The sequence below is a fragment of the Carettochelys insculpta genome, chromosome 1, assembly GCF_033958435.1.
Source record: "Carettochelys insculpta isolate YL-2023 chromosome 1, ASM3395843v1, whole genome shotgun sequence".
NCBI classification, from domain to species: Eukaryota; Metazoa; Chordata; order Testudines; family Carettochelyidae; genus Carettochelys; species Carettochelys insculpta.
Genome location: NC_134137.1, coordinates 92,938,950 through 93,083,128, shown reverse-complemented (window position 1 = coordinate 93,083,128; position 144,179 = coordinate 92,938,950).

The following is a 144,179-nucleotide window of genomic DNA, read 5'->3' as shown; positions in this document are numbered from 1 at the left end:
GCAATAAAAGCCAAAGGCGTCTATTGTGCACCTACTCATATTAACAGGAGATATACCAGTAAATAGCTTCTCAGGTTCAAAAGCTTAAGGAGAAGGAGATCCTGCTCTGAGAAATGAGCAGTCTGGAGGAGAACAAGGCGACCCATAAGTATACATTCTAGCCTTTATACTCTAATATGGCCAGTCATTTTGAGTAGAAGCCGTATGAAAGGCTCAGGCCCCTTTGCCTCTGCATGTCACCTGCTGTACCTTCACAGACTGCATTGCAGGATTAGGTGAAGCACGAGTAAATTTAAAACTGTGACTGAAAGAAATATGCGAAAGCTAACCTTCAAGCCTGGAAAACTAACTGCCTGATAGGATGCATTATCAACATGCAAATAGCCCGTAATCTATCAAAGAGTTCTTCTGCTAAGTGTTAAATGAAGCTGGTAGTATAGAAGAATCTGCCAAACTCTCCTCTAGGTTCATTGGATTCCTTTGAAGTAGTGCATGTCAGCTGAAAGAAATATTCAAAGCTGTCTATCAAGCGCTAGTCAGCTTCATTAAATATTGAATACCATGGATGACTGTGCTGCAAAGAGATGCAATAATAGGCATATTCCAAAGGGTTCTCTCAGAGAAATATTATTAGCTTTACGCAAGGCCAGCATCCTCCCCTTCCACTTTGGTAAAAACACAGAGCTGAAGAGATTCCTCAAATTCTCAGAAAGGATCAATAATGCATTGCTAAGTGTTTGACATTTGAACTTCAAGGATCAAGTAGAATATAAGAATAGTACAACCCACAGATCGGAGGCATATGGGAGGCCATCAGCAAAGCCATTTCAGCATGACAAAGACAGAATCAGACTTTGGAGGCATCTTTCTGCTTTGAATTCAATATTTTTCACTAAGACGCGATTAATGATACCTAAAGCATCCCTGAAAAAATATTGTCTAACCTGTTCTTAAAAGCTTCCAGTGACAAGGACAAGGATTCTACAACATAACCCTGAATTTAAAAAAAAAAATAAAATAAAAAAATGAAAAAAAAATCTTTTAAGAAACTTGAACAAATTCTCATGTTATACCTACAGTGCATTGTAAATCTAAGTATGAGGGACCTTGGCTTGTGTACATGTTCTTTCAAAGCCTACCTTCAAACGTAAATCCAGGCCTAGAGTTTCAGGGTCTGTTCATATTTCTGACAGCTGTCTAACTTCTTTGAAGGGCCATACACCATTGCCACTACTGCACACAAACAATGTTCCTGAAGATGATCCTCCAGAAGAAAGCTTTCAGTGCCTCATCTTCTGGAAAATCACATCTACACACTAAACGTGGCCCAAAAGAGTTGCCCCTTCTTCCAGAACAGTGAGTCTGCACATCTCCTAGTGCTTTTCCGGAAGAACAGGGCCGGGAATGGCACAGACAGGGTCGCATGGCCAGAGAACCATTTCGAGGCTGCTGGCCACTAGGCCCTTTAGAAGGCCCCACACAAACAGCCCCTCCCTGCACAAGCTGCCAAGGCTTGTTGTGCTGCTTGCAGCAAGGCAGACTCAGATCCCTGTCAGGTGTAGCTCATCCCTTAGGCATGGACCCCCAACAGCCACAGGCCAGCAGGCTTGCCATAACCTGCATGCTGGCTATCCTCCTGGCCACCCTCCTCTGCCTCCTGTAGCAATGGAGACCCAGGCCTGTAGGTCCCAACCCCACACTTCTGGTCTCCCCCCAGGCTGTCCAGAGCATCTGGACCCAAGCCACCAGCAGTGACTGGTGGGACAGGGTCATCATGAGGGAGTGTGACAATGACCACTGGCTGCAGAATCTCCGGATGAAGAAGGAGATCTCACTGGAGATCTGCATCTGGTTCTCCCCCATTGACCAACACTGGGACACTTGGATGAGGCCAACCCTCTCAGTGGAGAAGCACATGTCCATCATTATATGGAAACTGTCCTCCCCAGACAACTACTGGTCCATACGGCAGCAGTTCGGGGTGGGAACAGCCACCATCAAGGCTGTCATACTAGACGTAAGCCCGGCCCTGGGCCCCACTGCAGCCGGGCGGGGGGAGGGTCCTGGCAAGCACAGGGGACTGGACTGTTAGTTGGGTAGGCATAGACTGGGGGGCTAACACATGTTCTTTGCCAGAGGCAAGCCCCAGCAGGGAGAGAAGAGGACGGGAAGGGGGGAAGGGACATCCCTGTGCACGCCCATGAGTGTGCTTGCTCTCATTCCTGTGCAGGTCACGAGAACCAATAACCACGTGCTGGTGGGACAACAGGTGAACATAGGGGCTGGGCATGCTCATCAAGGAGCTTGGATTCCTCCAGGGCATCAGGGTGATCAACAGGACACATATCCACATCAGGGCCTCAGGCCACAGCAGCAGCGGCTATGTGAACCACAAGGGGTACAATTCCATCATGCTCCAGGCTGTGGTGGATGTGCAGGTGAGGTTCACGGAACTTTAAGTGGGCTGGCTGGGCAGGAAGTATGACATGCACATCCTGCAGAATGCCATCGTGTTTCACTGGTGTCAGGATTTTTTAACACCTAAAGACATTATCTTCCCCATGGGCCAGGGATTACATGCCTTTGGCTGTGTACAATCAGTGTAGACACATGTAATTCTAAAGTGTCACAGGCTGCCATTTGGCAGCATTACCAACGGTCACTTTTTGTCAGTTAGCTCCCCCGGCAACCTGAACTCATGAATTATTAATGATCATGGATTTAATAAAGGCCTCTGATTGGGCGAGGGTTTGGGTTTCCAGAACCTTCCAAGTCCAAGAGGACCTGATTGAAAACTGTGAAAATATGATAATGGAATCATGAATATGTAAACAGAATCATAAATAATACATGAGACCCCTGCATAAAAGCAGGAGTCTCCGGCCAGTGTGCGGCCCTTGGGGGACAGACAAGGTTCTGTGACCCTGTACAGGGAGGTGTTGGCTGCTTCGTGCGGCATCCACCTGCCCTCAGGCTAGCTCCTAGGAGCAAAGAGCTAAAATCACTGACTGGAAACTCAGAGCTGAATCACAAATCATTAACTGAAATCACTGAGCTGAAAATTACCAATTGAAATCACTTACCTGAAATCACTAAAAACGCAGCCTTGTCACCGCGGCGCCAGCGCTCCCAAGCATCGCTCTCTTAGCGCCATCTCCCACAGCGGTACTTCGAGGAAGCAGCAAGCTGCCTCAAAGGGGAAGTGACCGGGTGGCGAACTGGCCCACCTCACGGTGGGTACTGCATACCCGGGTCACTGAACCTGAGGCCGCCATCTTGGAACCTGCCTTACTGCCATTGTGACAACTTGCCTGACTTGACAACCTCCCGGACTAGACTTGCAACTGGACTTGACATCTGGACACGTAAAATTCCATTCATTAGCCTGCGTTTTTATGTGGTGCTCATACATTTTCTATCATCCAGCTTGGGACTCCGGGACCCTCAGTGAGGGAGCAGGGGTAGCTTCCCTGCTGTGTACCCTCCCTGATGGGGGAGGGACAGCACCTGGGGGCCTGATCCCTGAGGCTGGGCCTATAAGCCCAGACTGGGTTATATTTATAAAGCACATTTAATTAATAGTTAATCTCTTTAATATTTATATATTTAACATATAGTATTGTTAGCATTTATTAATTAAGTACAGTAGCATCAGTAATTTTTAGTTGTTATTGTTGTCTATTGGTGTTCCTAATAATAAGGTGAAGGCAAGGCCTCCCTTATCCTTTTTACCTAATCCCTCTCTCTATAAATATATATATTGCAGGTGTAGGCAAAGCCTCCCTGCCTCCCATTGTTGTTCCCCTTAAAGAACCCTGAGGAAGAGCAAATTGCCTCCCAGGTGTCCTCTCAGTTAGGCCTGTTGGAAGTAGCGGGGAGCGTCCCAAAGAGACGAACAGCTCCGACCGGCTCCTAGGCCCTAACCTGTTCAGGGCAGGCCAGCACCCTGCCCCCGGTAGGAGGAGAGGCCAGCAACCTCACCCCTCCTTACAAAAGGGAACAACGGGGATTTAAAACCCCAATCCTTAATATATACTCACCTATATTCATTATCCTAACCTGACTTACTTTGCCTTCCGGAAAAATAAAATCTTAAGTCATCTGTCAAGAATCAATAAGGGAACAATGTTTATTGTAAGTTTATAGATAATCGTTTAGTGTTGATACTTGTTTAAATCTGATTTGTGTTAGCAAAATAAAATTATTAGTTACTTTGTTTCAATGTAACCCTTGTCCTGGTCTCATTGTCTCTGCTAGCCACTTCTCTCCAGGAGGCTTTAGCGGGGTCCAGGGCATTCCGGGGTGGCACTCTCCCGTCTCGGGGTTGTAGCAGGGTTTGAGTCTGGGTCCTGAGATCTGTGAATTAGGAGGTTTGTGTCCTCCTTGTGAGGGTTTCATTTAAATTACATCTATAATCTGTCCACTAAGAGAAACCCTGACAACAGGCTGCAACATTCATCATCAGGGAGGTCACCATGTCCCTATGCCTCATGGGTGACCTGGTTTACCCCCTCCAGACCTGGTTGATGAGCCTGTACAGTGGCCACCTCACACCCTACCAGGAGCTGTTCAATGCTGAGCTCACATGGGCCTGATAATCAGTCAAGTGCAAATTTAGCCATCTGAAGGCATGGCTCAGATGTCTCCTCATGCACCTCGATGTGGGGTGGAGAACATCCTGCAGGTCATGGCCACCTGCTGCACCCTCCACACCCTCATAGAGGCTCATGAGAGGACCCTCCCCCCGGGCTGGATAGCAGAGCTGGCCTCCCGATACCAGCATCCCACCACTACCCCTGAGAGGTGTCTCAACCATGATGGGGGTCTACATCCAGGAAGCATTTGCCCAGGGGGGCTACAACCCCCCTGCACTCGCTTCCCCGCCCTCTACCTCCCCCCACAATAATCAGGGACTCGAGGGGTGCAAACTGTAAATATGTATGTAACACAAAGCTTATAACAGTAGGGAACATTTTTTGTTAACAGCTATTAGGAACCAATAAAACAAACTTCTATACACCAAAACCTTCAGAACTATATACGTGGGCGTCAGGGAATGGGGGCATGTGAACGGGGATATGATCTGGGACAGGAATGGTGGGGGACCTAACTGAGGGACAGGGTGAAGGGTCACAAGCCATGGAACCCACTGGTGCCCCTTCTGCCCCAGGTACACAGTCCCCTGTCGGGTGCTGATGGGTCAGGAACACTGGGAGGTAAGGATGGTTCATCACAGGCCTGGGCTTAGCAGGGGAGGTGGGGTGGACAGGTTGCAGCTCAGGGAACCCTCCACAGGATCTGTTGTGGACACAAGCCAGGCTGCAAGGTCCCTGAGGGCAGCTATGATCAGTAGGGAGGCCGGGGTCTGTGGGTCATGACACCCTTGGGAATGGGCTGGTGAGCTGTGGGGGACTTGGCCAAGGTGGGGGGCATCCCTGCATGGGGAGCAGATAGACTGGGCGCAGCAGTGCTCCCTGAGGGGCCCTTGGCATGATTGGGGGGGGTCTCCATGGGAGAGGGAGCCAGAAATCATGTGCAGGCATGGCTGTGGCCCCAGGCCCCAACCTGGAGCAAGCCATCTGGGGTTGGGGCATTGGATTGGGACCCAGGTGTGCCCCACTTCCCTGGGGATTTGCTGTGGCACACATGTAGCTGAGGTGGCCTCAGGTTGTGCGATGCTCGACTGAAGATGGCCTAGCTGCTGATGACCAGGGAGACACGAGACCACTCCCCGCTGGATGGGATGTCCATGGTGGCAGGTCTCTACTCCCCCTGCAGTGTGTGAAGGGGCTCAGGTGCAGCCATCTTCATGGTGACCCTGGCTGGCAACATGTTGTCCACAGCCAGGAGGTCCCACAGTTCCTGGTAGGAGGGACAGCTGGCTGGGTCATGGACAGATCTACAGGGGCTGTCTTGGGCCCACATGTATCCCTGGCACAGCTTCTTCACCTTATACCAGACCCATTCGGGTGTCTGAGAGGGGTGGCCTTGGACAACTGTGTCCGGGGTGAGGCATGCAAATGTGGAGGCATTCTTCTGGTTCCTGGTGGTTTCCCAGAGGGCCTCTTCATCACATCAGAGTCCCAGGAGGTCCTAGAGCTCTGGCTTTGTCCAGGAGGTGGCCCTCCATTTGGGAACCCAACCAGGGTCCTGACTGCTCTTGTCTGGGTCCTGGGGCTCCTCTGGGTGGCACAGGGTTCTGTTCTGCTGGCCATCTAGACAGATTGGGGAAAGATGACTCCCTCTGTGCCTTGGTGGAGTGTGGCTGGCAGCCTTGCACATGCTGCCACCTTCAACACTCTCAGCTTCCTGCCATGTGATCTCTGGGTCCTTTCCGCTTTAAAAGCTGCAGGACCTGGAGACAATAAATCCATGCTGGGGTTGCCTGGAGCGTCCCTGCTGTCCGGTGGGCTGCCACCATGGTGAACCACTTCTTCCGAAAGAAGACGTCTGTGAGTGTCTACGCTTGCTTTCTTCCAGAAGAAGACACTCTGCCTGGTTGTGTGGTGGAGTACGGAATCCAGAAGTTGTGATGCCTTCTTCCGGATTTCTTCCAGAAGAGTGTCTTACATGTGTAGACACTTCATGTGTCTTCCAGAAGGCAGCACTGATCTTCCGGAAGATCGTGCATGTGTAGAAGCAGTCCATCTGTCTAGTTCACATTATAAATCTGGGCTTAGAGCTGCTACACCTGGCTTTCCCAGCCATGTTAATGCATCTCTACTGAGCTACATAGACTTTCAACTGGGACCCTGGCTTGAACTGTCACCATACTGAAAAATAACAAGGCTTGGACAAGTCATGGCTGGACTCAGGCTCTGACCCTAAGCAGGATTCTAGGTCCTGAGTGCTACGTGGTCTGGGGTCAGATTGAGTTGTGTATGGCCTGAATGGAAATTTGGTGTTATAGTCAGAATTTAAGTGTAGTGTTCCTAAACATACCCTTAGATGCTCATCTGTTCTTTACAGTGAGATTGTTCACTAGATAGCACTATCCTTTCCTGGAGTTTTCTGTGTACATCCAATTGGCTTGTTTCAATACTGAAAATGTAAAGTAACTTCAAATTATTGACAGATTCTAGAGTGGTAGAAACAAAAACAAGGATTCAGAGGAGCCAGGTAAGGGGTAGGGAGTAAAAGGACCTCTGAGTATAATCTAGTCTAGAGTCAGTGCTGTAAAGATGCTGGTTGTGATCCCACTTAAGATACAGGGAAAGCTTCAATACAAAGAGAATATCCCTTATTATAATAGATTTGCTCATACGAATATTTCTTCACTGAAGTCTAGTCAACTATGTGCAAGAGATACACAAAGAATCTGAATTTGAATATTCAGCAGAGAAGAGAGCGAGGGACTAGATTTTTCCTCCTGCACTGATGCTCAGTGTAGTCCCATCCAGTAGACACTTACAGCCCCTAACCCCAATTCTTGAGCTGCAACTGTCTAAATCCAGGCCTGGAAACCCAGGAGCTGCTCAAATTTCTCACAGCCATCTGTGTTTATTAAAATGACAGAAACCATCTGCATTTCACTATGCCCCTATCACCTTCCAACAATCAATTGCCCCACGAGCCAGTTATGATGTGTTTATGACAGCTGAGTTTTATTTCCCATCACTTTACCTAGTGAGGTTTTGAACATTTATTTATTTTATGTTCCTTAAGGTCATAGTCTTCTCATAATTGTGATTAACATAGCAACTTTTTGTCCTAAAAGTGTGAGTTAATTCTCACAGATACACTATTATTTTCATTCACCATCATTGCTGTAGACCTGAAGGACTCAAACAATATTACTTGAATGCAAGTTCACTTGCACCGTCTATTTGTTTGCACAACAGAAGTTCTGTCTGAGGTCTGACATATTGCATTAAATAACATTTTAATCACCCTGGAAGGAAGTAGTTGTCAGAGGCAATGAAAGATAGCACTGGTGTCAAAAGTGAGAAAGTGAAATCTAACTTTTCAGAAGGTAGCTCAAGTGCATATGAAAAATGCACCAGGAGGGGCAATACAATTAATGGTTTTGAGTAAGCAAGTAATCTCCACCTATGTATCTTGACATTAACTGCATACACACTGGGGGATGGACTTTCTCACACGCTTTTGCATGCACATATTGGGCCCCTCTTTTTTTTTAAGCTCTTAAAATGACCTTATGTCCTGTATCCCATACAATTTTGACCACATATAATTATGCATCCATGTATATATTAACTACACTTTTCCTTTGAATTGTTATCCTAACATATATGTGACTGAAATATTTTCAGTTAGTCACTGTTTTTCCATTTCAAGATCATGCTACATCAAGATGAAACTCAGTCAGCAGGAAAAACAAGAGGATGTTTCACTATGTTTTGTCCGAGACACTTACTTTTCCTGGGACAGCCCTCACTCCTTCTTTCATCACCTCTTCTTTGACATTGTCAAGGCACAACAAAATAAACTATTTAACATGTTATTTTTTGAAATACCCAGACAGTGTGCTAGGCACATCAAACACACACAAAAACATTACTGTCAATCAACTGCATCTATCCATTGTTCAGTTTTCTCATCTGAAAGTCTCCTGTTGCATTGGCACTAGCAACTTGAAGTCAAAGTCCTTTATTAACAAGAAACAAAACTGAAATCCTTTATCTAGAAATCATATTCAAGCTGTGGCAATCTGTTTACGCTGTAGGAAAGGAGCAATGAGTCCCTGCCCTGTGAGCAGAATGTCAGTAAGGGTACCAAATTTCATGGTGCCGTGAATTACCATCTATTACAAGAGATCAACTCATTTTAAAAAGAGCACCAAACAATCTCAGTGTGAACAGCACAGGGACACAATTTATTACAGTAAAATAAAAAAAAGAAAACTCCAGTTGGTTTAAGATCTGCTATGGGAATTTAAGGAATAGACAAACGGATTATGAAGTGATCCGTCCTCAAACAAGGAAACAAGATAATGAACAAAGAAGGTTTTGTTTCCCACTCTTGTATTCATTGCCATTGTTGCTTCAACAGAAAGAAAGCCAGTGGGATGAAAAGCAGCAGGAACCTACACTTTCAGCCTTTTGCCTATTCAGGGAGCATGAATTCAAAGTTATTTGCTGGTGCCTGAACTGAATCCATCAGTCAGAGGAGTACTATCCATTTTATTCATTCCTATTTTGTCTGAGCTTAGCTTCTAACACTGCTTAGCACACACATGGCACTTGCTTGCTGCTAGCAGCACACTACAGACAGTATATCAAAAGTTGTGCTGCTATGTTCTGACTCCCCACAGAGTTCTTTATTGTGTTTGCAATGATCTGACGAACAAGAAGACAAAGGTCTTATAATAAACTGGGCCATATTAATTTGATATAAATGGGTGTAAATGCATTGCAGTCTACAGTGTTGTCCCAGCTTACATTAGAACTGAGTTCGACTTATAAACTAGTAACTACAAGAAGAATTAACTATAATATTTCTTTTTTACTTTTACAACACTAATGTCTTCATTTTTGCTCTGGAGCAGTGCCTTGCTTCCCTTTCTGGTAGAATACTGTAACTTGGCTCTCTGAATTGGATGGCAATGCAAAAGTCTAAACAGAAAAAGTAATGTCTTCCCGTTTGATGAATAGTCTCACTCTGTTGAATCAGAGAACTTCCTCAAACCCTCTCTGGAAGTCCAAGCCTACCCTCCATAGGCAAACACTCTGTCTACAATTCCATACCACCACAATATTAACAAAATCATAGCCTTCTCTTTCCCACTTACAAGGGTTTTTAAAATACCCTGCCCCCCACAGAGGCAGGTTATTTTACTCTTTACGGACAACACTTGCTATCTGCTTAATAAGCATTTATGGTGGAAAACATGCAAGCTCTATAATCTCCTTGTCTTTCCTCTGCCTCTGCAACCATTTTTATGGCCTTACTGACACATACTCAATGGATAATATAATAATAATGGTAGTCCATCGATCCGATGATGACAAATCTGTGCAGATCATCTGTTACTGGCCTCATGGTGTGCCCTCTGGTGACTGTATAAGCCAATTCTAGAGGTGCACATTTTGCTGCAGATGGTGCATGGGAAGTTCGCAATCAGCGGGTTGTGCATTGCTGATGCCCTGTGATGTCATTCGCGTACGTCTTGTAGACGCCGGCAGCGATCTTCCTCAAAGGTAATGTAGATATTTCTGACTGTTGCACGCCACTGTGTTCTGTCACTGGCGGCGTCCTCAAGGTCCTTAGGTTTCATACTGCTGTACCGCAGATTGGCTTTGATGGTATCCTTGTAGTGTTTCCGTGGCTGACCTATACGCTGGATGCCCTGGGACAGTTCACCATACAGAAGCTGGCGAGGGATTCTGTTGGCCTCCATGCGGCTGACATGACCGGTCCAACATAGTTGTGACTTCATAATCATCATTTTAATGCTTGTCATCTGGGCTCTCTCGAGGATCTCAAGATTGGGCACTTCGTCTTGCCAGCGGATATTCATGGTGCTACAGATGCAGTGCATGTGGAATGCTTCGAGCTGCTTGATGTGATGCCTATATAGTGTCCATGCTTCGCACCCGTACAAAAGAGATGAGAGAACAACAGCTCTATACACAAGCAATTTTGTTGACATCCGGCTATTGTGGTGGTTTAGAACTTTGACATGCAGACAGCCAAGTGCCTGTCTCGCTTTGGATATTTGCGCGTTGATCTCATTATCCAGTGATCCATCACTGGATATGACACTACCCAGGTATTTTAAGTTCTCCACTACTTTAAGCTGAGTACCGTTAATGGAGATACTGAGGACAGGAGCATTTGATCCAGGTGCAGGTTGATGGAGGACTTCCGTCTTTCCAAGGCTGATAGTTAGTCCGAAAAGTTGCGAGGCCTCAGCAAACTTGTTGACAATGTGCTGAAGATCATTTTCAGTGTGAGCCATAAGGTCATAGTTGTTGGCAAAGAGTACCTCAGAAGGGAGTTTCTGCACTGTCTTAGTCTTTGCATCAAGGCAACAGAGGTCAAAAAGTGAACCATCATGCCAGTATTTCAAGTATATATCTCGGTCCAGATCTTTCATTGCATGGTTAAGGACGCATGCAAAGAACGGGTTAAATAGGACAGGAGCGAGAACACATCCTTGTTTCATGCCATTGGTAATATTGAAGGGGGCTCATTTGGCTCCATCAGACAATACTTCGCCTGTCATGCCGTCATGGAAAAGGCGTATAATCTGGACAAATTTTCTTGGGCAGCCAAGTCATATTAGAATGGTCCAAAGGGCTTCCCTGTTGATGGTATCAAACGCCTTTGTCAGACCTATGAAGACAGCATACAGGTGTACGTTCTGTTCAATGCACTTCTCTTGTATTTGTCTGACAGCAAACACCATGTTGACTGTGCTTGGGCCAGGCTGCAAACCACATTGACTTTCAGGTAGATTTGCCTCGGAAATACTGGCTGTTAGGCAGTTCAAGATGATGCAGGCAATGATCTTCCCTCCAACAGAGAGGAGGGATATGCCTCTGTAGTTTCCACATTCTGCTTTGCTGCCTTTATTCTTGAAAACGGAGACAATAATAGCATTGCAGAGGTCCTGTGGTATGTTTTCATCCTCCCAGATGCTGATGATCACGCTATGGAACCACTGCTAGTACTGCTGGACCTGCCGCTTTATATATCTGTGCTGGTATCCCATCTTTTCCAGGAGCTTTTCCTGAACTCATCTGGCTAACGGCTTTCTTAATCTCATCTATAGTGGGTGGAAGGTCAAGATCTGTCAGGATGGGTTGTTGTGGAATTAAACTGAGACATCTTTACTGAGCTATAGGTTTGACACCAATCTGATTTATAATTAGATTGGACCCTCCACCCCCAATCTGTTATTGGTCATTATGTCCAGGTGTACATCAATCAATTAAAAGGCTTATATGAGCATAAGCCTTTTAATTGATTAATGTACACCTGGACATAATAACCAATAACAGACTGGGGGTGGACGGTCCAATCTAATTATAAATCAGATTGGTGTCAAACCTATAGCTCAGTAAAGATGTCTCAGTTTAATTGCCCAAGATCAGCTTGCATTTACCTGACAACCTTTGTTTTGTAGTCACTCAAGTGTGCTATTAAAAATCAGTATTGATCAGCTATTAATTATGATCTGAACAAGCCAGTGATGTGGTTCTTCCCAACTGATGGCAGTGGTGTCAGGGCACTGTTACAAAGCTGAGGTGCAGTTAGAAATCTCTTATAAATGATTTCATGTAATTAATTGGTTTTCCAATAGCATTTGCCATTCATAGACCTCAGAATAGATTTATAATATTAGAACCTGATTGTACATGACAGACTGTCAGAGTCATTAAAAATGATTAGTATTCCAACCTCTCTCTCCCTGCCCAGAGTCCAGGCTTTGCTGTATGAGCTTTGAATTTGGCAGAGCATAGGTCAGAAACGCACCTTTTACTCTTTAAGAAGAATCAATTATATCTGTCCAAATAATAACCTGCCAAAAATTAAAATATGCCCTGTAATCAGTGGATGTTCCTAAAGGTTACTACATTTGAACTTTCAAAAAAGAGGACCCCCTTAGAGGGAGAGTATCTGTATCAGTATCTACTAATTCATGTATTAATGTACTATATACACTATAACACATTGATATGTGAGCTGGTAGATACTGATACAGATACTTTCCCCCTAAAGGGGTCCCCATTTTTGAAAGTTCAGATGGGGTAACCTTGACTTGCAAGAGATGAGGTTCTCAAATTGCTCCATTTTTTTCTACACCAAGCATGTTTCTCTGCTGCATTGAATCCGCATTCAGTATTTTGAAGCCGCTACCAAAAGATACCTCTGGAGGGGAACAAACAGCACATATATGAGGAAGGATAAAACACTAGTGGCTCTCCCCTTAGGCAGTGTCTTTATATGCTCTCCTTCTCCAATTACACCAGCTGCTCTGGCTCTGCAATAATCTGCCTTTTCCCAAGTCTCAATATTGTGGCTAGAACACACATAACTATCACCTCTTCCAGATGGAGGGTGTTCAAAGGGCCAGGCTCTACAAAGTTCTTTCCTACTGTTCTACAGATGTTGCCCCACATTTGAGAGGAGCGTGTACCCGAGAATTTCATCAAGCTAACTAACTGCAGCCATATTGCATGAATTCAGCCACCATGAATTAATAAAGCAGAACTATACCATCAACAATTAATTTGACCGGGGCGGGGCGGGGGGGGGATGGATGGGGGAGGAGGGTGTTGGGAGAAAGGTCACATTTTTCTCTAGGATTGCAATTGTTCTTAATCACAATAGGAGGAAGAGAGAAAATTAACAAATTCAGACTGAAAGAAAATAAGTAGATGAAAGCCTTGATTTTGGACACCTTTGATAATACAAGCTTATTATGACTAGCATTATTAGGAATAGTTAGCAATAGGTAGGTTTTCTGAAGTTGTAAGTGGTGATGACCCAGGGATCACTGCAAGCTCTGTCTTTTGTAAAAGTTAGTTATAAAAAAGACTAGATAATAGTGTACTTTGGAGAAGTTCTCTGAAGGCCCCTTGGGTGAGAGACTTTGTGCTGAAAAGTATCAGAGGGGTAGCCTGTTAGTCTAGCTGCAAAAACAGCTAGACTTCCTGTGGCACCTTATAGATTAACAGGTCTCTAAGTTGCCACAAGACTTCTTGCTGTTTTTATGCTGAAATCCCCTCTCCTCAGCTAGGAGGCACAGAGCCATTGCTGACCTGCTGCTAACTACTCAAGACTATATCAGATTGTGGGAATTGTTTTGGGATGTTCTAAACCTATTAGTTCTATCTCTGTGTGCTTAAATCTAAGTAATGGTAGTTTTTTTTAAAAAGCATGTCATCAATCAACATCATTAGCCGTAAGTGCTATGTTCCATTGATTTACTTCTGATACCACTTGTCATGAGACAGTTAAGTCAGCACTGCACTGGATTCTGAAAACCTGGGTAATGAAGAGGGCTGCCTCCCAGGGCTTCATCCCCAGAAGATCAATTTCTCCCCATCTGTTAACTATCGAGTTTATTTCCCTGGTATCCTTTCCTCAGTCTGGATCCAGGTTATCCAAAATCTTCTGAGTCATGTTTTATAAATCTGCTTTATTCTTTCTTCCTTCTCACATCAGGGCAATAATTCACTTCTGAACATTTGTCCTTCCTACTGAGCTCCCTCAGCATTTTTTACAAACCTTGTTGTGAGTTGTGTCCACTAATTACCAAACTCCCACTAATCCCCAATTAATTAGTATCTAGTGGGGAAAAAAGCTGATCACAGACTTAATTGAATCTGACTTCCCATAAAGGGCCAGCAGGCTTCTGACATTTTTTTATAAAAAAAGCACATAAAATGCAAAATATTAAAATATTAAGGTTGCAAATTCAGCTCTCCAAAGTTGTGACATGACGATATAGGTTGCTTTGTAAGATTGTACTGCATTCCCTCATCTAACTCTACAACTTTCTATTTTCTATACCTAACAAGACAAGTGTCAGACAACAGCTTCATTACCTATATACATTTGATTTGTTCTCTACACATCCAGGCACTGAATAAGGCATGAGTATTCTGTGCTGAGAGAGATGGCTATGGTAATAGGGATGAAGAAGCTGCAGAACTGAGGCTGTATAGGCATTTGTAATTCTGGCATTCTTTTAATGTAAGGGTTTTTTCTGGGGGTGGGGGGAGGGGGATTCCTGTTCCTGTGCCCAGTACCACTCTGATCACTTGCAGATGGGAGGGGCACTTTCAGGGGAAGTCCCACTCAGCCCTTCATCCCCAGGATACAACTTGCTAATTGCAAACAGACCCATCACATAATTTGTCTACTAAATTCTAATGAGCCTCTATGGTATATTCCAGCAGAGATAGTTCCAAAGGCTTATAATTTGACTGTATTCAAGATGATTGTCACAAGGACAGAAAGAAAGGCTAGGGCTGATACTAGGACAACTTCCTGCCGAGTTCTTGATCCAAATCAAGGAGGTACTAGAGATTCTCAGTGATTGTTGTGATTGAAATGATTGTTAAAATAGCACAGGGAATACAAACTATATTTCCTCTAACTCCATTCTCAGGAATGGCTGAATCAATTTAACTGGAATTAAATTAAAAAAAGAAAAAAGAAACAGCATTCTGCTCCCCACAAACATTCACACCACTTAGCCCGAAGATGACACCCATATGGTAAATATCAGCTGAATACGGTTTGCTGAAACATATGATATGCACCATAATATGCTATAGGGCTGGTAAAGGATGCAACATAAAAAAATTAAATATACATTAATACTTATTATTTTTACCACTCACTGTTGTAAAAGTGCTCTATAAATATAAGACAAACAGTGCTACATGACATCAATCTAAGATCTAATTAAATTAGTCACAATTATAATAGCTTTGCCATTTTATGAAAAAGTTATATTACATTTCACCTGAGTCACTTTTGCAGAAAGTTTTATACAGGGAAACTTCATGAAGTCCACCCATTTTATTCATGAATGGGATATTCACAGTGGTTGCTCTCTTACCAGGTAACATTTATTTACACTGAGATTGATAATAAACAAGTGTTTTTTGATTTGTTTTTTTAAAAAGGACAAAAATAGGATGTAAGTGATTGCAAATGAAAGCCGTTAGGTCAAACAGTAACAGAGAGAAAGCCATGCTAGTCTATATACTATCAAAACACAAAAGCAATCAAGTAGCACTTTAAAGACTAACAAAATAATGTATTAGGTGAGCTTTCATGGGACGGACCCACTTCTTCAGACCATAGCCATTCCAGAACATATTCAATATTTATGGCACAGAGAACCAAAAATAGTAATCAAGGTTGACAAATCAGAAAAAAAATGATCAAGGTGAGCAAATCAGACAGTAGAGGGACAGAAGGGGGGTGGGGGTGGAATCAAGAATTAGATTAAGCTAAATATGCAAAAGAGCCCCTATAATGATCCAGAAAATACACATCCCAGTTCAAACCACATATTAATGTGTCAAATTTGAATATAAAAGAGCGTTCAGCAACCTCTCTTTTCAATCTGTTGTGAAATTCCCCTTCAGTAAGAAGCAGACTTTTAAGTCATTAACAGAATGGCCTAAAAGTTTGTGTCTTACTGAAGAGGAATTTTCACAACAGTCTTGAAAGAGAGGCTGCTGAATGCTCTTTTATATTCAAATTCAACATATTAATACGTGGTTTTACCTGGGATGGGAATTTTCTGGGACATTATAGGGGCACTTTTGCATACTTGGCTTAATCTAATTCTTGACTCCACTCACCCCTTCTGCCTGTCTACTCTCTGATTTACTCACTTTGATAATTTTTTTCTGATTTGTCAACCTCAATTACAAAAGCTCACCTAATAAATTATTTTGTTAGTTTTTAAAGTCCTACTTGACTGCTTTTTCGTTAGGTTAAAGTTAGTTACTAAGTTAAAAGTGAACAAAAATGTTCTACTCCACTAAGAAACTTGTTATATGCAAATACTGTTCTTATCTCGGATGAAAACTGCAAGTCACAGTTGATCTGCACTCTGGCCTGGGTCTGCAGCTTCATAAAAGTTCTTTGGATCCTCTTAGAATGGGCCAGAAAGTTTTTTCCTTCAGGGCTAGAACCCTTTATTTGGAAAAATATCAGGTTGAAGATGGAGTTCAGTACTGGGTGGCATGGTCACATGCCTTTCTAGGATCAAAAAGTTTGGTCTTACGGGACAAACAAGCATATTCACAGGTCATAGACTTGATCACAGGGTCATTCACATCCTGGGGCATCAGTAACAGCCCTTATTAGAATAAACAATTAAAATCAGAGTCACAGTTCATATTTCTAACTTCACATACAAGAATGTTACATGCACAAAAATAGGATATACCCATGCACCAGACTGTAACATTAAAATTGATATGAGGTATTTTGTTTAAAGCATATGCATGTATATTTATATACATAAGGCAATTTTCATAAAGCATAGGGGATGGTGACAGACAAATACCTCACATAACATATCAATTTTACTATTACAATTATGATGGGGTATTTGCCCCACACCAGAAAGGAAGAAATTAAAAGCAGTATAGGGCAGGCAATCAGCGAGAAGCTAATCATGGAGAAGTGGCACACAACAGCCAATCAAGGCCAAGCAGGCTCACATAAATAGGAGCTATAGCATAGAGTAGGGTTAGTTGCTGCTAAGGACATCTGTCTGGTTGCAGGAATATAGCACCTTGGATAGAGCACTGTTTGTCAGTGACTGGGGAAGCAAGAGACAGCTCTTGGTTGAGAGTTGAGACCTGTCAGCTGGAGGCCTAGAAAAGAGGGTGAAGAAGATGCTGAGGTTATGGAAAAGTGGCCAAGAGAACTACCATTTACAGGGTCCCTGGGCCAGCAGTTGGAGTAGTGGGCATGCCTAGGACCATCACCTTTGGGAAATGGCTGAGATATAGAACTGTGAGATAAACCTTCCTCTCCTAGAAGGCAAAAAAAAAAATGGTGGAATAGCCAGAGAGCAAATCATGGTGAGGCTGCTGTGGGACTTGGACTGAAGCAGGCTTGCGGTTGGAATGAGAAGGAGGAGACAGCAACAGAAAAGTGTGCACTGGCCGAGAGACTTCATTGCTACAATGGCCAGGAGGAGATGATACTCTGGTAAGTGAACTCAATCATAGCCACATCCAACGACGAGTGGAAATATATATAGGGATCAATTCACCCATCATCGTAACACAAACCAATAGAGTAGAATGCAGGAGAAATGTAGCAATAGTTTCCCATTTATATAATACAACCTGAATTATTTATGTATTTAGGAATTGGCTAACTAAATCCTGACACTTTAACATGCATAACATGTAAGTGAAGCTGGAGCAGCAGAAATAATTAGGTTCACCACACTAAACTGAGATCCATCAAAATTGTTTAAAAATGAAATTCTGTCAAGTTTATCACTTTCATCCCACTCACCTGGTATGTGGAAGGCCTAGTTCCATTCCCCCTTCTCTGTAATAGGGGCAAAAAGGATTGGAACAGGGATACACAACATCCCAGGCAAATGATTTAATTGCTGTGCTAAAAAAGATATGTGGGCATCACCAGCACCACTTATTTTGTGTGGAGGGAGGCAGGTGCCTAACTCTTTTCTGCAAGAAACACTTTAAGCACTTAATTCCTGTTCATGGATTGCTAATCTGGGTAGAAGAGTCACCCATCCCTAACAGAAGAATGGGGATTATGACAGCCCTCCATTGGCTAGTTTAGACAACTCTTCACTTAGTTTTTATGTTTCACATTCTTGGGTACCTCTCCCTCTCCATTCTTTGTTCAAGGAGACTACATGCCCACCTAAGCTTTGTGGATCACAATATTATTTCCAGATACTGTGACTTACTGTCTTTGTTCCTAAATCTCTTTATGGATCCCTCTGATGCTTCCCATGCAAGCAATCTTCTATGATAGTAACAGAGAGTAAGCCATGCTAGTCTATACACTATCAAAACAAAAAGCAGTCAAGTAGCACTTTAAAGACTAGCAAAACAGTTTATTAGGTGAGCTTTCGTGGGACAGACCCACTTCTTCAGACCATAGCCAGACCAGAACAGACTCAATATTTAAGACACAGAGAACCAAAAACAGTAAGCGAGGAGGACAAATCAAAAAAGATAATCAAGGTGAGTAAATCAGAGAGTGGAGGGGTGGGGGGGGGAAGGTCAAGAATTAGATTGAGCCAAGTATGCAGACAAGCCCCTATAGTGACTCAGAAAGTTCCCATCACGATTTAAACCATGTGTAAATGTGCCGAATTTGAATATAAAAGTCAGCTTGTCCACTTCTCTTTCCAAAACAATGTGATAATTCCTCTTAAGTAACACAAACACCTTTGGGTCATTGACAGAATGCCCCATTCCATTAAAATGTTGACTAACTGGTTTGTGGATCTGGAGTGTTTTGATGTCTGTTTTGTGCCCGTTGACCCTTTGTCTAAGGGATTTAGAAGTCTGTCCAATATACAAAGCATCTGGGCATTGTTGGCACATGATGGCATATATGATGTTAGTAGAAGAGCATGAGAAAGTGCCCATGATTCTGTGAGTAACCTGCTTAGGCCCAGTGATGGTATTTCCAGAGAAGATATGTGGACAAAGCTGGCAGCGGGATTTGTTGCAGGGAAAGGTTCCAGGACTAGTGTTCCTGGGGTAGAGACTGTGGCTGTTAGTGAGGATCCTCATGAGGTTGGGAGGTTGTCTGTAGGAGAGAACAGGCATGTCACCCAGGGCCTTCTGGAGTGTAGCATCCTGATTAAGAATAGGTTGTAGGTCTTTAATAATTCGTTGCAGTGGTCTGAGTTGGGGGCTGTAGGTGATGACAAGTGGTGTTCTGTTCTTGGCTTTTTTGGGCCAATCTTGGAGCAGCTGGTCTCTGGGTATTCATCTGGCCCTGTTGATTTGTTTTTTTACTTCTCCTGGTGGGTAATTCAGGTTTATGAATATTTGGTAAAGTTCTTGTAGGTTTTGGTCTCTGTCAGTTGGAGCAGAGCAAATGCGATTGTACCTAAGAGCTTGACTATAAACAATGGATCTAGTCATGTGTGCAGGATGGAAACTAGAAGGGTGTACATAAGTATAGCGATCAGTAAGTTTTTGGTACAGTGTGGTACTGATCAGGCCATCTTTGATTAGTACTGTAGTGTCCAGGAAATGTATCTCTTGCATGTTGTAATCGAGGAATAAGTTGATGGTGGGGTGTAGATTGTTAAAGTCTCTGTGGAATTCTTCTAGAGCGTCTGTACCATGGGTCCCAATCATAAAGATGTCATCAATGTATCTTAAGTAGAGGAGTGGTAATAGGGGACGAGAGCTGAGGAATCATTGTTCCAGGTCAGCCATAAATATATTAGCATATTGTGGGGCCATGCGGTTGCCCATAGCAGTTCCACTAATCTGGAGGTATAAATTGTCCCCAAAATGGAAATGATTGTGTGTGAGAACAAAGTTACAGAGGTCAGACACCAGATTGGCTGTGGTGGCATCAGGGATGGTGTTCCTGATTGCTTGTAATCCATCTTTATGTGGAATATTAGTGTACAGAGCCTCTACATCCATTGTGGCAAGGATGGCGTTATCAGAAACTTTTCCAATGTTTTGTAATTTCCTCAGGAAGTCGGTGGTATCTCGGATATAGCTGGGAGTGTTGGTGGCATAGGGTTTGAGGAGGGAGTCCACGTAACTGGATAGTCCGGTGGTAAGGGTGCCAATACCTGAAATGATAGGGCGTCCAGGGTTTCCAGGTTTGTGGATTTTGGGAAGTAAATAAAATAATCCAGGCTGTGGCTCAGATGGTGTGTCTGAGTTAATGAGGTCCCGAGTAGCAGCAGGGACTATGGTCTGAAGAAGTGGGTCTGTCTCACGAAAGCTCACCTAATAAACTATTTTGCTAGTGTTTAAAGTGCTACTTGACTGCTTTTTGTTTTGATAATCTTCTATGTTATTCTTGTTTAGCTTGTGAGCTCTTATGATAGGTGTAAGAAAGATGGTTTGTAGAAATAGAAGGTAGAAAATGAACTGGGGTGTGAGGAAATGGTTACATTCAAAAAAGGGAATGATGTGATCTGATGGCAAGGAAGATAATTTTAAACATTTTCATTTTCAATATATCTAAAGAGAATGATAGGAGAAATTAGACATGCCAGTGAGGAAGTTGTTGTAATAGTAAGGCAGAAGAACTAAAGTTTACTTTCAACATCAGGTTTGTATTTCCTTGGTAATTTTGACACTATATTAACACAAGCTTTTTTGTATGGGATTTCATCTTGCTATTTGCTTAATTTTGTTTTTTTGTTTTATTATTTTTGGTATTCATAAGAATGTTGAAAATTGCCATGGGTTGTTCAACTAATTTGATTCAAAGCTGTTGAAAGTTTGATACCTTGAGACCAACACTGCTCTACACGAAGGCCTCAGGAAACAAGATCATTCAAATGAATTTGCAGTTCAGAGTCTGGTCTAAACTTTTTGGCAATCTGACAAAAACAAAATCATTTTGAAGCCCCTTCAGCACTCTAAGACCCTTGAATGAAAAGGAAATTGGGAAAGCTAACATTTTCCCTGCATGCCTAAAATTTCTCACTTTGAGTACTTGCAACTGTAGAACAAATTTTCTTCAAATTCTTAATTTTTAGGAGACAGTGAGAGGTTATAAACCAAGCAAAAAAATAACTTTGATATTTTCACTTTTAGTTGTATATAAATTCCCCTAAAAAAACAAATACGATTAGCATATAGGAAAGAATAATTTGATAATTTTCACATTGTGCATGTGTTTGAAATATCTGAGCTGATTTTGCTTAATTTTTTCTGCAGGCCAGCCTCTTCACTGAGATGAATCACAAAATGGAAGGCTGAAGTTGAAATGGAATTTGTTTGAGAGATTCATAATCAGTTGGTAAATCATGACCAGAACGGAAGCTAGAACACAACCTCAACTATAACCTATGCTACCTTATACCACTTTTATGTAAGTCGGCTTTCAAAATTAAGTTATTGGGTTGGTCTCATAAAGATTAATTACACATGAATAGTAGATATCTGACAATTGAGCTGATACTTATAGAGGCTACATGTGATTTAAACTGGACAGAGTTTTAAAATGCTGATAGTACTTTCAGCCACACTATTTACAATACTTATAGCCTTTCAAGGGGTTTCTCATTTAACAGATGTCAAGGTACTGCAGGAATAATAAGAAATTAGGTGAAAAAGTGCACCAAGTGCTGTTTCCTACTATGATTTTATCACCACCATAATAAAAATCCCATTTAAGAACCATGCAATAAGTAATGAAAGCGAAGAAAATTTTAAAAGCTGAAGTAATGAGTTTCAATCTGATAAAGCAAAATGAAAAGTAATGTCAAAAATCAATTTCTGCCCTGTAAGATGACTGCAAAAGACAGGCTAATGCAAAAGCAATAGTCCAGACATCTGCTTTAGTTCCTACTGTAGAACCAAAGGCTTTTTCCTTTATCAAGATGCAGTCTCCATCTAAAGAGCTTTGATGTGTGTTCAAAGGCATGATTTACCATTTCTTCTTTTAGTTCCAAGTATTCAAGCACCGAAAAAGGGGATAGTCAATCTTTGAACCTCACCAGTATTGTCAGAAAGCAGCAATACAAATTATAGAAAGATGTCTGGAAGAATAAAATTTATATAAAATAGCAGCTTGTTACTTGATTTTAAAACGTAGAGAGAGAATGGTTCCAGCCAAGCAGAGCACAATGATGCTGTGCAGTTCTTGATTAGATAGGTATTTATCAGATATTCAACTTCTTGTAGTTTATGGAGTCTTAACTTTACATACTGTCTTGTGGTTGTATCCAAATATGTTATGCAAATACTTGAATTTTGATTGGCAGATGGCTCTCATTAGGTCATCAGGAGAGATTTCTTGATACAGTAGGGTCACAACATTTGGGAGGGTTCAGTGTTGATGAGCTTTGTGAATGTCGAATTTCACGCATGTCATTTTATACTGTCTGAGCTCCTGGGGAGCAGCACAGAGGAGACAGAGACTGGGGGTGTGGTGAGGGGAGCTGGTCAGTGTCCATGCCATGCCCCTGCTGGCTCTCTGAGCACAGGGGAAGCGACGGCTGCCTGATCTCCTGACCCTGGTGCCCCGTGGGAAGTGGCAGCTGCTTATGAATAAATGAATTTGTGAAAATTAAAATTACAAATGTCATGACCTTACATTACTTCAGACTCACCATTGGGGGCAGTGACCTCAGGGAACAGCAATACTGCAGAGTGACCATGTGGGTGGGGAGCTCAGAAGGAACACTGGGGCCAGCTGTGGATGGAGCTCCACATGGCAAATGTCCCCCTGTGCCAAACTCCCTCTGGTTCTGGGCAGCATCCCCTGGTAGTGGAGGTCCCACCAGCCTCAGGTGCCGTCTGCCATGCTTCCCCTTTCCATACCGCTTTCCCCACAGCCTCTGGGTCTGGGGAACAACAGCCCAACCTCCACCCCTTCTCCCCCAATTCAAGCTGGGGCCAGAAAAAGTGGTCCATCCCCAGGTCCCCTCCCCCATTCCTTTTCCACAGAGTTCAGGCTTGGTGCAGAGACCAGGCTGGCAGCCCTGACCTGTCTCCCCTGAGAGCCTGGGGACATACAGGACCAGCAGCCACAACCCAAACTCTCTGTGGGGGGGGGGGCAGGGATGGGAGCTGTGCCTTGCAAGGCCACCATGGGAGTCTCTAAGCCCCTCCATACCTTCCAGCCCCATGCCCTGAGCCTACTTACTGCCTCACCAACACTTTCCCCAAGCCCCATCAAATATCCAATTCTGCATCCTTCAGCCCTACTATCTGCCTCAACCTGCTGCCCTCATTCTTGCACCCTCCACTCTGTGACTTCAGTTCCCCCATTCTCCCAGCCCCTGCCCTAATGCCAGCATTCCCAATGTCTGGCCACAGTCCCCCATATATCTAACCCCCTGCCCTGCCCCACTACCAACTTCTTGCCCTGCCTCCTGAACCCTGACTCCCTTCCCTGAAGCCAATCTTTTAAATAAAGTATGCACCTTTTCCTTTCCATTAAAAATACTTCAGTTAAGGACCTGAGCAACACTGGGTACGTCTGCTAGTGGTTATATAAATGTATGACTCCCAGCTTCTTTGTGTCTAAAGACCATGTAGGTCAATAGATCTAGTTTAGCACTTAGTTTACTATAAAACTGCTTACTTTTAAAAATATTTGTCGGAAGGGATGCTGCAGGTTTTTTGTGCCTGACATCAAAATAAGGCAAGAGATAGGATAATCCACTACTGATCTAGGAAAAGTTTAGAGTGTCACCTCATTAAAGATTTTATGCTGTTCACACCTCTGAGAATGTGAACTATTTACTCTTCAGTATTTTCTTTTTTGGTGATGAGGCCTTGTTGCATCAGCATTGAGATTGCTATTATGGTTTCGGGGTGTATGGGGTGTCTAGGAAGGGGTAGCAGCTCTGGTGTGGGGACTTGTCTTGTCTCTTCAGAGCAATTCATGCACCTTTTGTCCCTACCTGGCACACAATTCTCACTTGTCGCTCCAAGAAGCTGTAGAGTGCAGCAGCCACACCCCGACAAACCACTTTGACAGGCGGGCTAAACCAGGTGAGGGTAGCCAGCAGGTCTGAAACCTGCACTGAGATAGGGAATTGCCTATCCCAGCATGCAAAGTCAACCCCAGTGTATTGGAGGGATGAGATCAACAGCAAGATCCAACGACCGTGAAGGCGGTCTTGCAATGCTCCATGGAGAGTGAAGGGCATGACAAGGCACCAAAGATGGCATGGCCATCCACTGCAGCCCAGGAAGTCCCAGCTGTGATGACTTTTCATACCACTGGAACTAGGCTTGAAAGAGTGGAACTGCCCCATGCAACAGCTTTTCCACTTTAAACATTGTCCTGCACAGGTTCTTGGCACATTCTCATCGCTTCTGTCTCCCTCAAAGTCCTGCGGCGACGGCGGAGGGGCAAAGAAACAGGTGGAAGTGACCACTGGAAGTCGTAGCTCCAAACCTGCATGTAGGTGACCTGTGGAATTTGGTCACTCGACTCTGACCCCAGGATGACAGAGTTCAGCAGCATCCCAGGCGATTGATCAGGCCTTTTTAGGAACACCACTGCTCACCTTCAAAATGAGGGAGGGGACTCGAAAAGGTGTCCCAAAAATTGCTTGTCCCAACCAAAAGGGCCAGCATGCTGCAGCTGGCAGTTTTACCCTCACAGTGGTTGAAAGACAGTGAAAAGAAAGATGATATTTGCAGCATGGAACATTCGCACCCTCTTGGACAGGGAGAATATTATGAGGTCTGAGAGAAGAATGGCTCTCATAGCAAGAGAACTGGCACATTATAACAGTGACATAGCCATCCTGAGCAAGACCAGACTGGCAGAGGAAGGATCCATCTGTGAACCAAAAGGAGGTTACACCTTCTTCAGGAAAGGCAAGCCAGAAAATGAAGATAGAATGCAAGGAGTAGGACTTGCCATCAAGACATCACTTCTGCACCAGCTTTCTGACCTACCAACTTGCATCAGTGAGTGTCTGATCAAGCTCCACTTCCCCTGCAACACCTCATCACGTTACAGTCATCAGCGCTTACGCCCCCACTCTGACTATCAGCAACGAAGCAAAAGAAAGTTTCTATGAGGACCTTGACCATCTTGTGAAAGCAACTCTTCCTACTGACAAGCTTCTCCTGTTGGGAGACTTGCAAGGACAAGGGTTGGCAAAGACAGTAGGACTTGGAAGGGGTGCTGGGGCATCATGATGTTGGTAACATGAATGCCAATGGCTGCCTTCTGCTCAGGTTGTGTGCAAAAAATGACCTGAGTATTACAACACTCTCTTCAGGCAAGCCGATAAATACAAGATCACATGGATGCACCCGAGATCTAAACAGTGGCACCTGATTGACCATGTCTTCAGTCGCAGGCAGGACATTCGAGATGTTAAGATCACCAGGGTCATACAGGGAGCTGAGTGCTGGACTGATCATAGGCTCATCAGATCAGTCCTTATGCTGCACATCACACCACTGCACCGCAAGAAGCTCAAGGCAGTCAGACCCTCCTTCAACATTGGGAAGCTGAAACATACTGGTCATCATGAGAAATTCGCAGCCTGCCTTGAAGAAAGACTGACATCCCATGGACCTCTGACAGGAAACCCAACACAAAAGTGGGACCAGTTCAAAACCTTGATGACAGAGTCAGCCAAGTCAACACTAGGACTGAAATAGAAAGTTCACCTAGACTGGTTTAATGAAAATGACAAGGCCATCATGAAGATCTTGGACGAAAAACAGAATTCATTTCTGCTATGGCAAAATGATCAGTCCTCAATCTCCAAACGTGATCATTTCAAACACCTTCAGACCCAGGCACAAACAGCACTTCACAAAATGCAAGATGAGTGGTGGGAGAGTAAAGCTGGTGAAGTCCAATACTACGCTGACACCAAGAACTCCAAGGTGTTCTTCAGTGCTATCAAAGCTGTATATGAACCTTCAAAGACAAATATTACACCTTTCTTGTTTGCAGATGTCATGACCCTTCTGAGGGAGAAGAATAGCATCAATAATAGGTGGAAAGAGCACTTCAGCAACCTTCTCAACAGACTCTCCATTATTGACACTGTGGCTCTAGACCAGATCCCTCAGAAACCCACAATAGACAGTCTTGACATGCCCCCTACAATGGATGAGGTCAAAAAGGCAATCAGCCAGACCAGCTCTGGCAAAGCCCCTGGGATGGACGGTATCCCTGCTGAAATTTTCAAAGCAGCAGAACAAGTGTCACTTGAAGCCTTTTACAACAGCTTGATCAGCATCTGGGAAGAAGAAGACATGCCCAAAGACTTTAAGGATGCCATAGTCATCTCGCTCTTCAAGAACAAGGGCAACAAAGCTGACTATGGAAATTACTGGGGCATCTCACTTCTCTGTACTGCTGGGAAGATCTTGGCTCGAGTCATCCTCAACTGTCTGATCACCAGAATCTCAGAGGAGAAAATACCAGAGGCACAGTGTGGTTTTCGCCCAGGCCACAGCACCATTGACATGATCTTTGCTGTTCGTCAGGTCCAGGAAAAGCACATAGAGCAGAACTTGGATCTGTATGCTGTCTTTATAGACCTGACCGAGGCATTTGACACCGTCAACAAAGAAGTCCTGTGGATTACACTGTCAAAACTTGGCTGCCCGAGAGGATTCGTTAACTTCATATGCCTGTTCCACAATGACATGACTGGCTCTGTTCTTTCAAATGGCGAGTCCTCAGATCCATTTGAGATATCCAGTGGTGTGAAGCAAGGGTGAGTGCTGGCCCCAGTGTTATTCAACCTCTTTTTCATGTGCGTCCTCAGCCACGCAGTTAGGGACCTGGACCATGGAGTCTACATAAAATACAGACTTGATGGTTCACTTTTTGACCTTTGATGTCTGAATGCTAAAACCAAGATGCTTGAGAGGCTCATCCTTGAAGCCCTTTTCGCTGACGACTGTGCACTTATGTCACACAAGGAATCTGATCTCCAGCTCATTGTCAACAAGTTTGATGATGCCACTCACCTCTTTGGTTTGACCATCATCTTAGGAAAGACCAAGGTACTGTTTCAACCTGCTCCAGGATCTGCTGTTCTCCCCACTTCAATCTTCTTGAACTCCTCTACTGTTTGTAACTCTGTTCCTTCAAGTACCTTGGCAGTGTGATAGCCAATGATGGCTCCCTTGACAAAAAAATTAATGCCAGAATCTGCCAGGCCAGCCGGGCACTAGGATGTCTGAGAGTGCGAATGTTGAATCAGCACAGTATCTGACAGTCCACTAAACTGAAAGCATACAAGGCTGTAGTCCTCACCATTCTCCTGTACGGCTGTGAAACCTGGACCTTGTAAAGAAAACATATAAAACTGCTAGAACGCTTCCACACGTGCAGCCTGAGGTCAATACTGCACATTTGATGGCAGGACAGAGTTACGAACCTGGAAGTCCTGGACACAGCAGGAACCATGAGCATCGAAGCCATGATTCTGAAAGCCCAGCTTCACTGGACAGGGCACGTCATACGAATGGAGGAGTCAAGAATCCCTAAGCAACTCCTCTATGGTTAACTCTCCCAATCCAAAAGGAATCAAGGTAGGCCTCGCAAGAGGCATAAAGACTGCATGAAGGCCAACATTGCTCATGCTGGTTTAAAACCAGATCAGCTAGATCAGCATGCAAAAGACTGAACACGTGTATGACAACTTTGAAGAGCAGTGACACGTACGCCTCATTGATGCTCATGAGAGGAAGAAAGCAACAGCAGCTTCCGCACCAACAAAGCCAGGATAATTCCCTTGCCCCCACTCAGAACACCCATGCCGTTCAAAGCTTGGACTCCTCAGCCACATGTGAGTCGACAACCAATGAGCCTGTGTAAGCTCAAGATGTCATCGTCGGACTCAATGGACCACCTACAATAGCTATGGTTTCACCTAGTAAAAAGTCACCACTGAAAGTGATTCTCTTTCCTTTGATGTTTGATAGTTATGTTCTTCAGTTTATACTGTGAATGAATTCCCTCTTTATAGACTTGGCACCACATGAAATTTTACTTCTATGTTACTTTTTTGAAAAATACCAATATGGGCAACCAATAGAACTGAGTCAAAAGGACACTAAGGATGAGAACCTAGAGAAGAGACCATTTTGAGGTAAAGTGTTCTCACTAGTGGGAAATAACAAGTATAACATGCTCTTTGAAATACTTCTCTTTCAAATAACTTCCTTTCAGATATACCTACCTTCAGCTTTAGCCAGCAGCGTCTCATCCAAGTGTGGATTTCAGTGAGGACATGGTGCTTTGAAAGAGATGTAGAGCTCAGTGTCATCTGTACTTCCAGCATCTCAGAGAATGCCAACATATAGGAAGCTGTTGAGGCTGATAACAAATATGGGAGGAAATATGTATGACAACTTTGAAGAGCAGAGACATGTACACCTCATTGATGCTCATGAGAGGAAGAAAGCAACAGCAGCAGCCACACCAACAGAGCCAGGATAATTCCCTTGCCCCCCTTGCTACCACTGTGAATGGCCATGGAAGGAGGAGGAAGGGCTTAGCAGTAGAAAATGCAGCTGGCCAAGATATCCTTTTGTGTTCAGTCTGAGAAAAATGACTTCTGCAGCATACTTCCCTAGCAGTTCCTTGGGGGTGAGGTAAGAATACCAAATGAAACAGAAAAAGTCAGACATCTGCACTTGTCTGTGGAAAGTAGGAGGTAATGCCAAAAAGATACAAATGCCTTCTCTGTACTGGGTCCTGCTTTTGATTCCTCCTGCACAGGAGTCCTGGACGCTAGCAGTTAAAATTTGGAACTTGAGATAGTTTCTTGTTCACAGAATATCCATACAGTAAGAAGGAATCATAGGCTTGGGGGTGTGAGGTATGAATTTTGTACATGGTGTGAATATGACATTGAGTGTTTGTGTTCACAGAGGGCTGTAGACCAATGAAGGTATTGGAGGATGGAGGGAATCAAGGCACAAGATAAATAATAAATCATTTGAGTAATAAATAAGAAGTCCTATGGCACCTTAGAGACTAATGGATTGATTAGATCATGAGCTTTTGTGGGTCGCTACCTCTGACAGACTTCATCCTTTCTAGGAGAATAAAAATAACCCAACAAGTTTGGTTGAAATTGTCAATGGGTAAAACTGAGAAATTACTGGCTTGGGATATGGGAACAGACAGAATCGGATGAGAAACAACTGTATTTTTTTTAGAGTAGTAACGGGGACACCACAAAGATATATGTTAAGTGAATTTTTGTATCGATAAGGAGTGTCCCAAACAATGGTGAACTTGGCTTTAGCTAGCAAGTGTGTCAAGAAGTAACTAAAACTTAGGGATGGAACTCAGGATCTATATAGTCTAAATATCTTCGTATAGGACTAATTGCATTTATTCCAAATAGTAGCGTGCCCAATGGAAGTCTAGTCTCTAAAGCCATAGTGTTTAATACACCGTCCATTCACCACATGTGGTGAACTGGACACCACAGTGTGGTGAAATTCAGCTCCTTACAGTGGCACACATGGCATGCCATTCACCCTGTCCATGCATGTACCCCACCACTGGCCAGGATAAGCACATGACGGTAGAGGCAGTAGTGTCTCCTCTTGAGTTCCCAGTGGCTGTGGCCTGGCACCACTTGCAGTATGGCTCCAGCCATGGTCCCACCTGCCGCCTGGTGTGGGTCATGGGGCTGCATCTGAAGGGCAACTTGCATGGTGGAAGCCCCAGGTGCCGGGGGGTGGGAGGAGAGTGGATGCCTGGCTATAGGCAAGGTTGCTTGACATGGGGGTATGGTCTGTGGCAATCCTTACATTTCTCTTGGACACAAGTGATCTAAAGACGCAAAACATATACAAAAATGTTTTGCATAATCTCCATCTTATAACTAAATTGCACTTACAGTTTATATTACATTTTATAGCAGAAATTAAAAACTGTGGCACATACTTCAGCTTTCAAAATCCTCTTCCATAGACAGAAAAATTGTAACTTCCATGAATTTAATTTAATTTATGAATAGAAGATTTTAAGAATCCTATATTATGATTCAATTATTATATAAATTCATTTTCTATGAACTACAAAAATATTTGTTGTAAAACTCTTATAGTTTATCATTTCACTATGAACTTTAAAATTAAATAAATTCATTTTCTATTACCTATTAAAATATGTATGATAGTCATTCATTTCATATGCACTTTGAAAACTGAAAAGATTACTTTTCAGTCTAGTATCAAAAGGTATTGCAAGCTGTAGAAGATTCTTAATGCTAAATAACTTCCTTTTTACTGCAGGTGCTTTTACTGAATAGATGCCATTTGAGAGCACAACAGTCCAGCCATTATTCCAGAGATGAAATTCCAGAGCTGGAAAATGTTGATGCTTCCCTTTGCTTAGCAAAAGCAGTGAAAAGGATTGTTGGGAAGTTGTCTCCACTATTAATATCCAAAGTAACAGCAGCAAGAGAGCCAGCATGGAAAACAGAAGTAGTAGCCTTTCTATAATAATGTTTCAGCCTCATGCTTATACTACAATCCAAAGAATGCAGAGCATTTCAAAGCATGGTGTTTCCTTGCATATTCTGCATAAGATGCAGGAACTGCCTTCTCTATTTTCTGTCAGATTTTAATTCAGTCTAACAATGATTTGGAAAATGAAATGAAAATTGTGGAACAAAGTAGGATAGACTGCATTTGAAAACCTTAAATAGTCACTGTATTAACTGTTATGATTAAGATGTTCTAGACAAGCACTACTTTCTCACAGCAGGCAGTACATGATTATAGGCCTATACCAGCAGTAAATTGCTGCCCTTTTCTTTCTACATGGTAGTTTGGCTAGTCTGGCCAGCAGGTAGGAGGGCCATTGGATCACATGCTCCACCAATTTTAGGCCACACCCTGCCTACCTGATCAGGGGAGAGAGTGTGTATATTCATCTGTATTATGCCTTCACTCCCAAACCCAAAATCCTCATAGCTAGTGGTGATGGTAGGGTGGGGTGTTATTTCCTTTTATCTCTATTGGTCATTTGAATCACAATCTAGCACAAACACAAAATTGTATCCTTACTCAGCCTTGCTAAGCAGACATTTACATATGCAAATTGATGTTTGTCCCAGCTTAATAAAGACTAAGCACTTCCTCATTACATTATGGCCATGTCTACACTAGAAGCACCTGTTGACAGAAGTTACCATCGCCCGGGTAATCTCAGCAGAACCTCTGTCAACAGCTTGCATCCACACACACCTTGCTCTGTCAACAGAGAACTGCCAGACTGCACTGCCCTCTGGTGCCAGAAAGCAGAATGGCAGTTCTGCAAAGTGGGCTGCCTAGAAACCAGAAATCCTCTCTGACAGAAGTGTCCACACTTCACTTTTATCTAGAGTATTTCTGTCCAGAGATTGTTATGCCTCAAATTTTTGAGGGATAATACTGTTGAGGAAAATACTGAGTTCTGTCAAGACTGTCGACAGATCACTTTAAGCATGTGGATGCTCCCTGAGTGATGTTGACAGAAGGCCCCTTCTGTCAACAAAACTCTGTAATGTAGACCCAGCCTATGGTTCTAGTTATATACAGTGGGGCTGTCAGCCATCACAGGACTCAGAGCAAGTGGGGTGGGGGAGGTGGCAGTTCTATGCCCCTGGAAGGGGTGGGGTGCTGGGTGGAAGGGGTGGGACCAAGAGTAGTCAGCCCTTAGTGCCATCCAGACCACAGCTCTGACCCCTCCCCCAGCTCCCAGAGCCCCATGGAGTAACAGTGTGGCACTCGGGCAGCAACTCAAAGGGACCTGGGGCTCCAGCTGCCACCGCTACTGCAGTAGCAGTATCAAGAAGCTCTTGGCCCCTTTGAAGTACGAGGCCCCTGTGCAATTGCCCCCATTTTTACCCCACGTTGGCAGGTCTGTTTATATGACACATTCTGAAGTGCTGGTTTCTGACACCATATATGAAGCACTCAGAGCTGACTGAAATTTGTAATTTTTTGCTAAAATACGCTGACTTGGGTCAACTGAAACTTTTCGTAAGTTTGCATAAAATTCAGCGAAATGAAAATGAAAAACAAAGCTGACACGTTCACATCATTTAGAAAATTCTTAGGAAAACAATTTTCAAATCTTATCTCCATTTTATTTTTAAAAAACCCTGAAAATAAAAAGAAACTCCTAACTGAACACAAGATTTAATTCAACATCAAGCAAGTTAATTTACTTTTTTGATGGCTGAGAATTTAAAATTTTTTACATGAATCTAAACCGACTGGCCCCTCTCAAATTTTGCCAAAATGAAAAGAGAAATGAAATGAGTTTCGTGGTATTTATTAAGTTCACTCTTTAGATACTTCTAAATCACATTTAAATCTAAGATTTTGTTCTTCTTATCTTTATTAAACATCATGGACAAGTCACAGGCAATAATCAAAAATTCATGGAAGCCCATGACCTCACCATGTCTTTTACTAAAAGGCAACATGACAAAATAGATAATGGGGTGTCCAGTACCCACCACTGCTGCTGCTCACATAAGCTGGGACTTGGAGTGTCTCCATCACCTGTGGCAGCTGTGCGGAGGCCCTAGAGGTCCAGGGCTGGTTGCTCAGAGGGCAGGAGGCCATGCAAATTGGCTGGGAGCTTAAGGGATCGCTTGCTTCCCCATATGGGTCAAATTTCAGGGGCCACACGCTGCTTATGGCAAATAAGAGCTCTGGGTGCACACAACAAGGCTGGAAGGTCCAGGCCAAGAGGCTATGGGTCACAACATTGACTTACCCCCCAATACAGGTGAGAATTCCAGGGCTGGGAGCTCCAAGAGGCCCTGCTGTGTTCAGCAGCTGATAGCTCTGGGACCCTCGCTGTCTGAAAGCTTCAGCCACATCCCTGAGACTGGAACAGAAAATGTCATGGATGTCTTTGGAAGTCATAGATTTCCCTGAATGCCATAACATAATCAATCATACTTTTCAAAAGTGATTTAATTGCTGGGCCTCACAAAGCATATTTCAGAGGAGGACATTTTCCCTTTGCGATACACTAACCTGCACAAGCACCAAATATTTTGATATGCTTTCCCAGTAAGAGGATAATGCTGCCTCCCTCATTCAAATATTTTTGTATTCTGGTTCATGATTCAATGACCTCTTCAGGTCCCTTCCAGTTCTAATATTATATGATTCTACGTAGCAGAAGAAGATGAGCCCTGTACTATATGGTCAGTATTCTTAAAAACAAAAAAACAAATAAGCCACAATTTTTTGTTTCAAAACTGACGTAAGGTTGTTCTGTGATGACTACTTATGTGTATAACACCATTTAAAGAGTCAAAATTCTTAAATCAAGAAAGAGGAACCAACTACTGGATAAAATATGGTTCTATCAGATAAGAGACATGAATTCTTTGTCAAGCTGGCACACAACTTTTTGTCCCTCCCAAGTGACATAAATAGCTAATAAATTCTTATCAACAAGGGATGTTAAAACCTTTAGGAAGTTAAATGAGAAGACTAATCATTTTGACTCCACTCCTGCAGCCCATCCCACTACTTGGTCCTGCCATGGCAGTGACTTTAGGATATATTTGTGGCCATTAAGTCCTGCTGGCTGGCCTGCTGGCCCATCTGTGGCTGAGCTGCTCCAGCCAAGTGTGGTTGACCGCTGCCAAAAGCCAGTTAACTGGTAAACATACTGATAAGCCATAAGCATGAGGTTTATCGGTTAACTATTTAACATCCCTAATATTAGTAATGGAGGATTGGGTCCAGAACTGCCATCAACGGGAACAGGACTGGGCCAAAAACCATAGTCAAAGTTACAAATATTTTTGTTTAACTAAAACTTAATTTTCTTTTAGTACATGAAATGCAGAGGAGTGTGGAGTGGGGGGCAAAGAGATTTAACTATATGGACAGAATTGCAATAACAGCTGTTTTTGAAGTAGGGAGAAACAATGTAACATTGTGAAAGAGTCAAAAGTTTAATATGGCAAATCAACCTGCAAAAGAATAAAAGCTTCAAATTAAAAAATACACTATCTTTGCTTCTACTGAATACTCCTGTTGATTTCAGATGTACTTTCCGAATTAAGTCTCGATCATTATGACTATATCTACACTAGAAAGTTTTGTCGACAAAACTGGGGTAGTGTCAACAAAACTTGGAACATATACATACTTCCACCAACAGCACTCTGCTTCTCCGAGATGAGGCATACGCCTTTGTTGACTGTTTCTGTCAACAAAAATAATCCATGTAGACACTTGATGGGGGAGGTGCCCTCCCACAGAAAGGGCTTCTAGTTCATCCCGCAGCCCTCTTTACTGGGCTTCAGTTTGGCCATTCTGTTGAGAGAGGGTCAGGGAGTTTGGCTGCTCGGTCAGAGCAGATGCCTCTTTCTGCTTTTGTGTGTGGTCATGATCAACAGAAGTTTTTCTGGACAATCTTTCTGACAGTAACTTCTGTTTACAGAGCACTGTAATGTAGATGTAGTCTGTGAGTTTAGGACGTAAGAATTTGGCTTTCGATAAAGGCTGTTTTAGATTAGGTTCCATACATAAGAACTCCATTGTTAAATGACATACACCGATATTTTTAATGATTAATCAAAATTATATATAATGTTAAAACTGTTTTAACAATAGCTATGGTATTCACTTTAATATGATTTATCACATTTCATTAGAGTACCTGAGAGAAGCTTCTGCAAAACGAATGTTTCTCACACATGCTAGTGTAACCCTTCTGTTAACGCCAGATGCCTGCCAGAAGGGCTGGGTTCAACTCTTGTGGGGTTTTCCTATCAAGGATACAATCAACCGGCTCGAGCCCCCACCCAGTGGCCTGGGACAATTTCACCCCCATGCTGGGTGCCTGTAAGGAGGTTCCCCCCCCCTCGCAAGCACAGAGTCTGAGATAGAAATGGCTTGTTTAATGACCGTAACCTACCCCAAGGTTACAACGACAGACGCAGTATATCTCAGCACAGAAGAGACAAAACCCCTTTTACCCAGATACCATCCCCATATGCAGTAGAACCCAGTCTCTTGCTGGGGCTCTTGGCCCTTTTCCACACACACACAGTTACAGGGTGTACCCTCTGCGGTGCAGTCCCAAACTCAAAGCCCACAGATACTTCACCAGGGCAATACTAGCTGTCCACTCGTCTGTAGCCTCCCCTTGCTGTCACCAGCCGTCTGCCAGTCGCTGTCGTCCGCCGCCGCTCCTACCGGCCGCCCGCCAGTCGCCGTCGTCTACCGCCGCCGCCGCCGCTCCTACCAGCCGCCCGCTGGTCCTGCTGTTGTCCGCCGGTCCTAACCCCACTGCTTGGGATTGCCCTAAGGCAGAACCCAGTGATTTCAGCTCTGTGTGGCCTCAGCTGCCACTCTGTGATTTCAGCTCTTGGTGTCTCTAGTGTGAGGTTTCACAAACACCCTAGTATCCAGCTCTATCTTTTAACAGGTGGGGAGGGTTAGTCAAGCCAGGCTTATAGCTATATGGCCAAGGCATAGGCAGGGCCAAGGCACTCAGCAAGCTGGCTCAACCCATACCCTCCCCTTGCTCTCTCACAATGCTTTAAACCAGGGAGCCCTGTGTAATCAATGTCTTACACAGCTAAGACGACTGCCCTGTCCCCCACAACAACCCAGAGCATTGGTGAGATCTCACAACTCCCACCTTAAGTGTCAGCTTAAATTGTGATTTTACAACTACATGTTTACAATAGACCAAATCTCATGGCTTACTTGCTACCCATTAGGCTTTGCCTGAAAAGGTATCACACATGCACACCTTTTGCATTGTCATGCAGATGACCTCTGGGAGACTCATTCCTCCCAGCCTTCAGCAGCACTGCATTCCTTCTGCCACATTCCCTACACTAGTATATTCAAGATTGCAGCTATAAATAGATTCATTTGAATATTCCTAATCCATTTGTAAATTGCACACCATACTCAACTTTTATACCTTTATCTTAGCTGATTAGTGCCAATAGTGAGAGCACATTAAGAAAAAAAAGTTGTTCTGGTCTGGCTATGGTCTGAAGAAGCGGGTCTGTCCCACGAAAGCTCACCTAATAAACTATTTTGCTAGTCTTTAAAGTGCTACTTGACTGCTTTTTGTTTTGATAGCATATAGACTAACACGGCTTCCTCTCTGTTACTAAGAAAAAAAGTGTAGGTATAATGAAGAATAGAGGGACCTTCAACCCATTTGTCAAAGTTTGAAAGTGAAGAAGGATAGGGTGAGGAAAAATGCTTCCTTCAGGATTGCTCAGTGGGAGCATCTGTCATTCTTGTGAAAATCAAATATAAAAGCTGAGCTGTGGTTTACAGCTATAATAAGTTTGTTGATGAATCCTGGTCACATGCCACCTGAGGCTCATTACACATATCTTAAATACATACATCTTCTGTACCTGATGACTGAAAATATCTCATGTGACACCACATTATTGAAAAAGAAAAAGTTCCAGAGGTGATCTCGCCAACAACAGGATAGCGTCTCCATTAGACACTGACATTAGACACTGACAACACTCACATCCCCCTGTCTGATCTGACTTGCTTTTTCCTCTTTTGATAAGTACTGTTGATACTGAGCCATTTCCACCTTGCTGAATAGACCTTGTCAGCTCTGGCCCTCCCTTTTACTGGGACCCCACTCTTTAAATGCCCCTCTGAACACCCCCCACACTCATGCATATGATGGAGTGAGTCTTTGCCCACAAAAGCTTATGCTCCAAAATATCTGATAGTCTATAAGGTGCCACAAGACTTTTCGTTGCTCTCGAAGCTACAGACTAACCCAGCTACCTCTGATACTTGTCAGGATAGCAAGCACAACTTCAGTATCAGAAAAATTGTGTTGAAAACAAAGGCTCAGAAACTAGGGGTGCAGCAGATGCTGCAGCACTAGAGATTGCATTGTGAAAAGTTTGCTCGTGCTGCTGGAAGGAAACTAGCACTACTTCATTATTCTGAAGAATCCCATTGCTGAGCAGCACCTATGTGTTATGAACGGGTCTTGTGCTTTTTCACCTGGCTTTTCGATACACATGGTTTACAGTTTTGATTGTCGATTCTCAGTACTCCACCATAAAAAAGTGTTCCAGTGACAATTGTTGAAACTACAATAAATAATTGAACTCCCTGACACATCAATAAACATGGTTTATTGGGGAGAAGTCAGTCCATATCATCAGTGCCTCACTAATATATTTGAATTCTTTGAGGGTGGGGGTGAGGGGTCAACAAACACTTGGACAAGGATAATCCAGTAGCTACCATGTACTTGGACTTTCAGAAAGTCTGTGTGGTCCCTCAAAGGAGCTTAAGTAAAAGTAGGCAGTCATGAGATTAGAGAAAAGGTCTTCTCATGATGACAAGACAAGAAACAAACAAAGGAAGGAATTAATGGTAAGTTTTCAGAATTGAAAGAGATAAACAGTGGTGTCCCCTGAGAGATATGTGCAGGAATCACGACCATTCAACATATTCATAAATGATGTAGAAACAGAGCTAAACAGTGCAAAATTTGCAGTTGATATACTCAAAATATTTAACCCAAAGATGACTGAGAATAGTTACAATTTGGGATATCATAAAACTTGGTGACTGGTTAACAAAATGGGAAATGAAATTCAATTTCAAAAAATGCAAAGTAATAGATACTAGAAAACATAAACCCAGGCAAAATGATGGAATCTAAATTAGCTGTCACCACTCAAGAAAGAGCTCTTAGAGCATTTGTGGATAGTTCTCTGAAATGGCAGTCAAAATGGCTAACCAAATCCTAGAATCTTAATACCTATTAGGATGGGAATAGATAATAAGACAGACAATACCAAAATGTGATGATATAAATCCCAGGCACAAATAGGGATTGTGTGTGCAGTTCAGATCTCCCCATCTCAGAATAAATATCTTAGATTTGTAAAAGGTACAGAGAATGACAACGCATTGATCAGGGTATGTGACATGGAACATAACGATAGATTTCTTTTTAGCTCGGAAAAGAGATGATTAAATGTGGATAACATGAGGTCTACAAAGTCATGACTGGTGTAGACAACATCAATAAGGAAGTGATTTTATTTTATTTCACATAACACAAGAACCAGTGGTTACCAAATGCAATTAATGGGTCTTACCTTTAAAACAAAATGAAGTGTTTCTTCATAAAATGCATCTGTGGAATTTCTCAGATGTTATGAAGGCCAAAAGCCTAACATTTTGGAATTTGGAAATAATTAGATAAGTTCTTAGAAGACCTTTGATACTATTTCTACATGACAGCCTAAGCTCAAAATTTGTGCTATGCAAATTGCATAGCTTATTTCAAGTTATTTCAAAATACACTATTTTGGCACGTGATGCTGTCTAAACATTTCCACATGTCCCAATAAAGCACTGTTTTAAGTCATCTCTTACTCGTCTGGCAATGAGGTGTGCAAGGATGTTTAAATATCATGCCCATTATTTTGAAAAATATTTCAAAATGATGAGTGTGTGGCAAAAACTGGGGCTACTATTTTGGGATACCTCAGTATAGCTCTTATAGTCTAGACATAGCCTGAAAGACTTATAAGACAATATAATCAGGGATGCAACCCAATGCTCTGAGTAACCTAAGTTTCTGACTGCTAAAATATCGGAGTAGAAAACAGTGAATAAATCTCTGTTCAGTTAATTCCCTCTGAAGCATCTAAAGCCAGATGCTTCAGAGGGAGTCTGCAGGCAGGATACTGACTAGAAGTACCATTCTTCTGACCCAGTCTGGTCATCCTTGAAAATAAAGTTGGGAATGTTTTTTTCAAAGGGTACTTTATCTCCAGACTGCTTCTGTGTTTGTCCTCTCCAAATAAAATTTAAAACATTGTGAGGAAAATACATTACAGCATTAAAAGTAAGTTGCAAGAGTGTTCACATCAACAGTATCTTGGCAACCATATGCTCTCTGGGTGCCAATAAAGTGCATTTCATAAGATACCTTTTCCTCATTCTACGAATCAGTTCAGTGCACTGGAATAAATATCAGGTAAGTCTTTCACAGATAAGACACAGTGCTGTCCAAAGATTTTAGACAGTAAAAACAAAAAAAATTTGCAAAACCAACTTTGCAGTTCAGCAACCCCAGGCCTAACCCTCTCTGGCTGTGTCCACACTAGCCTTGCACTTTCAAAAAAGGCATTAAATTGAGGAAATTGAAAATGCAAATGTAAATCTGCACCTCATATCTGGCACCTCATTTGCATATTAGCCTTTTGGAAGAGCTTCTTTTAAAGGAAAAAAAAGCAGTGTAGATGTGTCTCTTTCAAAAGTAAACCTTATTTTCGAAAGAAACTTGGAATAAGGTTCTTTTGAAAATGATTTACTTTCAAGAGCCACATCTACACTGCTTTTTTCTTGTGAAAGAAGCTCTCTTGAAATGAAAATATGCAAATGAGGTGTCAGATATGTAAATCTCGAAAGTACAATACTAGTGCAGACACCGCCTCTGAGTTGGGAGAAGATGGTGGAAGGCATCATTGTATGAGTTATAGTCAGCTCTCTACTTTGCTCCTACATAAACATAAATAACCATTTCAGAGTACTTAATTGCTTATTGTTTTTTCAAAATATGGTCCTGAACCCATGCTTTGAAGAACTTGAAGACTTCCAAAAATCTGAATTTAATCAAAATAAAGAGATGAATCAACTTATCTACTGCATGTGATCATTTTTCTTCCAGATGGCTGGTATGAATTATAATAGCTATATTCCATGGCTCATACTAGATCTAGAACTGAATATTCCTGAATTGAGTCCATCCCTAGTTCTTTACATTCAGTCATGAGCATTACTAATGTTATAACAGCTTTCAAATGCAGGTGTCTTGTTTTCTTTCAAACTGAAAAGGAGTTTACAACAAAGATTTTAATAGTTTTGCATGTTGGTTGGCTGGTGCTCAGATTATCAAATGTGGTTGCACAAATCAATTTTTCCAGTTTTTATATTCTATTACTGCAGTAATTGCTAATCTTTTGAAATTTTACCAAGAAGCTGGATTGACAATCTGATACCCCACTGTTATCAAGAGAAAATGTAGGGAAAAGGAGGGGAAGACTTGAAAGCCAAAAAATGTTCTTCTATAGACCTTTGCAGTCCTAATTTCCTTGAGAATAAGAAACAGCTTCCAGGGGATGTCTGACCTTTCTGTTGACTAGGAGAACAAGCAGCAGAGCTAAGACTTATGACTTTTCAAAAGATTCAGTGGTGTGGAAGGCTGCAGGTTATTACGGCTGACTAGGCCCCTAAATAATATATTATTCTGAAAAAAAGGAAGAATGCAGCAAATGTGAATCTTTTATCCACAAACCATTCCAGTGTGTTATAAGTTTTACATTTACTTTAAATATGTCAGCTATAGGCTTCAAAAGAAGCAAATGCGGTATAATTTCAAGTTCATGTATGCAAGTAGAGCTCCTCTGACATCAGTGTTTATTAAAGGTCTGAAACATAATTCATTAACAAATGTGCAACCTCTTTACAGTTCACTTCCCTCTTGTGAAAAAATTCAGAAATTCAACATTTTATTTGCATATGAAATGTGGAGAGCAGAGCAATGATTTTGCTTACTTTAAATAGAATAGGTTGAATTACAGAAAAATCAAATACAGGCAGTTTGGCTGAGATCAGAATCTCCTTACCTATCCAATCATATTATTCAACTCTTGCATCATTCCTTGAGTGACTGCAACCCCATGCTCTTTCCAAGGGATCTCTTAGCAAGTCCACTTCCTTCCACTGTTAGAAAACAGTATAAACCCAAAAAAAAAGATATGTTTACAGACCACAGTCACTCTGACTCATGAACAGAAGGGGAAGTAGTTTTTTAGAACCTTCTCCCCAAACCCTGCCAAGAAAGTCTCAGCTCCTAAAGCCAAGGCTTAGTCATAGGTGTTTCAAATAAAATCACACCATCTTTCTTTTCCCAGAAGGCTCAAGCAGTCACCACTTTCCAGCCATTCTTTCATATGTAGCCCTGTACATACAACCATTTCTCCTAATTTCAGAGTCTCACAGCTCTCCTGTAAAGGTTGCTGCACCTGGCTTGGCGTGTCCTACAGGTGCAGAAGGTCGGGACTGATTGTGAAGCACATAAATTCTTTAATCTCTACTGGACTAGTATGTGCGGAAGGGTTGTCTCTCTACAACAGCATCAGTACCATAGTAAGTCTATAACAGAAAACATTAAGAGACAGATCCTCTTAGGTCTGTAGGCTCCTAACTTCCATTGAAACTAAGTCCTAAATCCCTCTGTGGGTCTGTCCCCCTGTGATTATTATTTAACTTGACCCTTTTTGTTAGTTAAAATAATATATATATATAAAATATAATAAAAATAATATAATATATTGTACACAGAGGCACATTCTTTTCTTTTATTATGATTTATAAACTTTTATTTCAACTGACTGAAGTTGAGACACATAATGCAAATAGAAACTGACAATATACAGAGGGTTTCTCAATCTCTAAAACAAGAGATAAATCAATCAAGTTTCACTGCTTCAACTTCTGTTATTGCTTCAGCTTTGTTGCAGCAGCTTTGTTCAATACATTGAAAAGTAAGCGTAACTGGATCTCTGCGACAATGGAAGTAAATAATAAAAATCCGCAATAAAAATATCTGTAAAACTGTATTGATGAAATGACAAATAGTACGCAACTACTCTGCAGAGAATATATAAGGATTCAGACATTAACAGTAGTTTTACAATATTATATTATATTTTTGTTTATATTCAGGAATCTGTGTGTTTAGAGATTGACATTCAGTTAACAGCATGTGTATTCCAAAATAACAATGATTTTTCCAGGCTATTCAATATGAAGTGAGCACATTTGTGACTGTGTTAAAAATATAGTCATACAAATACCTGATTTTCTTCCCCAGTACAGTGTTCGTCATTACGTTTTGGGCTGTCTCCTGGCATTTAATCCTGGCTTTTCTGTGTTGAACACTAAGCTCTGCAGGGGGTAGATCTAGCAGAGTGGAGTGAAAAGGCAGGAGGAAATTAGCCTTTTCTCCTTCTCAGAGAAGTTACAAAAAGTGAGATTGTTAGAAAATAAGACAGGGAAACACACAGGCACAGATTTTACTGAACACAAACTCCAAGTACACACTGGCATATAAGCACTTACAAAAACCGTGCTGCCATTCTGGTCAGAGTGTCTGCTCTGGGACTGTTTGTTTTAAGAATGGACAACTCCTCGGAACACCTGCCTGCCTTCCTGGACTTTATTACGGACCTTGGCTACGTCTACACGTGCACCCAACTTCGAAATAGCTTATTTCGATGTTGCGACATCGAAATAGGCTATTTCGATGAATAACGTCTACATGTCCTCCAGGGCCGGCAACGTCGATGTTCAACTTCGACGTTGCTCAGCCCAACATCGAAATAGGCACAGCGAGGGAACGTCTACACGGCAAAGTAGCACACATCGAAATAAGGGAGCCAGGCACAGCTGCAGACAGGGTCACGGGGCGGACTCAACAGCAAGTCGCTCCCTTAAAGGGCCCCTCCCAGACACACTTTCATTAAACAGTGCAAGATACACAGAGCCAACAACTAGTTGCAGACCCTGTATATGCAGCACGGACCCCCAGCTGCAGCAGCAGCAGCCAGAAGCCCTGGGCTAGTGGCTGCTGCCCACGGTGACCACAGAGCCCCGCAAGGGCTGGAGAGAGAGTATCTCTCAACCCCCCAGCTGATGGCCGCCATGGAGGACCCCGCTATTTCGATGTTGCGGGACGCGGATCGTCTACACGTCCCTACTTCGATGTTGAACGTCGAAGTAGGGCGCTATTCCCATCCGCTCATGGGGTTAGCGACTTCGACGTCTCGCCGCCTAACGTCGATTTCAACTTCGAAATAGCGCCCAACACGTGTAGACGTGACGGGCGCTATTTCGAAGTTACTGCCGCTACTTCGAAGTAGCGTGCACGTGTAGACGCAGCCCTTGTTGGTTATCTAAACATGTATGATGTTAATACACCCAATTTAACTGAAGGGATTAGGGTGATGGAACTGTAAATTATTGCTCTACAACATCCTTCATTGATTTAAATAGCTGGTAACACAAACTGAGTTTAGTGCCATGGTGTCTAACATGCTAGCCACACCATCTGATTTAAAATTATTTGTCCTCTCAATTGCTTAACTTTCACTCCTTTCGGTTTTGTAATGTCATTGTTTACTAGTTCTTTATTACTCACAACCAAACAAAAATCCCCACAATCCAAAATAATTGCCACGATTTCTTTATCACACCATGAAGAAACACACCCACACATGGCCACCCTGATCAGCTTTTACCCACCCAACTTAACAGCCTGATTCTACAAGCGTGATGGAGGGTACTTGGGGTAGCAATCCAAGTGGCTTTGAGCTCTAAAGAAATTGGGAACGTCCAATCATCACAGGAAACATTCATTAAGTTGACTACATATCATTATACATGTAATATCTTGAGACCTATTTTAATATGATGCATTTTATAATAGCCGTTATTAAATTAGCGTCCCCATAGTAAGATTACATATGAAATCTTATGATAGCCCAAAAAAAAAAAAGATCACTTCACTTGGACATGTATAACTTCAGCTTCTTTTTTGAAGTGTCCTCACCCGGTAGGTCTTTTGCCTCTCCACTTCCCTTGTGGCTACTCACAGGGAGGGCACACAGCCTAGCATCCCCCTCTCATACTTTTGTAGGAGGACAGATTTACTCCCCCTTCTGGTCCTTCCATAGGAAACTGACAAATAGGGTATTGCCCCCATTCAGATGAGAATAAGTGACCCTCTCTCACACACTGCGGGAGGGACTAACATAGAGCTACTTTCCGCTTCTGACGCTGGGTTACTGGGACCTGTGTGAGAGACATGCCCTTGTACTTGGTTGCTAGGTAAACCCCAGGCTCTGGAAAGGTATTAGTGAAACTAGTGCTTTTTTAGATTATCTCAGAGAGACCAAAGTGCTGCCAATCTCATGGAGAATATAAATCAAAATAGCTTCTGCTGATTTTATTGAGCACCTAAACTAGATTTGACCAATCAGTGATGCAGAAGAAACGTCATGTTTCTTCAACTATTTGCCTTTGACCTGCACACAGAAATCTACATTTTTTATGTGTATATTTAAATATTTGGAAAAATTCTCTTCTAGCATTATTCTTCCAGGGATATGAATTCTGCACAAAACACTGTATGAAAAATAATACTCTTTCAGTGGAAAATATGCACACTGTGTGTGGACTACTACTAGCAGTAGTAATAGTGGTATTTTAGAGCCAATATTTTAAACTGCTCCAATTACAGTATACAATTGAAGTCCTGCAGTTTGACAAATATTGGATATTTTTACAAATACAGTAAATGTATTTCCATGGGATTGCATAAGATCTAAGCCTCAGAAGGGACATAGTGTTTGTACATTAAAAAAAAAACTTTGGATTAGGACAGATTTGTTGTCAGATAAAGACAGATTTGTTGTCTGTTTGAGGTCTGTGTTTCTAGTTCCTTTATATAAGATCCCTAATAATACTGAACTTGTGTGGTAGCATTATATTATTTCATTTAACATTTTATTCACTAGAGCTGTGTCTATACGTGCACGCTACTTCGAAGTAGCGGCACTAACATCGAAATAGCGCCCGTCGCGGCTACACGCGTCGCGCGCTATTTCGAAGTTAACTTCGACGTTAGGCGGCGAGACGTCGAAGTCGCTAACCTCATGAGGGGATCGGAATAGCGCCCTACTTCGACATTCAACGTCGAAGTAGGGACTGTGTAGACAATCCGCGTCCTGCAACGTCGAAATTGTGGGGTCCTCCATGGCAGCCATCAGCTGGGGGGTTGAGAGACGCTGTCTCTCCAGCCCATGCGGGGCTCTATGGTCACCGTGGGCAGCAACCCTTAGCCCAGGGCTTCTGGCTGCTGCTGCTGCAGCGGGGGATTCATGCTGCATGCACAGGGTCTGCAACTCGTTGTTGGCTCTGTGTATCTTGTGCTGTTTAGTGCAAGTGTGTCTGGGAGGGGCCCTTTAAGGGAGCGGCTGGCTGTTGAGTCCGCCCTGTGACCCTGTCTGCAGCTGTGCCTGGCACCCTTATTTCGATGTGTGCTACTGTGGTGTGTAGACGTTCCCTCGCAGCGCCTATTTCGATGTGGTGCTGCGCAACGTCGATGTTCAACAACGACGTTGCCAGCCCTGGAGGACGTGTAGACGTTATTCATCGAAATAGCCTATTTCGATGTCGCCACATCGAAATAGGCTACTTCGATGTAGGCTTCACGTGTAGATGTAGCCTAGGTATGGATATCTTGCCATAGTAGTTCACCCTGAGGGAATCATGTACAAAAAATTTAAAAAAATATATATGTGCCAATTTAAAAAAAATACACACACTATTTTAATTTTTTTCACAATTCTACAAAGTTTATTTGTCAGTAAATCAGTGTGGCTGCATAGTAGCAGTGGGGAACACAGTACTCTGGCTGCACTGAGGTGGGAAATCATCCTCGAACCCCTATTTCCTGCCTGGACAGGGATTCAGCGGTGAGGCTGCACCTCACCCTGACAAATGGCAAGATTTGGGCTAGCCCCAGAAACAGCCATGGGCTCTGCTTCTCTGCACCAGTTGCACCACGTGTGAGTGGGCAGGCTGAGTCCAGCAGGATCCAAGTGTGGAGGAGCTCTGGGTAGGGTGACCATTTATCCTGTTTCCACTGGGACAGTCCCATATTTTAGGCTGGAATCCTGCCTTTTTAATAATAATAATAATCATAGTAAATTCACTCCCCCTGTTGAGGTGCCCTTTCCCCAGTCAGCACAGCTGCTGCTGCAGGTAAAGTTAATCAGGAGCTGGCCCAACAGAACATGCAGCACATACTGTCTGGCCAGTACACACAGCAGCAGGAGAGGGGCCCAGGGCCCTGCCACAGATGTAAGGCAGGGTGTGCTGGGCATAGGGTAGTGTGTTTTGTTCCCCCTCTAAGATTTTAAGGTGGGGGCTGGAGCCCCAGCAATGCTGGGCAGCCCCTCTGTGGGGCAGCTGCCCCCGCAGCCAGGGAGATCATTGCAAGGAGGCAGACCAATCCCCGCTGCAGGACAGCCTCCGTGTAGCTGCCCCCTACACACCATGGGGTATCCACCTCTGAAGCAAGGGAGTCCACAGAGAAGGGAGCTCTCCTGCATGGCAGCAGCCCCATTGCTGCAGCCTGGAGGCATGGGACAGCTGGGAGCTGCAGCTGGCCCCCACAGCCAGGGAGTGCCACCCACCCAGCGGGGAAGGAGCCCCAAGAGTGCAGCCACTGCTGGAGCCAGGGAGCATCTCTGCAGCATTCCCAGAGCCCTGCAGCATGGCACAGCCAGTAAAACTCCTTCTTCCACAGGGCAGCCACCCCTGCAACTGGGGAGCTCCCCTGTTGGGTGGCATGGGGCAGCCAGGGAGCTACACTTGCTTGGCTGCGACATCTGTGGAGCCAAATTCACCCCCCTGAATTTGACATAGGGAAATATAGTCACCTTATGTGTGGGGGGAATACAGGTGTGGGGTGTGAAGTTTCTGCATGCGACATTTAGGGTGCAGGTGGCTCAGTGGGAGATTTGGATGCATACGACTTGTTGTAGGGTTCCGGGTTCATGGGCAATGGCACTGCAGGGCATCCAAGTGAAGGAGGCTGGAATAAGCAGGGGAGGGGTCTAAGTATGGGGAACTTGTTGGAGGGGTCGTGGAGTAGGAGAGGGGCTCGGTAGGGTGAGGGTTCCTTTAATGGTGTTACGTGTCATTATTCCCTGCCTCATTTCTATAAACTCACAGTTATCCAGCTGCCAAGCTGAAAAAAAGCTGCATCTCGTCTTGCACACTGTACAGCTGAATGCGAACTCCTGCGTCCTTTTAATTTTGGTGCCTAATTTTCTGGGTTCTGAGTGCCAGTTATATTCCCGTTCTGGGTGTTGGGAGCCTTCCTGTTTTCTGTGCAACAGCGAGCATCTGCAGTGGGGCTGGGTGGGAGAGGAAAATGAAAGAGGCAGTGTGGAAGGAGCTGGTGGGGAATAGGCCGGGGTGGGGGGGGATGTGGGAGTGAGAGGAGAGGAAAGGAGAGAAAAAACTCATACTATCAAGCCCTACTTCCTACACATGTGTGCCGCCCCCGCCCCCACTATGCTTTGCCCCTCTTTGGGGTAGGACAATTTCCCACCTGAAAAAAAAAAAGATCCTTATACCCATGGTTATCCCCCTCACGTGGCTTCCATTTGTTTTCCTGCCATTTTCTGAATGGACATACAGGAATTCTGTGGAGAGGTTGTGTTCTGTAGGCTCAGTCATGCAGAATCCCCCCAGGACTATTAGTTGAATAATGCACCAAACCCTATGGCTGGCTAAAGAGTCCTTCACAGAAATATAACAGTATAGAGTTGATACCAGAAACCATAGGCATCAAAGGATTGAAAAACTACTGAGCACTCTCAATAATCTCTGAACTTTTAAATGTCTTCTGTGGAAAGTTACCACTACCCTGTACAGCCTTGATAATAGTTCTAATGTGATCATTGTGAGAAGAAATTGGCCATTTATACTGTCTGTAAAGGCAGACGGTTGCTCTGTTTACAGCCAAAATGAGAAATTGAAACATAAGTAAAGGAACACAGAACAAAAGCTATATGGGTGTTCAAGTATTAAAAAAGAAAATAACATGTTAATGTTACTTAAAGACTCCTGTCAGTTTAACTGTAAAATGGCTGTCACAACGTACAGATGGATATTCAAGTTTGTCTCCCAGATATCGTTGAAGACATTGTCATCTCACTCTACATTGCAAATTTTAGATTAAAAATCAGATAATGAGAGTACTGCAGAGTAGGTGTGATGTGCTGATTTAATTGATGAATTTCTTGTTTGATTAAATCAGTGCCTTTTTTCCTAGAAAAAAAGGTGACAGAACTCAAGTCTGATGATTTCTCGTAAGGGTTAGGGTGCAATTTTAATGCTGCTGCGGGACTGGCACCGAACATTTTTCTGGTGTTTTAATGGAGCAAAGGTACAGGAGCTCCATACCAGCGCATTCCTCCAGACGAAAGCCCTGGATTAAAGTATGATTAAACAGCTTTATTATTTTATTCCATAAATGAATATGGACTCATGACTTATACCAGTTTTGTAATTCAGTTATGCGCACAGTAAATGAAGATATTAATGCTTAATTAACTGACGTCTTCATTATAGTTCTTAGGTCTCTCAATTAATTAAATAAACCATTCTATTGCTATCCAGGTCTAATGGTGTTTTTTTTACACGGTGAGTTACACTGCATACAGGACTGGATTCATTCTGGAAATAAGTTTAGTCTCTTCCTGAAACAGTGGAATCTGTGGGCCAGCTTCTCATGTGGTACAAATTGGAACACTGTCATTTATGACATTGAAGCTATGCTGATTCATACTAGCCTCCATAATCAGTTTATTTGTCAAATATCATTCATATTATATTGCATCTGAGTGGGGTGGAGGAGAATGCAAATTTCATTCAAGATTCTGAAATGTCAAGGCCCCTGAAATGACGTCAGTTTCTGTGTGGGTAGCAGGTATGGGCTATGTTTCAAAGCTTATACCTTATCCTTTAGTGGGTCATATGTCCTCTTCCTATCTTATAGCTAAGGTAAATCATCACCCAGCTGGCCTGTTTGCACTTTTCTGTATTGACAGTTAATCTTCCTGCTTTGAGGGATTATAGTGTTGTTGTGAGGTGTCTTGGGTGATTGTTTCAATCATACCTGTACATTACATTATTATCAAATTATGGCACAGCGTTCCCCCTGTGTGGTCAAAATACATTTTCCGTCTGGAACTGGAAGGTGGCTGCTGCTCTGTGAAGGCCATTGTCTTAAACTGGCAGAGGCCAGACATTGTAGAGAAACTCGTCTTCTCTCATGCTGGATATGTGTTGGACCCTTTCTTGGAGAAGAAAGGATTTGGGATAGGAAGACTGTGGAGTTTGTGGAGGAAGAATGGGCGTTTTATTCTGAGTTTATTTTATATGAATAAATCAGACACCAAGGAGGGGCATTATTGACCACAAGACAGCTTCTAGTGGAACACTGTTACCGGATTTGCTCATTACTCTGGGGTGTGCTCATTTACTTGAGGTTACAGAGGTGTAGGGGAAGCTGAATAATTTTATCAATGTGCTTCTTGTGTTACTAGTGTTCCTAAGGAGCTTTACTTCTCCTTTCTACCCATTCCCTCCCAATGGAGTTATTCTGCCTGACCCAGGGTCCTCAAGTTTAAGTTCTTCCCAATGAGGACTCAGGTGAATACACACACACACAATGAGGACTCAGGTGAATACACACACACACACACACACACAAACACACACACACACACATCCAGAGCTCGGTTGAGAGGACTGGTTAATCAGCACTTACAAGCTGACACCTTATATGTCCCTGTACTCTGGGTTGGGTTTCTCAGCAGTGCAAAGCTGTGTCCGTCATGCGCCCTTGGGGTCAGTGGCTGGGTTAAACAGCACTTTCATCTGCCATCCTCATATGACAACCCAGTTCAGCACCCCCTTCCCAATGCCCATGTTCACAGCACAATTCTTCTACTAGTAACTGTTAGCCGATTGTCAGGTGAGATGCCACTATGCCCTTGTATTAATATGAGATTTCAACTGCCAGGGCAGAGCTCACTAGTGGCCAGGCTGAGAGCTGCTGAAAAGCAGCTGGGTTCTTTGTTTTGTGTTTGGTTTGCACAGTAACAGGAAGAGTCAGGTTACCACTTAATCAATTACTTTGTTTATTTATCTAACAAGTTAATCTCTTACTGTTACAATGTTTTTTTGTTTGCTTACCTAGGGAGTTAAGCTCTTGTGGTTATAATTGTTACAAGGTTTATACTTCAATTACGAATAGCTAGCATACCCTCTAATTCATAGATCTATACTTGTTAAATGTGCACAAAAAGAAATGAAAAGTAAAATACCTAGCAGGTCTTATTCTTACCCCTGCATTACCAACGTGGCTTGGCCAGTTTCCTCTCAATCCCTTGGGAAGAAGTCTTTTGTCCCTTTTTTTCCAGGAGTTGGGCATCCCTGGGGACCTGGGGAAACCCCCACCCTCCTGTCCAGCAGGAAAGATGATTGGAGCTCAAATAGGTGGTCTGCTGGACCCCGCTTTTTCCCATTGGGTCACGTAGGCTTCTCCCTTGGTTTTAAAAAAAATGCCAATTGAATTAGACTGTCTGATACTGGTTCTCACAGGGACTTCAAGGGTGTAGTCCACACCTGTGAGGTAGAGACAATTAGGGGCATTTGTTCCTTAATGGGCCGGGAGATTTTCCTCCTGTCTGAGACAAGTGTCCTGGCAAATCAACTTATGGTAATTAGCCAAGGGCAGTCCGAGGCCCGGCTATTAATTAGCCCATTGTTCTTAGCTTTGCTCCGGAGCTTCAAAGACCGTGGCTAAGATAAGCCCATCTGCGCTCTTGGGCATTCCAGGACTGGGATATTCCTTTCAACCCTTTCATGCTCTGAAGCACCTAGGGAATGCAAGATGGAGTAGAGCAAAAGGGGAGGTTCTGTCCGGCTAAAGTAACCCACTTGATGGGCAAACCCCGCAGGATTTTTGAGTACTACAGGGATCTTTAGCATAGGCACCAGACGCATTGTTGCAGAGTGAAAGAGGAAGCTAAAACAATAACCCTGCGGAAGACTGAAAAAGAGAGAAAGAAAAAGAGAGAGAAGCAACCAGTCTAACAGCAAAAGTGATTTATTTTTGGCTAGTGGATATATATATAAGAGTTAAAATTTTAAATCTAAATTCAAACAGATTAGAAATGTTAGGGTTTGCAAACCATATACCTCAGCGTTTCCCAAAGTATGGTCCACGGCCCAGTACCGGTCCTTGGAAAAAAATACCGGTCCTTAGAAAATATACAGATTATCACTATATACTATTATTATTGTGAATAAAAAATAAACAGTGAAAATTTATTCATTTTTCATTCCTTTTTTGTATATGTGTTTATATTTTTGGGCCACAAAAAAAAAGTACTGAAAAAAACTGGGTCCCAACTATATAAATTTTGGGTAACTCTGACATAACTGATTACAAAAAGTAGGGTTAGGAGACTACGCTGAGAGAGAGAGCGAGAGAGAGATCTCACCACTCCATGGAGATTGCATTTATTGGGGTTTCCAGATGGTGATAGTAGCCTCAGGTCCAGAAGGCAGGAGACAAAAGCCGTGTCTACACATGCACACTACTTTGAAGTAGCGGCACTAACTTCGAAATAGCACCCGTCATGGCTACACGTGTTGGGCACTATTTTGATGTTAACATCGACGTTAGGCGGCAAGACGTCGAAGCCGCTAACCCCATGAGGGGATGGGAATAGCGCCCTACTTCGACATTCAACGTTGAAGTAGGGACCGTGTAGTCGTTGCGTGTCCCGCAACATCGAAATAGCGGGGTCTGCCGTGGCGGCCATCAGCTGAGGGGTTGAGAGACGCTCTCTCTCCAGCCCCTGCGGGGCTCTATGATCACCATGTGCAGCAGCCCTTAGCCCAGGGCTTCTGGCTGCTGCTGCGGCAGCTGGGGATCCATGCTGCGTACACAGGGTCTGCAACCAGTTGTTGGCTCTGTGGATCTTGTGTTGTTTAGTGCAACTGTGTCTGGGAGGGGCCCTTTAAGGGAGCAGCTTGCTGTTGAGTCCGCCCTGTGACCCTGTCTGCAGCTGTGCCTGGCACCCTTATTTCGATGTGTGCTACTTTGGTGTGTAGACGTTCCCTTGCAGCACCTATTTCGATGTGGTGCTGCGCAACATCGATGTTGAACATTGACGTTGCCAGCTCTGGAGGACGTGTAGACGTTATTCATCGAAATAGCCTATTTCGATGTCGCCACATCGAAATAGGCTACTTCGATGTAGGCTTCACAAGTAGATGTAGGGAAACAGAGCCCCCAGCATGATCAGGCAGAAGACGATGGAGTCTCGATGGAACTGATATAAGCCATGTCTACACGTGCACGCTACTTTGAAGTAGCGGCACTAACTTTGAAATAGCGCCAGTCACGGCTACACATGTTGGGCGCTATTTCGAAGTTAACTTCGACGTTAGGCATCGAGACGTCAAAGCCGCTATCCTCATCAGGAGATAGGAATAGCGCCCTACTTCGATGTTCAACGTTGAAGTAGGGACCTTGTAGTCGTTGCGCGTCCCACAACGTCGAAATTGCAGGGTCCTCCATGGTGGCCATCAGCTGAGGGGTTGAGAGACGCTCTCTCCAGCCCCTCAGTTCAATGGTGGCTGCGTGGAGCGGCCCCTTAAAGGTCCCCTCCCCCTCCCTTCCTGTGCAGGAAGCTGGGGGAACGTGCAGGCGGCAGCCTAGACACGCGGCCAGCCTGCACGTCCCTCAGCCACCCAGAACAGGGCCAGCACCTGCCATGGCTTCCCAGAAGCCCCCCAGTGCCCACAGGGGAGCCCCCCACCAGGGGAGCCAAAGCAGCCAGGCCAGCCAGCCCGGCAGCCAGGCTGGGAAGCAGCAGCGGGGCCCCTCCTGGACGGAGGCCAAGCTGCGGGACCTGCTGGGGCTCTGGAGTGAGGAGAAGGTGCTCCATGTAATGGGGAGCAAGAGTCGGAATGCGGGTGCATTCGCTCGGCTGTCCGCGGGCCTGGCCTCCCAGGGTCACCCTGCCCGCACTCTTGACCATGTCAGGAGTAAGGTTAAGGAGCTGCAGCAGGGTTACGCCTGGGCCCGGGATGCGGCCGGCTGATCTGGGGCCGCCCCCATCACTTGTCCCTTTTACAGGGAGCTCAGGGACATCCTGGGCCCCCGGCACACCTCCTCCCCTCTGGCCACCCTTGATACCTCAGCCGACGAGCCCCAGCAGGCCCTGCAGCCGGAGTCCGTCCTGGAGGTAAGCCCCGCATCCCGGGGCCCCCCCCGGAGCCCACCCCGGGCCATCGCGGCAGGATGAGGAGGAGGAGGAGGAGGGGGGCTCCTCCTCTGCAGAGTCTGGGCTGCAGATCCTCCTCCCGCCCTCCCGGAGCAGCAGCCGGGCATCCGCCCCCTGGGGATCTCTGGACCGTGGGAGTGGACTGACAGGTATGTACCCCCCTCTGGTGTACACCCCCAGGGTTGAGGGGTGGGGGTAATAGATATGTGCCCAGGGCCCCCCACATGCCCACATGGCCATGGCCCCAAGGACAGCAGGGCCATGGCCCTCACAGCAGTGCATCAGCCCCTGCCCCCGCCCCCCCCAACGATAGTGCCATGGCCCATCCCCGGGGCAGGGGGGAGTGGAACCTCGAGGGTCCCCTGGGAGGAGGGGGTGGGACACCCCGCAGCAGCAGCATGTGATGGAGTGGGGGGAGTGCAAAAGGGAGACTCAGGCTAGATATGAGCAACCAGCTGAATAGCTCCCAGGGGCAAAGGATGATTGTGGGGCTACAGCTGGCAGGTGACACCTCTGCCCTGAACAAAGAGGAGGGAGGAGCCGAGCTGGCTTCGAATCGGGGCGGGGGCTGCAGGTAGAGGCTAGGGGAAGGGAGAGCTGGAAGGCAGCCAGCCTGAGGAGGGGGAAAGCCACACCCCAGAGGGGCACCCCTTGGGGTCTTCTCCCCAGGACGGGTTGGAAGGACTGTCTCTGACTGCTGTGCGGTCACTCCCAAGAGAAACCGGGCATCTGTGGCCTAAGAAACCTCTCCTGTCAGACCCTGCTGAGTGAAGTGAGAGTCACTCCCGCAAGGGGACGGGGTGCAGCGCAGGGGGACCCCTGAACCCCATCCATCACAGTAGTATCGCCCGGGGACGGGGATGGGGAACCTGCAGCACAGGGGTGGGGGGACAAGGGTCACGGCTCGGGGCCCACACTAACGCCTGTCTCCGTTCTTCTTCCCCCCTCCTCCTGTGTTCCGCAGCTGCACCATTGGAAGGACAGGAAGAGAGCGCCTTCGAGGCACCAGTGGTCCTGGAATCCCCTCCGGGGCCATCGCTCCAGGCAAGCCCCTTGGCGGAGGACCAACCGGCCCCACGGCGGGCTAGACAGCGGACCCCACAACAGCACCCTACGGTGACGGACCCCCAGATGCTGGCCATCCATCGTCAGCAGCTGGAGGTCGCGGAGCAGAGCCTGCGGGTGGACCAACGCCGCCTGGACCTGCAGGAGCGGGCGCTGTCCTGGCGCCAAGAGGCATGGGGGGCCTACATGGAGACATTCAACCATCTGGTGGACTACCTGGCCCCCCATGCCGTGCCGGCCACCGCAGTACCCTCCCTGCCTGCTCCACCCGCCACACCACCTGCTGCTCCGCATGTTGCCATCCCATCCGCCGTTGCCCCACCATCCACCACCGAGGGCCGGACCGCCGAGGGACACCTGGGGCCAGCTGAGACTCGCCGGTCATATCTTCCGGTATGCCCGGCCCCCAGCCAGCCCCGGACAGGGCTGTGGCCAAGGCGGGGCTCCCGGCCGCCCACCCCCAGTGCTGGACTATAGGGGTGTGGGACCCGGGACGTGGCCCCCCCCTTGTATATAGTTTATAAGACTGTTGTGAGATTTATTTGTGCCCCCCCTTTGCCCCGTCCCCCCCATGTAAATAGTTCTCCCCTTCCTTATAACCCCTGTTTTTTTTTTATTGAAGAACATATCCATTCTATGCAATCTTTTTTATTACTGTTTTATTTGTACAGAATACTTTTGTTAGAAGAGGTCTTGTATATAGTTTGTTCTTGTTTTAATTATAGTTTAAAAAAAAAGTTCTAAAAGAAAAAGCAGTTTAAGTTCAGCCACAAGTGCGTGCTGTCATTTGTACAGGAAAAGTGTGGGGGGGGCGGTTGAGTGCTCCATGGTGTGGGCGTAGGGGCAGGGAGTGTTGTGGAGGAAGGGGTGGGCAGTGGGGGGCCTGGCAGAGTTCACCCCGCAGCCTCATCATCGAAGTGGGCCCGCAAGGCCTCCCGGACCCGGGTCCCTTCTGGGTCCACCTGGCGACTGGGGGCAGCGGGTGGCTGCAGGTTGGCCCTGCCGGCCTCCACAGCCCAGCCCTGATGAAAGGTCTCCCCCTTGCTCTCCACCAAATTGTGCAGGGCGCAGCAGGCACCCACAATCTGGGGGATGTTGTTGGGGCCTGCATCCATGCGGGTGAGGAGACATATCCAGCGTCCTTTCAGGCGGCCAAATGAGCGCTCCACCACCTGGGGTGCATGGTTCAGGTGCTGGTTGAAGCGCTCCTGGCTGGCGGAGAGATGGCCCGTGTACAGGTGCATGAGCCAGGGCCGGAGTTGGTACGCCACATCTGCCATGATGCAGAGGGGCATGGTGGTGTCCCCCACAGGGATCTCCCGCTGGGGGATGTCGGTCCCTGCCTCCAGCCGGCGGCACAGGCCCGAGTTCCGGAAAACCCGGGCGTTGTGGGTGCTGCCAGGCCAGCCCACATAAATGTCCTGGAAACGGCCCTGGCTGTCCACCAAGGCCTGGAGGATCACAGAATGGTAGCCCTTGCGATTCATGTAGCGTCCTCCACTGTGATGCGGGGCGTGGATGGGGGTATGAGTCCCATCCAGAGCCCCGAAGCAATTGGGGAAACCCAGTGTGGCAAAGGCCGTGATGGTGGCATCTGGGTCCCCCAGCCTCATGAGCCTGTGCAGGAGCATGGCGTTGATGGCACGCACAACCTGCAGGGAAAGCACATGGGAGAGCACCAATGAGGGGTAAGCAGGGTGTGCGTGGCCCTGCCCTGCCCTCCCCTCCCCTGCCCTGCCCTGCCCTGCCCTCCCCCGCCCTCTCCTGCCCTGCCCTGCCCTCCCCCACCCTGCCCTGCCTTGCCCTCCTCTGCCCGGGCCCCCCTCCCCTGCCCTGCCCTCCCCCCATGGGTCCTCTTACCTACATAAGGACAGCCCCGACAGTGGCCTTGCTGACACCAAACTGCTGTCCCACGGATCGGTAGCTGTCTGGAGTGGCCAGCTTCCAGACAGCAATGCCGACCCGTTTCTCCACAGGGAGGGCACGCCGCATGGCAGTGTCCTGGTGCCTGAGTGAGGGGGTGAGCCACTGGCACAGCTCCATAAATGTCTGCCGGCTCATCCTGAAGTTCCTGAGCCAGCGGTCGTCGTCCCACTCCTCAAGCACCAGCCGCTCCCACCAGTCGGTGCTGGTGGGGTAGCTCCACAGGCGGTGGCGTGTGAGGCGGGGGGGCGGGGTGCTGCAGGGTTGGGGGTTGAGCCCTGCTGCCCTGGGGGCAGCTCCTCCTCCAGTGTAGCAAGGAGGTGCTCAGCTGCCTCCCGCATGGCATGGATCAGGGCGAGCCCTGCTCCTGCCGGGAGGGCTGGGTGGAGCTCTGGCTGCTGCTGCTGCTGCTGCTGCTGCTGCTGGGGGTCCATGCCTGCATCGCCCGGGGTCTGTGTGCCTATGGCTCCTCGGACCGAGTGCTGTGCAGGCTGAGTGTGTCTGGGAGGGGCCCTTTTTGGGAGCGGCTAGCTGTTGCCCCGGAAGTGCTAGTCCACCCTGTGACCTTGTCTGCAGCTGTGCCTGGCATCCCTATTTCGATGTGTGCTACTTTGGCGTGTAGACATTCCCTCGCAACGCCTATTTCAATGTGGTGCTGCGCAGTGTCGATGTTGAACATCGACGTTGCCAGCCCTGGAGGACGTGTAGACATTATTCATCGAAATAGCCTATTTCGATGTCGCTACATCGAAATAAGCTACTTTGATGTAGGCTTCACGTGTAGACATAGCCATAGAGTTTATATCCAGGCATCAGAACAATTTTTTGAACAAGGGTAGGTGTTTTGAAGGGACAGAACAATAGTTGAAGAAGAACATTGGATTTGAGTGTGGGTAAACAGGTAAGACAATACAGAAATACAGACTGATCATGTCTGGCTATGGGTTGTGTTCCTTGAAAGAGCTCACAGGGCAGCTAGGCAGTTTCAGTATTTTGGATATCAATAGGATCCATTATTAGAATTGATCTGATAATGACTAGTTTGGGTATGAGCAGGCCTGGTTTCATTGGCATCTGGATCACAGATTTCCCATCAGGCAGTGTGTTTATGCTTTTGGTATCTCATATTTCAATGTGGTTCCTGTGTTGGAAAAGCCATTCTCCATTCTGTATGCTAATGGAGATGTCTTTATGTTCTGTCTTCAATGCAGATGAAGCTAGCGATGTTTCCGTAATCCAGCCACCCTGGTTGGTGGGATTTGGGTTTGTCTGACCCTGCCAATTTCAGTGTTTTGTCTTTTGGTTCCAACTGAGGCCTTGGGGAAAGTGATTGCTTTCCGTGAGTATTACTCCCTGGCTCCCCAAAAGCACAGGGATGACATGTGGTCATGCTCTGGTTTCCCAAAAACACAGAGCTGGTAGGCAATAATACTTAACAGGCTTTAAAGTGGCAGAATATTGGTGGACTACAAAGTCAGCTCTGGCCATTGGAGCAGGGTGTTATGGGGAAAATGACCCTATTTTAGAAACATTTTCATAAGACATTTTTGGCCTTTGGTACTGATGTCTATTTCTCCTGTTACTTTGGCAATTGTCTTTATTGATTATTGTTGTAGACATTTTCATGTTTATTCCTATGACTTCAAGTCTCAGAGATCTGCTTCTGCTTCACGTAAACAACTAGGAGTGAAACCCTGGATCCACTGAAATAACTGGCACAACTTCTATTGATGTTCGTGGAGCCAGGATTTCACCCACTCTTTTGTTCATACGATGTTTGAACAATATCAAGAACAAATAATGCTAAACTAAACTACTTTCCTTCTTGAGGGGGTTAGTGGCATAGAAGATAGGAGGGAAGCTGAAGATGGCTTCCCGTTTGGCAAAGATCCTCAAATGGAACTCTAACTAGGATAAGGTTTTTGAGGTGACCCATAAATGGGATGCCAGCAACCTCTTCCTCCCTAAGGGCAGCTTAACCTGCTTCACTGGCTGGCAGTTTGTCCATTGGGTCCAACGCAAGTGTGTTGCCCTGAGGTGAACCTACTGCCATGGTGTTCGAGATAGGCTGTGAAGGGTATAGCTTCACCAACAAGAAGCTTCCCCATTTCCTGTGTGGCTGCCAGACCTATTCCAGGGCCTGGCAGCTCTGCCACAATGCCATCCAGGAATGGTCAAAGCCATTCCACTGATCTTGGGAAGCGCTGACAGTGACTCGCTCATCCCTGGAACAGACAGCATGCTGATACCCACCATAGTCGTGACCAATGGTGAGCAGAAGAAAATCATCATGGTGGATGTCACAGAGCCTTTTGAGAACCAGACCCCAGCCTTTCATAGGTTCAAGCTCAGAAGACTGAGACACACAGCTGGCTGTCAGGTATTCCAAGGGCCTGGGGCTACAAAGTCCAGACATACATGCTGCTCATGTGGGCCCTGGGCACATAGGACCCCAAAAATGAACCAGTGGTGCAAGCACGCAGAATCAATTAATGCTACGCTTGGCTTATGAGACAGGTGATGGTATCTGACGTCATCCAGTGGTCCAGAGACATTTACTTGGAATGCATCACAGACTAACGGGAACATGGCTACAGAATCAGTGCACTTCATTTCCTGACCAACTGTATTTCATTCCAAAGAAGACTCACAAGCCACCAACAGATCAAGGGACACACTCCCCATCTGTGACTGTGAACTTTACTGCCATAGACTGTGACTCCATGCCCTTTATGGGTGGTGTCCCCAAGAACACATACTGTAGAGGCTTCAAAAACTTACCCACCTTAAACTGGAACAAAGCTGGTTATGTGAGCTATGTATCTTCTTAACTGTATGAATAGTTTCTTGGAATTTTACTCAACTCAGGCTTGAACTCATATTAATAGTGCACTCCTGTTCACTTGTATCCTGTAAGCTTTTTTGAAACATTAGCTTTAATAACATACTTCTATCTGTTCTTAACAGTTTAATACCTTGATTTTAATAAGATTTTGATAGTGTCACATCATGAGCTCATAAGAAAACAAGTGATACATAGTCTAGATAAAAACATAATAAGGTTGGAGCACAACTTGTTGAAAACTGATATTCCAACAAATGGCTGCACAAGAACAGCTAACAGAACAACAACAGCTTACTTGAGATTTTGTGGTACAATAGCAGGAAAAGTAAAAACACCTGGTTCAACAGCTAGCTTTCATTTTTTTCAGTCCAACAGGGCAGCTAAGAACCTGCCATGTGGGACTCTGATGCACCACCATGACTATAGTTCTCTCAGTAAAACTCAGGAAAATAGGATCAGGGATCACCCCAAAACTTTTCTGGTCACTTTTAAGAAGTACACAACAGCAGTTAGATTGCCATCTGAACATGTGGAACCTCAATATACATGGAGCATGGACTTACTCATTGGGATAAGGAGTGTTGAACCTATGTGCAAATGTGTTGAGAATTATGTATATACTTATGTGGGATCCTCAGCAGATACTATGCCACTATTGAAGATCAGTTGGAGAGGAACCAACAGACCATAAGAATATCTTTAAGGATGTGACTGTGACTATATTTATAAATTGTACATGGTAGTTATTAGGCAATCATTGCCTTGCTTTTGACTGTACTGAAACTTTCAGCACAGACTAGACATTATACATGAGAATACATATGCCACTCTCCTTGGTCTTCATGTGTTCCTAGAGCTCTAAATCTGAAACAGGTAGCAGAGATGATTTTTACTCTGAGCATGAAACTGTCGCTACCAGACCTGAACTCCCAACAATGTAAGAAAGCATCATTAAATCTGTTCTGAATAAAATAAAAGCTAAGTATGTTTGTACTCTAAACAAAGGTACTTCTCTTCTTCTACTAAGTATATCATTAACCTCAAGTTGAAGGCTAGATCTACACTAACTAGGGAAAACATCCAGCAGGGGAGAAAGTTGACCTAAGATACACAACTCCAGCAATGAAAATAGTGCAGCTGGAGTTAGGCAGAACTTTTCCATCATCCCTACAGTGCAAGGTTGATGGAAAAAAACGCTCCCATCAACTTCCCAACGGTGAGAAGAACCAGAGTCAATGGAGGTGTCCTCAGTATTTGATTTAGCTGGTCCATACACTAATGGATTGGAGATGTGAGATGCTTTTTTAGATGCCTGTGTGTCTTGTTCTCATAATCAGAGTCAAACTGATCAGCAGACTTAGGACCAGGGAGGAACTTTTCCCTCAAGTTAGTTTGTCTAGGGCACATGTTTATTTTTGTATCCTTCCTCTGCAGCATGGGTCATCAGAAGATAACATCCAAGTATCTCTCTCCTCCCACCATTTCACAGGGTTTGATTATTGGTGACGTTGGTCTTTCTTGTTCTTTGCAAGTGGCACATAATAGTTTAGTGCCCTGAGAACTGAAATGCTTTCATCTAATCAAAGTCACTTTACTCATCATATGGGTATCTTCTGGATTAAATTTAATGGCATGTAATATAAAGGAGGTCAGACAAAATCATCAGATGGTCCCTTCTAGCCTCAGACTCCGAAATTATGTGGAAGAATTATAAGCATGAAGCTAGGGATACATGTAATAGCACAATAGAGAGGGAGAAAGAACTACTCCTGCAAACACCCTCAGGCCAGAAGCAGCAGGGCTGAAGAGAGGAGGGCTCTCAGTAGTCAAAAAAGAAGAGGCAGCCAGGGGGAGAAAGCAAGCATTGAAGGTGTGCTTTTGAAATATCAAAGAGATTGAGCACTACAGGACTGATCAAACATCTCAAAGTCAGAGCTGATAATAACCAAGGAATTAATAATCATATAGCAGGATGGCTCACTTCCCTGTTTTACTTATTAATATTTCATGAGTTACAGGAGAGTTACCGAGTAGCTTATACACAAAGGTTAAATTTTGCACAAAATGTTACATAATTCCAACCATGGGTAAATATATCCTTTCAAATTTTTGCAGGCCTTAGTGTTTTTATTTTTAATTAATTGTTCCTTTACAGTAAATCATATGACAGTGAAATGCATATCACATTAGCACTGATGTATTTTTGGACTTCTAAAAAGATTTTCATGACTTCAGGTTACAGGATATGAATTTAACACCCATCATCATTCTTACAATGGGGTCATGACGTAACAAGACCTTATTTCCATTTTCATTGGAAATAATGGCTTATAGTCACAGTCAAGCAATGATATGCCTGCTCTGAGGTCTCAGGGCATGTGTGAAATAATCCATGTCAATGGTCCTTATGTGATCATCAAAGCAAGGTTATATAAAGGGATTTTAGCAATTATATTTTTACCCCTTCAATTTTCTACACATTACATTTATGGATATTAAACTATTTTATAGTAATGAGTCATTTCTATTCAGAGCTCTATTGCTTCTGACAATAAAACCTTGACATCTGAATTTCATTAGCCTATGAGGATGCTTTTTCTAATGTTAAGCTGGAAAACAAGGACTTGATCCACCACATTAACACAACCCAATTAGTTTTGTCTGGAACTCACAAAAAGGCATGTAATGCGGCATCCACCCCACTCCTGCAAAGAAAGGGTTATTTCTGGTTGGAGAGAGCCTGAGCAGCACTCCAGCCAATTCAACAGGGCCAGGAAGCATCCAATCAGAGAACAGCCTGCAGGAGCAGCCCTGAATATTAGGAGCTGCCCAGCAGAGCTGGGCCATTTTGATCCTGATTGCAGGACTAGCTCCCAGCAAGAGCAAGCACCTCAGTTACATCAGTAATGGACAGGCTAAGGAGCTAGGGACAGCTAGAGAGAGACTCCAACCTCAACACCTGCCATGCTGGTGTCCACGAGGGAGAAGCCCACAAGGTGCAAGGGTTCACAGGCTAAGTAGCCCACAGAGTAAGGCAGTAAAGGGGAGAGAAGAAGAAAGCAGGACAAGGCTGCTGTCAGAGGGTTCTGCAGCCAGGACTCAGGTCAGTGGGCAGGTATGAGTCCTTTCCCTCCCAGCTTGTATGTCATCCAGCCAGACCTACTATGGCTAACACGGGCTGTGGCTTGCCCCTGAGATGGGGGTGTGGGGCTAGATCGAGGCTTCAGCTGGCCACATTGGTAGGTGCCATCACCAAGGACAGCTGAGACCCCCTAAAAGTGGATAAGGGACTGTAGATGGCACTTGCAGAAGGAGATATCCTGAAGGGAACCCTGTGATCTTGGAAGCAACATGGGTCCTGAACAGAGCACAAACTAGAGTGAGGAGTGGTGACAGATGACATAAAGGCCAGACAGAGGCGCCCTGCTGAGGAGATCAGACTAATCCCCAAACAGCTGTCAGAAGGTGCCATGGTGGCGAGTTTGCCCCATAACAAGGCTTTATGTATTTTCCAAACTAGCTAAATATGTAAAATTATATTTATGATATCACAAAATGAACCAGCTGTTTTACTCACATGACGTACTCAAATTATCACAACACAATCCTTTTATTAGTCTTTAAAGTGCTACTTTTCTGTTGTTTTTTTGTTGTAGTCTGTATTGGAAATGAAATTGATCTGATGAAGTGGGTCTGTCCCACAAAAGCTCATCACTGAATAAAACATTTTGTTAGTCTTTAAAGTGCTACTTTCCCCCACTTTGTTTTGTTGGAGTACAGAATAACATAGCTACCTCTCTGTTACTATTCAACATGCAAGGCACTACATTTAGCCATTTGGAATGGAAATCCATCAACTATATGAAAAAAAAAAACTCGCTTAGATCCAGACAGACATCGTTGTTCTCTACAAATGCAAAAAGATGGGCATTGTACCCAAGGGACTGATGTTGAAAAACCCATTACGATCAACGTACTACACTGATTATAGTGAACAGCTATGCCACACACTCTCTAAGCAACTGAGCAACCACTCGATCAATATCCTACACAGTAAGCAGGAAAGGATCAAGAATGACTTCTCTGAACTTGAAACTCTCATCAATAATCAAGCTTCCATGTAAGACCCCACAGAGCAAGACTTTTGCTACACTAGACAAGAAATCTATAATACACACTTCCATTCCCTACAAAAAAGAAAGGACAATAAACTATCTAAATTATTTCATACCTCAGCATTCTACCATTACAACAACTACAACACACTGGAAAATACTGTTAACCTTTGAAGCTATAAACTTAACCCAAATGAACAGTCTCTCTTATCCCAGGGTCTTTCTTTTTGTCCCACTGCTTCCATGAACCTAATATAACCTTGTGGTGATCTCGAGGCCGTCTTTCATCATCTCCGTCTAAGAGAATACTTCCAACACACCAATGAGCACCAGTCTGACTAGCTAGATCCCGCCTAACAACACCAAAAGAAGAATTTTGTGTGGAGTCCCCCTGATGGGCATAGTGACAGCCTAGATTTCTATATACAATGCTTCTGCAACCATTCACAGACTGAAATTATATGTAAACAACACCAATGAAATATGCTGTCTAGAGTCTCAGAAATAACTTGGACATTATAATCAAACTGGCTGACAAAGGGGGTGCTATGGTCATTATGAATAAGTCAGAGTATGAACATGAAGCAGCTTGACAACTATCCAAAACCACATTTTTTACAGACCTCTTTCCTCAGATCCCACTTCGGAATTCCAAAAGAAACTACGCCATCTATTTAAAGAACTCCCTGCTTCTATTCAAGACCAAATTCACTCAGACACACCATCTGAGCCCCAGTCTGGATTATTCTATTTACTGCCTAAAATCCACAAACCTGGAAACCCAGCATGCTCTATCATTTCAGCACCTTTACTATCAGACTCTCCAGCTATGTAGACTCCCTCCTCAAACCCTACACCACCAGCACTCCTAGCTATCTCCAAGATACCACTGACTTGCTGAGGAAATTACAAAACATTGGAAACCTTCCTGGCAATTCCATCCTTGCCACCATGTATGTAGGGGCTCTGTACACCAATATTCCACATGAAGATGGACCACAAGCCATCAGGAATACCATCCCTGATGTTCCCACAGCTAATCTGGTGGCTGACCTATGTAACTTTGTCCCCACCCACAATTATTTCCAATTTGGGCACAATTTATACCTCCAGATTAGCAGCACTGCTATGGGCACATGCATGGCCCCACAGTATGCTAACATTTTTATAGTTGACTTAGAACAACGATTCCTTAGCTCTTGCCCCCTGATACCACTCCTTTACTTACACTACATCGATGACATCTTTATCATTTGGACCAATAGTAAAGAGACTCTGGAAGAATTCCACAGAGATTTTAACAACCTGCATCCTACCATCAATCTCAGCCTTGACTATTCCACACGAGATATACATTTCCTGGATACCACAGTACAAATCACTGATGGCCACACTGACACCACCCTCTACCAGAAACTCACTGGCTGTTCCACTTACCTACATGCCTCCAGCTACCATACAGCTTGCACCACACGATCCATCATTTACAGCCAAAACCTTAGATACATTCACATCTGCTCTGATCCTACTGACAGAGACTGAAAACTACAAGACCTCTACCAAGAATTTATAAAACTGAATTACCCACACAGAGAAATTAAAAAAAAAAAATAACAGGGTGAGACGAATACCCAGAAACCAGCTACTTCAAGCTAGGCCCAAGAAGATCAACAAAAGAACACCACTTGTCATTATCTATATCCCCCCAACTCAAACCACTGGAATGCATCATTAAAAATCTACAACCTATTCTGGATCAGGGTACTACACTCCAGAAGGCTGTAGGTGACAGGTCTGTCCTTTCCTACAGACAACTTCCCAATTAGAGAAAGATTCTCACCAGCAATCACAGAAATACTAATCCTGGGACTGCCTTACAACAAACCCAGTTGCCAACTTTGTCCACATATTCTGGAGATACCATTATTGGACCTAACCATGTTAGTTGCAAGATCAAAGGCACATTCTCATGTACTTCCAGCAACATTGTATATGCTATTATGTGCTAACAATGCTCTGACACTATGTACTTTGATCAGACTGGGAAAAACCTTCACCAAAGAATAAACGGACGCATAGCAGACATCAAGAAGCTCAATACACATAAGCTGGTCAGTGAACACTTTAATGGACTGGGCTATTCTGTTAAAGACCTGAGAATTTGTGTCTTGGAACACAAAGGTTTTAACAACAGATTAGAGCAAGAGACTTGTGAGTTAGAATTCATATTCCACTTTGACACATTAACACGTGGTATGAACAGAGACATCAATTACCTCATGCATTACAAGGACTGCTTCCATTCCTTCGATGCTCATAATTATCTCAGACAGGACAATTAACATTCCTGCACCTCTCACCCCCTTCCTTCAATCCTATTTGACTTGTCGGTTTTTATTTTTTTTTCTTCTTCTTTTTTTGGTCCTCTGAACTTATAAATGTCAGTCTACATTGGAAATGAAATCAATCTGATGAAGTGGGTCTATCACACAAAAGCTCATCACCAAAAAAGTCACTTTGTTAGTTTTTAAAGTACTTCATTTCTGCTGGTTTATTTTGTTGGCGTAGAGACTAACACGGCCACCTCTCTGTTACTATTCAAATTATCATGAAATAGTTTATGGCACTGTACATGAAAGTGTCCCATCAGATAGAAACATTTACTAGTACTTTTGCTCCAACATTGACATTCAAATACTGGCTAACAGAGGTATTTTTATAACTTTGAAATTGATTAAAAATAAGAAAAACTTTCTGATTTTGAAGGCTGAGGATAATGAGGAAGTTTATTTAAAGGAATTCAAATTATAATTATAATGTTTCTAAAATGATTATGAGAGGGCACCAATGTTGATTGGATTTTATTAAAATACTAACAATTTGCATTAGCTAATACCATGTGTTATTAGCATTAGTATTAATTGTTGTACGATGCTGTTTTATTTATCATTTAAATTCTAACACTAATAGATTTGAGTCCTTAGAATCATAGAATTGTAAGGCTGGAAGACACCTCAGGAGGTCATCAAGTCCAGCTCCCTGCCCAGAGCAGGCCTCTAAGGCTGCTTTTACACTCGTCCCCTACTGTTGGAGGTGGTATGGTATTGAGGCAATTTGAAGCAGGCTAATAAGGCACTATTGTGCATATTTGGTGCCTCATTAACATAATGACAGCTGCATGAATTTCTAAGTGCAGACTTTGAAGTGCAGATTGACAGTGTAGATGTGGGCAACTTCAAAATAAGTGCCCCACTTCAACGTTCCCTTACTCCCACAAAACTAGATCGCAGTACGAGAATGTCCAATTGGGGTGTTTATTTCAAGGCAACCCACATCTACACCATCAATCTGCAATTCAAAGTCTGCGCTTCAAAATTCATGTGGCCACCATGATGCTAGTGAGGTGCTGAATATGCACATTAGCACCCCATTAGCCTGTTTCAAATTGCCTCATCACTATGCACCCTCTGGTGGGAGGGGGCGAGTGTAGAAGCACCCTAAATCATCCCGGCCAGGATTTTGTCAAGTGGGGACTTAAAAACCTCTAGGAATGGAGAGTCTACCACCTCTCTTGGTAACCCATTCTGCTGCTTCACCACCCTTCTAGTGAAATAGTTTTTCCTAATATCCAAACTAGATCTCTCCCACTGTAACTTGAGACCATTGCTCCTTGTTCTGAGAACACTAATGAGAACATCATCTCTAGAATCCCCTTTCAGGAAGTTGAAGGCTGATATCAAATCACCTCTCACTCTTCTCTTCTCTTATCTTCTCATAAGTCTTGTGCTCCAGCCTCCTAATCATTTTGGTTGACCTTTGCTGGACCCTCTCCAGTGCATCCACACCCTCTCTATGCTGGGACGGTGTTAGACAGAACTGTACATAATACTCCAGATGTGACCTTACCACTGCTGAATACAGGGGAAATACTAACTCCTCTAGATCTTCTGGAAAGCTCCTCCTAATGCACCTCAATATGCCTTTAAACATTTTTGGCTGTAAGGGTATACTGTTGGCTCATATCCAGCTTCTCATCAGCTGTAATCTCTAGGTCCTTTCCTGCTGCACTGATACTTACTCAGTTTGTCGCCAGCCTGTAACAATGCTTGGAATTCCTCTGTCTCAAGCGTGGGATACTGTAGTTGTCATTGTTGAACTTCATCAGATTTCTTTTTGTCCAATCATCCAATTTGTCTAGGTCACTCTGGACCCTATCCCTCCCCTCCATTGTATCTACCTCTCCTATCAGGTTAGTGTAATCTACAAATTTGCTGCGGGTGCAATCTATCCCCTCATTCAGCTCATTAATAAGGATGTTGAACAATATTGGCCCGTGAACTGATTCTTGGGGCTGTCCACTCGAAAATGATCACCAACCAGACATTGAGCCATTAATCACTACCAGTTGGACGTAGCAATCTAGCCAGCTTTCTATCCATCTTACAGGCCATTTATACAATCCATACTTTCTTAACTTGTGGGCAAGAATATGGTGGGAGACTATATGAAAAGCTTTGTTAGAGTCAAGATGTATCCTTAAGAATGCCTACTACTTTTACATACTCTGAACACTGAAAATTGGGGTTAGTCCCATGGCCAGTTGTGAAGTGTGGACTCTTTTCACAACCACTCTGCTGAAGAACTGATTTCCCTGCCTACCTCAGTTTGATTGTTATTATTTTTGTATTACCATAGCACCTAGGAACCCTGACACAGAGGTGGCACTGTAAGAACACAGTAAAAAAGGCGTACCATCAGTGGCCTGTTCAGAGAGGTGATCGTTCACTGTCTTCAGTGTCTCTGGACTTCAATTGACAACAGAGACTATGACTGTCACAAAGGACTATCAGGAGAGGAACCACTTTCCCTGACACCCCATCCAGGAAAAGGATAAGGTTAGGTGGTCATATACCATCCTTGCAGCGAGAGGCCTGCTCCGTGGGTAGTACTGTCGGGTACAGGACCTAGCTGGATCACAGAACTCTGGCTAGGATATTTGCTTTCAGAGAACAGGGAAAGTATTTGGCAGTCCTGTTTATCACAAACATGGCTATCACCAGCCCCCAAAAGTATAATATCACAATTCAAAGATGCTCTAGTGCAGAGATAAAAATGAAATACCTATTGATATAAACAGATCATGAGGTGACCAAGTCTATTGTTGCCCAAGGGGCCAATACACATTCATGTATATTTCTTGTGCAAGTACAGTTTGTTTGAATTTCTTACAGAGTGATCTTTTGGACTTGGCATATTACCAGTCTTGAAATGTGAATTTATGTGCAGCAAAAGACAAGCAGTTTATGATGATTGTGTTAAATGAACTTTTTCATTCTCTGAACAATGTACAATCTTGTTTTTTTCTTTCACATAAGAATTTTAGTGGCCACAATTCTGCTAATCCACAAAAGATATTATTGATCTGCCAAGAAAGAAATATGCAGATTTTAACTCTGATACACCATTTTATATTTGCTTATGGCTTACATATAAACTACAGTAGATTTTGCACATCATAGCCTACACCGTTGTAAAACTTTCTTATAAACAGGGAGAAAATACTATTGAATTCTTTTACACTTGCTAAATTCTTTTACATTTTCATAGGGAGCTTTGTATTTGATGAACTAAAAGAGCAACATCCATGATATAAATCAGCTGTGACATTTGTTGATGCCTGTGGCTACCTCTGCCCTAGCAAATGAATACATGTACAATGAGCATGGCTGTTCCACCACCACCCTTACTTTTCATATATAAAGCCAGAAAAGAATCTAAAGGCAAGCAGAGAGACAGTAGACTGGCACACCCGAGGGAGGTATGTACAGGCCCAGTACCTATGCCGGAATATGGTGCAGAAAGGATACTGGGCACTGCAGTTTAGTAATAATAAGCCCCATTTCTCAAAATCCAATGAACACTTTTCTGTCCTACCCTTACTAAACCTATAAAAATCCCTCCCCCCATTTTCACTGGTAGTTGTAAGTTATGTTAACCACATCAGAACAGTTTTCTATTATCCTCTTTACAGATCAATACAGGTGATCATGAATCCTTGCTCAAAGGGCAACCATCTGATCCACTGGCCAGACAGGCACTGAATAATATGTATTAGGAGTACACCATTTACAGAAGGGCTGACAGCCACCGCTGGCCCGGGGCAAGATGAGAGGGGGCCCAGCTCCCGGACTGGGTGGCACCAAGGTGCAAGGGGCAGATCCTAAGGCAGTCGGTCCTTAGCGCTGCCCAGACGATGGTGCTGTCCCCACCCAGAGTTACATGGAGGGTCAGAGTGTCAGAGAAGTGCTGCCACGGCATTTCAAAAGAGCCCAGAACTCCGCACCCCTTTGGAATGCTGGGGCCTGGGGCAACTGCTCCCTTTGCCCTTCCCTGCTCCCACTATCATGTCCTTTCTCAGCCATCTCATTTCTAAACTAAACAAGCCCAGTTCTTGCAATCATCCATCATATCTCCTGTTCTCTAGTCTGTAAATCATTCTTGTTGCTCCTCTCTGCACCTTCTCCAATTCCTCTATAGCTGCATCTACACGTGCACACTACTTCGAAGTAGCGGCAGTAACTTCGAAATAGCGCCCGTCGCGGCTACACGTGTTGGGCGCTATTTCGAAGTTGAAATCGACTTTAGGCGGCGAGACATCGAAGTCGCTAACCCCATGAGGGGATGGGAATAGCGCCCTACTTCGACGTTCAACATCGAAGTAGGGACGTGTAGACGATCCGCGTCCCGCAACATCGAAATAGCGGGGTCCTCCATGGCGGCCATCAGCTGGGGGGCTGAGAGATACTCTCTCTCCAGCCCTTGCGGGGCTCTGTGGTCACCGTGTGCAGCAGCCCTTAGCCCAGGGCTTCTGGCTGCTGCTGCTGCAGCTGGGGGTCCGTGCTGCATATACAGGGTCTGCAACTAGTTGTTGGCTCTGTGTATCTTGCACTGTTTAATGAAAGTGTGTCTGGGAGGGGCCCTTTAAGGGAGCGACTTGCTGTTGAGTCCGCCCCGTGACCCTGTCTGCAGCTGTGCCTGGCTCCCTTATTTCGATCTTTCATTAAACAGCTGCTGCCCACGGTGACCACAGAGCCCCGCAAGGGCTGGAGAGAGAGTATCTCTCAACCCCCCAGCTGATGGCCACCATGGAGGACCCCGCTATTTCGATGTTGCGGGACGCGGATCGTCTACACGTCCCTACTTCGATGTTGAACGTCGAAGTAGGGCGCTATTCCCATCCCCTCATGGGGTTAGCGACTTCGACGTCTCGCCGCCTAACGTCGATTTCAACTTTGAAATAGCGCCCAACACGTGTAGCCGCGACGGGCGCTATTTCGAAGTTACTGCCGCTACTTCGAAGTAGCGTGCACATGTAGACGCAGCTCAAGTAAAAGAGAGTTTCCTGTGAGGGAAAGAAGAGACAGGGGATGAATGCCTGAACTAGACAAAAGCTCTGAAGGCAGGAAGGCCTATAAGAGAGCCTGAACAGGCAATAGAAAAGAAATCAAATGAATGTGGTGCAGTTTTCAAAAGTGCTCCTCCGGTTCCATATTAGGAAGAACACCCTCTTCCAAAAGATTCTTTAGAAAGAAAATGTGTTTAGATGCTCCACAGGCTGCTCATTCAAAAGAGGAGTCCTCCATGGCACCAGCCAGATGTAGTGTAAAAACACACTGGCCAGCGGCAGCAGTGCTCTATGCCCCCTGCGTCCAGCTGTGTTTAAAGTCACACAGACCCTGAAATCTCATGTCAGGAAACTCAGAGCTTGCTATCAGCAAAGGCAAGAGCTGCTTGAATCACGCCCTCAGGCCACCTCCAGAACATTGATATCCAGCAATGGCCAGCAGCAGCCTCCCCAGGGGCCCTCCTCAAAGCCCTCAAAGGGCCTGCAGGAGCCTGGCTAGGCCCCATAAAAATGGCACTGGCCTGGAATGAGCCAGAGCTGGGAGATCTCCTAGGGCTATAGAAGAAGGAGGAGGTCCTGGGACAGATGGGTGGCAAGCAGTGGAATGTGGATGCCTTAACCCACCTCTCCATCAGAATGGCCACCTGGGGACACCCTGCCTGGAGCAGGGCTGTAGCACAGTAAAAGAGCTCAGGCAGGGTAACACTTAGGCCTCAGACTTCGGTGGCTGGTAAGGGGCAGGTCGCATAACTTGCTCTACTACTATTGGGAGCTTTGGAGCCTCCTGAGGCCCCAGGACAGCTTCCTGTTACCATCAATCCTGGACACAGAGCTGGATGAGCCGTACCCTGAGGCCAAGGTGGAGCCGGGACCCCAAGACAGCCCCACCCAGATAGGCACTGATCCAGAGCATCCAAGAACATCAGCAATGGGGAGTTGCTCATCAATGTGTTATCGTGGTTGTCAAGCCAGGCAACAGCCAGTAGGGCATCACCAAAACTCAGTGAGGGACCCATAAGTAAGTATTTGGTGTGGTGCACACCCCGGGTCATGGGGACAGGGCACCACAGCTGCCACCAGGCTACCCACATGCCCAGTGGATCTGGGCTGGACACATCCCAGATGGTTGTGGCTCCTAGCATGCCATAAAGGCTGCTGGAAACACTCAGCACCTATCCCTGAAAGCCACATATGTAGGTAGAGAGTGTGCAGGACCAGATCATGCCTAGGGTCTGCCCCACACAGACAGGGACCCCCTCAGAACTCATGATAGCACATAGCTGCCATGCCCTTGGACAGGGGCTGGTGCCCACAGGGAGGGTGGGGGGCACAGCCCTCAGGTTGTTACTGAGGGACTGACATGCCATCTGTCTCTTCCTCTCCATCCTTGCAGCCACAAGAGGGACAGGAAAGCCCTGACCTATTCATGGCCCCAGACAGCCCAGCCAAGGTGGAGGAGAGGGCCCAGTCACGCCCTGTACCCGTACCATGATAGGCCTGCAGCAGGAGGGCACGGTGGTGGTCCACAGATGATGACACCATCTGCCACCAGGCAGAGGTGGAAGATCTGTGCCTCTACCTGGAGGAGGCAGACCTGGTATGTCCCTAATGTGGACCCTGTCCCTGTGGTCCTGGCAACTTGGGGCTGTTCGTAGCTGGGGCAAGACTCAGCCACCCATCCGAGACAAATGCCTTGCCTTTGTCCTCCACAATGTTGCCGAGAGCAGAAAAGTTGCGTATCACCTGTGGGACATTCCTCAGCCCAACCTCCAGGTGCAAAAGGAGGCACGAGAACCAGCCCTTCAGGTGCCCAAAGACTCACTTGACCATGTTGTGGGCCTGGTTGAACCTGCTATGAAAAAAATCCTGTATGGAGTTGGAGTGGTCAGTATCAGTCTGCATCAGCCAGGTCTGCAGAGGTAAGACATCTGCCACCATGCAGAGGGGCATGTTGATATCCCCGACCTGGAGCTCTTGCTGTGGGGGATATGTCTTGGCCTCCATGCACTGGCAGAGTCCAGCTTTCTGGAACACATGAGCATAATGTGTCCAGACCACTCAGCCCACACAGATGTCCATGAACCGGACATTTGTGTCCACCAGTGTCTGGATCACTACTGAGTGGCAGCCCTTGCAGTTTATGTAGTGCTGGTGCTCTGTTCAGGGGCATGGATGGGGATGTGCATCCTGTCCAATGCACCAAAATAATTCAGGAAGCCAATTGTGGTGAATCCTGTGACAGCCATGTGATGACCCTGTGGACCAGCATGGCATTTACTGTGCAGATGACCTGCATGAGACAGAGGGCATGAACTCTTCTGAGGTCATGAGGGGGTGTGCCTGTCCTCATATGGGGTGTACCTGGCCTCATCACCCAAACCTCCTTCTCTGTGCCCCCTCTCAGGCACCTTCCCCCATGCCCCCAGCTGCCAAGGGTCCCCTTTCCTGGGACCCCTTTCCCCCTCCCTATGGCAGGTCTGGGACCTGAGCATGCCTCAGCTGCATGAGGATGGCCCTGACAGTGGCCTTGCCCACCCTGAACTGATGCTCCACAGATTGGTAGCTATCCAGGGTGGCCAGTTTTCACACAGCAATGGTGACCCACTCCTCAGGGGGGAGATCAGGCTGCATGTGGGTGTCCTGGTGTCTCAGGCAGGGGCAAGCCAGTCCACTTGCTCATGCAGAAATTCTGCGGCCATTTGGCATTGGCCCAGTCCCCCATCACCAGCCGCTGCTACCAGTCGGGGCTCCTGGGATGGCTCCAGAGATTCTGATGCACTCAGGGGCAGGGGAGACCTAGCAGGATCCCAAAAAGAAGGGCTCCAGGGCCCAGGAAGGGAGGCTTGTCTCCATTCGGAGATGGAGGACAGACACAACCACCATGGTCAGCTGGCCGACCATGGGGCTCAGAATGGCCAGCTCGTGTGCCACAAGTTGCTGGTGGGGATCAATTGGGTGTTGCTTGCCATCTAGTCCCTGCATGGGCTCTGCAATGCTTGTGGCAGCTCTGCAGGCCTCAGCCTGTGCAGGGCAGGGGTGTTTGGGAGGCGCCCTTTAAGGGAGTGGCTGGCTGTGGCCCCTGGAAGGGCTTGTAAGACATGCCATCCCATCCACACCATTTCCTCCTCCATTCTTTTGAAAGAGGAACTGCGTATATATAATCAAGTAACTGAATATACTTATTGCATTCAGTGAATGCTATGATCAATATTTTTGACATGGTGAATTTGGTTTCATGCTGTAGAAGTTGCATGTAAAATTGTGCATCTTGCCCTGAAGGATGCTTGTGTAGTAATTACTGATAAGATGCACCATAATTCAAAGCTTCTGTTTTCATTCTCCTGCAGTATAACTGCTCACTACAAATATTTCTCCATCAAATTATAAATTGTTTAAATGGATTCCCCTTGGTGCCAAGTAGCATTCATACACAGTTTTGTGTCCTTTTTCCACAGATTCTTTAGATACTATTTTCTAATGGAAGAAATATTTGTGAAAGGAGCTACTTTTAAATTGATGTAGAGAGCTATCAGGCTTTAAAACTACATACGTATGTACCAGTTCATTTTTGCTATAATGGAAATATTTTTGCAGAAAGTAACCATCTTCCAAGTTTCTATTCTTGTGAATATATTGTAAAAATAATTTGCAAATTCTCAGAAAAATCTGCATTATAAAACAGCAATAAAACCTGTGAACAACAGATGGAACAAAAAAAACAAAACAAAACAAAACTATCCCATTTCAAGTAGTGTAAGGTTCTCAGATGTAAAATGAAGAAATATGTGACAAACAGCAACAGTAGAAGTAGAGTTTCAAAGGAAATTAATATGTTCTTCTAGGGAGTATGTAATGCAATCACATATATGCTATCATACCTAAAGTAGACTGCAACATTTGTAAGACTTGTTCTTTTAACAATTATTAATTTAACTCAGTAAAGCTATCATCAGAAATATATTTTCTGCTGAGGCTTTTTGCTGGAAATATTTATCATTTTCACTGTGAGTTCACAAATACAAAGATAATCACTTCAACAAACAGAAAGCAATTATGAGCTTTACCAATGATTGCATATCTTTTCTGTAATATATAATGGAGCAGAAGTTTACTTAGCAACCCGGTGAAAGCTGTCACAGGGGCCAATCTATTACAATGAAATGTTATTTCTCTATGGCTGTGTGAAATGGGAAAAACTGTCTTTTTGCTTTAAGAAGATTCAGTGGTGAACTTTTGTTTATGTGTTAAATATCTCTAGGTTCAGTAAAAAAGCAAAATCAGTTGCCAGGGCATTGCGGGGATACACAGCACTAAATTTTCATTCATACAAAGGTACAGTTTTCACCAATTCTAAATGGCCAGACTCAGCCTCAAAACAGGCATCTCGAGCAGATTCACTTGATTCACTTTTTACTTCCATGCTCTCCTGCACAGAGTAGAGCTCTGCTTTAGTTCAGTATTCATAGAAAACAAAATGAGAACCAGTATCTTCCATTCCCTTATGCATATCTAGGTACAGACAGAACATTGCTGCTACATAAAAATTAGAGAAAATATAAGATTTATCTTAAAAAGAAAACGGAGCTTTTTAATTTTTTTTTGGTTTTCCTTATTGAAGTCTGAATGCCTGTCTAAAGTAAAAGATTCTTTTTCCACATTTTTTTTCTTGCTACTAAGCCTAGAAGAATAATAAAATGAAGGGAACATAAACTGGAGCATTACTGTAGATGAAAAATCATTAAGAAAATCAGCCAAATCCTAAAAAAGCTACATACAAACATTTATGCATTAAAACAAATTATCTTTCATCATAGCATATTTGTACATAGTAAATGTGTTCTGGGCAATCTGTAATATGGTAACTAATCACTACAGCTTGGTATAATGATGTGATTGCTAAGAACTCTAATTAAAGGAAGAGGAGTCCTGTGGGTACTGTATCTTTAGTGAATGTGGATCCATCACAGCAGAAATTGCACTGCTTTTGCAAATCAGGACTAATATCCATTGGCATGTTGAAGCATAGATACTTGTACTTCACCTCTCTTTATTATGTTTGGCTAGAAACAATGCTATTAATTCCTTTTTTTTTGTTAGCATTATTGTTTCTGCTTTAATAAAAACAGAACATTTCATCCTGTCTGGCAGACACTAAACCATCGAAAAGCAATGCCATCTTCTACCATCAAAGACAGTGCTTCAATAGTTTCCAGTCTGTTTTCAACTCAATTTAACTACAAAAGGAAAATTGAAATATTAAGTCTACACTGTCATAACATGATTTTCTGGCTAGAGACCTGGACTGGGAGTCAGGTGATTAGGTTTCCACTTGTGTCTCATCAGATTGGTCATAATTTTCAAATTAATTTTAGGGAGATTTGTGGTGGTGGTGACAGATGGGTGGCAAGGCAAACTTCATCAGCTCCAGATCTTTACATGCCAGACTACAACAGCTTTAATACAAACTTGACCTGACTACCCCTCTCCTATGACAGAGGTAGCCAGACCAAACTTCACTGGTGTTGCAGGAGATACCATTATCAAACTGAGATATGGATTGCTACTCATTTGTGCTGAATATAAGGATTTTGCTTTCCAAATGAGTTCTGTCAAGTTATATCCAGTTTCTTTCTGTATCTATGAAAAAATAACTTCAATGCATGTATAAGACACTTAGGCTACGTCTACACGTGAAGCCTACATCGAAGTAGCCTATTTTGATGTGGCAACATCGAAATAGGCTATTTCGATGAATAACATCTACACGTCCTCCAGGGCTGGCAATGTCGATGTTCAACATCGACGTTGCGCAGCACCACATCGAAATAGGTGCTGCGAGGGAACATCTACATGCCAAAGTAGCACACATCGAAATAAGGGTGCCAGGCACAGCTGCAGACAGGGTCACAGGGCAGACTCAACAGCAAGCCGCTCCCTTAAAGGGCCCCTCCCAGACACACTTGCACTAAACAACACAAGATCCACAGAGCCGACAACTGGTTGCAGACCCTGTGCGTGCAGCATGGATGCCCAGCTGCAGCAGCAGCAGCCAGAAGCCCTGGGCTAAGGACTGCTGCACACAGTGACCATAGAGCCCCTCAAGGGCTGGAGAGAGAGCGTCTCTCAACCCCTCAGCTGATGGCCGCCATGGCGGACCCCGCTATTTCGAAGTTGTGGGATGCGCAACGACTACACGGTCCCTACTTTGACGTTGAACATCGAAGTAGGGCGCTATTCCCATCCCCTCATGGGGTTAGCGGCTTCGACGTCTCGCTGCCTAACGTCGATATTAACATCGAAATAGCGCCCAACACATGTCGCCATGACGGGCGCTATTTTAAAGTTAGTGCCGCTACTTCGAAGTAGCGTGCACGTGTAGACACGGCTTTAGGCTGTGTCTACACTAGCCCACAACTTTGAAGTGGTCACGGTAAGTAGCGGGTTGGGAGATTACTAAGGAAGTGCTGCAGTGCATATGCAGCATTTCATTAGGCTAAATCTCCCCTGCAGCAACTTCTAAGTGTTAAACTTCAAAGTGCCATCTTATGTGTAGCTGCGGGTTAGCTATGGGTACTTTCAAGTGCCTCATGCAAGCCAGCACTTCAAAGTTTGACATTTCAAAGTTGCCATGGGGGAGATTTAACCTAATGAAGTGCTGCATATGCACCACAGCTCTTCGTTAGTAATCTCCCAAAACCCTAATTACCAAGCCCCCACTGAAGTTGGGGGCTAGTCTCGACACAGCCTTAGATAAGTGATGCCTCTGTAACATTACCATCACGTGCTTGTTCCTCATGTGAAAAGTTTAATATTTCTGAAATCCTATTTATTATATGAAAAGGCAACAGTGGATACCCATGAGGTCTCTAGCTAGTACATTTAGGAAATGTAGTTATGTTAAATTGAGCTTGCTCATTATGTCTTCTGTGTGTGTAGCTGTGGGAAAATTAAAGTAATTAGCTGTATAATACATCAATGCCCCTTGAGAGTGGGTGAGACCTGTAGGCTACATCTACACATGCTGCTTCTTTCGAAAGCTGTAAGCTAATGAGCCGTCCAGAAGATGCTAATGAGACGTGGATGTAAATGTCCCATGCCTCATTAGCATATGGGCACGTGGTTCAGAGTCTGGAAGAAGCTCTTCTGGACTCCAAAATACATGAGCAGACACATGGCCCATGTAGATCTTCTGGAAGGAAACCCTCCTTCTGGAAGCCCATTGTTCCTCAAAATTTTGAGGAAGAAGGGGCTTCCGGAAGGAGGGTTTCCTTCCAGAAGATCCCAGCACGCCATGCATCCACAAGTGTATTTTGGAGTCTGGAAGAACTTCTTCCGGACTCTGAATCATGTGTCCATATGCTACTGAGGTGCAGGAAATTTACATCAACATCTCATTAGCATGTTACAGGTGGCTCATTACCATATCACTTCTGGAAGAAGCAGCACATAGTCCTAGAGATGATCTGAAACAGTGGTGGATAACACTGATGTTAGACTCCACAATGGATCACAAATTGTGCTTCTGATCTCCCACACTGGTTATTAATAAATCAGAAAAAGAAATCACACAGTTCCCTTTGCTCCCAATCAGCATGTAAATCCAATACAGTGAGAAGTTATTTTAAAACTCTGCTCACATGTACAAAATGTTTTTCTGGCCCAAAAGAGCCAGCCAAATTACTAGGTCAGTATAAAACAAAAAAAGAAGTCCTGTAGCACTTTAAAAACTAAAAACGTAATTTATTAGGTAATGAGCTTTCCTGGGGGAGACCCACTTCTTCAAATCTGGGAATTCTGATGAAAGTAAACGGGCATGATGAAAATATAACAGACATAGAACAAATGACATTAAAACTGAGAAATCAGCTACATAAGACAGAAGCAGGGTCGAAGGGCGGGGGAAGAGAGGGAAGAAAAGTACTTATGGCAAATCTTCATCAAGTGACTTGCCTGAGATCACTGTGAATATCAAAGATGGGGAAGCTGTCTTTGTAATGTGTAAGGTAACTGCTATCACTATTAAGACCAAGCCACAATGTGTCAAACTTAATAATAAACTCCAGAAAAGATATCTCCCTTTGTAATCTCATGTTAAAATCTTTTTGTTTTAGAACACAGACTGCTCAGCACCTAGTTTGAGTTCTGTCCATACACATGTTCTTACATGCTTTTCTATGCCCTTTTGTCCACTATAAAGTGGGTCAATGTGGCACCAATGGCTACGTCTACACGTGAAGCCTACATCGAAGTAGCCTATTTCGATGTGGCGACATCGAAATAGGCTATTTCGATGAATAATGTCTACACGTACTCCAGGGCTGGCAACGTCGATGTTCAACACCGATGTTGCGCAGCACCACATCGAAATAGGCGCAGCGAGGGAACGTCTACACGCCACAGTAGCACACATCGAAATAAGGGTGCCAGGCACAGCTGCAGACAGGGTCACAGGGCGGACTCAACAGCCAGCCGCTCCCTTAAAGGGCCCCTCCCAGACACACTTGCACTAAACAGCACAAGATACACAGAGCCGACAACGAGTTGCAGACCCTGTGCATGCAGCATGAATCCCCCGCTGCAGCAGCAGCAGCCAGAAGCCCTGGGCTAAGGGCTGCTGCACACGGTGACCATAGAGACCCACAGTGTCTCTCAACCCCCCAGCGTCTCTCAACCCCCCCAGTGTCTCTCAAACCCCCAGCTGATGGCTGCCATAGAGGACCCCACAATTTCGACGTTGCGGGATGCGGATCGTCTACACGGTCCCTACTTCGACGTTGAACGTCGAAGTAGGGCTCTATTCCGATCCCCTCATGAGGTTAGCGACTTCGACGTCTCGCCGCCTAACGTCGAAGTTAACTTCGAAATAGTGCCCGACGCGTGTGGCCATGACGGGCGCTATTTCGATGTTAGTGCCGCTACTTCGAAGTAGCGTGCATGTGTAGACACAGCTAATGAATCCACAGGCCAGCGATGGGTCTCATCTACTGTAAATATGACAAATCAATCTATGACTTCACTCCCATCGATCTCAGTACTCCACCAAAGCAAGACAAGTAGCTGGTGCCAATGGGAGTGCATCAACTTTGCTGCACACAAGATTCCATGGTATGTCAAATTCAGCTATGCTGAAGTAGATTGACAGTGCAGGTAAATGCAGACAAGGCCTGAGTCATAAGGCTAGGGACAAGCAGTACATTGCCAAACTATGTGGGTATCACCCCAGCAGCATAGTACGAGTTCTGTAATATAGATATACACACATATCCATAACCCAAAATATAAAGGTGATCCAAATATATAAATGAGCTGGTAAACTATAAAAAGAGGGGAAGGATAGGTCAGTGATTAAAGCATTAGCCTCATGACTCCAAGGACATAAGCTCAGTCATCAAGAGGACTTTTTGAGGTGTTGGTGTAGGTTAGATTTAAAAAAAAATAAAAAAAGTCTGTCAGGGAAGGTGATAGGTCCTGCTGTGAGTGCAGGGGTCTGGACAGACTCGAGATCCCTTCCAACTTTGTAAGATATGTATATCTCCATGTTTCATTTTTCATATTTGTCAGATTATAACAATGTTACAGATATTTTACATAGCATACCTGGCATAGTTCATTGCCATTCTACAATATTGATATTCATTGTATCCTAAAGTGTCCTTCAAATTCTACACAGCATCATATGATGAATGACTAATATTCAGATATACTGCTGATAATTGTGCTTTGTTTCTCTATAGCATAATACTATTTTCCCCACATTTTAGTATAAAGTAAAAGCTCACTAATCCACACTATTATAAACTACTAATTTGTCGTAACTTCCCACAATATATTACAGTATTAAGTTCAAAAACAGCATAGCAAAAATGTATCATGCTGCTCATGTTGAATCTGACAACTCGCAGAACCCAACATTGTAGGAAAGCAAGAAAGGTTTCTTTGCCCATGTTATGGTGGAAACAAAAAAAGTCTCATGCAGCTGAACTGTTTAACACTTGGTGAATTCTCTGTGTCTTGGCTGCTCAGTTGAATTTCTGGCTGTGAAAATTTTTCCTCTTTCTGCCTCAGCATGCTTTTCTAGATCTCATAAAATCTACAAAAAGCCATTCAAATCAGTAGCTTTCATACTGTTCTTTAACAACCAGATTCAGAGTCTGAGTTGCTACATCTTAGGCATGAAGATGGCTTTTCAGTCTCTGGGGCTAAGTCTAGACTGCACGCTTTTGTCAACAAAACAGCAGTTTTGTCCACAAAACCTGGGGAGTGGCCAGATTGCAAAGAACGTTCTGTCAACAGTAAGTCAACAGAAGGGAGAGGTTTTGTTAAGCGCCATACCCAGCTCACCATGAGAAAGACACCTCTGTTGAGAGAGATCCGTGGACAAAAGGTGGGTCTGCCAACAAAAGAGGCCTCTGGGATGCCACACATGTGACCCAGTGGACACCCTGTCCACAGCAATCACTGCTCTATGGTTCCTGCCTCCGAGCTTTCTTAAAGCTACAGAGAGCCCAGGGAAACCTGTGACAGGAAGCTGAGAGTGTGGGAGCAACCATGAGGCATACAGCTCTGTCCCATGCCCTCACACCTAAACCAGAGCAAACATGGCCAAATGTCAGGCACCTGTGACCACGCCCCCCGCCCGGGACCTCAAGGCTACGTCTACACGTGCACCCAACTTCGAAATAGCTTATTTCGATGTTGCGACATCGAAATAGGCTATTTTGATGAATAACGTCTACACATCCTCCAGGGCTGGCAACGTCGATGTTCAACTTCGACCTTGCTCAGCCCAACATCGAAATAGGCGCAGCGAGGGAACGTCTACACAGCAAAGTAGCACACATCGAAATAAGGGAGCCAGGCACAGCTGCAGACAGGGTCACGGGGCAGACTCAACAGCAAGTCGCTCCCTTAAAGGGCCCCTCCCAGACACACTTTCATTAAACAGTGCAAGATACACAGAGCCAACAACTAGTTGCAGACCCTGTATATGCAGCACGGACCCCCAGCTGCAGCAGCAGCAGCCAGAAGCCCTGGGCTAAGGGCTGCTGCCCACGGTGACCACAGAGCCCCGCAAGGGCTGGAGAGAGAGTATCTCTCAACCCCCCAGCTGATGGCCGCCATGGAGGACCCCGCTATTTCGATGTTGCGGGACGCGGATCGTCTACACGTCCCTACTTCGATGTTGAACGTCGAAGTAGGGCGCTATTCCCATCCGCTCATGGGGTTAGCGACTTCGACGTCTCGCCGCCTAACGTCGATTTCAACTTCGAAATAGCGCCCAACACGTGTAGACATGACGGGCGCTATTTCGAAGTTACTGCCGCTACTTCGAAGTAGCGTGCACGTGTAGACGCAGCCCAAGGGAGCAGCCCCAGGGTGCCAGGATCCTCCCCAGGTCTCCAAAAGGCATGCCCCATCCTGGAGCAGGACAGAGATCCAGGCCCTGCTGGATTTATGGGAGGATGAAGAAGCCTCGCAGGACCCCATAGCTAGGCACGTCAAAACCAATATATACAGCCACATGGCCAAAGGCCTCACAGAATGGGACCAGCCCCGCCACATCCTTGAACAAGTGAACACCAAGGTGAAGGAGTTGTGGCAGGGGTATATGCAGGCCTGGAACACAGCAGGAAGCTTGGGGACAGAACCCCACATCTGCCCCTACTAGACAGTGCTGCATTGCATTCTGAGGGGACACATCATTCCCAGGCCTTATTCTGGGTTTGGGGCTCAATACCCCCATCATCAAGCAGGAGTCAAAGGAGGAGGGCCAGCCACAAGAGGGGCAGCATCAGGAGCCCAGTTAGGAGACTGGCTCCCTGGTCATTGTCCTGGACCCAGTCTCCAGCAGCACAGGCCAAGCACAGTGGGCACTGAGAGAGCTTTGTTGTTCTTAGCAAGGGTAGGCAAGCCTGCAGCAGGCACAGGAAATGGCTGTTTGTAGGGGTCCCTTTAAGCATGCATCTCCACAAGGCTCCAGCACCAGCTCTCACAAGGAAATGGTTACCTGCAACCCTGGCTGATGTGGTTCTGGTTGGCCATTTTGTTGAGAGAATGCCCAGGCTGTCTGGTCGTTCTGTGTTGGGTGGGCAGATCACTCTTTCTATGTGCCTTGGTGTCTGGACGTGATTTGTCAACAGGACTTTTGTAGCAAGATATCTTTCAACTCAAACTCTTGTTGACAAAAGCCTGCAGCCTAGACATAGCCTGGGATGGGAGTTGTCTTCCCAAATGACTAGCAAGTGCCCAGATTACAGTTAAGATTTCAGGCTGCAGAACATGGGTGGAGAGTATGTGTCTGCAAATTGTCCTATCCTCCCTTGCCCTACTGACTGCTAGAACGTTGCCTAAACCTCTAAAGATTATAGGTATATTCTAAGTTAAACGGCATGGCATGGCATGGCAGGCTGACGCTTGGGGGCATCCTGTCTCATGTTCTCAGACAAATCATTAAAATTATATGTAACTCTGAGTAATATTGCCATGGGAACTATGAAAGCCTGGAGGACTGCCTGCTGAGAGATACATCACTTCCATGCTGCTATTGGTGCTAGAATTGACTATTTATATGTGATGTTTTACATTTAGTTTAGATGGTATTTCACCTCAGTTTCCTTAGGGCCTTGTCCTGTGAGCACTGAATAACTCTTGAGTGATGTTGAGTGACAGCTGTACCCAAAGCAACCCATGAGAATTGATTACACTCAGCATCTCCCAAGTATCACAGAGCACCTTGAAGGACTGAACCGTTAAGTCACTTAAGTTCATCCAGGCTAGCTTCTCCTGAATAAAGTGGAAGAACATTTCCTCAAGGGACATGTCTGGTTTAGCTGAGTTCTCATTATTAACAAGCAGCTACACATAATATTTCCCTGCATAGTTCTGCCTTGTTAAACTCCTTGTCATTTCATAAAAGCCTTGGGAACATTTTGTGACTTCTTCCCTTAATACATGTGTGTAACTTGTGTCTGGTAACCAAGCAAGTGATCATGTTTTATTAAGACTTGATTCTGCGAGTTGCTGAGAGCTTTCTGCAAACATTACTTCTCTGGGAGATTTCAATGGTGAATCCCTCTTACCTGCCGAGATCCCTGCAGGATAAAGCTTTAGATATGTCCATTCATTTCATTTTTAATTTTTATTTTAAATTATTTGCAGCATTTCACTGAACATTATTTCCTGCTATGATATTATATGACAGATTGCAATGACTGGATTCCTATTTATTAAATGTATTGATAAATCTTCGAAACAATTTACACCGGAATAATATGCTCCTGCCAAATTCATACCAAAATTAGTGGCTCCATTTTGCCCAATTACATCAGCAGCCCCAGCCATGTGCTTGAACCGTTATTTTGTTCAAATGTATTAACTGAGTTATGTCGAATGTGGGTGTTAATTGCTGTGATTGTCATTTGTCTTCTTTTGAGATGCATTGTCAATGGACAAGATACTAGGTAAGATGGGTTAAGCGTACATGAGAATGAGGTTCATTTGTAGTCACTGCACAGATACATTCTCGGTCTCAGAGGCCTACACACACACACACACAAGCTTTGGGGGAGTGGACTTTCACATAACCTATACTTGTTGTTTTTTATCTTCTCTAAGTGAGAGTTGATAGAGTTTGATCATTCCTTAGAAGTTTGTTTTCTCTCTGCTTTCTCCTTGCAGACTACCCAACTGATAGTATCTGTAGATCCAGTGATATTTTTGAAGTACTTGTCACTTCTCTTAAAATTCACCGTGTAGTTTTTGTTTAAAAACTCCATTCTTTTTCAGGACACCTACACTTCTGCATCTTTTATTTTAAAGCAGATAAGATGGATTTTAAAATCAGATAACTCAGAAACCACCAAAAAAAGATGACCCTCTCCTGATCCAGCACTCTCTGCTTTTTGACTAATTCCCATTCACCTGCTTCTCAGAAGACAGAAGGTTATGGGTATCTTCAAGTGCTATAATATCTACTCGACTTTCTAACAATAGCATCCCTCTCCCTGTGACTATGGCTATGTCTACACTACAAGATAAATTCAAATTTATTATTATTGATTTTGTCACAATGGATTTTATGCATTTGAATTTAACTATCCTCACCTCCCCACATGCTCCTTTCTAAGTTGACTTATTACTACCACTGTCAATTGGCAAGCATCAACTGTTGCAGCAATGCATTGTGGGAACCTATCCCACAATTCTCTCATCCCCATAGCATTATGGGTACTTTTGCTGGTATTTGATATCATATTCCCACATTGCATTGTTGTCATTCCCCTCCCATGGAAAGAAAATGTCCATTTTTCCAGGTGGAAGCAGGGAAAAACTAGTGAATCAACAAAGATCAGCCAATGTGCATAGCTCTTACCTCTATAATGGAATTGTTTTTTAAAACAGTAGCAGTAAATGAATTATGAAAGATTTTATAAAATCATCAGGTATGCATCATCTCAACTGGCTCTCCACTGTGTGTCCCCCTTCCCTTGATTACATCCAATACCATACAGTCTTGTGTGCAGCAAAGCTGATGCACTCCCATTGACACTAGCTACTCTTCTTGCTTTGGTGGACTACTGACATTGATGGGAGTGAGCTCGTAGATTGTTTGCAGTAGATGAGTTAAATCTATGGCTTGGGGATTCATTGGTGCAACTGTAGTAACTGGAAGAGAGAACAGACAAAACTGAACAGCCAAAGAATCAGGAATGTTCCTGCGGGTATGGAGTGTGGGTGGGGAGGTATGCATTTATTATGGGCTTTGTGGACACAAGTCCTACTGAACTTCAGTAGGAACAATCCATGTAAAGAGAAGGGTAGAATACAGTTTTTGTTCAGCAAACAAAGAATACAATGGTTAATGGGATTATTCCTGAAAGCCCTAATCAGATGGGCATCTCTCTCTCTCTCTCTCTCTCTCACACATACACACACACACGTCTGTTGTTTGTATGTATTTTGCATTCACTTAAGTTACAATAAAGGAAACACACTTTTCCTCTAATTTATGTCCATATGAAGCCACTTTTTTCATTGTTAATATGATCATTTGTTTCTTCTAGGTCACTTACCCTTGATGAGCTCATACTTTTAAGGTGAACGGATTTCAGTTAAGGAGAACAAATATATTGCTTCCAGACATACTTTATAAGTGTTGTCTGGTATGCTGTCAGTATCTTAAAAGCCAAGTTATAAATAAAATGGCAAGGGTTGGTTTAACTGATGAGCAGAAAACACTTTACATTTATTAGACAGATGCAGACAATAAAGGCTACTAAGCTCCCAAAAGAAACTACTAGGGTCTATGTCTTTATAAAAAATATAGGAAGAAAAGGAAAGCTGGTTTATGGAATGATTTGTTTTCAGGAGTACTTAGTGGAACATATACTTGGGACTAGGTGACATTATCTGAAGTCTTGTAAGTTCACTCATGATCACATGTGCTCAGAATGTCATATTAAATGAAGTTTTGTGATGGAAGTTAGTGGCTGCCATTACAATATCAACATTTACTCATGGATACAACACGGTAGTCCCCATCCTTTTTTTGTTTTAAACATCATGAGGAAAATCTTTAACATCATCTTGGGTACTGCTGGGGTAAGTGATAGTAAATACTCACTTTTTATTTGAAGCAAATATAGGATTGCAGTCTCCAAAATAATGTTACACTACGGGTACACCTACTGTAGGAAATAACTTCGAAGTTATGCACTACATCAAAGTAGCCAGCAGAGTGTCTACACACATTCCCCCCGCCCCACCATTTCAAAGCCCTTACTCCATTCCCAGGAAAAGAGTAGTGCCCCTCTTTGAAGTTTAACTTTGAAGTATGGTGTTTGTAGGTGCTTAACTTTGAAGTTGCTTACTTCAAAATTGTACTTCAAAGTAAGCAATTTCGAAGGTATTTTTGTAGTGTAGACACAGCCTATATGTTTAATGTTATCTTGTTTTAATTTTGATGAAGGAAAAAAATGTATTGTTGCTTTATGGGGAAAAATCACTTAAACAAGGCACTGGATGTATTATCTCTAAGGTGAAACAGAGATAAAACAAAAGAGGAGGAAGTACACAATTTTCAGAAACTGTTCTGAGTACAGAAAGATTAATGCCTACCTCAGAAAGGGCCTAAGTAGTAAAACTGACAAATTTGGTGTGAAGAAAAAGAAATGGTGGCTCACTGAGAAGAAAAAACGAAGTGTTGCCTTGCAAGGAGGACTGGGGGAAACTGGAGGGGAAGTAATATCATGCTCTGTGATTTTTAAGGTACAATAAACCCTCAAAATGCACAATTTTGAGTTGCGCTTAACTTGCATTAACTCAAGTTAAGGGCAGTTCAAAATCCAATTTCCCCTGCCCCAGTTCAACCCCCCCCCCTGGCTCCACGTGGCCCTGGTTCAACTCCCCTCAGCCCCACTCACCACCCCAATGCTCGGTGCAGCACTGGCTCAACCTCCCCACTGCCCTAGTTCAAACCCATTAAGCACAGCTCTGGCTCATAACCCCAGCTCAACTCCAGTTCTCCACCCTTTGCACGTGGCCTCAGTTCAACCCCCCCAACCCCAGTTCAACCCCCCATGGCCCAGCTCACCCCCCTGAGCATGGCTGTGGCTTATCTGGTCCAAACCCCCCATGCACAGCCCTGGTTCAACCCCCCTGGCCCGAGTTCAACCCCACCACACCCTGGCTCACCACCTCAACAAGGCTCTGGTGCAACCCCACTGCACATGCAGCTCTAGCTCAACCCACCTGTTCTGGTTCAACTGCCCCCTGCATGTGGCTCCAGATCAACTCCACCTCTGCCCCCTTGCAGCCCTAACCCACCCCAGGCTTAACCCTCTCCAACTGCCCCACCAACTCCAGGACTTACCTTTCAAAGGCAGCTCAGGGTGCTCCTGCTACTTCCCCGGCTGCAGAAAGTGTGTTCCGCCAGGGAAAAAGCTGCCCCTCAACTTAAGTGAAATTCCAATTACATGAGGGTGCATAGGAACGCAACTCGTGTAAATTGAGGCATTACTGTACTTGATTATGTGGCAGGGAGCTTATTTCTACTGAACTCAGATATAGAAAAACATTAGAACAAACATCCAAATATGTGGAAGGTGAGGTTCTAAATTGCCTATTACTACTCAGGAAAGAGATCTTGGAGTTATTGTGAGATTCAAGGAGCTGAGCCCAGGGTACATGGAATGACTGATTATTTGTATGTCAGAATGGAGGAGAAAGTGTGGGAAGCTGAACTGGAAGTATGAAAAGGTTAGAGAGTCAGTACTGCCTTAACCACAACAGGACAATGATAATGAGTTTGACTCCATTTGCCTTAAGCTTGAAGATAATCCTTTGAGAGGATCAGGATCAGATAATAAAAAACAAACCAAAACAAACACACAGGCAAGCCAGCTGAGATGGAAAGCACCCATCAGGGAGAACAAACTGAGTCCCCCTTGAGAGAAGAACAGGAAACATATTTTGTTATCTCTCACAATAAATCAAAATGCTTCAAGCTGTAAAGATGACTCACAAGATGCTTGTTATCAGCGAGAGGTTGTTTTGTGGCTACAAGAGAAGGAAATGCAGTCCTCAGAGTTTGTTCAACAAGTCTTAGCAGTTAAAAGCCCACTACAAGAATGACCGATGTGGCTAAATGGAAGTGGTTTTCACTGTGGCTGTTGGCCAGCAGGATTTTGCTTCTACTCAGCATATATCAAAGTGCTTTCTGCACCTTCAATCATTGGGCATTTTGCTTAACTCCTTGAGACCATGTCTTGCAGTAATATTAATATTTCATCCCCTCAGTTCAAGGAAGATCAGTCTTCTCTAGTACCATGTTAGTAAGATCAGTGGTTCCCAACCTTTTCAGTAACACAGCATCCTTCAATGAGACAATTCCATGTCACACCCACTTTTTTCAGCTGGCTTGATTGCTCATAAGCATCACATTTACTTGCTTTTACTATGGTTACAGTCTTATTAAAGAGGTTTGCCACATAGTAGTGCATACAACAAGCTAAACAAGGATCAAATGCATTAAGGTTTTAAATCACCACAGAACACACCACCTTAGACAGTGAGCACAGACACATTTCAAAAATCTGCTCAATGCCATGCTAGGGACATTAAGCAAATGAAAGTAGGCTCCCTTCTCTGGCAGCCAGTTGGAGTCTGGATGTGGCATTTAAACTGTTCCAGCTACAACAGGCTCCCTCCCTCTCTGCATTTCAGCTGCCTCCTGGTATGAAGAGGGTCCTGCAGGTCAGGATTTCCTCTCACAGTGCCTCTGCAAAGAGCCACTTCAGGGAGGGTTGGGGAGGGGCGGTAATTAATGAATCCCACACCAGCTGGGACTCAGGTGACCTTGCTGCTTGAACTGCAGCTAGTGAGGGGTCATCAATTTCCCTCTCCCCCATGGTGCTGTGGCATATTGGTTGAAAACCACTGAGCAAGGTTCTTAAAATCACTTCTAGATATCCAGCTTGTGGTCTGAGATTCAGTTCCTCTGTGGAACTGTAAGAGCATCCTAGTGGATTTAATATGACTGCCATTCAATTCCCTTACATGTTCTTGTTTCTTTCCACCTTTGGATTGAAAGACAGAATTTCCGATAGTAACAATATATATAAATTTAGCTTGTGAGCAGCAGGCACTGATGGGAGAACCTCCATTCTTGCAAGTCTCTACAAAGAAAGGTATTCTTTGACCATAGTTTGGTCATAATTGAAAATGATCTGGACAAACTGGAGAAATGGTCGAAGTAAACAGGATGAAGTTTAATAAGGACAAATGCAAAGTACTCCACTTAGGAAGAAACAATCAGCTTCATTCATATAGAATGGGAAGCAACTGTCTAGGAAGGAGTACTACGGAAAGGGTTATAGGAGTCATAATGGACCACCCTCTTAATATGAGTCAACAGGATGATGCTGTTGCAAAAAAAAAAATAAGCAAACATTATTCTGGGATGCATTAACAGGAGTGTTGAGAGCAAAGCATGAGAAGTCATTCTTCCACTCAGTGCTGATTGGGCCTCAATTGGAGTATTGTTTCCAGTTCTGGGCATCACATTTCAAGGATGAAATAGAGAAATTGGACAAGGTTCAGAGAAGAGCAACAAGAATAAGTAAAGGTCTAGAGAGCATGAGCTATGAGTGAAGACTGAATAACTGGGTTTGTTTAGTTTGGAAAAAAGAAGACTTAGAGGGGACATGGTAGCGGTTTTCAAGTACCTCAAAGAGGGTTACAAGGAGGAGGGAGAAAAAATTGTTCTCCTTGGCCTCTGAGGATAGGACGAGAAGCAGTGGGCTTAAACTGCAGCAAGGGAGGTTTAGGTTAGACATTGGGAAAAACTTCTGAACTGTCAGGGTGGTTAAACACTGGAATAAATTGCCTAGGGAAACTGCAGAATCTCTATCACCAGAGATATTTAAGAGCAGGTTAGATAGAAGTCTGTGAGGGATAGTTTAGATGGTGCTTGACCCTGCTGTGAGGGCAGGGGACTGGACTCGACCTCCCCAGGTCCCTTCCAGTTCTAGTGTTCTGTGAGTTCATGATTCTGTAATCACAGCCAGCTTTTTTTTTCCTTAAGTGGTGTCTCAGTTTCATTTGAACAAGGCTGTATATTTACCTGTGTTCTTTTCTAAGACATGTTCATCTCTGAGGCTCGGTCTACATAGAGCCGCTCCCCCAGCAGCTCCATGCTAATGAGCAACCTTGAAATTGCAAATGGCTGTTCTTTAGCATGGTCCTGTGGCTCATTAGCTCTTGCACAGCTATGCTAATGAGCCATGGAACCATGCTAATGATGAGGCATTTGCAATTGTGAGGCTGTTCATTAGCATGGGGCTACTGGGAGAGCAGCCCTGTATAGACCCAGCCTGAAAGAGCAGTATATGTATATATTACGTCAGGCAATGCCTGCCATTTTATCTAGACAGGACTAAACCGTTCAGTATTGTGCCTCATCTGCTTGTATCATATGCAGAGCATACAAAGGGGACAATGGACTCTTCACCCATGATCGCTAAATGGACAACATTCTGTTTCATGACTGAATATGAAATTAATTTGGCTATTCCTCCTTGGCAAGTGGGTGCTTATTTCCCATGCATGCATGAAACAAACCCTTCAGTTACAGAAAAAACAGTGAGTCACAACCACTTCGAACATTACCAAAATAACTGACACTCTTACATTAACCACGGCTTGTGAATTTAGTTGTAATGGAGGAAGACAAGGCTCTCGAGTGATCCCAACAGCTGTAACAATTTTGTTGTTTAATAACCAGAATGTCTCTTTTTCTGCCGCATTAATTATTGCAATTTTGCAGTGGCATGAACCCCTGCTAAGTAATTATAACTTTCTCTGTGTTCTTAATTGATATTTTAGGACTTTTAAAAAATCTTGTTATTTTTAATACTACACAAATACACAAATAACTGAGAGACCCATCAGAGAATTCTCAGTACAGTCTCCTGCCTCACCTGCACAGGAGAAATCAATTACAGTTCCAACCTTTCAGATGCCAGAGAGCAAATCTTTAACACAGAAATATAATAAACACTTGGTATAGTAATGGACATTCTGCAACAGACTGGGTCTTGGCTTGTGCGGCTGTGGAGATAAGACACTCTCTTTTTTTTTTTTCTCTGGTTATATGGATCACTGGTCTCTCCAGTGCTTCTGCATTCCTTCAAATGGCAGGAAATGGTCAGAGTGTTGGCTCCTTCTCTCAGTGAACATGCAGTCTAGTACAGCACTTCTGGCACATCAGGGGAGCTGTGCTCCTCCAGGAACAGGCCTGGCAAAGGTATTTTCCTAAAGAGACAAGAGAAACATGCAAGGCTGATTATGACTCGAATTCACAATTTACCTCTACCTTCTCTTTGCTACTGGGGCAACACATCTATATGTTGCTGATTGCTCAAGCCTTATGGCACAGCTATAATTAAGACTTGTCTCAAGATATATTTCTGGAATCATTGAGAAACAAAGTCCATCCAGAATTCAGAATGGGAGGTACAATCCTCCAGCACAAAATAAAAACAAAGGAGCCAGCTTGTTAAAATAGCACAGATAAATACATGCTTGGACGCTGCCTGACCTTGTCTCTGTCCTATCTAACACCTGTGTTCCAAACACATTGGCAGGAAAAAGCTGACGAATAGAAACATGTCTTTCACCTTCCAGTAACGGATTGAATACAGCATCCTTAGTTGTTTTCACTTAAGTTGTGTTAAGTGTGTTGATTTATCAGAATATGCTGCAATGTCTTGCTGAGTCTGTAAGAAATTTTGTGATTAAGTGAGTGTCATGCGGTGTGGTAAATGCTGGAAGATTTTTTTAGTATGGTAACAGTAACGTAAGAGCTTATGTTAAAGCAAAATGAAACAAAAGCTAGTAGACCTCCTCACAGGAACAGTAAATTCTGTCACGGGAAAGAAGCACGATAAATGCTTTAAAAAAGATAGCATGGAAGAAGGCTTTTTTTTTTAAAGCCCCTAACCATTCTACTTCAAAGTGGGTAATAAGATGAAATCCTAGGCTAAACCCTAGCACGGAACTTTGCTCCTTTTTATAAAAGTAAACTATATTATTCTTTTTCCAGCACAGAAGCTCCCCTGGCACAGAAAAGTACACACTTTGAAACAACCTGAGTACAGATGCCAGGAACCATATGTGCATAGAGGAAAGAAGCACTTACTCATGCTCAATTGCAGTGGTAGTTTAGTTTCCCTCTGTGTTCCCCATTTGTAGCAAATATATTCCCGAGAATCCTCCACTCAACAATCTTTTAGTGATTTGTTACACTCTGATGAAACTTATCTCTTGCTTCAGACTTCTCTAAGAGCTGTAACTTGGATTTATTAATATTCCTGGCTAGCCACAGAGATTTTAGCAATACATAGAGAGACAGGACAATTGATTCTCTCTCAAGTAATTCTTTTTTAAACTAGGATGTACCCTCTGCTCAGAATCATTAGTTTCTTTTTCCAGTAGTTATTCTGAGTTTCTGTGACCATTGTGCACTTGAGTACACTTTGTGTGTTGTGCATTCACACACATCATTCAAAGCAATTTTTTACCAGGTGGTTATTGTGGCAGAGTGACAATCTCACATAATTTGTACCATGTCAGTTGCAGACAACTTAGATTTTTTTATTATTATTAATCAAGGAATGCATTCCATTCTGTAGAATGTGAATATATTGGGGGAGGGATGACAAATATGATACTATTTTCCCAGCTGTGTCCTCATGTCTCCTTCCCTAATGTCACTAAAATTGTATGTAATTTGCTGAAAGTAGAAGGTTTTTGTCAACTATCTGCATACTGTGCTCTGAAACTAGTATATCTGGATCACTTATCATGAGTGCAGTATACTATGCAATTGCCAAAATAAAACACGAATATAAGCCTCTTGGGATGCATGGTTAATAAAGAGCTATATGTGAATTTACACATCCATCATGTAACTTTGGCAGCCAAATAAAAATGTCAGAAACTGAGGACTATGACTGGATGGACTAGGCACAGAAAAAGGAGTAGAGATCCTCCAAGCAGACAATAGAGGCTGCAAGGAGCAGCCAGTCAGGATCCAGGAGTGCCATATGAAAAGGACCTGCAGATCCAGAAACAGTTCTTTCCTCAGACCAGGGCAATGCAGCTAGCCAATGGGAACTTCAGCACCATGTGCAACTCAGTGCTAGCAGGGACCCAGGGAGCAAAGAAGAGTTTCTAGATTGCCGCTGAGCTTGAACCCAGAGGAACACTGAACTAAGGGTGAAGCTTTAGTGAAGGTGACACCAATGGCGAAATGGCTGAGGAACTGAAAGCAGTTTAGCAAAAGGCATATTGTGACATATGGTTGCTATTCTTAGGGCGACTGGGCTGCGACCTGCAGTAGCTTTCCCCTCACCCTCAACATACACATGAGCCATTGGGAAAGTATCCTACAAAGTGGACAGTGACAAACATCCAGAAGGGTAACTGAACTCTTAAAAGGCAAACTGGGGTCACAACAGACCAGACAGGGCACAATATAAATGTCAGGTTGCAATACATGCTCATCTTTCTGAAGGCAAATGACAAAATGCAACAAAGTGCTTTAATATGTACTGAGCAGGTACTGTGTGTGACATTATTAAGTTGTATGAAATGTATGCTCACAGCACAATTTGAAGGGAGAAGTTGAGATGATTTTCTTTCTTTTTTTGGATGGAGTTCAGTTCTTCTTTAGATACTATTAAATCATCCTTGACAGAGCTGTGTTATATCTGGAACTCATATAAACACTTCTGAAGAGCACATCTTTTTGCTTTTGAAATGTATTCGGTTGCACAAAGTTCTCTGTAACTCTAAACATTTTACAGGAAACTAATGCTTAACCATTCCCTACATCTTCATCTTTTCCATTTTAGTCCATGCCAGCAGTCTGTCAAAGTTAGTGAGATTGACACTGAATGCTCTAAATATAGCATATACTGTACTGATACTATCCCAGAACCTGGTTACATGCCGACATTATGGACTGGATCTGTATAGAAATATTCTTATCTATGAAACCAACCAGAAGTCTTGTGGCACCTTATAGGCTAACAGAAATTTTGGAGCATTAGATTTCGTGGGCCTGGAGGGCTTGACCCGGGGCTGGAGGGAGTGGGATTTTGCAAGTTAAGTGCAACTAGAAATTGCGCATTTCAAGCGTTTACTGTATTCCACTGTTCTTCCTCCAGGTTCCTGGAACGATAGCCCTGATCCCTTAAGCCAGACTGTGAGGTTGCCACAAATCTATTTTTAGCCTGGTTATGATATATGCAGATCCTTTAGGGTAAAACTGCAGCACAGTGTTTCTCAGAGCTGCAGTGTGGGTTGAACATCCAACATCCATAGTACAAATTCATTTCAGATTTTATCACAGTGAGGTCGTGTCTGTGACAAAAAAAAAAAAAAAGTTATCTGCAATTCTATTTATCCTTGAAATTTCTCCTCAAAAGTCACTTATTTTGACTCATTCTCCAGCCTTAACCTTACTCTTTTGAAAGAGATAGCACAATATACACCATGTAAAACAAATAATTTCACTACTTAAGTTATGTAATTCTCTTTCCTCTATCTAGTTTAGATATTAAACTCCTATCAATAAGGGCTATTTTTATTTTTCTCTAAAAGTTTAAAATGTATTGATGATATTAAATAAAATACAGATGACGAACAAAACAAAATCTACAGTAAAGTAAAAACAACAATTATGTTAACTGACAAAGTTCATGTGGAAAAACCTAAAAAAAAATATGAAGGTAGACCAGGAGTCTACTGGTCAGACCCTTGTTTGGCTCTGATAATTCCCTGTCATCAAGCCAATGAGATTTGTGAAAAGTAGAAAAGAGAAAAAAATAGGTGTAGTGAGACAGTAACCTCTTTGTACCTGAGTCCAAGGGACCACTACCCTCCCTTTGACAGCAGGAGCTGGTTCCGCCCCACCCCTCCATGCCAGAATCAGAGCAGCATGTCAGGAAGTAGAAAGGTGGGACCTGCAACTCAGTTGGACCAGAGCCAGGCAAGAATGCAGATGTCTCCAGACTGCTGCAGAACTCCAGAGCTGAACTTGCATCATGCAGGACCCTGCCCCCAGAAAACACCAGTCCTGGAGAGGAGTAAATTAGGATTAGAGTTAGGGAGACAAGACTCAGGCTCAGAGCTGGACCTTCAAACCTGGTGACAGGATCTTTCCTCTATTTCCCTTGGAAAAATTGAAGCTCCTGGCCCACTAGCAGGGAATTTACGGAGTACTCTAGTACTTATGAAATACAGGAATCTTACTGTCAGAAGAAAAACCAGATTACCATGACAATCACTTAAAGATATTGTGGGAGTGTAAGGAGCTGCTGATCAGCCTGTAACCTCCTCAAGTAGAAACTGGGTCCCCAAATCCCTGTGTTAACAGACTTGGATGAGTTGCAATTTGGGAACACTTTCATGGAAGAGTAACAGAAACAGGCCTGGTGTCTGTTTGAATGCTTTTCCCAAAAACTTCGCCAACCTCCGCTCACACAGCATTCCATCCAGATCAGACTCGGCGACACTCATGAAAGTACTAATGCCTGCTGTAGTGGAGGCACAAGGCAGTTCAAAGGAAGAGCCAAAATATGGTGGAGCTAGGACTCAAGAAGAGGTCCCAGAGACAAAGGCACAGTTTCATTATGCTAATTCCTAACTCCAATTGGACCTTGAATTTTTGTGATTCCAGATGCTCAACATCATCTCCAAGTTTGAATCATGCCCAGTTCCCCAGATGAATGAGGTCCTCAATCAACTCACTGATCCCAGTTCATCAACATCTTGGAACTCATGAATGGGTATAGTTAGATCTCTTTAAGCACAGCCGCTATGGAGAAAACCATTTTTACCATCCTGGCCAGGTACCAATGCACCAATGGACACCCTTTGTTCTCCATGGAATCTCCACTACATTACAGAGGTTGATTTAATCACATTCTACAAATACACAATGCCTATAATGTGGTGTACCTGGACAGTATAGTGGTATACAGAAAGCATTTGTAGAAAAATCTTTATCATGTGATGCTCATGCTAAATGCTCTTTGCAATGCCAGACTGAAGTCAAATCTAAAGAAGTGACAGACTGGGTGGTAGGAGACCAACTATTCTCAGTTATACTTGAGACCAGGCAAGATGTAGCCCTGGTGAGGTAAGTACAGACACTACAGGCCTGCTCACCACTTGTGACTGGAGATGGGAATTGAGGTGGGAATATTAATTTGGGTAACAGCTCACCATTTTGAACTAAGTCTCTGTACGTTCACCTCCACCCTGAACTACAGATATTAAGAGCTAAAAAAGCTGTATCTGGAGGTAGGTCTTGGGACTCACAGCAATTACACATACACTGTGAACAATATCATAGGAGCACAATTTTATTCCAGTCAGTAGTGGAATTTCACACAATCACATGTCTGAAGTAATGATCATATACATATTAGATTGTCCTGGTTAATTACATAAATGCAGTTTAAATATACAATTACATATATGCCTAATATAACACCATACTCACACTCCCTCCAGAGAACCCTAGGAATTGAAGGACCATCTCCACTCTTCTGGTGGTGAGAGGTGAGATTATAGCAGATGAAACTTTAAAGATTTAAAGAAAGTACTCACTGAAGGAAGAAGTAGGTAAAGAATACTTAGAAGATCTTCAGAAACTTTTAAGTTGTGTCTACACCTGCATGAAAAGTGAAAATGCATGGCCCTCTTTCAAAAGAATGGGAGGAGTGTCTACACATGCAACACCGTCTTTCAAAAGAAAAGCAAAAGAACAGGATGCAGACATCAAAATCCAAATGACAATCCCATATCAGGAAAATCGTCCCCTTTTGAAAAACTAAATCGAAAGAGCACTTGTGTAGACACTCCGTAACCCACTTTTTCAAAAAAGGGTGCCAAGCAGCTGGAGCACGGGGCCACTCCAGCCAGCCGCAGAGGGGCTGTATGATCTCTGCATCCATCTGCCTTAAAGCAGCACACATGCAGGAACACCATGGCAGGAAGCTAAGAGTGTGCTAGGAGCATCCTCCACACATGCTCCAGCCCTACATTCTGAGAGACGAGACCATGGCCAGTAGTCATGCCCTGAACGAGCCCCATACCCCGCCAAGTCCCCACAGTGCTCCCAGGGTTCTTGGTGGTGGGGGGAAAGGACCCTGTCCTGGACAGAGCGGGAGCTGCAGGACTCCTGGGCCTCTGGAAAGAGGAGGAGGTCCTCCATGAGATGGGAGTGATGTGGCATAGTGCCACAGCATTCACCCACCTGGCCCAGGGCCTCCTCACAAAGGGCCACCTGGAGCGTACCGCCAAACGGGTACACTCAAAGGTGATGGAGCTGTGGCAGGGCTAAGCGCGGGCTTCAGACCAGGCCAGCTGCTCAGGTGCAGCCCTAGCCACCTGCCTGTACTTCTGGGAGCTCCAGGGCATTGTGGGGACCCTGCACAGTTCCCCACCCTGGTGCTCCTGGATATATCAGCTGACAAGCTGCAGCTGGAGGTGAAGGAGCAGCCCAGACCAGGGACCCAGGAGGGCAAGGGCATCACCAAAGTGTCAAGTGAGGAGGGGAACCTTGCCATCTATATCCCCTCCTGCTCATCCAGGTGGATGACTGGGAGCTGGGCATCCCCGTACGTCAGTGAGGGACCCTCCAGTATGTACATGGTGGGGCACACACCCATTCCGTAGGGCAGGGGTGATGCACCAGTCAGCTGGCCACACACAGGACTAGTGGTCCCAGGCCGCACACATGCCAGCCCACAGTGGTATGCGGCACCCTGTGGTGGCTCACCAGCAATGCCCAGCACCCACCCCCAGTGGCCAGTGCCACGAGCCGCACACAGGGTGGAAGCCAGTCAGTTCTGGACAGCACTGGGAGATAACACACGGCAAGCTTTGAAGGCCCACCTGTGTGAGAGGTACCCAGCCACAGCGCCATTGAATGGGATGCCTTGCCCGGGGGTGGGGGGGCACATACCTTGGGAGGGGAGTGGGTGCCCTGTGGGGGGATCTCAGAGGACAGATGGCCTGCAGCCAGACCCCCAGGCCATTGCACATTACTGACATACTGTCTCCCTCTCTCTAGAGCTTTTCTATCCATGGGCCTGGAGAGCCCAGGAGCATTGCTGGTCCCTGAGACCTCCTGGCAAATGTCAGGGGCAGTCAGGCACCACCCCATACCATATGCCTTCAGGGCCATAGCCAGAGGGCTCACTGCCGGGCCGAGAAGGGCCCAGCCATCCACTGCCAGGCTGAGGTGGCCAAGTGCCACTTGCAGCTTGCAGAAGCTGAGCTGGAGTGGCAGAGTGCAGCATGGAAGGAACTGCCACACACCCTGGAGTGCATTAGCCAGATGCTCCATGAGCAGGAGGCCAATGTCACACACCTCCTGCACCCCCAACAGCTCCCCACACCGTGCCCACTACCGCCACCCCCAACAAGCCTGCTATCACTGCCCCCATCAAGCCCCCTTGCCTTTCCTGCCAGTGCTCCCTGCCCCCTCCCCACCCTGCTGGGGACCCCGCACCCAGGGAGACAAGGGATCCAGGGTGATGGGGCTTGTGGCCCACGACCCCAGCCCCAGAATGAGCCCCACTCCTCCTCTTCAGGTAAAGTGCGCCCCCCCCAGGGTCAGAGCCCCCCTGCCGCCTCTCCACACCTTGTCTGCCACACCTGCACATAGTTCCACATACCACCCAGTTTTTGATAAATGTTTATTTTTCCATACACCTCCACATTCTGTGCTCCTCAGAGAGGGTGGGTGGTGGATGTGCAGGTGCAGTGCTGGCCGGGGTGATGGCAGGGGTGGTGGTGGTGTGGATGGTGGATGGCAGATGTGCATGGGGTGGGGGTTAGGGAGGGACACAGGTGGCCATCTGCAAAGGGCTGCCTGAGGGCCTTCCCATTGCAGAGGCTGTCCTGGTGGGCCTGGTAGATGTGCTTGTACCAGCTCCGGCTGCATCGTCCCTCCAGACATAGGCATCCCCCCTTTTCTTCTACAACAGTGTGGAGGACACAACAGGTGCCCACCACCTGCGGCACATTAAGGACCCTGACCTCCAACCAAGTGTGGAAATACCTCCACCAACCTTGGATACCTGAAGGCCCACTCCATGACATTGCAGGCATAGCTGAGGTGCTGGTTGAACACTTCCCAGGTGGGGTCAAGGTGTCCCATGTACGGTCAAAAAGCCAAGGCTGGAGGAGGTATGCCATGTCTGCCACCATGCAGAGTGGCATGGTGACATCCCCTCCCACATCGGAATCTCCCGCTGTGGGACGAATATGCTAGCCCAGCAATTTGGGAAGCCCAGGTCCTGAAAGCGCACAATGGTGGTATCCGAATCCCCCAGGTGGACGACCCTGTGCAGCAGCATCGCGTTGATGGCTCTGACAATCTGCATCGGGGGAGGGGGGTTTGTGCTCTCATGCAGGTATGTCAGGCTGTCCCCCCACACCCCCAGCTCCGGCCTGCCCCTCCCATCCCGTGCACTCCCCCTTCCCATCTGCGTCCTTCCATCCTGCCCCCTGCAGCTGGGAGTTTCACTTGCCCCAGTTCCCCACCTACCTGTAGGGGGTGCATGACCTGGTCCAGCCTTACTTCCATAAGTATGGCCCCAATGGTGGCCTTGCCCACCCCGAACTGTTGTCCCACAGAGCAGTAGGAGTCCAGGGTGGCCAGTTTCTAGATGGTGATTGTAACCCGTTTCTCTCGGATGAAAGTGGCCCACATGCAGGTGTCCTGGTGCTGGAGTGCGGGGTCAAGCCAGTGGAAGATCTTCTCAAAGCTCTGCCTTGACATATGGGAGTTCTGCAGCCACCTTTTGTCATCTCATTCCCCCAGCACCAGGCACTCCCACCAGTTGGTGCTGCTGGGGTGGGTCCAGAGGCACCGGGACACCTGAGGGGAACCCAGCAGTACCCTGAGTGGGGGAGGCCCACTGCCCCTGGGGGACCACTTAGCCACTGGAGTAGATCAGGTGCAGCTGCAGTGATGGTGCAGAGCACTGACAGCAGGGTCTCCAGGATGAAGGTGTCCTCATGCAGGAGCTGCTGCTTTGCCTCAATCCTGGAGCATGAGTGGACTCTACCAGGCTGGGGACAGTTGGGCAGCACTCAGCTCATGTGGGCTTGAAGGTGGAGGAGGGGCCTCTTAAGGGAGCAGCTGGCTGTGGCCCCGGAAGGGCTTTTTTGGCCATGGGACCCCGTCCACAGAGTTTCCTTCCTGCTTTTTTTTGAAGGAGAGCTTGGAGCTGTGTGGATGTTCCCTTTCAAAAGACCACAGCAGCCCTTCGAAAGGGTGGATTGACCCATCGATGCCCTATTGGCATGCAGTTGCTTCCTTTTGATGGCCGCTATTTTGACTGATGAATGTCAATTTTTGCCCTTTTGAAAAGGTGCTTATTTGTAGACCCAGCTTTAGAGAACGCATCCCCATGTTGGCCATAGGGTATTATAAGCCTCTTCACATCACTTTGGCCCAGTCTCCCAAAACCTAAACTAGACTTCTGTACCCTAAGATTTTGATGGTACTCACATCAGATTAGGGATGTGAATGTGAATAAGTTGTCAGTTCACAGCCTTGTGGGGAGACTCTGAAAATGGACATCTCCTGGTTAAAATGCCAAGAAGGACCTGAGGAGTGCTGGCAAGCCTTGACTCTACTTTACAGTAAACAGGATGGCCAGTCTGACAGGGCCTCATACTGCACAAGATAAATGCCACATTCAATATCAACATACTGGTCCACTTTTCAACTATCCCACAAGATAAATGCTGCCTTTTACTTCAGCATACTGGTCTCTTTTGTGGTTAAAGTAGTTGAGCTGAAAGCTATGGGAATTCAGATATATTCACACTTACATAAATACATGTTTGGAAATGTATATGTACTTATACCTACCTAAATATATATAAAAAAGTGCTAAAGTTAACATCTTACAAAGCATGGTCTCTTTAGGCCTCTGGCATTACAGTTAGAATAAAATAAGTATAAGGAGAAGAGATAGGCTGACTACAGGCCTATGCACTAAAAATCCAATACCTATATATCCTTACAATCTATACCAATGACCAGAAAAATACAGATGCAACAATTCTTTGAAATGGGTAACTGCTACTGGTGGTTCATTCTCAACTTTGCATTGATTGCAGCCTCTAGGCACAAAGGACAGCATTTGGCATGTGTACTGATTAGCTGAATGAGGTGAGGTCTTCCTGAACCTCATGGACCACATTTCCCCCAAACAGATGCTCTTTAACCTTGAATCATTCACCAGGAACTTGTTGTACAAGATGATGTCTAGGATGTTGAACTAGGAGCCCTTGTCTCCCATTATGCAGAGTGGGAGGAATGCTTCATCTTGACCTTTACCTTAAACGGAACTATTATATAATGGAGAAGAAGTCCCTCCCAGTCAATTAGGCAGTGGATGCCCTAATTTATTACCATCCCTGGGCCCACTTTCTGCTTGTGCCAGGTCATGCCACAATTAAAAAGAATGGGATTCTCTCTAAATGCCAGAAGCTATAAAAGGTCACAGAAACAGCTTCATTTTGGTTCTTTCCTACTCCAGCTTGTTTCCTACTCAAACCACTCAACCATGGATTTATAATAACTGGGAGCATTTTCACAAAGGGTCCTTCCAATGATTTCAAAGCAACCAGAAACTTGACTTAAGACAGCAATTATTTGATCATTGCTACAGGCCTGAACCAAGAATTAATCCATTAATGAATTTCCTTCCTTCCTTCCTTCCTCCCTCCTGCCTCCTTCCATCAAAGGAATGGCAAAAGAGTGTTTTTTGTTTTTTTTTGGAGGGCGAGCAAGTAAAACCTGGCTGTGTGGTTGGCCCTTTGGGATCAGCAGAATCTCTTATTTTGTGATACTGTTTTAAAAGTTCCACTTAACTTTGAATATGGTGATTTAACTTAATTAGTTAATTAAAACTTGTTACGCCCACTGGTCCTCCACTATACAAGACTGGAATGCCTCAGAACACTGTTCTTCTTACATCTTGCTAGCCAGTGCGGTGAGATAGAACATTACTTTTGTGACTGCTTTGATATATCTTATGGGAGAATAACCACAAGCATGTTTAGGTGTATTTGCCCTCTTTCCCAGCAGTGTGACTTAAATTTGTTATTTTCAGTTGTGACCCATGGAAGCATGGTTAAAGCAGTACTGGTCTACTGTATACTTTCTGTAAAAAGCTGTTTATTTTGATGTACTCAGCATGGTAGACTTTATTTTTATTCCAAAGTGTAACCTAACATTTCTAGTGAATTGGTTCTTTTACAAACACACATACACCCCAAAAATTATATATTTGTATTTATTTAAAATCTAAACTCTAAATCCAAGCCATGTGAACTCCAGTTACGTTTGAATCCTGTACTAAATATTACAATTGGATGCCACCTCTGGACTGTTCCATTCCAAAATTCAGACTCTGAAAAACCCCAATATGGACTGGTTCTCATTACTAGCTTTCCCATTATTTATGTTCCCTCTCCTTCATGAGTGTTCCCTGTAAGCTGCACACTTGTGCAGCTCCTCTGGAAAGATTCCAATGATGCTCAGTAGACTATCAGAGTGCCTACATCTAAGTTCTATGTTTTTACTGGTGGTGCATATTCACACATGTATTGATGCACATAAAATTTATTTTGCACATGGATGGAAAAAGTATTTGAATGGATAGAAGAGATTAGACAGAACATTGACTACCACTCTTGATTATTTTTTCTCACTTCTACATGGTCCAAATCCAAGCACTTCCTAGCATCAAGAAGCTTCCTCGCCCAAGTTCTTTTTGTGTTCCTGGAGAAAATAACAAGGACAAACATGTTCCCCACGACCACCACTATTTCCTAACCTCATCAGAAGTCATGCGAAAAAATAATTTTACCTTTGACTATTAGGATGAGTAAATACACTCAGTATTTTTGCCCATGACATCCACACAGATCAGCTTAGTCCCTTCAGCTATGGCTGATAACCAACATTTGAGTGGAGCCCCAAAAGGCAAGCACATGGTAGAGCTCATCTGCATTGGCACCACTTGCAGCGTATCTGGTCCTAAATATATTGACATCCATCTTTCATTTAGTCCAAACCAGTGAGGTCACGAGAGTAGGGGAACAGTGACATATGAGCAGATTAATCCCTTCATATCAACCCCAGGCTATTACAGACACATCACACAGAGAGGACACTCCTCTGACATATCCCCATGCTTTACAGAAAATGGGTTATGTATACACATAAAAATATGCATAACGCAGAGATGCTTTGGACAAAATGTGTCTTGTTTTCAATGGTACGATCTGCTGGATCTGTAAATATGATTTTATATGTATCGTTGTTTTGGCTGAAGTTATGAGTATTGTCATATTTGTGTTCCAAATGTCTGTCTCTCTGAGGACCTCAACTGGAGGTGTGGCTACCCTAGTGTGAGTAGATTGTGAGGAGATAGCAGTACTTAGATGACAAAAGGTCGTAATGGGTTCTAATTCACATCCGAAGAACTTTGCTCTCTATGTTCAAACCAGCAAGTCTTGGTGGTCACTTGATAACAAGTAGGACATCTTCATGTCGCTCTCCTATTTGTGAGTCCATTGATATCTGATCAGTTTCATTCTGGAGCCACTGATATTAAGACACAGGTGGGAGGGGCACAGTGGGAGTGAGAGGGGCACAGGGCAGTTTTCGATGCTCTTTTCTTCTTCTCTGCCTCTTCTCATCTGCATGGCAGCGGGACTTCTCAAATGCCCAAACCTCTCACAGATTACCATTCTCTACTGGGGATGGTCTTGGGCCAGGTTCTCCCAAGTGTCAGCACTGATGCTGCACTTTTTCATATGTGCCTGCAGTGTGTCCTTATATTGCTTCTGCTGTCTCCCAGTGCTCCTCTGTCCTCCCACTAATTCAGAAAGCAGAATCTGTTTTGGAAGACACCAATCAGACATCTGAACTACATGACCAGTCCGATGAAGTTGTTGATGAATGACAATGGCTTCAATGCTGGTAATTTTCAACCCTTCCAGGATGCTACTGTTCATACACCTATCCTTCCAAGAGATATTTAGGATTCTCCTGAGGCAACATTGATGATATTGTTCAAATGCCTTCAAATGACACTTGCCTGTTGTCAAGGTTTCACGTGTATATAGTAGCTTTGGAACAACCACTGCATGGAGTACAAGGAGCTTTGTTTAGGGATAGATGTCCCAGTTCTTGAAGACCCTTTGCCTCAGGCGGGTGAAAGCAGAGCTTGCATGGCTCAGATGATGCTGGATTTCCACAATATTGTTGATTGTAGCAGCAAGATGACTTCCAAGGTATTGGAAGTGCTCCATATTTTCCAGCAGTTCTCCATTGACTTCAAAAGAAGGTGCATGAGATTGTTCCATTGGCGAAGGTTGGTGGAACACCTTGGTCTTTTTGATGTTCAGTGTGAGGATGAGATTCTCCTATGCTTCAGCGAAGGCACTTAAGATGATCTGAAGGGCTGTAGGAGAAAAAGCAACTATATGTTGTCATCTGTCTATTGAAGCTCCATGATCAAGGTCATGGAGATCTTGCTTTTAGCCTTCAGTCTCCTGAGATTGAAAAGCTTCCCATTCATTCTATAGACAATCTTCACACCATCTGGAAGCTTGCCATCAGTGAGGTGAAGGGTTATGGAGATGAAGATGCAGAACAGTGATGGGGCAATGAGACAGCCTTGTTTGACCGCTGTTTTGACCTCAAAGGGGTCACTTTGGTATTCGTTGTTGCTTAATTCTGTGGCAGTCATGTTGTCATGAAGCAGCCTTAAAACACTAATAATTTTTTTGGGGTAGGTGATCCTTGAGAGGATGTTCCACAGGGTGCTACAATTGACTGAGTTGAATGCTTGCCTGTAGTGAATACCAGCACCTTGACAGGCCCAGCTATAAGATTGGCTGGGGGTTAAGGGCAGGACACTGGCTGAGTACCAGCTCCTCTTTTTTTTTTTTTTACCAAAAATACACTGCTGAGATGTCATAGCAACATGCATATGTGGTGGTTTTGGTTCTTTCTGCAGACATTCCTCATTCTCTTAAATAAGTACCTCTTTCCTTGATGGAACCAATTGTTGAAAGGTCACTGTGATGAAACATGGAGATACACATATTTCATAGAGCTGCAAGCAACCCCAACATGTCATTGAGACTGGTCCCCTGCACTCACAGTAGGACCTATGACCATCCCTCACAGACTTTCTTTTTAATCTAAGGTCCTTGAAAGGCCCTCTCAAGGATTGACCTCCCAACCCTGGGTATACAAGTGCACTGAGTTATTCCTCCCCACTGATTTTATGGTGACTGTCTCTATTTCACTGAATGGTCAAATGTAGTACTTTCTGCCACTGATGGTCACTACTTTGGCTGACCTTTCACCCCAGTCCCACTCAGATCCAGTTCCTTTTTCATCTGGACTCATTCCATTGTTGTTTCATCCTTGTTCTCCTCTTGGCTCCTCAGATTTTTCATTACAGAATTTTCTTGCTAGATTACCTGAAAGTAAATTAAAATAGCAAATATTTTCCAAATTCAGTTTGATCTAAAGAAATCACATGTACAACTTACCTTTTCAATTGTCCTCTTATTTCAAATGATTCAAGAAATCAGATTTTGTCCAATTTACTTGGGAGATGAATACATACTTCTGAAGAGAGTGAAAAATATCTGCATTAATCTTATGAACATACTGTGTTGAGGGCCTCTAGACCCTTAAGCATTCATTCTGCTGGCATGCTCCCCAGATTTCCAGGAACAAAAGCAATGACTGTAATTCAATTGTGTGGAGCTCAGCACATAAACAATTTACTGTAGCTATAAAATAAAAGCCATCTTGTAATCTAAGACAGACACACTCTGACTGGGGGTATTCTGTCAGAGAGAGGCTGATGTTGCAGGGATTTCTCCTCTCCAACTCAATCACAATGCTTGGGTCAAGAGAGATGGAGTACAAGTAACAAGGGAAAGCAATGTTTAGCTAATAAAATATACATATAGGCTTTTGTTCTTTTGAACACCTTTGTTTATTTTCCTATTGACAAATAAACAATGCTTGATCTGCAGAAGATTTTGTGAGTTGCTGTAATTTCATATGGATCATAAGCTCCCAGACAGAAGTCTATAGCAAGAGCAAAAGTGAGATGGATGAGGCAATAAATCTCAGATGCTGTAGCATGGTGAGTCCAGTCTAAGGTCATTTCTATACATGCCACTTTCTCTGAAAGTAGCATGCTAATGAATGGCCTGCAATATGCTAATGAGGCACGGATGTAAATTTCCAGTGCCTCAATAGCAAAGGTCACATGATTTGGAGTCCGGGAGATGGCCTTCTGAACTCCTAAACGGTGTGTAGAAATGCAGCCCCCAGAGGGTCTTCCACAAGGAAGTCTTCCTTCCAGAGGCCCCTTCCTCCCTAAAATTTTCAGAAAGAAGGGGCCTCCGGAAGGGACCCAGGGGCCGTGTTTCTACACACCATTTTGGAGTTGAGAAAAGTGTCTCCCGGACTCTAAATCATATGACCTTATGCTAATGAGGCACTGGGAAATTACATTTACACTTCATTAGCATATTTTGGGCCATTTATTAGCAGGCCACTTTCTCTGAAATTAGCATGTGTAGAAATGGCCTAAAAGTGTGGCAAATCATGGAGCTCTGTTCTGAGACAAGGGTGCATATAGGTCAGATTCATGCACATGATTCCCAGAGAGAAGATTAAGGTACAGCTCCCTCTGAAACATAAAACCACCCAATTTTTTCCTAATTAAATTTTTTATTTCCGTTATTGATTGTCAGCTTTTTATTTTCAATATCACCCTTTTGTCCCTTGTGCCACCAATATTTTTCATTTTCTTTGTATATGCAAATATGAGATACCTGCACACTGCTTTTCAGATTTCTCAATAGCACACCAATTGATTTTTCTCCCCATCAAGGTTAAAGCATATGCCCCTGTGGTAAATAGAGATCTCTTGATAACTCTTGTCTGAATTATTTGCTTGTCTTTAAATTAGGAAAGGGGTACACTAGACAGTAAAGTCAATTGTAGATATGCAATTCCAACTACGGCAATTGTGTAGCTAGAATCGATTTATCTACTGTCACCTTACCAATCCTTACAGATGGAGGTCAATGGAAGAAATTCGCCTGTCACCCTCCCTTACTCCTTGTGATAATGAGAAGCACAGAGACCAACTGTCAAACCCTGGACCAGGTCAATCTTCCACATAGTGAAGACACATCTTAAGAGCGGCAGAGAGTGGCAAAAGGATTGTGTCTGAAAGACCAGAAGAGGAGAAGCAGGTACCATAGGCCTATAAGCATAACACTTTCTCTTTTGCCAAAAAAGACAAGATGAATGACACAGAGCTTAACGCTGTGACTGCCCAGTCTAAAACATGACATATAGTCTTCCTACCCAAAACCTATAGCAGTGTAGAGAAGGTTAGGTATGACTTATGAATAAAGAATAAATACAAAAATAATGAATTTACGAGTTTGCATTGATAGTTTGTTTTTGAAGGGTTATACTGAGATACAGGAATAAACTATGGTAAAATGAATTTAATGTCTCAAATGTACAGTCTGAAATATTCAAATAAAGCAACTAACCTGTATTCATTTTCTTTTTGTTCAATTATGTGACTACAAACTGATCATGCTCTAAGTACCCTATAATGAAAATCCATGCCAGACAATGCCCAGCATGGCTGAATAAATAAATAATTTTCATTGAAGTGTTTTGTCTGTGGTATTTTTATCTGTCAGTAAAAAAAACCACACTGAATATTTTATATAAAGCCAGTCCTTAGTAGAACTTGGCAGAAGGAGGCAACCCAAAAGACTTATTGTATATAAAAAAAAAGTTTAGGCTTTATTTAAAAGTGACATTTGAAGCATAGTTTTATTGTAAACAATTCAACTAAGATTTGTTTTTTAAATATAGTAGAACAGGTACAGAAGGTAAGAGACACGCACGCTGAGCCAGTCTGAACTAAATTCAATGAACTGAATAAAATTTAGTAAAGGGGAGGAGCATACAAAAATACTACCTATCATTCCTTGGAAAATGGACCATCCAAGAAAACACAGTCCTAAACAAGTATGTCACTAATGAAAAGCTTGAATATTAGTTTACAGATACACAGGCTCAGATACTGAAGTCAAATCAAGCTGAACTCAATTTACTAGCCAAGATGGCTCATGACAGAAAAGTATCCAAAACCATATGGGTTACTATGAGATATGATGACTTGTAGCAACTGAATAGAGAGCATTAGCCAGACTAGGATTGCTTTTACACCATTCATTCTGGTCATACTGGCTATGTCTACAGTAGCCCCAAACTTCGAAATGGCCACACAAATGGCCATTTCGAAGTTTACTAATGAAGCGCTGAAATGACACGGCCACTTTCTCCCACCCTGGTACTGCTAATGTGATGAAGTAGTTCTGAAGGGTTTAATAGTTGCAGTACCCAGAGGCACCAAGACCTCATCTGGGGTGAGTGAAGTCTCTGCTCTACAGCCTCAGCTGACAACTAGCTGGCCTTTAGCTCATGTGGTAGAATGTAGGGCTTTAGACCCTAGGCTTGTAGGTTCTATCTTTGGGACTGGCACCCCAGATCTGTCAGTGTTACACAGTGAAGGATCTGCTTGACAACAAAAGATCTACCTATGAAAAGGTTCTTCCAAAGTTCCCTGATAGGGAAGCTTTATATCTATTTTCACACTTCCTCTAAGCAAGGGGGATATATTAAACTTAGATTAATTATGGCACGGAGGTTTGTTCATAATATGTAGAGTATGTGGACCAAATGGATAGAAGCATGACATTGTGAAGTTGGTAACATTTGTCCCTTGCTGCAGCTGGTCCAAAAGTATACAAAATATTACCTGATGGCCCATGAGATTTAACCAGTGAGATTCTTTTCGTTACACTCAGTTGGACCTAGATCATACCCTATTTCTTTTTTTTTTTAAATTCTATACAAGTGAAAGATGCAATGGAAAGATTCATCATTTTGTCCCTCTCTCCTTTGTCAAGTCAAACATCTTGACAAAAGCCAGATAACCGAAGCATTGACATCTTTGTTCTTGTTTCCCCAAAAGCTAAATGAAAGTTTGGAGAAAAATCCTTTCAGCCTTTTTCCACATGAGTACTTAAGAAAACGCCATCTATTTTTCCAACTTCAATATCATTCAGGCTTCCTGAATGTAGATATTTCAAAATAACCTGAGTTTTTGATATGGGCAAGTAAATAAATAGTGATGAAAGGTAGATGCTATATTATTGGGGGGGAGGTGATGTAATTTATCTTATCTCCCACCATGTCTGTTTTGGCAGGTGGATGTCTTCATCAGTCCCTCATGCTGTGTGAGGGAGAGGCAGATGTGTTTGATTAGCTTGACCGATTTCAGGTAATTCCTTGCACTGAACAGCCCTCTAGAGAGTTGCTTTCAAAACTCAGTAAAGATAACTAATGACTGTCTAGCAGAACAAACATATAAACTGGGATGATCCTCAGGGCCATTGATTAATGTAAGAGCACAGTTTTCCATCAACTCTCTCTACAAAAGGAAAGAGCAATGAAACACAATTTAAAAATAATCTCCCATGAGAAGTAAATGAAAAATATAGAGATCAATTCATGGGACCAACACTACACAAAAATTGAAAAAAAACAATCTCTTTAGGGATGGGATTTTAGTGGTGGAACACCAGCTATCACTAGAAGTTGCTGAGTGGGCTAAAGGTGAGCTGAATGGCTTGCACAGCCCTTCCGCTGAAGGTTATTTCACCCGACTGAAGTATATTGTACAGGTTGTTATAAGATGCATAGAGCGTCCCACGTTGCTACCTCACAAATGTGCTCAAAAGATGCACTATACTTCTCTTCCTATGAAGCTTATATTACCTATCTGGTATAGGCTACATGTGGAATAGATTTTAAGCTTGAGTAGATGAGTATTCCCTTGGCTTTATGTATGTCAAATCCACTCCGTATTATATCTTGGTACGGAGGATGTTGAAGTTTTCTTCACCCTAGCTCTATGGTGTACTCAAATGAACAAAATATGCTGTACTGTAGGTCCATAGACAAAACTTCTTCCAAGAATTTCAGGTGGAATTTGATTGAACTTCATATCATTGTTTATTTTCTTGTAGTCTGATCAAGCCAGGACTTAAAGATCTCTGGGGAAGAAGGGTCTACCATCTCTATAGGTAACCCCATCCAGAGCATTACCACTCTCCTAGTGAAACTGTGATTCCTAATATCCAACCAAGATTTCCCACACTGCAACTTGAGACCATTGCACCTTGTTCTGTCATCTATCACTGCCGAGAACATCCTCTCTCCATCTTCTTTATAACCGTAGTTCAAGTAGTTGAATGTTGTCATTAAACCTCCCTCACTTTTCACTTCTGTAGAGTAAATATGCCCAAATCCCTTAGGCAGTTTTCCTAAGTTATGTGCTCCAGCCCCCTAATCATTTTTGTTGCAATCCACTGGACTCTTCTCCAGTGAGTCCACATCTTTTCTTTAATGGGGGCCTACAGTTGGATGCAATACTCCATATGTAGCCTCGCCAGTGCCAAATTAAGGGGAATAATCACCTTCCTAGATCTCCTGGCACTACTAATAATTATGCACACGAGTATGCCATTAGCCTTCTTGGCTATAAGGGCACACTGTTAGCTCATATCCAGCTTCCCCTCCACTGTAATCCCCGGCTCCTTTTCCACATAATTGCTGTTTATCTAGTCAGTTCCCAGCCTGTAGCAGTACTTGGAATTCCTCCATTCTCAGTGCAGGTCTCTGTACTTGTTATTGTTGAAGCTCAAGATTTCTTTGGCCCAATCACCGATTTAGCTATGGCTGAGTCTACACTAGCAAGTGCTTTTGAAAGATTACTCAAAAGAGGGCTCTTTGAAAAGAGTGTCTACACAAAAAAAGGGTTCTTTCAAAAGTAAATGAAACGAATTCTTCATTCCTTTCAAAATCACTTTTCCTTTCCCGTTTCAGGAAGAGCACCCCCTTTTGAAAGCTTCTTTTAAAAGAAAATGTGCGGATGGTCTGAAGACCCTTTTTATTTTTGAAACAGCAGTCCTCGTGGGGACTAATTTTTCTATCCTGGCCCATTCTTTTGAAAGAGCAAAGGATGGGTGGATGCTCTGTTTTGGAAGAACAGATGGCTTTTTTGATCTTTTTTGTGTGTGGGTGAACGCTTTTGGAAAAAAAAAAATCTTTCGGAAGATATGTTCCAGAAGGGCTTCTTTCAAAAAGTTGCTGTAGTGTAGACATAGCCTACGTCCCCTTGCACACTAACCCCATCCTTTAGTGGAGAATCAGCTCATCCAACCAAAACCATCCAACTCTGCCTCACAGTACAGAAGATTATGTGTATGTGAGCACTTTAAAACATTATAATAGAACAGTTGAATTGCTTCTCCTACCCAGAGATATAATCTTTCTGAATTGCTGGGGCTAGGGGAGACACCCCACTTCAACCCAGGCACTGCCCCCTCTCCAATCCTTCTCCAAAGACCCCATCCCTGCCTTATCTCCTCTCTCAAGTGTGACCCACCTCTTCTTCTCTCCTTGTCCTCAGTCATTTCCTTCTCACTGTGGAATAGCTGATCACCCACTGGAGGAAGGTGCTGATGGGGGAAGGCCAGATTGGTAGTGCTTGCCAGCAGGCAGGAGAATTACGGGGGGGCAGGGGGGAGAATTCTGAAGTGAGGCTACTCAGCACCCACTGAGATTTTCCATGGGTGCTTCTACTACTGAGAAATGATTTTGAATTACTGAAATCAGTAGGACTTTGGCCTGATATTTAAAACCAAATTAAGAATTGCAGGACTGTCCCACAGCACATATTTCTGCAAAAACAAACAAAAACAAAAACAAAAAGCACCCACATATATTAAAAGAACTAATTCTAGGAACTGTAATAAAGATTATTAGCAGCCCTCATTGACTTACCAAACATTTTCTCATATTAATTTTCTCATCGTGCTACAGTACATAAGGCTGTCACACCAGCAAGTCAGTGGTCCTGTTCAGAATTCCAAACAGTTCTATTTTTATATTTTGCTGGAATAAATAAGATTGGGTGCTGTGGTGATAAAAGGAAGATGACATGACAAGATATAATAATTTCTGAACCTTTAACTAATGAATGTGTCAAATGTAAACTGCTCCACATGTCACCCATGCTAGCCTTTCGCAGTTTGTCAAGACATTTTTGTCTGCACATATTGCTGAGGAAATAATCACTGGTTCCACAGGCAAAACATATATATACTCTACTAATAATAATATGGTTTAAGAGGATGAGAAAGAACATCGAAAAGGATTATTGTAGTAACAGCAGTTGTTTCATTTATTGCTGTCTTATGTTGTGTTTTGTCATTCTAAAACAGCTTCTGAGCTTTTTTAATAGTTGAAAGTGGGAATAACCTCTACGGTTGTGTCTACACTTGCGTTCCTCTTTCAAAAGAGGCATGCAAATGAGGGAAATCAAAAAAATGCACATGAAGTGCAGATTTACATATCTGGTACCTCATTTATGTACTCTTTCAAAAGAAAAGCAGTGTGGACATGACTTTTAAAAGTAAAACCCATCTTCGAAAAAAAAAAAACTTCTCTTCTTTAATGGGAAGAAGGATCCTTTTGAAGATGGGGTTTACTTTTGAAAGAGCAGTGTCTACACTGCTTTACTTCTTTAGAAAGAATATGCAAATCCGCACCTCATTTGCATTTTTGATTCCCTTCATTTGCATTCCTCTTTCGAAAGAGGAATGCAAGTGTAGAAGCAGCCTATATGTTTTCTCACATATTTATATTTAGTGTGGGAGGTTTTTTTTTTAATTTTTCCTCCACTGTCTCCTCTTTCTTTGACCTAGTTTGTGGCATGTTTTGGCTGAGACTCAAAGAATAAACAAATTTTGGTTAACAGCCCACCAGTTCTGGAAAAAAAAAGATCTCTAAAATTATCTGGACAATAAGTAAATGATCGTTGGTATATGTTATAATATTTAACTGGAATTAACATAATTCTCACAATGTCTTTGTTAATGGTAATTATCCTTGAAATAATAATGTACTGTCACCTTAAATTATATTCTAATTTTAACCTACTGGGTCAAATTCATTCCTCCACTGGAATTCCACAAGGAGTGAATTGGTTCTACAATTTTCATAATTAAACATATTTAAATGTTCCCTTTAGCAAAGGGAATGGTGTGCTTGAAAGATTAGAAATAAGTAAAATACACAAAAGAAACTAAAAGAATATTTTACATCTAAAAATTACCATAGAACTTTTTTATAACATGCTGAATTTTATTACAAATAGACAGTGACACATAAGAAAGCCTCAGGTCACAGTAATGAACCTGAGCGCATCATCTTGCAAAAGTTGGAAGAAAGAGAATCCAAAATTCACAGGGATAGGTTGTTCATGTCCCAGGCCTTGGCTTGAGCATTATTCTCTCTTGTGTCATCATTCCACTACAGTTGGTGCAATTCCACTTATAGCACGAACCGTACAGTGTGTAAGCAGCTGTTGGCATTTTCACCATTGGCTATGTCTACACTTGCCCCTTCCCTTTGGAAGGAGCATAGTAATAAGCAAGTTGGGAAGATGCAAATGAGGCATTGCCAGGAATATGCAGCACCTCATTAGCATAATGGCAGCCATGCGTGATTCGAAAGTGCCGCTTTTGAATCGCGTGCCACCTGTGTAGCTGGGGGCCTTTTGAAAGAACCCCCTGGACTCCAAGAGCCCCTTCTTCCTAAAACCAAAATCCAAAGGGGTCCTTTTGAAAGGCCTCCGTCTACATGGGCAGCCATGATTTGAGAGTGATGCCATTATGCTAATGAGGCACTGCATATTCATAGCATCTTCCCAACTCACTCATTACCACACCCCTTCTGAAAGAAAGGGGCTAGTGTACACATAGCCATTTTGTCTATTCAACCTGTCCCAAAGAGTTATTCAAATAAACCAAAAGAGGTCTGTACTATTAGATATATTACTGACACCTCCTTTAGAGCAGAAGTAGTGCTTGAGCAATGGTGGGAAATATGAAGAAAAGTACTAGCCCAGACACAGCTCCAGGTGGCTTGGTGTTGTGATTTGCTGAGTAACTGCAAGTGCCAATAACTTAATGAAATAAGTTAATAGCAATTAATACCTTGCAGGATCAAGGTCAAAGGATGTATGTTATTTGATGAAAGCACTTGATTATTTTTATTACAAAAGACTGATGCCTGAAGGTCACAGCTATGTCAACACTTCAATTGTTCTAATTGCTGTATGCATACGACTGAAGAAATCCCAGGGGCATTGTTTTAGGCCTCAGACCATTCAATATTTTCCTAATGATCCAGCAGTAAATGTAAGAGTCACTGCCCATAGGTTTGCACATAAGACATACATTAAAGGAATGGTAAATAAAGATGAGGACATGGCAATTATACAGGTTAATCTGGATCATGTGGTTATCTGGGTTCATTCAAACAAAACGCATTATAAAGCAGCTAAATGCAACAATATACAGCTAGAAATAAGAAATGTAGGCCATACCTACACAAAGGGAGAAGAAATGAGTCTGAAAAGATTTCAGATGTCTTAGTACACAAGGAGTTCAACATAAAATCTATAAACTGTGTCCCAAAGTGCAATTGTGATCTTTGGATACATAAACAGTAAAATAGTGAGTAGGCATAGGGGGATGATTTTGCCTCTGTGTACATCACTGGTATTCACATTTTAAGAAGGATGCTAGAAGATTAAAAAGGGCACAGAAAAGTGCCAGAAAGAGTAATTAAAGGTCTGGACAAAATATTTATGGTGAGATACAGCACCCCAGTTATTTGTTAACTGAAGCTGCACCTACACTAAAAACTAAAATCAGTTTCATTAAAATTGATTTATTAATACTGGGTTTTATCAATTTGATTTTGAGCATCCTAACCTTCCCACATGCTCTCCAGAAAACTGACTGCTGCAGCAGTGTATTGTAACATATTCCTCAGTTCCCTGAGCCCCTTACATTCTGGCTATTTTCACTGGTGCAGCACAGGTAAAAAATACATCACAAATGGCTGTGGGTATCTGACGACATCTTCCCACATTTCGTTTCTCTCATTCCCTTGCTGTGTTAACCAAAAGTCCCCTTTTCCAGTCAGAATCTGGCTTGCATCTATAAGAGATGAGGGGAGGTGGTGGGAAGTAATGAATTTAGGAAAGGTTTAAAAAAAAAAAAGATTTCAGGTTTCCAAACTGACAGGTTTTCAAAACAGGATGCAAAAGCACAGGATCTTTGGAAGCTTGGTTTAGACCTGCTCACAAAGAAGATCCTCAGATCAATAATTTTATCTCAAAGGACAGCCACTCTAGTGACAAATTTCTGAGTGTGCTTGAACCACAGAGCTACAACATTCTGTGCAAACACTCTTCCACCCAGTGTTCTACATGGTGCACCAGGACGCACCCTGAGACTCCCTGGGCACTCAAGGAATCATCTGGAGACGTCCCAGGATCCAGCCCGTGGCACCAAGAAGTGTGTCACTCCTGAACCGGGCAAAAGGTGCAGATCCACCCAGACTTCTGGGGTGAGGAGGATCTACTCCAAGACCCCAAGGTGAGGCCCCATAATTCCCAAGGCTACACCTGATGGCCACCACCCTGGTGGAATAAGGCCACCCCCCACTGCAGCATGGAGGAAGTCCAGGTGAAGAAGGTCCAGAACCCCTACATCTGTGCCCAGCATGCTGGCTGACACTGGGGCAGAACCTATCAACTGCATCTGGATTTAGACCTCCTAGCAAAGAAGACCCTCATAACAAGAATTTGCACCTGAAATGTATGTGTAAGTGGACTTGGTTGCTACACTGAAAATGCAATACATCATTGAATGAGTTATGGCTGCTTTGCTTGCTCACCCACTATCTGCCCAGGCTTTGGCTCTGGCTTTAGACCTCCTGGCAAAGGAGATCTTCAGAACAAGGTGGTAGTCTCTGGTGATACCAGCACCAGATACCACAATACTAGATTCATCTCAGAGGTGAAGTGCTGAAATGACAAAGCCTAGGCTGTATAGGCACAACCCTGGTGGAACAAGGTAACCCTCCGATGCAGCATGGAGGAAGTCCAGGCGAAGGCGCTCCAGCATGACTACTTCTGGGCCCAGTATGCTGGCCAGCACTCGAGGGCAAGACCCAATATCTGCCCAGGCTTGGATCTAGGTTTAGATCTCCTGGCAAAGAAAACCCTCGGAACAAGAATTTTCATCCTTGCAACCATTGCAAACCTGAAAAAGCATGTGTCTGTCGTAGACACGAGCACAACACTGACAATTCAATGTATCATAAAATCAATAATGTCTTGATTAGTCACTGCAAGACTTACTTGGAAAACTGTGGTAATTGTAGAGCTACTACTTTGCCTTCAGTGGCCTTTGGCTGAAGTTCATACAAAAATGTGCTCTCAAAAGGACAGTCACTCTTGTGACAAAGGTTTTTTTCTGTTGACCAAAAATTATGGCCAAAGGGAGACTTCCCCTGGACAGCTTAAAAAAAACCCAACTATATCAGCTGCCACAGACTTTCCACAGGTATCTGCCAGACCCCGTAATTATGTCCATTGATGGAAACTTCCCCCGGGCAGCTAAAAGATCCCTACCTATAGCCAGCTCCCAGATATTATGACTACTAAGGGAGACTTACCCCAGGTAGCTAAAAGGACCTCCAGCTATAGCCAGCCCCTAAAAATCATGGCCACTGAGGGGAACTTTCCCCAGGCAAATGCAAGGCCCCCAAATAGCTGTCAGTCCCTCAATATCCTAGACATCAAGGGAGACTTCCCCTAACACGCTGCAGGACCCTCGTCACATGTAAGCTGGCCTGCACCTTGGACAGCACTCCCTTTCACTGGTCTGGGGTCAAACCACGTTTTGCAGCTGGGCACACAAAAGTTCAAGACTGCATGGGTGCCCCAGGCAGAGGGAAGGGAGGGGATGTGGGGGTTTTGACAATTTGTAAATGTCTGAAAGGAAGTTTTTCTTCCTACCATACAATCACAAATTCCACCTGCAGCTTCGCAGCTTCGCTGCCATGTGAAGTGGGTGAAGGAAAGCTTCTGAAGGCACAGCACCTCTCAGGGAGGGAATGTTGGGGGCAGGACAAAATGTAAAAGGCTGAAAAGAAATTTCTCACCCTATCATACAAGCACAACCTAGCTGCCACATGATGCCAAGGGCAGCGGCTGGTGCCAGGCAGCACAGGAAAAAGACAGCTAGCAGATGCAGACACAGAACCACAGACCCCACAGCTACACTAATAGAAAGAAAAAAAAAAGAAAGACTCTTCAGCCTCTCATATAAGCATGACCTTACAGCCATGGGCTTTCAGGTGCCAAATTGAAACACAGTCTTCTTGTTGCCTAACTCCTCTGCACCTGAAAGCACTGGAGATGGAAGAGGAACAGAGAACTGTAGGATATTGTGGGGCACGTACAGGACATCTCTGGAATCTATTGAATTTGATTTAAAGACAAGACACTTCCTCTCCATCCTTCATTCTGAATTTTAAATTCAACCTGAACATTACACCCATCAGGTTATGACAATATTGTATCGATTTCATGTCAATTTTAATGCTCCATAAATTGAGCTAATGGAATTGACAGTGAAAACAGGTACTTAGAAAAACCAGGCTAAATGCCTTAAAAATCAATATTATCTCATAGTGTAAACATAGCCTGAAACATGGGAAAAGAACTGCCACATCACCATATTAGCATATCATTTCAATTGAACCATCTCCAATTAAATATTAGCCTAGATATTTGACATAATGTGTAATAGCGCAGAAAGACTACTTCCAGTAATTCTGAATGCTTGCATTTGTCTGAGATATGGTTTTAAATATTGCATAATTTTATATAAAAGCCCAATCAGAAAAAATATTATTTCTTCACTAATAGACCATACCAGCTCAAGAAAATCATACATTCATGCACATCAACCATCAGTTTATAAAGAGTGTCAGCGATACGGCAGTGATATAGTGCATTTGCCTAGCAGCAGTTCAGTGCTGTGAGGTAAATGACTCCTTCATGTTCCATAACATCCTGAGCAGTACAAAGATGGATCAGCCAATACAATGACATGAATAACATTAAAGATAAATCCTCACTTTATGGAGGGAGTGGGGGTGAGGGAGATGGATATGCTAATAAACTGGGATAACAGCTACATTTACCCACACTTTTAAAGGGAAATAGTAGAATGTTCAGCAGACAAAATGTCAGAATTCCAGTGCTGCCAACCTTCCAAAAATTGTATAATAAAAATTGGTAGCACAAGTAAGTGGGACAGCCTCTGGTGCCTGGGCTCAACATGAAATCCACTTCCCTAGTCCTCAGTCCCTGCAGAAAAACACTCAAGGCAAATAGAAGGGATTGGGGAAAGACAGAGCACCTGAAGCACTATCCTGGCTGCTGCTGATTAAGATACTATCACTCCTCTCCATGGCACAAGAACGTATCCACTGCTTCCAGCCCCACCAAAGTTGCAGCCCAGTTAGCAAAGGGATCATCTTTTTGTTGTGACTAACATACTAGGAAACCGGGATGAGTAAACTCTTCAGTACACACACTTCCATAAATATTATGAATAGAAATAAACTTGTATCTCTTTAAACAAAGTATCTGATCAGGGAACACCCCTGGTTTAGAATATACAGCTACACATCTATTTAGATATCGTTGCAAAGCACCCCCTCCACCAGTTAGCTTGGCTTAGGGAGGGGAGGGGAATCCACCACTCCCCACTCCCCACCCTGCTGTTGACACTCTCTTCCTCCCAATCTGCTCTTGCTATTTTTACTTCCCTCACAGGGTGTTTCACATTCCTCTCTCTTCTGTCCCATCTCTCATCCCCTTGCTCTATTTGTCTCCCTGCTTTAAAGCCTCCTGGCTGTTAGCTCTGCTGCATCTTGATAACTGATTATTTGCACCACACCCTGTTGCCTCCACCTGGAGCTCCCTCTGCCTTTTCTCTAGCCCAGGCTGGGTTGTGGGCTACCTTCTACCTCTCCAGATGGCATCTTCTTTCAAGTCCATGCAGCCTACAGGCTGTACTCTGCCACAGGACCTGCTTTGGCCAGCTCCCTGTGGTGTGGGAGGTGGGTTGCTAGGCAGTTTCTGGCCTCCCTTAGACCAGGTTTCTGCCTCCTTCCTGCCATTTTGCAGGGTGCTTTCTTCCCTGCCCTCCCTGTCCCCAACTAGCTCTTGGAGCTGCTGAGGGCTGGTGGTGGGGACATCTGTTGCCCTGCCCCTGAGCAGGGGAGAGAGGAGGGAGTAGTCCCCTCTTTCATTTTTTGTGGGTCTGCTGACCCCTTGCTGCAGGTCTGGACTTCCATCTACGTGGCTGCTGCTTCTTCGCCGCATGGCTGCAGAGGAGGTAGGAAGCTGCTTTCAGGAAGCAGCTGGGCTTCCCTCTACAGCTTGCTGTGGAGCGGTGTGTTTGTGTAGGGGGGGGTCATTCCATCTGTCCCCCCTTCTGTCACCTTTTCTTTCTGCTTCCTCTGACCTGTTCAAAGTCCCTCTCCCTGACCCCGGGCAATCCCAGGGTGTGACCCCCTGCCCAGCTAAGAGTGATACTCCAGTCATGGGCACAAAGCCCCTGGGTGTCCCTGGCAGGCCATAGCTCCTACTGTACCCAGAAGTCCTAGCACCAAAGCTCCTCGTACTTCACTTCCTGCAACACCGGAGCCTGATGCTGGAAGTAGCTGGACCCCAGCGCTTATCCCTACCACCACCCTGCCCCTTCCTGACACCCCTGTTGCTTGGAAGCCCACCCCGCACTGCCTGTCCCAATCATTTGCTCCATCCCCACTCCATTCCCACCCATTCCCACAGCAAATGTCCTGCTCCAGACCCTGTTCCCTTCCCCCTCCTGATTCTTTCCCTGTTCCCCCTCTTCTCTTTGCCTTCCTGCTCCTCCTCCCCGTGAACCTCTTTGTTCTCCTGATGCCTGCCCTGTTACTATCCCCCACATCGTCCCTTCCCCATCCCTATTGTTCCTACCTTCCCTTCTGCTCCTTGTCCCATTGTAACTGCCCCCATGGCTGCAGACCTCCAGGAGGCACCTTTTTGTTTTGCCCTTTTCCAGCACATCTGGGGCTGTTTGCCTTCCTCCACCCACACTTGTCCCCTGCCCTTCTGTCCCTGTTGGTCTTGGGGCCCACAGAGGGGTCTGGCCAGAGGGTGCTTGGGGGCCCTTAGACCCCGACACCTGATGCGCTGAAGAGTAAGATGTGCAGTTTCTTGGAGGACATTCATCACTCCAAGAATAAGATAACCCTCTCCCTTCAGCACTGGGAAGACTACCATCTAATCCTCGATACTGAGGGCCATTCTGGAAGAGGGTAAACTGATCAGGAGGAGGGATGCTGTGGCCAACCAGCAAGCCTGTGGCTTCTGTGACACCCTGCTCACCTTCAAGATTGGTCATGGATTGCTATGAAGCTCTAAGGGGACTGCTGGCACTCCCACCAGTGAGGATCTTTCCTGGCCCTCACAATGCCGCTGACTATCTTTGCCACTTTGAACACCAGGGTCTGTGAGTCAGGTCTGCTCAGGTGCTGACTGCTTCTCCTTCCTTCGGGGGGGTGGTACTCAGTCACCTTTCTGCAGGAGACCCACTCTGATCCAGCCACTGAAGCCAGATGGAAGTTGGAGTGGGGAGATAGGGTCTACTTCAGCCACCTGTCAGCCCATCAAGCCAGGGGGGTGACCCTGTTGTCCCCAAACCTGCAAACAAAGGTGCTGGGGAATGCTGAGGTCATGCCAGGTCACCTGGTGTACCTGTGGGTCCAGGTGGAGGGGCTTTCAGTACATCTGGTTAACAGCTGTGTTCTGGCCTAGAGTGGACTCACTTCTTCCAGGAAGCATAAGCCTCCCTCGACACCATAGGTCCTCATGAGTGCCTGGTCCTGGGTGGAGACTTCAGCTGCACCCTCAAGGAATGGGACTTTATGGCGACTGAGCACTGGAGGCGTCCTCTGACAGCTAATACATCGTTGGTCCCTGGCGGATGTCTGGCACAGCCACCATCTGGACAAGGACGCTGTGTTCACCTTTATCCAGGTAGTGGGTCAATGGTAATCACACTCCTGGTTGGACTGTATCTACATTTCTTGTCACCATCTCTCGCAGGCCCACTCCTCCAGCATGTGTCTGGCCCCTTTCTTGGACCACCACCTGGTGTCCGTGAAGGCTTCCCTCTCCTCTGGGAAGCTGGGACTGGCCTATTGGCACTTTACCAAACAGCCTGGTGGAGAACATGGGCTTTGTGATGTCCTTCCAGGAGTTCTAACTGGCCGGGAACAGGAAGCAGCATGCTTTTCCCTTGGACCGGCAGTGGTGGGATCTGGGAAAGGTGTGCATGCAGCTCTTCTACAGTCACTATACCGGGGGACCAACTGGCAGCAGGATGTGGTGATAGAGCAGCTGGAATGGGAGGTCTTGGAGCTACCAAGACATCTGGCCACCAGCCACAGGAATACATCCTTCTGCAGCATGTACCAGGAGAAGAAGGAGGAGTGCCAGGCCCTCAACAATCTTCAGACCCAGGGCTACTTTGTGAGATTGCACTTCCACCTCCTTCGAGAGATGTCTCATGGTTTCTGCTTCCTCTACACCCTGGTGAAAAAGACAGGCGTCAAGAAGCACATCCTTTGCCTGCTTGCGGAGGATGGTACCCCAGTCATCGATCCAGTGGAGATACGTGAGAGGACTCACACCATCTACGCCACTCTTTTCTCCCCAGATCCATCCAATGCCTGCAGAGTGCTCTGGGACCAACTCCCAATGGTCAGCATGGGCGACTGGGACCAGCTGGAGCTACCTCTCACTCTAGCCGAGTTCTCAGAAGCCCTCCATCTCATGCCCACCAATAATCCCTGAGCGTGGATGGGCTGACAGTGGAGTTTCATCACGTGTTTTAGGACATCCTTGGCCCAGATCTCATCAGCATCTAGGCCGAATCCTTACTAAGCAGATTCCTCCTTTTGTTGTACAGGCAAGCACTGCTTACCCTGCTACCAAAAAAGCGGGATGCCCATGACCTAAGAAACTGGGGTTCCATCTTGCTCTTCAGCACAGACTACAAGATCATTGCCAAAGCCATCTCCCTTCACTTGTGGTCCATGGAGCCGCCATCCAGTGGAGCATGGATCTGTTGCTCTATCTTGGCATCTTTCTCTCTGCCACGTATCCCTCCCCACTGGTGAACTGGCAGGGTGGCTGAGTGGTTGCAGAGGTAGACAGGACTACTCCAGTGCCTCTCCCTGTGAGGGTGGACACTGGTGCTCGAGTTGCTGGTCCTGTCCATGCTCTGACACCTTCTCAACACGCTGAACCCACGCCTGGAGTTCCTGGTTGACCTCCAGAAGCTGATTCTGGATTTCTTCTGGTCAGAGCTGCACAGGGTCCTGAAGGGGTTGTCCAGCTTCCCCTGGAGGAGGGAGGACAGGGCCCGATGTGCTTGCGTTCAGAGCCCTGTGTCTTCTGCCTGCAGGCCCTGCAGGAACTTCTTAACAGTGCAGATAGTCCAGACTGGGGCACGCTGGCACATGCTTTCCTCCATCTCTTCCAAGGGCTCCAATATGAATGACAGCTCCTTTTCTTCCCCATGAGAGGCCATCCACAAGACCTCTCAGACCTGCCAGTTTTCTACGAGGACCTCCTCAGCACCTGGTGGCTGCTTTGAGCCTCCAGGTCCTTGGGTGTCACTGTGGGGAAAGATGTCCTTGAAGAGCCCCTGCTACACAACTTGATTTTTGTGTACAGGTGGCAGAGTGCCCCTCGGTGTGCTAAAGGTTGGTTCTGGGAGGAGTCACCAGAATCGAAGACCTCCTGGACTATGACCAGGGAGAATGGGTGGAGGGACTTATCTGTGTTGATTTATGCTCCTCACCCCATACATTGTAAGTGCAGTTGTGGTAAGGGATGTTTACGTACAGGGAGGTGAAATACTTGATGGTGAATATAATGTTTTCATAGAGATGGTTGGTGCTGTGGGTTTCTGGAGTAATTTGGTTTTGTCCTAGAGGAATCATGGTCTGTTTGGTGAATAGTTTGAGGATTCTTTTTATGGCTAGTCTACACTCCAGCGATCCTTCAGAAGTTCTTCTCTAAGATCTCTTCTGAAAAAAAAAAAGAACAAAACAAAAACCAAAAACAAAAAAAAATTCATTTGAAAGACCACATTTACACACAAAAAAGCAGATTAAAAAAGTGATCAGCTCTCTCAACAGAGAGTATCCACACAGCCCCAGGTCTTTTGAAAGAATGGGTCAGGGATCTAAAAATCCAGCACCGTAAGGGCTCCTCTTCTGAAAAAAGGGCCTGCAAAGCAGCTACATTTTCTTTTGAAATGTTCTTTCAAAAAAGGGCACTCTTCCTCATCTGGAAGAGGGCTTCCAGAAGAATATTAGTGTTCTTTCAATTTCAGATTGAAAGAGTGCATTTTGTGTGTAGACACTCTACGTGCCCTTTTGAAAAAAGGCCAGATTTTCTGAAAGAACTTGCTAATGAAGATGCAGCCTATCAGTCCTGATATTTCTTCTGTGCACGTGCTGTGGTAACATATGTGGGCTTTACCGGGGTCTCTTTGTTTGTCTATCTTGAACGTGTGCAGAAGAATGATGGTGTGGCTTCATGGAGGATGAGACTGTAGAGTTTCCCTGGAGTTGTTTGTACAAGGATTGAATATCTTCAAATTCCTGTGTGAATTGTGGTTTTAAGTCTCCTTTGATCTCTTTATTATAGGAAGTGCATCTGGACCATTGTTTGTTGGCCTCATTGACATAGTTTCAAAAGTTTAAAGACTACAATAGTACCCTTTTTGTCTGCGGGTGTGATTACTATTTGGTGGTTGGATTTCAGACTACATAGCAGTCAAGTTGGCTATGGAAAAATTGTGGTGGGTGTGACGTTTATGATTTCACATTTTTTTCTCCCCCAAAACTATCAAACTAAACATCCAGTTTATGGTTCTATCCACAGGTGGTTGTCCTGTCAAGGGATTCTGTTTTATTCTGACAGTTGGTGAGGATGTGGTAGTTGTGGGTAATGTGAGCGATGCTTTTGTGGTGAAATAATGCTTTGAGATGGAATCAGAGAAATTCTTTAAATTCTGCATGTTAGTATGGTAACATTTCTATAGTGGGGCACAATTTCAGTCCTTTACAGAGTACAGAGACTTCATTCTGGTTAGAGGTAGACTTCATGATTAATGAGTGTAAGAGCAAATTAAGGCCACTCACAATTTTTTTAAAGGTAAGCATATACATAAGTATTTGCTGGACTGGAACCTCATATTGCATTTTCAAATAAACATCCATTACAATGATTTTAGCCATTTTAAGTGATATAAAGGACTTAAGTGTTGACTTAGATTACAAATTTTTTGATCCTGCGAAGTTTTAAAGCACTGGAAACTAGAATTAGAATGAGAAGTCAGAAAACACTGTAAATGTAGTAAGCATAAAAATAAACCTTTAAAAAAAGAGTCTTTGTGATTTTCAACTTCAGCATTAAGGTTTATAGCAATGTCAGGCCTGTGCAGTATTTTCCTCCATCTGCCTGTCTGCAAATGAACAATATTTCTGCAAAGAGGTTTGTTACTTGCAGCTATTTTTGTATTATTTACATAAACACACTGTTCAATTTTCTCCTCTTGTTTGAACTTTAGAATTTTATAGAAAAGGCACCCGGGAAATATTTATAACATTCATTTGGCATTCTGTGGGCTTTGAAGAAAAAATAAATTAATAACTATGTTAATAATTTCTTAATGAAAGCCTATGAGAAATTAAACACAGAAACAAAGCATATACCATGTTCACATAAAGTCACACACAATTTCATAAGGCCCACTCTTGGGATAGATGGCATATGACTTGGACATTGACATTTTATGTGCGGTTAGTATCTCTGGATAAAGAAAACATCAAATATCTGCTTATTAAACTTTAACTTACCCTGTAGAAAGCTGAAATAGGCAAAGGTCTAAAAATTCAATTATTGACTACATAAGAACAGCCATACTGCGGTAAACCAAAGATCCATATAGCCTAGTATCCTGTTTTCTGACAGTGTCCAATGCCAGATGTCCCAGAGGGACTGAGCAGAACAGGTCGTCATTGAGTGATCCTTCTCTTGTCATCCATTTACTGCCACTGATGGAGGCTAGAGACTTCATTTCTATACATCCTAGCTCATGGGTAGCCAACCAAAGTTAGACTATGTCTACAGGGAGGGAGCTATTTTGGGATACAGCAGTACAGTGAAATAACTGCCCAGTGTCTATGCAATGCACCCACCATTTTGAAATGTTTTTCGAAACACCGGCATGATATTTTGACATCCCTATACACCTCCTTGCAGGAGGAGTAAGGGATGCATTGAAATAGTACTTTATTTTGACATGTGGCGCCATTTAGACAGAGCCATATGCCAAAATAGCCTATTTAGAAATTGACTTGAAATAAGCTGTGCGATTTGCATAGTGCAAATTGTGTAGCTTGTTTCGAGTTTATGCTGTTGTGTAAACATAGTCTCTAAAGGTAAGAGCCAAAATAGCTGTGGATAGACTGCAAAATTATCTATCTGTAGATAGATCAATGCCCTCCACCTCCCCCAGACCCAGGCACCCGCAGCCCCTCCCTACCCCACTCTAACCCAATGCTTGGGACTCATGGGAGCCACTGCCGCTGCTACAGCCATGGACTTCTCCCTCCAGGCACTGAGATGCATGCACAGAGTAGCAGTGAGAAGTCCAGCCCCCTGGCTCTATCCAGGAGCTGCATTTCATTGATCAAAGAGCTTATGTGGCCCAAGAGCTGCAGGATGGCCACCCCTGTCTTAACTGATAAGTACTGATGGACCATCAATTTACTTTTCTCTTGAACCCTGATAAAGTCCTGGTCTTCACCACATCCTGGAGGGGAAGGTGGATGCCTATGTCCAGGGGGTGGGTCATGGGGCTGGCATAGGATATGAGCAGCCAGGTGCCACCCCCGTCTGCCAGGCCCACCAGGGTGGCCTCCACAGTAGGAAGACCCTCAGCAGGCCTTTGTGGATGGCTACCTATGACATGCACCCACACTCGTCCCCCATGCACATCCACCACCACCCCACCCCACCACTGCCCCCCCCAGCACCACACCCACATATCCGCCACCCACCGTCACTCCCAGGGGAGCATGGCACAAGGGTGTGTTTGTATAATAAACATTTATGCACAACAGAGAAGTACATGCAACTATGTATGGAGGAGGGGAGATGGTGTGCCAGGGAGGCAGGAGGGCTCCTAACCTGGAGGGGGTGGGTGGGTTCAGTCCAGGGCTGGGGTGGTGGACCATAAGCCCTGCTGGCCCTGGGATCCCCTGCCCCTCCTGGGTGCGGGGTACACTGTGGGTAGCTCTGTCAGGTAAGGATGTGGGGGTAGCCGGGAGAGCCAGGAGGTGGGCCACATGGGCAGCATGCTCCTGGATCATTTTGCCGGTGCCCTCCAGGGTGGTCAGCAGCCTGTCCCACTCTGGCCTCCACCACTCCAGTCAACCTTGGCAAGCCAGAGGTGCCACTTGGCCACTCAGCCTGGTGGCAGCTGGCTGGGTCCTTGTCTGCCCACTGATGGTCCTTCTGGCCACAGTCCCAATGGCACCTCACATGGAATGGAACCTGGCCACCCTCAACAATCTGGGGTTCTCAGGGACCAGTGATGGCACTGGGCTCTGCCAGACCCCTGATGGTGCAGCTGTATGGAGAGAGGGACAGCATGTCAGTAACTTGTTATTTCCGGGAATGGGGGTCTGACCATGGACTATCAACCCCTGGGGCACCTACCCTCCTCCTAGTGCTGGCATGCCATCTGATGGCATGGCAGCTGTTGGGGAGGGGTGTCATCTTGAGCAGGTGGACATTCCCAGCCTGTGGTGAGTGGTCCCTAGCTATTGTCCAGTCCTGGCAGCCTTCCAACCCATGTGCAGCCCATGGCACTGTCCACTGGGGGTGGGTGCTGGCCATTGCAAGTGGGGTGCTGGGTATCATGATGGGCCAAGAAGTGTGTGGCCTGGGACCACTGGTCCTGTGTGCAGCCGGCTGGCTGGCTGGTTGGTTCATCTCTTGCACCCTGTACATAACGGATGGTTCCGCGGTGACATCTGAGGATGCCCGGCTCCTGGTCGCCCACTTGGATGAGTGGGAGGGTATGTAGGTAGTGAGGTACCCCTCCTCGCTTGCCCACTCAGTGGTCACGTGGCCTTCTGAATCCACTGTCTGGGCTGCTCCTCTGCCTCTGGCTGTGCTTGCCCACTGATGTATCCAGGACCACTGGGGGTGGGGAGCTGCCCCGGGACCCCAGAGTGCCCCAGACCACCCAGAAGTAGGGACAGGTGGCTGGGACTGCCCCAGAGAGTCTGGCCTGGTCCTGGGCCCAGGCATAAACCTGCCACAGTTCCTTAACTTTGGAGCATACTTGCTCACCAGTACACTCTGGGTGGCCCCTGGTTAGGAACCCCCGGGCCAGGTGGGTGAATGATGCAGCATCCTGCCAGTTCACCCCCATTTCAGGGAGGACCTCCTCCTTCCTCAACCTGAGGAGGTTCCTCAGCTCCCGCTTGGTCCATAGGGTACCCGTTTTTTTTTCCTAACTCCAGGAACCCTGCAATCACCATGAGGGGGGCCTTGGGGCTCCTACAGGGGCTGGCTACTGGCCATCGTGGCCTGCTGCTGCTCCCAAACTGTGCAGTGGGTGTGCTGCTGGAGCTGGGGCTGGGGCTGCTCCTAGCACACTCTCAGCTTCCTGCCATGGGGTTCCTGCATCTGTACTACTTTAAGATGTCCAGACGTGGGGATCATACAGCCCTGCTGCTGCTGGCTGGAGAGGCCCTGAGCTCCAGCTGACTGGTGCCATGGTAGCCCTTTTTTCGAAACAATGGGTTGTGGAGAGTCTATATGTGTATTCTTTCAATTTAGATTTTTCAAAAGGGGACAATCTTCCTGATATGGGATCAGGATTCGGATTTCAATGTCTCTGCCCCATTCTTTCAATTTTCTTTTAAAAGAAGGTGTTGCACATGTAGAGGATCCTCCTGTTCTTTTGAAAGACAGCCACATATTTTGACGTTTCCTGCATGTGTAAACACAGTTACATTGAACAGGATCCGTCCCAACATGGATCTTTGGGGGAAACTACTAGTTACTTCTCTCAATTCTGAAAACTGACCATTTATTGCTACCCTTTGTTTCCTGTCTTTTAACCAGTTATCAGTTCATGAAAGGATATTCATACTTATCCCCTGACAACTTACTTTAGTTAAGAGCCTTTGGTGAGGGGCCTTGTCTTTCTGGAAATCTAAGTATACTATACACATTTGGTTCCCACTTGTCCACATCCTTGTTTAATTATTTGGATAACTAGCAGATTAATAAGACATGAGTTCCCTTCACAGAAACAATGTGTACTTTTCTGAACAGATTATTTTCATCTATGCATCTGACAATTCTATTCTTCACTATAGTTTCAACTAATTTGCCAGGTACTGATGTTAGACTTACTGATGTTGCTAGGACTACCTCCACAGCCCTTCTTAAATATTGGTATCACATTAGCTATCTTCCAGTCATTAGGTACAAAAGATGATTTGAAGGATAGGTTAAAAACCACAGTTAATAATTCCACAGTTTCATATTTGAGTTATTTTAGAACTCTTGAGTGAATGCCATCTGGTCCTGTGTTGCTGTTGTAGTTTATTTTTTTCCCAGTCTGACAACAATAGTTTTAAGAAAATTTTCATCGGTGTTCTGCAAATAAAATAAATAAATAAATAAAGTACCGTTTGGTGTTCCATCATCTCAAAAAGGTTAATAAACACTTGTCTTGTGGCTCCATGGGTTGTTTATCAGGTTCCCTGTTTCTGCTGTATTTAAAAACATTTTGCTGTTACTTTTTTAATTTTTGGGTGCCTGTTCTTCAAAACCTTTTTGGCATTCCTTATTATATTTTTATACTTAATTTGATAGAGTTTATGCTTGATGCATGAACAAAGAATTAGGTTTCAAAACCTCTTTAAGAAGCTCATAGCTTCCAACTGCTGGCCTAAGCACACAGTCCTTCAAACAAACAGCTCAACGTATTGACCTCTAAACACACAGACAAACGAGCTCAGGATCTTTCAGGCAAGAAGGAAGTACTCACCCCCCAACCCCCACAAAAAAAATCATTTACCCCATGAGTTCCATAATCACTCCTCCTTCACCTGGAGAATTCCACATGAAACTCCCTAATTGTTCTAGTCTTAATTTACAGCTCAGCATTCTGCTTATTATAGTCATTTCTAAGACCTTCAGAGAAAATGATTTACAAAACTGATTTTTTTTGTCCCAGAATGTAACAGCTACAAAGATATGGTATTTATCACCTTAAATTAATAACCTTTATTAAAGACATTGAGCACCAAAGGCCAGGGAACTATGAATATTTAATCCACATGGAAAATCTGGCCCAATTTGGATGAAGCATGTTAGGGAGAAGATAAAATTTAATTTCACATTGTTTACTTTATATAGAAAAGGGTTTGTGATGTATCCCATGGCTTATCCTTAGAGACAGGGAGGCTGCTCATAATCTAATTAGGCATTGGATTTCACAGCTGGCTTCGCACAAATAGAGTCAGAGGAGTGTTTATCTGGAAGTAAGACTTAAAATCTCAATTGGTGCTCAAAACAATATTGAGAATAATTTCAGACATGAGGCCAAGTCAATCTGTTTTCTTTCCAAGACACTCATATTGCTGATATTTAAATGAAACTGAAAATAAAAACGAATAGTTAAGCACTTGCCTAGGCAGCTAATATTCAGCCGCCTGGGGAGCAAAACTACAGCACATCACCTTGCTGTGCACTATGAAGACTTCTATGCTGGAATAAAAGACACACAGCATGTCCATGATGAGCCCAGGGTAGCTGATTTGAGTTCATGGGACTCAGGCTTTCAGGCTAAAACTTACAGTGTAGATGTATGATCTTGGGCTGGAGCTTGGTCTCTAGAGCCCTCCCCCTTTCCAGGGTCTTCAAGCTCAGGCTGCAGCTCGAGCCTACATATTTGTATAACATTTTTTACAGTTAGCCCTGAAGCTGGGGCTCCATGAATCCAACTCCGCTGTCCTGGGCCAGTCTCAGGTGTTTAACTGATGCATTGATACACCTACCTAGATCAGCATGCAAAAGAGAACGTTTAATTCAGAGCCAGGGACCATGGAGATAGTGTACAGCAGATTGGTGTGCTGGAAATTTAAATTCAAACCTGCCATGAAGTAAATGTTGGTCTAGTCATATCCTAAAGGTATGTTATTAAATGTTTGAATCTTCAGAAAAACATGACATTGGATGAGAACCTGGACCTTTCCTCCTTACCAGAGCAAGAACTTAAAGTTTATATGAGTAGTATTTAGGTTACATGAGGCTTACGAGACATGAGTAAATTCAGAGAAACCAACCTAACAGGTGAATGGGACTGAATAGACCTGCTCCAAGGACCTGGTGGGGTGTCCCTGTGCAGCCAGGCCAGTGGCCAGCTGGCCATAGGCAGTGGTGTTCCATCTCTTCCCTGTGGTCACCCTCAGGACATCCTTGGCCTGCCACAGGCCTAGCAGGTCCTGGAGTTCAGGCTCAGTCCAGAAGATTGCCCTCATTTCAGTGGCCCAGGCAGGCTCCTGGAACCCCTCAGCCAGCTCCGTGGCTGGGTGGCTGTCTGTCTGCCATAGTTGGAAGGTGCACTGCAGGGTTGGGTATGAGGACAAGGTGCCACTTTTCTTGTCTCCTTGCTGTCCTCCATAGCCTTAGCTTCCTGTCATTGGTACTCCAGAGCATGGGGCGGCTGTATGCAGGGAGCATAGAGCTCCAATAGCCTTGGGCAGGGCATATCCTTTCAAAAAAAGGTGTTCTTCTTCATCTGGGATTGGAAGATACCTCTGGAAAAAGTGCCACATTCTTTCGATTCAATATTGAAAGATATCTTGTGTGTAGAATCTCCACGAGTTTTTTCAAAAAAGGCCCAGTTTTTTAAAAAAACACTTGTTAGTGTAGATGTAGCCTATTATTCTTAGTTAAGGATAAGGCAAAAATAATTTTTAAATACTAAAAAGTAAAATAAAATGGAAAATAAACATGATAAACATAATAGATTAGTATCATTACTATCTCATAAACTGTAAAAAAAATCTTAATTTCTTTCTCCTGTAACTTTTTTTTTTTTTCTATAGAGCCTTTCTTGACAGCAAATTATGAATTGCTTTTAAAAAGCCCAGCTGGGAATTTAGTAAGGAACTTCAGCAAGAATTTTAACATTCAGTCCTACTTAAAAGTTATCAGCATTCTTTGAGAAGTCAAAACAATTTATAATTTGCTGTGCAGCAGGAAGCTCAGAATTTGAAATGGCTCACTTTTCTTCTCATGACAATCTATAGTGGAAGGGACGAAAGGGGTGCAAACACTAAAGATACCACCCACATGCCCCTGCCGACCTTCTTCCATGAACAGTAGTTTGGATTAACAACATTCAATGTCCCAGGGATAGTAGAATTTGTGCCATTCTTGGTGGGCGTGGTTGTGGAAGCATATTCAGTCTCTCAGGCCCCAAACTTTTCTCCTGTTCATTCCTCCTCAATGCTTTTCAAGAAAAGCATGGAAAAAATAATTTCAGGAAAAATTCTCCCTTTGAAATAATGAAGTGTGATGCGGAATGGGCTGTTACTGCCCAAGTAAAGGATCTCTGAGCAGGGTAGCATGACTCAAAGAGTTCACTGCATTGTGCTTACCTTGTCAACAAGCAACCTGATCACCCTTTACTGCCTGCTGTCAATGGCAATATCCACATTAGCAGATACACACATGGCTCTCTTTCTACAGATGATTGAATACCAAAGCTTGCAAGCACCGTGAGCTTATAAATGAAATTGACAGAAGTCAAGGGTGTTCACCATCATTAAAGCCCCTGGCTTTTTATTCTGCCTTACTCTTGAGTGGACATTAGATTGCAGATGCGTGTGGGGTGGGGGTGTGTGTGTAGAGTGTGCTCATTTCATACAGTCCAGCATTTTGCCATTGGTACCCAGTCTCAATTCTTATTTCGGAATATATACAGGAAATTCTAGTAGAGCTATTTTTCAAACCACTGATTGTATTGACTTCACTAACATCACCATAATTTGTTAGCTAGTCTTTTGTTGGGTTGTTCTCTACAATATTATTGCTAGCGTTTTAAATTTCTCAAGTAATGGTGCTTCCACTATCATAGTTTAAAATGCCATCCCTCCATCTAATACATCACACCATCATTGTCTATTTATTGTCTGTAAAACTTATCAGCCCTCACTCCAACAATATTTCCTTGAAGAACCCTAAACAATCATTTCTCAACTGTGTTCCTAGCTTAAGGCACATATTTCACTCCGTGACTGGCATTTTTTTTCCAATTAAGCACTACAGAGTGAATATTCTGGAGAATTGCAGAGCATTAACCATGCAGTTCCCATTAACTTTAACAGGAGATTTATGGTTAATTGAATGACTGCATAACTCATAAAATATTTTATAAGTGTGTTTCTTGCAGCAAACAATATATTCAAAATAATTTGATTTGTATCTTATGGAAATGCGTACTGTTTTATTTAAATTATTTCAAATCATAAATAGCCCATGCTGGGAGATATTATAACATGACCTCCAGTAACATGAAGCTCAAAGGAATTATTTTAATTGGACTAGTTAGTTTTCGGTAATGAATCAAATCCTTCTCCTGTGCTTTTCTAATAAATGGTGCAGAAGATGAAAGGAATACTTCCACTGACTGTTTAGTGAGATGCACCACCCAATAAGTCTGTCACTGATTATTATATATTTCCTTCTGAAATTACTTTGCTGGATGCTTTCTGCTAATTTTATGAAACCAGCAATCAATTGGGACTATGTATCTGTTATGTCTGAGCAGCAGCACAGAAAAAAGCAATTAGACATACTAACTACAAATGGTAAACACTGAAAGGCCGCATCTACAATAGAAAGTGTTTATTTTTTCAAAAAAGTTGGACCTTTTTAGAAAAATCCCAGAGAGTCTACAGACAAAATGTTTTTTTTCAATACTAAACCAAAAGAAGGTGGAACTTTTTCTGGAGGCTTCCATTCCCAGATGAGGAAGAGCATCTTTTTCTGAAAGATTAAAAAAGAATGTGTAGATACTCTGGGGGTCCTTTTTTGAAAGAGGATTCCTTAGTGGCACTGGCCAGCCGGAGCTCAGAGATGCCCTGTCCAGAGCTAACAAAGCTCTATGCTTTCTGCATCTGTCCACCTTAAAGATGCAGGGAGTCCAAGAGATCCAGTGGCAGGAAGCCAAGAGCATGAAAGCAGCAAGGACATGAGATAAGCACCTCTATGCCCTCACAACCACCCTCTGCAGTGCACAATCCTGTGATGGCTGACACCAGCTTCTCTGCAACCACCTGGGTCCCTAGGGTGCTGTCCAAGGATTCTCAGGAGCCCACCCAGGCCACGAAATGGCCAGCCCCATCATGGATGGAGCCTGAGTTGAGGGAACTCCTGGGCCTGTGGCTTGATGAGGACGTCCTCCAGAAGATGACCAAGAAGAGGCAAAATGCCCCCACCTATGGCTTGGCAGCCCAGGGATACCCTGCCTGGACCCTGGAACAGGTATTCTCCAGGGTCAAGGAGCTGTGGCAAGGGTAGGCCAGGGCCAGGGATGTTCAAGGGCAGGGCCCACCACCTGCCCTTTCTTCCAGGATCTCCACAGCCTCCTCAGGGGTGAGTACCTCCTTGGTACTATGGTGGAGGAGCCCCCTGAGGTGACTGATCAGGAGCTGGAGCAGGAGGAGGACCAGCCTGGGATCCTGCAGCAGATGAAAATGGAGCCACCCTCAAACCCTGAGTCCAGTCAGAGGACTTTCATGATTACTGCATCCTCAGGATCCTTGAGCTGAGCAATATCCAGAAGGGCATCCTCAGATCTCTTCGAGGGACCCTCTGGTAAGTAACCAGTGTTTCACACAGTCCAGGGGCACCCACCTCTGCCACAGCTGGAAGTGGGCCAGCCACATGGCCATCAGCCCCAGTCCAGGCACACCCCAACAGGCCACAGCTCCCCGTTCACAGACATGCCAGGAGGTGACAGCACCCACTTCTAGGCATCATGGGTGCACCCTGACTAGCTCCAGTAAAGTATTCCTTATGATCCACTAGGGTCTGCAGCATGACAGAGTGGTAACCCTTGAAGTTGATACAGTGGGCTGCACTGTGGTCCAGGGCATGGATGATGGTGTTCATGCCATCCATGGCACAGAAGCAGTGGGGGAAGCTGAGGGTGGTGAATCCGGTGATGGCTGCATCCAGGTCTCCAATGTGGATGCCTCTCCAAAGCAACATGGCATTGATTGCCCTCATGACCTGCAGGGGATGGAGAGTGGACACACTTGTGAGTACATGCTGGCCTGCCCCTGGCCATGGCAGGCTCCCCTGCCCACTACCACTCCCCTTCCCCCGCCACCAGCCCTCCGGGCATCCCCCTCTCCATGGGGCTGCCCCTCCAACAGTGGGACAGTGTGAGGCTGGGGCAGCATGTTACCCTAGGCAGAGGCCTCCCTCCCCACTGCCCCAACCCCTCACATCCCCAACCCAGTCCCCAAGGGTCCGCCTTACCCAGGAACCACCGCTCCCCATGCTGGATCTGCAAGCCAGGCATGCTTTACTTCCATGAGGACAGCCCCAACTGTCAACTTCCCCACTGTGAATTGCTGTCCCATGGAATGGTAGCTGTTTGGGGTGGCCAGCTCCATACCATGATGGCAACCTGCTTCTTGAGGGGGAGGGTAGGCCACATGCAGGTATTCTGGAGTTGGAAGGTGGGAGCGAGCCAGCTGCAGAGCTCCAGAAAAGTCTCCTTCCTCATGTGGAAGTTCTGGAGCAACTGAATGTCATCCCACTTGCCCATCACCAGCCAGTCCCACCTGTCGCAACTAGTAGCTCCACACGTGCCTGATTGTCTGGGGGGTAGTCCATAGGGACTATGAGGAGTTGGACTCCTCGGCCTCTCTGCCTGAGGGCAGCCACAATAATGGTGACCAGCAGCCCGACCAGGGCGTGAATGCAGTGCCAGCCCAAGAGCCACTGTGGGTCCATAACTGTGAGCTAATAGCTTGTGGTCACTGCACCAGCTCTGCTTTGCTTTGGTAAGCTCAGCAGTCCTCAGTGTGTGCAGGGAGGTGTTGTTAGGGAAGAAAACTTTAAGGGAGTTTCTGACTAGAGCTCTCATAAGGGTTTGCTGGCCATGCAACCATATTCATGGCATTTCCTGTCCCGTTCTTTCAAAAGAGAAGCCGGGGCTGTGTGGTCACTGTTTTGAAAGAGCGCATTGATTTTTTAATCTGCTTTTTTTGTATGTGGCTGTGATCTTTTGGAAGAAAATTTCTCAAAAGAGATCTTCTGGAAGGACTTCTATTGAAGGACCACTGTCGTGTAGACCTAGCCAGATATCTGAAGGGATGGTACAATTATAAAACAGCATTAGAGTTTCCTTACGAACATCTCACAGCTTCTTTACAGCATATACATACAAAAAATCACTTATCTTGTGTTTCATTTACTCAGATTACAAGGAATGCTTGATTTTATCAGGATAACCTACTGTAGCATTTTTCTCCCAAATCAATAGTTTCCCTTGGTGAAATTTTCTTTCATCCGCTCTTGATTAGTTTTTCTTTTGCCCACAACTGAATGATATATTTCATCACTTTGACTACAACAAAACAGAATTAAAAAACAAACAAACAGAAACAGCTTCAGAGGGAGACAGAGGAAAAACATCACACTCCTCTGTAACTTCAGCACTTCATTTATCTATCTCATTGAATGCTCACCACTTTGGCTTGTGTTGCACATCTTAGCACATTTTCTTTGCTGCCTCACAGGATTCTCCAGGATATTGTCCTAAACCATTTGTCTTAGAGCTGGGCCTATGACAAATTCCTAACTAACTCCACAGTGGTGTCATTTAAATCTGCCTGGTTAGTTAATTTGATCTATGATGTTTTTAAGCAATTTTACATTGCTAGGAATTTTGCATTGATTTTATTCATATATAAACAATGTGAAATTATATATACTGTCAGAAGCATCAAGAGTCAGTAACATTTATGTAAAAACATCAATAAAATAAATATAATAAATAAAAGTGATACACAGGTAGGACAATTTTTGAAAGCTGAATTCTCTTAGGCTGCACCTATACTAAAGTTCTTTTGGAAAATCTGGCTTCTTTTCAAAAGAACACATGGAGTATCTACACATAAAATGTGCTCTTTCCATCCAAAATCTTCTTCTGGAAGCCCTCTTCCTCTCCTGAATCATGAACAGCACCTTCTTTTGAAAGCTTCTTTAGAAAAAAGCATGTGTAGATACTCCACGGGCCCTTTTTTCAAAAGAGCAGTCCTCTTGGTGCCAGATTTTTAATTCCCTGGCCCAATCTTTTGAAAGAGCAGGGTCTGTGTGGACACTCTCTAACAGAAGAGCAGATCGATCTTTCCTTCCGCTTTTTTGTGTATGAAGCACTCTCTCTAAGGACCTTTCTTTCAGAAAAGATCTGCTTATAGGAATAAGGGGACTTCGAAGTAGCAGCGGTCCTTTTGAAAAGGAGCCACGCGGCAGTGAGCCGCGTCAATTTCAAAGTGTCATGGCCACCCACATTCTAATGAGGCGCTGAATATGTATGCATGGCCATTTTGAAGTTTTGGCATAGTGTAGACATAGCCATTCTGTATTAATACTGGTCAACGTTAATCCCACCCCTCTCCTACCACTGCCAATCCCTTCACTGGCCAACCTCATCCCCCTACCAATTCTACTTGCCATCTCTCTCTAAATCCCCCCTCCAAGCTTTCTTTCTTTCCACCTATCCTTCTGCCATACTCCCAGAATTCCTTCCTCTCGTATACTTTCAAATGTCACCACCTCCCCCTCAACCCCTTTCAAGGTGTCTTTGCTGCTCCTTAAAGTCCCTAAATCCTGGATAGCCAGTCCTCATAGCTATTGAGTGGCAGCCATTTTGAGTATGAGTCTGACCTTAATTTCATTGAAAACTGAAGAAGATGGCTTCTAACATTATTGAGGGCAGACTCACTTCTACAGAGAAAACTGTGAGGAAATGGCAGCCATCTTCATGGCTGCAGCCTCAGTGACAGTATTGTAAGAAAGTGGCCATTGTGAATAAGGAAAAAATCATGACATGTCAGCCTTGTGCATTATTTTAATGAGACACTTAAAACACTATCAAATTGATAGAATCATGAAAAAAATTACAACCCATCTCACCTCATCCTATTTGGAGAAAATGGGGCATGCGGAAGAGTAAATTTGCTGAAGGCAAATCCAGGTAAAACCAAGATTATGTCAGTTTATGGAAAGTCATCTCCCAGACGAAGAACAAAATCTTGGTAGTTTCTGACAAGAAATAATGGACTTAAATTGTAGCAAGGGAAGTTTAGGTTCGACATTAGGGGAAAAAAAATCCTAACTGTCATGGAGGTTAAGGTGTTGAATAAATTGCTTAGGAAGTTTCTGGAAGCACCATTACTGAAGATTTTTTGGAAGCAGACTAGACAAATACCTTTCAGGGATGGTTTATACCAGGCGCATATTTTTTTGGGGTGGGGGTGTGGGGGAGTTGCATTGCTGGGATCCCAGCTGCTGTTAGATGATTATATAATCTCCCCCCCCACATACCCACACCCTGTTTAGTTACAAGACAGACCATTTCTTCTGGATACAAACCTTGTCATTGATTCATTCCTTTGTCACTTTAAATTAGATTCTTACAGTCAGACACCCGGAAACAATTCAGGAACCTAAGCTGGTTCAGAACCCAGCAATCATTTACTGATCAATATGTCTTGACAGGACACCTTTGCTATGAATCTGTACAGACAGCCCATTGGTTTCTTGGTTCAATTTAACATATTGATTTTCATCTATATAGCCCTAAATGGTTTGGAACAAATTCATCTTATTGCTGTCATCCACAGAAGTTTTTGTGTTGGAACCTCGGGATATTAGAATGCCAGCTTTTCTGAATGTACAGCAAGTGTTTGAAACTTGTTCCCTTCTCCCATCAGAAAATCAGACTTGTTAACCTTTGGGGAACAATGCAGAGACTGTCAATTTCCTTAGAGCTTAGGTGAGTGCGTGGATGATTTTTGTGGACGATAGAGGTTCTTGAGTTAGAATCTTCTGGCAGATTAACCACTGGATATGTCTTTTGACTAATTGTTCCTCTAATTCATGACAAAAATGTCTAGATTGAAACATGTGGCTTCTTTATATACATTGGAAGTCTAAGTAAGTGATAAATATTTTGCTTTATTATAGAGGCATTCTTGCTTTGCATTAGCAGAATGTAGTCATGCAGTTGCAATGTGCCCCTCAAACCCTGCCATCTATCCCCCATTATTTGCATTGAAATCTCCACCAAAAACCCTGGTCTGTGCTGACTACTTCCTGTCCTCACTCTAGGACACTCTACTCGCTGTGCTGATCCCTCACTCCTACCCTTCCATCTCCTGCCTTCACTCCTGCACTCCCACCGCCAGAAAGAGACCCTTCCCTGTTCTGAACCCCCCAGCAGTCCCTGTCCTGAGCTCCCGCACCGAACACTTTGCCATATACTATCATTTAAATACAGCATATACATTTTCCTTTTAATTTAAAAAGAGGACTACATGCCAGGTATATCTACTAGTACTTACTATCTTTTTCTATGTCTACGCTACAGGGTTTTGTCAACAAAACTGTTTTGTTGACAAAACTCAGGGAGCATGCAGATTCCCAAGACATTCTGACTACAGTTAATCAACAGAACTCAGCACTTTTATTGACTATTATCCTGCTCCACACAAGGCTTAACACCTCTGTTGACAGAGATCTGTCCCCAGAAATCTGGCCTGAATGTTTCAGGGAGCTGTCTGTGAATAGACAGTGATTGCGGGACACTGGATAGCCCTTTCTGCTGGTCTTCTGGTTGGCCATTTTGTCAAGTGACTAGACAATCTGGCTGCAATCTGTTAACAGAAGTTTTGTCAGAAGATACCTTTTGACAAAAGCATCTGTGTACAAATCACTGTTGTCTGGACATAACCCTTGACTGATCTCTTTGTAATTCTGCCATTGGCAAATTAAGGGCAACTATTTTGTTCTTGCTGTGAATATGATTTAGCATTGCAGTGAATATTTCAGAGCATGCACCCTTCTTCCAGGCATAAAGACATATTTTACCAACAAGGCACTCAGTTCTGTTAATTGCTAAATGCTGAATCGCCTAACAAAAACTCAAAGCTAAGAGTATAAACAAACATATGTCTAAATCCTGCCTTTTCATCAGGCCTTACTGGTGCACTCTCCACTGTCATTGTGTACTTTATCTTTTCTTGCTCATTTGTCAGCATTCTCTACTCAAGGAAGGATTTCTGGACTAATTCTCTGTACAGAATTTCCAGATCTGAAGAAGTGGGTCTGTCCCACGAAAGCTCATCACCTAATAAATCATTTTGTTAGTCTTTAAAGTGCTACAAGATTACTTTTTTGTTATACAGTGAGCAGCATTCATGAGGTTGGGAGTGAATTCAGGGTATCCAAGGACACATTGACTTTTGTGAACCTGCATTTGCAAGTGAAAACTGTCTTTTCATGTAGGTGCTCTAGCTGTCATATCAGCTTGAAGGAAGCGGTTTTATAAGTAGTGCAATCTTTATTGTTTACTGATTGGAAATTAAAAAGAAATTTAAAGTGGTTTTGCTTTCTCAAAAGAAAACATTGAGGGATTTAGTCTCCGTGGAGCAGGGGTCTGTAACTTGCACCTGTGGAGCTTCATGCGGCTCCTTCAGGACTTTTTGTCACTCCCAAAACTATAATTGCAAAGTGAAAAAAAACCCCTCCTGATTAATTTCAATAAAAGGTGACTGTCTTAAAGTCCAACAATGAACAAGTCATATCTAAATTACAAACAATATGTGATCTCAAAATGTTGGATAACTCCTCCTTTAATATGTTCAGTGCATTATGGGATATAATACTCTATCTGTGTTTTGATTGTGTAGATTTTGAAAAGTAAAAGGAAGCTTTCTGCATTCCTGCTTTAAGGGCAACATTTATTTCAAGAAAATAGACTGAAATTAAATATGAAGTAAAACTGGCATAATTAAACTGGGATTGGAATGGCTTCGGAGAAGAGGAAAATTGCGGATGAAAACAGAGAATTTCAAACTGGGTGTAGCCAATCCTTTGCATTTATATCGAATTCATCTGAGATTCCTCTATGGCTCATTTGCAATGAGAAATTTGCCAACAAGAAAAAAATACAACCTCAAGAGGCATTTTCCTAAAAAGACGCACAGTTTTGCTAAATGATATACAACTGAAGATGCCATTAAAAATGCCTTGGAGGAGCTGCTATGCAAAGCTGAGCAAACGGGGTCTTCTTCACTAAACAGGTGAAATCACCAGCTGGCATTACTGTTGCTAGTTTTGTGACAACTAAAGAGACCATGAAATGAGGGAAACAAAACAATCAAACAGAAAAATGTTCAGAATCTAGCATCCTCCAGAGACAGAGGAGGTTTAGGAGTGAAAGTCAGGAAGACAATGGTACAAAAACACACATGTAAAATGTGAGGAAATAGAATATTTAAAAAAATTGTGAACATCCTACAGTAATGGATTGCATTACAAAACACAGTGTAGGCACTTAAAGGAGGGGTTCCGAAAAGTATGGTTTGATGTTATTTTTAAGGACCATCTTATCTTCGCATGTATTGCAGCTCTTAACTTACTGAGATTTTACTGAATTTGGGAAAAAATGGCTCTTCTTGCTATTTAGGTTGCCAACCCCTGCCAGAGTGTCAGGGGGTCCAGAGAATAAGGGAACATACACAATTTCTGCTTTTGAACTCTGGTATCAGAAGTTTTACTCTTTTGGTTTATGAATTCAGTTAACAATCAAATCCATGAAACTGAATTTGCTCTACATCTCTACACAAGTTTCAAATTAATTTATTTCTGAAATTCTGGCTGAGTCCCATATTCAAACATGGGTGAATATGAATTCAATACAATGCACAAAAAACATAAAAAGAAAGGATACATAAAAAGAAAGGATGAAAACTGGAATGAAAAAAGTGCTTGGGATAAATGAGAAAGAAGCCAAAAAGTGAATGGAAGGATAGAGAATGTTGGAGGGATGGAAGAGAAAAGGATGCCATGAAAATGGCTTTAGGAACAGAATTATTAGGGAAAAAAAGATGTCCGATGTTTAGTTTTCTTGCCTTCTTTTTGTGCATTATCCTTTTTCTTCCCTCATGGAGTGACATTTTTTCACTGGTATTTGTGTGTAAAAGCGATAAGGTGATCTGGTGCCAGAGCCTTCAATGGGACTCAAACGTCAAAATGTTCAGTAATGTCAGAAAATGTCAAATCCAGTGAGTTCAGAATTTCTTTTTCACAGCCCTTCCTTAACAGCCTATGGCTACGTCTACACGTGAAGCCTACATCGAAATAGCTTATTTCGATGTAGGGACATCGAAATAGGCTATTTCGATGAATAACGTCTACATGTCCTCCAGGGCTGGCAACGTCAACGTTCAACATCGACGTTGCGCAGCACCACATCGAAATAGGCGCTGCAAGGGAACGTCTACATGCCAAAGTAGCACACATCGAAATAAGAGTGCCAGGCACAGCTGCAGACAGGGTCACAGGGCGGACTCAACAGCAAGCTGCTCCCTTAAAGGGCCCCTCCCAGACACAGTTGCACTAAACAACACAAGGTCCACAGAGCTGACAACTGGTTGCAGACCCTGTTCATGCAGCATGGATCCCCAGCTGCAGCAGCAGCAGCCAGAAGCCCTGGGCTAAGGGCTGCTGCACATGGTGACCATAGAGCCCCACAGGGGCTGGAGAGAGAGCGTCTCTCAACCCCTCAGCTGATGGCCGCCATGGCGGACCCCGCTATTTCGATGTTGCGGGACGCGGATCGGCTACACGTGCCCTACTTCGACGTTCAACTTCGAAGTAGGGCGCTATTCCCATCCCCTCATGGGGTTAGCGGCTTCGACGTCTCACCGCCTAACGTCGATGTTAACATCGAAATAGCACCCAACACGTGTAGCTGTGACGGGCGCTATTTCGAAGTTAGTGCTGCTACTTCGAAGTAGCGTGCACGTGTAGACACGGCTTCTGAATGTTTACGCATTGCATTTTTAGAACACTTTGACAATTCAACTACATTTTGAGCTGAATTTAATCATATCCTAAAGATTCCCCCATTTGTATGAACACGAAGTAATTCTCAATTACATATTATAAAGCTCTTGAAGTGGAACTACTTTGGGGCATAAGAAGCATAAGCATTTAAACGCTAAAAAACCAGACAATGTTATTTTTTTACAATCCTTGGACTAGAAATGGGGTCTTCACAGGGAAGACTTCCATACCAATTGCTTCTGGGGTGCCTCCTATTGCTGTTCCTATTATTAATCAATTTATTTTTTATTACAGAAGCCCCCAGAGGCTCCAATCAAAATTAGGGCTCCACTCAGCTTGTGGCTGTGCAAATAAAGAACAAGATATAGTCCTCACTCATGGCGCTTACTGAGAAATTGGTATAGCAAGCAAATAGAGAAAGACTAGCAAGGGGGCAGGGTTGCTATCTGAGATAGTGTACACTTGCAACTCACAGATTTGGAATTGTGTTTTTGTCTATGATTGGCTTGAATTTTGCCTAACTGGATATGGGCTCTCTCTTTACTTCTTTTATATTGTTGTTGGTGGTAGTGGAAAAAATAACAAACCAAGACTCTTTTCCCCACTACCTTTGTTACTGAATTTTATATTCGGGGAAGGGCTATCAACCAGGTACAGCCTCTATCAGAATCTTCCTTGTTGTCATCATCTCCTGCAGCCATTTCTTGATTTCATAGTTCAGGTCTACATTAGCATCATCCAAATAGGGATTTCTTGTCTTGGGTGTTTATTGTAATCCGGGGTGGATATTGTGATGTAACATGTTTGTTTCTCTTTTTGCTACATTCATGATATTACTTTCTAAATATTGGAAAGAAAAGCATGACTTAGCACGTCTTTTAAAGCGTTTTCAAACCCAGTTTTATTTCTTGAAATATCTAGGGTTATAGACCAGAATGTTGTTAGCTTGCACATAGGTGTGTAGCTTCCCTTTCCATTATCTTTTCTGGAAATTTTGACCTAAAGCATCAGAAGTATCAAGAGTTCAATTTTTCTTATGAAAGTTCCAATATTTTTGCCCAAACACACATTTTAATGAGACTTTAGTCTCATATGAACAGCGGTCAGAAAATAGGTTTATTATTGCTTTGGATTTAATCTGGGGGTGTTAAATCAACAGGTAGTAATTTGGATCATATTATTCGAATTCTTATTATTATTCTAATAATTTGAAAGGATTCATGTTCAAGGTTCTGGTTTCTCCTGTTTTAATTGAATGATATTTCAGCAGTTCCTATTTTGGATTGTAGCACTGGTGGCCGGGGGTGGGCGTTGTTACAAGTTTGGCTTCCTTGACAATGGATGACATTCAAGGAAGAAGGGCTATTGAGCAGAGATAGGATCCAACTAGTGAGGAAGAGTGAGAGCATATTTGGACAGAGGTTGGCAGACTGGCTAACCGAGTGAGGAGGGCTTTAAACTCATTTTGAAGTGGGGAGGTGACCAAAGCTCACAAGTAGGTAAAACTTGGAGTCTTGAGGAAGGGGTAAGAAATTGAAGGCAGCATGGGCTTTAATAACAGGGATCAAGGAGAGCCAAGGGGGAAACAAGTGGGGAGGAGAAATAGAATCAGTATCGTAAAAAACTGTATACAAATGTGAGAACTGTGGGCGTAAGCAGGAAGAATGTGTAATGCTAGTAAATGAACACAATTATGATATAG